General features: G+C 41.2%; 3 protein-coding genes across 4 annotated transcripts; 1 reads left to right on the top strand and 2 right to left on the bottom strand.

Moving 5' to 3' along the window:
- Window positions 1-11,906: 11,906 nt before the first annotated feature.
- LOC129855270 (doublesex- and mab-3-related transcription factor A2-like) lies at window positions 11,907-14,979 on the bottom strand. Its single transcript, XM_055922747.1, has 2 exons — window positions 14,108-14,979; window positions 11,907-13,779 (listed from the first exon to the last, which is right to left on the bottom strand). Exons 1-2 carry the CDS (start codon window positions 14,553-14,555, stop codon window positions 12,932-12,934), a joined length of 1,296 nt encoding a protein of 431 aa, XP_055778722.1. The 5' UTR covers window positions 14,556-14,979; the 3' UTR covers window positions 11,907-12,931.
- Window positions 14,980-23,844: 8,865 nt separating this feature from the next.
- On the bottom strand, window positions 23,845-108,912 carry LOC129855271 (FAS-associated factor 1-like). Of its 2 annotated transcripts, none has more exons than XM_055922749.1 (19): window positions 108,589-108,912; window positions 104,426-104,494; window positions 99,634-99,680; window positions 92,537-92,751; window positions 91,929-92,020; window positions 91,628-91,719; window positions 86,667-86,772; window positions 71,785-71,868; window positions 59,745-59,840; window positions 59,465-59,591; window positions 59,302-59,365; window positions 59,104-59,185; window positions 55,496-55,650; window positions 48,224-48,360; window positions 47,901-47,989; window positions 39,843-39,923; window positions 39,457-39,534; window positions 35,316-35,531; window positions 23,845-25,238 (listed from the first exon to the last, which is right to left on the bottom strand). In XM_055922749.1, exons 1-19 carry the CDS (start codon window positions 108,643-108,645, stop codon window positions 25,155-25,157), a joined length of 1,971 nt encoding a protein of 656 aa, XP_055778724.1. In that variant the 5' UTR covers window positions 108,646-108,912; the 3' UTR covers window positions 23,845-25,154. The 2 variants fall into 2 exon arrangements, with proteins under 2 accessions (XP_055778724.1, XP_055778723.1); XM_055922748.1 differs by having other exon boundaries at window positions 59,465-59,624.
- Window positions 108,913-110,326: 1,414 nt separating this feature from the next.
- Window positions 110,327-114,836, top strand: LOC129855272 (cyclin-dependent kinase 4 inhibitor C-like). Its single transcript, XM_055922750.1, has 2 exons — window positions 110,327-111,779; window positions 113,432-114,836. The coding sequence occupies exons 1-2, from the start codon at window positions 111,654-111,656 to the stop codon at window positions 113,786-113,788; spliced, it is 483 nt and encodes a 160-aa protein (XP_055778725.1). The 5' UTR covers window positions 110,327-111,653; the 3' UTR covers window positions 113,789-114,836.
- The last annotated feature ends 7,060 nt before the right edge of the window (window positions 114,837-121,896 follow it).

Below are 121,896 nucleotides of genomic sequence, written 5' to 3' on the forward strand. Positions count from 1 at the left end.
GATTTATTTCAGCTTTTATTTCTTTCATCACATTCCCATTGGGTCAGAAGTTTACATACACTCAATTAATATTTGGTAGCATTGCCTTTAAATTGTTTAACTTGGGTCAAACGTTTCGGGTAGCCTTCCACAAGCTTCCCACAATAAGTTGGGTGAATTTTGGCACAATCCTCCTGACAGAGCTGGTGTAACTGAGACAGGTTTGTAGGCCTCCATGCTCACACACGCTTTTTCAGTTCTGCCCACACATTTTCTATAGGATTGAGGTCAGGGCTTTGTGATGGCCACTCCAATACCTTGACTTTGTTATCCTTAAGCCATTTTGCCACAACTTTGGAAGTATGCTAGGGGTAATTGTCCATTTGGAAGCCCTATTTGTGACCAAGCTTGAACTTCCTGACTCATGTCTTGAGATGTTGCTTCAATATATCCACATAATTGTCCTGCCCCATGATGCCATCTATTTTGTGAAGTGCAACAGTCCTCCCTGTAGCAAAGCATCCCCTCAACATGATGCTGCCACCCCGTGATTCACGGTTGGGATGGTGTTCTTCGGCTTGCAAGCCTCCGCCTTTTACCTCCAAACATAACGATGGTCATTATGGCCAAACAGTTCTATTTTTGTTTCATCAGACCAGAGGACATTTCTCCAAAAAGTATGATCTTTGTCCCCATGTGCAGTTGCAAACCGTAGTCTGGCTTTTTTATGGCGGTTTTGGAGCAGTGGCTTCTTCCTTGCTGAGTGGCTTTTCAGGTTAAGTCGATATAGGACTCGTTTTACTGTGGATATAGATACTTTTGTACCTGTTTCCTCCGCATCTTCACAAGGTCCTTTGCTGTTGTTCTAGGATTGATTTGCACTTTTCGCACCAAAGTACGTTCCTCTCTAGGAGACAGAACGCATCTCCTTCCTGAGCAGTATGACGGCTACATGGTCCCATGGTGTTTATACTTGCGTACTATTGTTTGTACAGATGAACGTGGTACCTTCAGGTGTTTGGAAATTGCTCCCAAGGATGAACCAGACTTGGAGGTCTGCAATTCTTTGGGCTGATTTCTTTTGATTTCCCCATGATGTCAAGCAAAGAGGCACTGAGTTTGAAGGTAGGCCTTGAAATACATCCACAGGTACACCTCCAATTGACTGAAATTATGTCAATTAGCCTATCAGAAGCTTCTAAAGCCATGACATTTTCTGGAATTTTCCAAGCTGTTTAAAGGCACAGTCAACTTAGTGTATGTTAACGTCTGACCCACTGGAATTGTGATACAGTGAATTATATGTGAAATAATCTGTCTGTTAACAATTGTTGGAAAAATTACTTGTGTCATGCACAAAGTAGATGTCCTAACCGACTTGCCAAAAGAGAGAGAGAGAGAACAGTCAATGACTTGGGTGGCTGGAGTCTTTGACAATTTTTATGGCCTTTCTCTGACACCGCCTTATATGGAGGTCGTGGATGGCAGGGAGCTCAGCCCCAGTGATGTACTGGGCCGTACCCACTAACCTCCGTAGTGCCTTGCAGCCGGATGCTAAGCAGTTGCCATACCAAGCGGTGATGCAGCCAGTCAAGATGCTCTCAATGGGGCAGCTTTAGAACTTTTTGAGGATCTGAGGGCCGTTGTCGGTCAAGAGTCCTTGTCGTGCCTTCTTGCCGAATATGTTTAGTGTGTGTGGAACCTTAGTGATGTGGACACCAAGGAGCGTGAAGCTCTCGACCCGCTCCACTACAGCCCCATCGATATGAATGGGGGCGTGCTCGGCCCTCTGTTTCCTGTAGTACACGATCAGCTCCTTTGTCTTGCTGACATTGAGGAAGAGGTTGTTGTCCTGGCCCGACACTGCCAGGTCTCTGACCTCCTCCCTATAGGCTCTCATTGCCGTCTGTGATCAGGCCTACCACCGTCGTGTCGTAGGAAACTTAATGGTCATGTTGGAGTCGTGCGCGGCCAGGCAATGCAGTCATGGGTGAACAAGGGGAACAGGAGGGGACTAAGCACGTACCCCTGAGAGGCCCCCGTGTTGAGGGTCAGCGTGGCGAATCTGTTGTTGGCCTTAAAATCACCGGCCACGAAAAGCATCGCCTCTGGGTGTGCATTTACTTGTTTGCTTATGGCCTTAACAGCGCGTTGAGGGATACCTTCATGCCGGTATCAGTTTGTGGTGGTGAATAGACAGCTACAAAAATATAGATGAAACTCTCTCGCTAAATAGTATGGTCTGCAGCTTATCATGAGGTATTCTAACTAAGGTGAGCAACAACTCGAGACTTCCTTAACATTAGAGATTGCCAGCTGTCGTTAACAAAGAGACACACCCCTCATCTTGCCCGAGGCTGCTGATCAGTCTTGAAGATGCGTGTAAAAGCCAGCGAGATGTATTTTATCTATGTCCTTGTGAGCTGCCGACTCACTGAAGTAGAAATTGACATCCAAATTGAGGTCAGTGATCACTGTTCTGATCTCCATAAGCTGTTTTCGGCCGTAGGAAATGATGGTGGAGACATTATGTACAAAAACAGTTAAGATCAGCGTAAAGAGAACACAAAATAGCAGAATTGATCAGGAGCAAGTAAAACGGCTGCTATCTATTGCAGCGCCATCATCAGTGTTGGGCATACAGCCCTAGGAATTATTTAACTGCAATAAGTGCTCTACCAGGTAAATCCGGAAGATGGCACTCTCCCTCTCCTTTAGGTAATACAAACTGTGGTTCTGTTTGCCAACACACTTCCACTGTAATTAACCTTTAACCTGGTTGTTCCCTAACTCCTACTCTACTGATGCTCCACAGCCCCTCCCCCACACACACACACCTGGCACCCTCTCTAACCTCTCCACTACACAAAGACACACTCCAACATGCTAAACAAACCAATCACCAATGCAGACTGCTGTTGCCAGGGCGACAGAACTGAGGGCAGTCAGAACTGAGTCAGATAAATAAATGGATTAAAGCATTATCTTGTAGAGACACATGCAGCTCTGTGGGCATTACATCTATTCTCAGGGAATACACTGTGGTGGTATTCCACTATCTGTATTTCCATGGCTCCTCAACCATGTCCTAGAAACATGCAGTATATTCACATCCATCAGTCACCAAGTCACTTAACCATGAAAAAAGGTAGTAGGCCTATGTAAGAATGTAAACTCAAAATCATAAAATTGATCTGATAACCAGAGAGATTACAATTGCTGGGACTGTTTTGGTGGATTTACTCAATTTCCGTTATGAGAGAATAATCCTTGTAAGAAATATGATAGTGAGTCTTAAATGTAGAAAATGTCAACATGCGATGTCAACTACTTGACTGTGTGATATGAAGGGCAGTTATTTGGGGCATGCAGGGTTCTGTTTGACCTTACTGTTTATGACAGACACATCCATGCTGCACATCTCGGACCAAAGTGGCATTTGTATGGATAGGCTACCATCTAGTGTTTTAAATCAGACTTGCACGCGACACTAAATTCCTCAAGTCATGAACATTGAATCATGGATGAGGTGCTCATGGGTAGTGTAGTTTCCACATAATCCTCCTCTTCACACAAAACGTTCAGTTGCTTTCATCAAGAAAGGCATAGTCCTGCTAAACATGCTATCAACAAATCAGATAGAAACAAAATATGAATAATAAGCATAAGAATCAAATAATGTAAAAGGTGAAATAATAAATGCATGAAAGTTTTGATAAAGTTTTACTTGCTATGATCGTGATGTGGTTGTCTCACCTAGCTACATTAACACGAATGCACTAACTAAGTCGCTCTGGATAAGATTACTAAAAGCTAAATTACCAATCATTGATAAAAAAAAAATATATATATATATATATATAGTGCATTCGGAAAGTTTTCAGACCGCTTGACTTTTTCCACATTTTGTTACGTTACAGCCTTATTCTAAAATGTAGTAAATCATTTTTTTCGCTCATCAATCAACACCCATTATGGGGTATAGTGTGTAGATTGATGAGGGGGGAAACGATTAAATACATTTTAGAATAAGGCTGTAACGTAACAAAATGTGGAAAAAGTCAAGTGGTCTGAATACTTCACAAATGCCCAGTACATTCGGAAAGTTTTCAGGCCCCTTGACTTTTGCCACAATTTTTTTCCCCTCATCAATCTACACACAATTCCCCATAATGAATTAGCAAATACAGGTTTATAGATTTTTTTGCCAATTTATAATTTGTTTAAAACTGAAATCAAATCACATTTACATATGTATTCAGACCCTTTACTCAGTACTTTGTTGAAGCACCTTTGGCAGCGATTACAGCCTCGAGTCTTCTTGGGTATGATGCTACAAGCTTGGAACAGCTGTATTTTGGGAGTTTCTCCCATACTTAAAAAAAATATATATTTCATCTTTATTTAACCAGGTAGGCAAGTTGAGAACAAGTTCTCACTTACAATTGCGACCTGGCCAAGATAAAGCAAAGCAGTTCGACACATACAACAACACAGAGTTACACATGGAGTAAAACAAACATACAGTCAATAATACAGTAGAAAAATAAGTCTATATACAATGTGAGCAGATGAGGTGAGATAAGGGAGGTAAAGGCAAAAAAAGGCCATGGTGGCGAAGTAAATACAATATAGCAAGTAAAACACTGGAATGGTAGATTTGCAGTGGAAGAATGTGCAAAGTAGAAATAGAAATAATGGGGTGCAAAGGAGCAAAATAAATAAATACAGTAGGGGAAGAGGTAGTTGTTTGGGCTAAATTATAGTTGGGCTATGTACAGGTGCAGTAATCTGTGAGCTACTCTGGCAGCTGGTGCTTAAAGCTAGTGAGGGAGATAAGTGTTTCCAGTTTCAGAGATTTTTGTAGTTCGTTCCAGTCATTGGCAGCAGAGACCTGGAAGGAGAGACGGCCAAAAGAGGAATTAGCTTTGGGGGTGACCGGAGCGTTATACCAGCTTGAGTGCGTGCTACAGGTGGGTGCTGCTATGGTGACCAGCGAGCTGAGATAAGGGGGGACTTTACCTAGCAGGGTCTTGTAGATGACCTGGAGCCAGTGGGTTTGGCGACAAGTATGAAGCGAGGGCCAGCCAATGAGAGCATACAGGTCGCAGTGGTGGGTAGTATATGGGGCTTTGGTGACAAAACGGATGGGTGTCTTGCTAATTGCCTATAATTTCCACCTTTTGTCTATTCCATTTGCACAACAGCATGTGAAATTTATTGTCAATCAGTGTTGCTTCCTAAGTGGACGGTTTGATTTCACAGAAGTGTGATTGACTTGGAGTTACATTGTGTTGTTTAAGTGTTCCCTTTATTTTTTTGAGCAGTGTATATACACGGGACACGACAAGACGAGGACAAAGGACGTTTGACTGCTTTGCCATCTTAGATAATGAATACTTCTCTGCAGATCCTCTCAAGCTCTGTCAGGTTGGATGGGGAGCATAGCTGGACAGCTTTTTTCAGGTCTCTCCAGAGATGTTCGATCTCTGGCTGGGCCACTCAAGAACATTCAGAAACTGTCCTGTTGGAAAATGAACTTTCGCCCCAGTCTGAGGTCCTGAGCACTCTGGAGCAGGTTTTCATCAAGGATCTCTCTTTACTTTGCTCCGTTGATCCTTTCCTCGATCCTAACTAGTCTCCCAGTCCCTGCCACTGAAAATCTTTCCCACAGCATGATGCTGCCACCACCATGCTTCACTGTAGGGATGGTGCCAGGTTTCCTCCAGACGTGACGCTTGGCATTCAGGCAAAAGAGTTCAATCTTGGTTTCATCAGACCAGAGAATATTGTTTCTCATTGTCTGAGAGTAGTTTGGGTGCCTTTTGGTAAACTCCATGCGGCCTGTGACCAAGGCAATTCTCCCCTAGGAAGAGTCTTGGTGGTTCCAAACTCCTTCCGTTTAAGAATGATGGAGGTCACTGTGTTCTTGGGGACAAAAATGTTTTGGTAACCTTCCCCATATCTGTGCCTCGACACAATCCTGTCTCTGAGCTCTATGCACAATTCCTTCGACCTCCTGGCTTGGTTTTTGCTCTGACATGCACTGTCAACTGTGGGACCTTTCCAAATCATGTCCAATCAATTGAATTTACCACAGGTGGACTCCAATCAAGTTGTAGAAACATCTCAAGGATGATCAATGGAAACAGGATGCACCTGAGCTCAATTTCGAGTCTCATAGCAAAGGGTCTGAATACTTATGTAAATAAGGTATTTGAGTTTTTTATTTGTAATAAATTTGCAAAAATGTCTAAAAACCTGTTTTCCCTTTGTCATTATGTTTTTTTATTTTTTTTATTTAACCAGGAAGGGCTCATTGAGATTTAAAATCTCTTTTTCAAGAAGAGTCCTGGCCAAGATAGGCAGCACCAAGTCATTACAAAAATTAGACAAACAACATGAAAAACTACAAGTAATCTAGTAAAAACCATAGAATTTACAAGAGTATAACAAAAATCAAAAACAGCAAATTAAAAACATTGACAGGTCAGGGAATCAGTCTCAAGATCATTCATCAGTGATTTATAAATACCAATCGGGACAAGTTCTTCCAGTTTAAAAGTATTTTGTAAGGCGTTCCAAGACGATGGCGCAGAGTACATAACAGCCCTTTTACCAAATTAAGTCCAGCAAATGAAGAGAGTACCCACCACATTTCTAAACAATAAAAATGCCCACAAAAAAGGTAGTAAACCCAAAATGGCTTTATAAATAAAAGTATACCAGTGACTGAGCCTACGAGTGACTAGAGAAGGCCAGCCAACCATGGTATACAAAGTGCAGTGGTGCGTAAGGGTTTTGCAGTTTAAAATAAATCTCAAAGTGCCATGGTAAAGGGTGTCAATTGATCTCAAACACTGAGCGGAAGCATTCATAAATAAAATATCCCATTAGTCTAGTAAAGGCAAAAATGTAGCTGATACTAGCCTCCTTCTGGCTTCAAAAGAAAAACAGGCCTTATTCCTAAAATAAAATCCCAATTTCAGCTTCAATTTTTTTGTAAGTTGTTGAATATGCAATTTAAAAGAGAGGCCGTCATCGATTAAAATTCCAAGATATTTATATGAGGTTACAACCTCAATCTCCTTGCCCTGACAGGTGGTAATAGGTGAAAGGTTCAGAGGTCTATTTCTTGCTTTAGAAAACACCATTAGTTTAGTTTTGTCAGTATTGAGGATAAGCTTCAATTGACACAAGGTATGTTGAACAGTATAAAAAGCAGTTTGCAAGTTCTGGAAAGCTTTTGTAAGAGACGATGCCCAACAGTAAATAACAGTATCATCAGCATAAAAATTAAGTTGCTCATTTTGGACATTTTTTGTCTAAATCATTTATATAAATAGTGAATAAGAGAGGACCAAGTACGGAGCCTTGGGGCACACCATTAAAGACAGACAATTTAACAGACATAAGCCCATCAAATTGAGTGCACTGAGTTCTATCAGACAGATAGTTAGCAAACCATGCAACTGCATGCTCTGAAAGACCTACACTCGACAATCTCTGCCTCACTATAGCATGATCAACTGTATCAAAAGCCTTAGAGAGATCAATAAAAGGTGAGACACAGTGCTGTTTTTTTGTCAAGGGCTTCAGTGATATCATTTAAAAAGTGTAGATATTATGTGGTATTATGTGTATTATGTTATTATGTAGGTATTATGTGTAGATTGATGAAGGGGAAAATAAATGTAATCAATTTTAGAATAAGGCTGTAACTTAACAAAATGTGGAAAAAGTCAAGGGATCTGAATATATACAGTACCAGTCAAAAGTTTGGACACATCAAGGGTTTTTCTTTATTTTTACTATTTTCTACATTGTATGACAATAGTAAAGACATCAAAACTATGAAATAACACATATGGAATCATGTAGTAAGCAAAAAAAGTGTTAAACAAATATATTTCATATTTGATATTCTTCAAAGTAGCCACCCTTTGCCTTTGTAACAGTATTGCTTCCGTCCCGCTCCTCGCCTCGAACCAGGGACCCTCTGCACACATTGACAACAGTCACCCTCGAAGCATCGTTACCCATCGCTCCACAAAAGCGTCGGCCCTTGTTCCCCTTGCCCTTCCCCTCTGCAAGGGGAACAACTACTTCAAGGTCTCAGAGCGAGTGACGTCACCGATAATAACACTATTAGCGCGCACCACCGCTAACTAGCTAGCCATTTCACATCGGTTACACCTTGATGACAACTTTGCACACTCTTGGCATTCTCTCAACCAGCTTCACCTGGAATGCTTTTCCAAAAGTCTTGAAGGAGTTCCCACGTATGCTGAGCACTTGTTGGCTGATTTTCCTTCCCTCTGCGGTCCAGCTCATCCCAAAACATCTCAATTGGGTTGAGGTCAGGTGACTGTGGAGGCCAGGTCATCTGATGCAGCGCTCCATTACTCTCCTTCGTGGTCAAATAGCCCTTACAAAGTATGGAGTTGTGTTGGGTCATTGTCCTGTTGGAAAACAAATGATAGGCCCACTAAGCGCAAACCAGATGGGAGGGCGTATCGATACAGAATGCTGTGGTAGCCATGCTGGTTAAGTGTACCTTGAATTCAAAATAAATCACTGACAGAGTGAACAGCAAAGCACCCCCAGACCATCACATCTCCTCCTCCATGCTTCACGGTAGGATCCACACATGCGAAGATCATCCGTTCACCTACTCTGCATCTCACAAAGACACGGCAGTTGGAACCAAAAATCGCACATTTGGACTCATCAGACCAATGGACAGATTTCCACCGGTCTAATGTCCATTGCTTGTGTTTCTTGGCCCAAGCAAGTTTCTTATTATTATTGGTGTACTTTAGTAGTGGTTTCTTTGCAGCAATTCGAACCATGAAGACCTGATTCACACAGTCTCCTCTGAACAGTTGATGTTGAGATGGGCTGCAATTTCTAAGGCTGGTAACTCTAATGAACTTATCCTCTGCAGCAGAAGTAACTCTGTGTCTTCCTTTCCTGTAGCGGTCCTTTCCTGTAGCGGTCATGAGAGCCAGTTTCATCATAGCGCTTGATGGTTTTTGCAACTGCACTTGAAGAAATTGTCAAAGTTCTTAATTTTCTGAATTGACTGACCTTCATGTCTTAAAGTATTGATGGAGTGTCGTTTATCTTTGCTTATTTGAGCTTTTCTTGACATATTATGGACTTGGTCTTTTACCAAATAGGGCTATCTTCTGTTTACCATCCCATACCTTGTCACAACACAACTGATTGGCTCAAAGGTATTAAGAAGGAAAGAAATTCCACAAATTAACTTTTAACAAGGCACACCTGTTAGTTGAAATGCATTCCAGGTGACTACCTCGTGGAGCTGGTTGAGAGAATGCATCTCAAATATAAAACATATTTTGATTTGTTTAACACTTTTTGCTTACCACATGATTCCATATGTGTTATTTTATCGTTTTGATATCTTCACTGTTATTGTCCAAATTTTTGACTGGTACTGTGTTTATATATATATATATAACATTTATCCAACCCAAACAGGCCCAAATGGCAGTTCTTGTTGCCCTTCTGTAAGAGAAAGAAAACGTCGGGATGCAACTGGGTACTGTTAGCTATCAAGTTGACCACCAGGTGGTACTGTTGTAAAGAAAATAGAGGATGGACAAATAGAGACGGACGTCACACAGGAGCTGACAAGTTTAGTTGTTATAACCAGTTGAGTTGAAGGTAAACGCAAGTAAACGCAGTTTACTCACTTTTTTGCCCAACAGTTTACCCACCTTTCGCAGAAAAAATGCATTGAAATATAGGACGCGTTACTTTTTTCACCGTGACTAGCGATAAGAGTTAGTTTACCCACCATTTTTTTTACAGCAGAAGCCGCTGCCAGACAAGTTCTGGAATCATGACAACAAAAAATGTTTTACTTGTCTGCATTCAACTTGATGATGAAGATGGAGAATGACAGGCCAAATCCGATACAGCATTAGGTACACTAGGTAAGACATCACTGTCTGCTTCACTAAAGTTTGAGAGGTCACAGAGTACTCAAACATAATGCATCAAAACTAGGTCAAGACATAAATGTGACTTTATTTAATTGTTATAAAAAAAGAAAAGCGAGAAAACTTTCAGTGACACAGTGTATGTAGGCTATATGCATTGAACTGCATTCTCAGATGTGATGTTTTCTGCCCACTCCTGGATTTACTCTCCTCTCACTTGCACAGCTGAGAGAACTGCAGACACCAGTTAGTCACATAGGCTGTATACAGGGATGAATCGCAAATAAATAACCTGCTCCCTTTTTTCTGCCGTTGTTGAGTACCCCTTGCTGATCTGAAAGGATTGCATGTGTTTGAGCAATATGGTAGTAGCTCCGCCTAAGCCTGCTAGAAGGCCAGGTGGAGTGTCTGACATTGGGCTTACCTACCTGGAGTTTACACCTATCAAATTCTGTACCATCGAAGGGAGTGATTCAACAATGGCAGGGCAAAGGTATGCAGTTACCTATTGAGTATGGCCCAGATATGGAGTAATGTAGCTGCCCAAATTACAAAGAGGTCTCTCACATATATACTTGAACTTGAACTGAGTGACTGGCTGGTCATCTCCCTAAAAGCTTACAGGGCTGTTTTGAAATTTCAGCCTGTTTAGGTGGGATTACGTTTTGGCCTTCTATGGTGACATCATCATGAGATAAATTAGTTAATAGACCAATAAGAAAGAGAGTCCCAAACCTCTCTGCCAATAACAAATCATTTTCAGGATTCCCCTCCCCACTCAGACCACTCCCAGACAGTCCTAGCAGAATTCTTGCTTGAGATATTGCTCTATGCTAAGTTCTTCTTGTTTCTTTTTGACCAATTTAGTTGTAAACAATTACAGTAAGGTACCTAATTGTTACCCAGAAATGATCTGATATGGAGATAAGAACGTCTGCATTGGACCTTAAACCATTGTAGCGTAACTGTTCTGCTAAACGGTTTCACAGAGCTTTCAGCTCTGGCTAACGATGATCAGATGTAATCAAGTTTATTTTTTATATAGCCCTTCGTACATCAGCTAATATCTCGAAGTGCTGTACAGAAACCCAGCCTAAAACCCCAAACAGCAAGCAAGACAAGTTTAATCAAGCCATGTCTATAATAAAACAAAAGTCTACAATGTTTACATAATTGCTGTTTGAGGTATGGTTTGACACCGAGTATCATTGTATGCACTTTAAAACATTGTACATTGTATAAAAGCAAATGAAAAAACAGATAATAGCAAATAAAAAAGGGAACATTTAATTGGGTCAAGATGTAGGCCTATGAAACATATTGGAATTGTTTGTCATCGAATATAGCCTAAGTCTATTGAACATTTATTCTTATTTTGTACATATATCAATGGACAGATATTAATTCAAATGAATTAATCTAAAAACAGAGGTCATGTATTTCCAGTTAAATTAAAGCTATCAAAGCCATGCAATGTGGAATAAGGGGCCTCTCAAAAGGTGTTGGGTTTCGTTTTCCGTTTGGCATTATGAAGGCACGCTGTCAAATACTTTGTTCACTCTGTTATACAGTATTTGTCTGGCGTGAGTAAACACTTCGATTCCGGCGAGCAAGAGAGATTATGTTTCTACAGCATCATATTCCAAGTGTTGTGGACTTTTAATTCCTTAATGAATGTGTGCTTTGCCAGTTCCCTGTGTTTTTCCGTTTCCAAAGACTGAGTCTATAAGTCTATACGATTATTATAAACGAATAAAGGGAAAATGGAGAATGACAATATTGTAATGATGAGACAAGACAAGTTTCTGCGCGATAAAAGTTAAAAATACATATTCTTATAAACACTATATAATTACTGCAAATAATAGGCTAATAACAACTAATAGCAATAGCCTAATATTAAGTGTGTGCGTGTGTGCGCACGTGTGCGCGTTCGTGTGTGTGAAAATAAATGCTATATTAGTGCCTAGAAAGAATTGGAAATTATTTTGTATAAAATAACATTTATTTCCAGCAATTCCACATGTGACGGTACAGCTTGTGACAGAAAACCAATAGACTTTTCAGGACAAAAAATGCAATTTCACAAAATAGAGAAGAACGGTTGTAGCTGATAAATGCTGGGTCAAGTACACAGGTAAAGTCAACTGTAATATAATAATCTTATATAATCAAATTCAATATACACTGTACTGTTGGAGAAACAATAAAAACTAAGTCAGAAAAGGAATGCCAATACATCAATAGTTTTACATTTAAGCTTCCGTTTTTAAATGTTCAACGTCAGTAATTTACACGTTATGGTAATAATTTAAGACAGCCCGCTTAAACGTTTTTTTAAGCATGGATGTATGCTACCTAAAAAGAGTGAGCAATAATTCGTTAGTAAGGTTGGATGTTTTATCCCAGAAAAGAATTACTCGGAATGAAAAGGTAAAAGTAACAATTGCACCAGGATCATCAAACAACCCACTTGGGTTGGGACGCAAACACTTTTTCAATATCGAAACCATACAATTTACAGGAATCATATCGAAGTTAGAATTTGTATCTTCTCCGTATATGCACTCGATTATAATGCGACTGCATACATTATGGTGTGATGAATAGTTTGCCTTTCCGTTTTTAGGGAATTGCAACCCCTTTAAGTAATATTTTCAGACAAAATAGTTTGACTAGATATTTTCAGGTTACACACTTGGCGGGGGATTTATAGCAATACATATGTATAAGGAATAATAGTCTATCTCTAAGAAAACAAAGTTATATATAAGTGAGCTTGGTTTCCGATGCCATTTTGGGCAAGCAACCCGACTAAAAGCAAAGCATTATGTACAGCAGTGCAATAGCCAAACACGTTACTGATCTCTCCATAACATTCAACACTTGTGGCTGCAAATACAGTGTCCCTCTCTGAATGTGTCCACTTGAATCATAGTCCCAACAGGACTGCGTTCATGACACATTGTACATTCTCAGTCTCACGGTTTGTCTGTGTTGTTGTTGCCGAGGGGCCTGTACAGCCCATTGGTGTACCCCTGGTCCTTGTGCAAGAGTGTCCTGTCCCGTATGAGGTCACTGAATGCGTAGTCCATGGGCGGCCTGAAGCCCAGAGTTGGCATCAACCCCGTGGTGGAGTAGGGTGTCATGAAGGTGAGCCCTCTGCTGTGGGCCGAGTAGGCCAGGCGCAAGGGGTTTAGTCCTAGATGAGTGCTCAGGGGGTAGGTGCTGGGATCAGCGCCAAAGTGTGGCGCGTTTGGCTGCAGTGGAGAGAAGGCGGAGCGGTTGCTCAGCGTCATGGCTCCCGGTAACATGGGCCTTGGAGTGGAGGAGAGGGGAGGCTGTGCGCTCTGGAGTATGCGTTCTGCTGTCCACACCTGCTCCGGGGCCTTGGCTTGTCCACTGTTGTTGAGAATTTGCTCGATGGCCTGCACCACGTCTTTCCCGCAGCCTTGTAGAACCAATTCCAGAACACTGCGCTTGTGGCTGGGGAACACTCTGGTCAATATATCGATTGGGTTCATTTGCCTGGAGGCGGCCGATGATGGGGAGGGTTCTTGATCATCTTTGTCGGTCTCCGAACCCGAGTCAGAACCTAGGGGGCTAATCGAACCCGGGGTGTCCTCTCCGTCTTTCAGAGCCTTGGAGACAGGAGAGCTGATGAACGACTCTCCGTCTCCATTCTCAGAGCCAGAGCCATGACGCGCGTCTGGGGAGGAGATCCCGGGTTCGCTGTCAGTGGAAACCGATTTGCCCACCGTCTGCTGCTGGGTCACTGATGCCGACATTTGGGACTTCGGAAACAATTCATACTTCTGCATGCTTAAATCTGAAATAGATACATGAAAAACGAATCGATGAGATGTTGTCACTCAAATTAAAGAGGCGCCTAATAGGCTACGTTTGATATTGTTACCATTACCAAAATAGTCACATTAATTTGACAGTTTGGTAAATTAAATGCCAATTTGTCCTCTTCACATCAGAACATTATTTCTCTATCAGTGTCCTTTATTTCAAAGTTACCATTAGCAAAGCACATGCTTATGCACAGGATTTACGCACAAAACAACCTGACCAACCTTCCACCAATATTTAGGCCTATTCGTGTTTATGAACAGGCTGATCTGAGCAGGATAATCTATAAATCCACTCACCTGAGTTACTTTCGTTGTTGACAGAACCAAAGAGCTCATAATTCTGACGAGGTGGTATAATGCCGTTGGCGGCCGCCAGAGCTAGCCCTTCTGCTGTCCCATACAGGAGCTGCAGCTCCCGGGCTTCGTTCTCCTCCTGAGCTTGTTGTCGACGGAGAGCCACTTGTGCGGCCATGACGCGCTGTCTCTCGGCGATTAGGGTGCATTTGGCGCACATACAGTCCTTCCAGCGGCAATAACGTTTATGGCCCTTCAGCGCAGATACCACGCCATGATTCCTGCAGCGGGCGCACTTCGGGGTGCGAGGATACTTCTCCGTTGTGCGATATAGCATCGGACCACGCAGGAGGCTACTGGCCATGGAGACGGGGATGTTGACAGACCCTCCGGCTCCAGGGTGGACCTGAGATCCTGACGGCGCCGTGGAGAGCTCTGGTCTCAGATCCATGTCCTGTCGCTGACCAATATCTACTATCAATTGGAAAAAAGTAACGCGATGGTGTATCGATGATTGTTCACAACAGCTGAATAGTTTTCAACATATCTGCACAACTTATTAAGAAATCTTCTACCGGTGTTTTCTGTCCATTGAAGAGAACGGAATGTAGCCTCACCTAAAGCTTCACCAAGATAAATGACCTGTTTGTCAATTTAGCTAATAAGGTATAAAAACGCCGTGCAACCTGTCAATACTTGATCTCTGCAACAATCTATACAGAAATGTAAACGTCATTTACGAGGAGAAATCCAAGAGACTTGCAGAAATGAGTGCTCTCCCCTGTTTAACTTAATTTCACCAAAAGGAGCCGAGGTTGCTATACTCGCACCAGCGTGAGACACTAACTTACTCAAGAGATTGCCACTAGATACAGATCCCCTCTCTCTCCATTGTTGCTCCTACGTTTTCATTAGACAAATTTGACAACAATGTGGCGCCTGTCATTGGCCAAACGGGGAAGGTGCAATCTGATTGGCTTGTCCCTTTTTCAACTGTGTCCACCAGAGTTCTTTCTCAAATAACAAGTGTTTAGAATCTGAATGGGATCCTGCAGAGCTAAAATACATTATTTTTAACTAACTCGAATTTCAAAGCAAATGGAACTAGATTTTCAATTAAGTCATATTTATTATGGGAAATTTGGGAAATAGATTCCCAAGATCAAATGAAATGCACTTTTCTCAATATTGACATTTTCAGGCAATAATTCGATAGGCCTAGGCTATCTGAAGTTTATCTATATTAATTTGCTTGATTAATTTTCATGATGTTGTGCATCACGTGTCTTACTTGTATAAAAAGCCGTTATTGATCCTTCAATTTTATTTACACCTTTTTCGAGACAGACAATAATTAAAGTCTCACTGACGTCACTGCCCTTTTAATTCTGTCAAATCACAAGGTAAGTGACATTTACATATTGATTCAAATAGACTAGCCTATGCTATGCAATTGCTGGTAGAATGTTGTGCATGGAGTTGGAAAAATAACGTCTTTATCATATAAATAAAAATGATAAAATGAGGTTGCCTTATTATAAACCCAACTTTTTATAATAACAATAGTAACGTATTTGTTTTACAATAGTAACGTAGTAAGTGTTTTCATTGTACAATGATAGGCCTAATCCAGATTATAACACTGTTTTATTGCTAGTCATGGACATGCATTATGCGATTCAGTTGAGGCAAGCCGGACCCTTAGCTACATCCATACGCTACTTATTTTATTATGTCAAAACAAAATACAACAAAAACGTTTCAGTGTGGTTATATTTAGGATAACAATATCTAGGCCTATAGAAGACCATATTGTCTACAAGTCTATCCCAAAGCAGTAAATATTCTTTATGTCCTCAGCAAACAATGAACCAACATAATTTTCGTTTCATTTGAAAGTTTGTTATTTTTATTACTATGAATATTTTTTATAATAATAATGATTAAAAAAAATGTTTTTACAATATTTCAATTCAAGCACATAGCTACCAAATACCTTCAACATACATAAATCAAGTGGTGAAAAAACGATGAACCCTTTCTGAGTTCATAGGCTAAACAAATCCTTTACAACGAGCTCGAAATTTGAAGAGCGCATGTTTTAAATTTGTGCATATGCCTACCCTATATTTTCTGCAATCAAGATGATTTCTATTTGCTATTAGTCATAGATGTTGATAACAAAAGTGTTTTCATTGTTTCATTCATATTATATGACTATTTTTTAGATTGAATCATTTAAAACGACACTGACAATGCGATAATCAATAAATCATTGTTTACACAAATTAAGTGATAATGCAGTAACTTTATTACGATTATTAGGATTATAATGATTACTATTATTACACATTTTCTGAGCCTTTACTCAAAAAAGTTGTGTGACTAATGAATTCCAACTTAGCCTGTATGAACTCATTATTCAACTTTTATTAGTGTGCATTGAACTGTTTACCTTTTTCTCACAAGATATCAAGATTTCTAATTTGTAGGGTACTTTTGGACGACCAGTTTGCAGGTGATATAGCCTACTAACTTGTTGGAGGTTGCTGGCCATGCATGGATACCCGGGGATGATGTTGCAGCCGTCCGATGTCACTCCAGGCTGAACTTGGGATCCTGATGGTGCCTGTGGATCCATGCTCTCGTTGACCAATGCCTACAATCACCTTTTTAAATGATGTAGGTAGGGTTGATACAGTGGATGAAACTTCGCAATTCTCACCAACCACAGAACGCCATTTTAACTTTGTACAAACTATTTATTGAAATAATGAGGAATAGGCTGTATCTAACGATAAGGATCGATCCAATAATGTACATATTTAAAGGGCTTATATGAAATGTTCATTCGAGTGCATCAATTCAATAACTTTATTTAGTGGACTCCAATAACTATGTTCAATGGCACAAGACTGATAAACAAATGTAAATAGGCCTACCAAGAACGTGAAATGTAGGACTATGCTAAGCAATTATGTTTTCTTCTGAACTAGGCTTTGTGGATCATGCAATGTTGAGTGTTATGTTTTATTAGCACCAAATTCTGTAATTTCACAGTAATATTGATTGGCTGCAGAAAACCAAACATTGCATGCCCCCTCTCAAAGAACATTTAGCAGTAATCCTCATCATTTACAAATACAGACCGGCTAAACATTTCACCTGCCTACATGGGACACTGCATTCAATGTATTATAACTAATGTGGGTTTATATTGACTGAATAGGGCTGCAAAACACAACAACAAACAAAAACATCATACCCCGTACTTCTATAACCCTGAGCACCTTTCCACATTTAGACTAGGGCTTTTCTGGTCGCCTCTACAAGGGGTGCATGTTGCACTCCGCTCCGCGCGCTGCGTTTCCAGCACGCGGAACTGCCGCTCTTCTCATTGTTTACCTATGAACCACAGTAAGCAAATGCCATCTGTTTCCCCTGCCGCTGTCATCTGCACCTTTAATTACCTAATAGAGACGACATTAAACTATATATTTTTGACATTCAAACTAATTATCTCGGCAGCTATCTCACACGCATGAAAACTTCATGACAATAAATCACGGGGTGGCGTAGCCTAATATATAAACATTGAGATGGAGTTGATGTCACCTATGGTCAATGTTGAACAAAGTTAGTTGATTAATAGATTGAGGATAAAGCTCAACATGCTAAAAAACGCAGGCACAACAAATTACCTTTTTGGAGGCATTAATCTAACAATAATTAGGCCTGCATTTAGGCTAGCCTACAAACATGGACAATTCTTTCGGTCGGAAATATAAATAAGTTGGAAATATAACAGCTTTGAGTGAGTTAATATGGTAGTTTAATAAAAATATAATTAATGCATGGATAGGCCTACCATGAAACATTTTTATCGGTGTTCTCTCATGGTTTCCAATTAAATGCCCCAGCGCAATTAAAACGTGACTGTGGGCACTTAAGAAATTCAACATTCTTTGAACAGTTCATTAGGCCTATGCTTCAAAAACCCATGAGAGGCTTTCATTTCTTTAAGAAAGGCTACAGATGACTGGGTTTTTACACCATTTTAGGCAGTCACAAAGGGAGTGCTTGACCCAACATATGTAGCAGCATGTTTCTGCTGCCGCAGCACCCTGGTGAGGTATTTGAGCGACCTCTTTCGTTGCTGCTGCCCTGCCTGAGCACGGCTGGACACGGATTGCCTCCCGGGGTCTCCCGATGAAATCGCATAGTCTATTAACAGAGACAGAGGTTAGAGTAGCAGTTATACAAGGTGTAAGAGGCACAGGGTTTGGGAAAACCAGTGCGTATTTACACGCTTCATCTACTCACCAAGTGCTCATTACGTTGTTAACCTCTAGTTCACATGAGGCTCTGGCGATGATGATGGAGTTCAAGCGAATGGTTGCATTTCCTTGAAGACATTGTAGATCTCAACCTTGAAATAACTCCAGAAAAAAACTTTATATTTATTACTGTAGGTAATAAATGTAAAGCTATATTGCCCACAAATGTATAGGCCCTGAAATAGTTTGGCTATATCAAACCTTACAGGCTACCCCCATAAAAATTGATTAGGTCGATTTTGATATCAAAAACTTGGAAGATGAGGATAGTCTAGTTTACCCATAACTCACGCACTACTCTTGAAAACAATGAGGCCTATAGGCTCAATGGAAGATACTGACATTGCTGTATTTCTCTGAGAATAAGTGGAAGGTCGCAGTTCCTCAGCAAACACTTGAGCCTGAGAGTCCTTCTCTCCCACTCTTGACTGATGGAACAACACGCATTTCTAAACCCCGACATCGCATATGAATTTTTAAGGTCTCTTCGCCAAACCTTTTTCCCACCTCTCAGTGCATGCATCACGCACACATGCACGTACCTTTCTCCAAAGCCCGGCCGTTTCTTCTGCCCTCAAGGCAGGTTGGCAGTGCTTGTCATGACTCACTTTAAATAGAGTGGGCTACAATTATTCAGGAGATTAATTTGATATGTTTCATACGTATGTAGTAGGCTACAATAATGACAACAGTGTGCATATAAGAATGTCAATAAAAGTAATCAAGCTATTAGTATACAGCCATTCCACACGTTCAATTGTAAAATGTTTAACACAGTTTTAGAGTAGCCTAAATGTGTGTGTGTTAGGTACGCACAGCCAATTAAAATGTAGGCTCTATCCTTCCACATCTGCCTCCTTTGCAAACGAATGGCACAGAAAAGAAGGTAGCCTATGAATGGTCGTTCATTGAGATCACAGATGGAGTATGAGTTTTTGCTCGAAACTTGAGAAACACCATTGTCCCCAATCAAAACTCAATGTGTTCGGCTACAATGGTCTGGGCTTTGAGCTCTGCCGCTTCAATTGGCCTTGTTTTTTAAACTTGAAATGTTCAGTACAAAGACTGGCCTCCTAAATGTCACAACCGCGTCGGTTCCAAGTGTGGCTGTCCTCAAGACCTTGTTCAAAAAGAAAAAGAACACAATTATGAAGCAATAATTACTCTGCTTTACTTCGCACGCCACTGCTCCCATTCAAACCCCTTTAGCCCTGTTTAATGCTTTATTCGAGGGCATGATAATTCAAATGCCACAGGTTTAAGTTTTTTCTTTCGCGTTTAACAAAAAATTGCATTTAAATGGATGTGGGAATCGTTAAATAAATTAATGTTCCATGTCGTTGTAATTATAGCCTGTTGAATTGTAGCCCTTTAATCAAACGTAGCGTTTAACCGGATGTTATGACTTTATGACCCATAATAACATCATAACAAGTCAATTAAGCGTTCATTTGAGTTTAATCTATTACCAATTTACTACAATTACACAAATGCAAACATCACCTATAGGCCTGATGGTGAGTGGGCTTTGATCATTATTATTGCCTTATCGTTTATTACAAGAGCTGAAATTATTGACGAGAATTCACAATTGTCAGAATTTCAGCTTTGTAATAAGCTAAAAGGCTATATTAGACCACACAACGTTTCACATGATGCCAATTTACATGAGGGAAACACAAACATATTGTCTCCTGTTGTATGCGCCTATATATATAGTTTATTTTAAAATGCCGCATGGTTGGTTATTCATGCAGTCAGAAATAGGCGATATTAAAATCCCGCTCTGCATAACACCTTTCACTATCTCATGGTTTTAGTGATGGATAAAAACTAACAAAAAACAACATTATAATCGCAAAAGCTGCCGCTCAGTCTCAGTATAGGACATGGCATCATTTATGTGTACCCTGTGGTTTACGGAGACGGAGGTTGTAATTATTATATTCTATAAAAATAAAGCGTCCTAAAAACGGAACATATTGATAAAGGCCTACAGTCCAAACTAGGCTACAAGAAAACACTAGGCTACAAGAAAACAATATATGTAAATAATAATAATAATTTTATGTTAAACGTAGGAAATTGTAGTTGTGCCTATGTTTGTATTTGCATTCGAAATAAAGTCTAAGTTATCCAAAATAGTTCTAATTCCCTGTTTAATTTACCTAAAAGGACAACACTTTATAAAAACGCTTTCATTCATTTTATTTTCATAGCCTATAGGCCTACAGACGCGTAATGGTGTCCTCAAGAGGTAAATAAAATAACTTCATTCAATTTGAAGTAAATAAAATAATAATGCGAGAAAGAATAGAACACAACTGATAAATTTTTTTATGATATAAGTTCTCTTAATTTCAATAGAAACCCCGAGTTCAGTTTTATTGCTAGGGGCTCTTGCTTTAATCATATCTTTGAGTGTTTAATTGTCCAATATATAGCATACGTGTAGGTCTATAGGATTTCACCGCATTTAAAATAAATATGTAGGTCACTGATTTGTGTTCTACGTAGCTACTTTATTTATAGTATATATAATATTTGTTTGTTGATTTTTCACAACTATTAACATTTCCATAAGTTTGAAAATCACCACCTTTATACTTGCATGAGCCAAAAGCTAAATTGATTTAAAAAATGAATATAACCTTGGCATTAGGGGTGGGGTATTAGACAATAATGACAGGATCATCATAAGGCTGTTAAAGCGTAATAATCAAGTAATAAGCATCTTCTGATGCTATGCTGCGTTTTTGACACCTCCATCTCCCTTACTCACTTTCCATCACACACACACACACTCACTCTCTTATTGAACAAGAAACCCAGAGAGAAATGAGCCCCCTTTTGTGCCCAACAGTTTAAGCTGCATAGATTGTTTCTTTGGCGCTCATTGAGTGCCAACATCTCTGAGAAAGTAAACGTTGAGTGACCCTCCAGGTTAGTTTAGTCTGGGATCCCTCCATCACTGGGTGAGTGGATTTAAAATGCTGGATGCTGTGGGATCACATCTTACTTCAAAGGAGAGATCACTTGCATCAGGAATTCTGTTCCCTCACTAGGGGCCAACATTCTTGACCCTGGAAGACTGGTTAAACATTATTGAACGCTTCCCTTTTGTTAGGGAATAAAGTCACCACCTGATGTTGCCACCAGTGAATCTGTACCACAGGAAGCCAGAGAATAAGTCCATTGTCACACAGCCACATTCTCAAAATGTGAGATTTAACAGCGGTGGCTTTACTTAAAGATGAGACTGAGTGACAGCCAGCGTCTTTGGATGTCTCAATCAGTGTGTCTTAAAGGTTGTCCCTCACAGTTTACTGCAGAATTATGCTTGAGAACAGATGTCCTGGGGTCTATAATGGCACCTTAAAACTTAGATCTTTACAGACGTATAATTTAGTGAAGTGGTTTTCATTAACCATGTACACATCAATACATTAACCAACCAATCCTCTGAAATAAAACTCTTTAACAGAACATATTGCAATTCTAGCAGTAAACAATAAATCAGGTGACAAGTTTGATCAAGTTGAGAAAAATATTATCCAATTGGCATTTCCGACTGCATCATCATCATTAGTTGCAGCTGTACAAAAGAGATGCCCAAGTGCATTAGTAAACCATTCAATGATTGAAACTGTAATATCACACATCAGAGGAGTTGCACAATCCACATAGTTCCCTGGGGAAGAAGGCCTGACAAGAATTGTGCACTTGTCTCTTGCTTATGTGAACCCAGCTCATGTTCAATGAAATCCTTTCCGTCCAGTGAACTCTCCTCTACCTTAAGCTCTGTTGAGGATTCCATACTTTTACAACCATGATGCTACTCTGGGTTAAAATAAGTAACGCTGTAAACTGGACGTGCCCACTTCTGATATGCAGCACACTCCTTCAATTAAAAATCTACATTTGACCTTTTTCAACAAGTCAAGAATTGTGGAACCTTAAATTGGGAATGCATGAGAGAAGTTTAACTGTGACAGTTATTAGTTTTGCCAGGGTATCAGGAACAGTCACCAAAATGTCGCAAATCAAGAGAACAAATTGAGTGGATAATCAACCAGAGTGATTAATAACCTTAGAAATCTGCAACCATATCCTGTAAATGGCAGACCCTGTTCAGTCTCCGCTGTGAAGTGAACTTGTCACTCCTAGTACTCACCATCCGTTTCTCAAACATTGGAAATAGTAATGACTTGCTAAATCACTTGAATCCGTTTACATATGTAGAATCTTAATTTGAGCCAGTTTGCTACAGCGGGAAAATCATCCTGCAGCAACAGAACATGTGAATTAAGTGGATTATAATTAAATAACATCTTTGTAGAGGTTGAAACATTTTTCGTAAGGGAAAATCAAGTCCGAAATTTTAAATTGTAAATGACAAACTTCATAAGCCTAAACCTAAAATACACTACACAATTTAAAGTACTCCTGCAACAGGGTGATCAAATTAAGATCCTACACCTGTATCTATGTATAAACCTGGATAATTTAAATGAGGGCTAGAATGCTGTCTCTCTTTTGAGCAGTAGGTTACTGACAGGGTGTGTCAGATCAGGTTGTGAAGGAGACCAACTGACGCATGCTCAGTTCTCTCACCAGGCACACACACAGCAGCCTGGGGAAGTCTGACTGAATGAACACATAAAAAATTCAAATTCCTTGCGTGAGAACCAAGAAAGCGGTGGGAATGTTGCAAAGGGCTGAATTTGCCTTTAGGATGGAGAGATTATTTTCCCTCCAAGGGTCAGATGCACACAATATGCCAAGAAGATTAAGATTGGCAAATATGAAAATCCAGACAATGACCCAATGCACATTCTCCTGTTCTGAAACCCACTGCACATTCTCCTGTTCTGAAACCCACTGCACATTCTCCAATTCTGAAACCCACAGCATGAGGTCCTGTTCCACCTTAATGACTGACCCTCCACCCAAATGAGAAATAAGAATGCCAGAAATAACACCAAATCTATTCTGGTCATTTCATTAGAGGCATGCACTGAGAGTACTAATCCTGATTCCCGAAACCTGCATCTTTTGATAAAAGTTCTCAGTGAAAAATGAGGGCTCTACTGTTGGGCCCACTGTGCCGGCTTAAACTTTGGCTTTTACTGTCAAAAAGAACTCCATTGCAGATGGAGAGATAAGCCTATAAGCTCATTGCTGAACTGAGAAAATTAGCCTTTGTGGCAGATAATACCAGATGTCTGGAAAATATTGCTGTAAAACAAGACAATGAGGCAAATAACTTTTCTTAGGAAAAGCAAACTAGTATTTACCATTTTAGTGGCAATGATAACGTAGTCTTATCCCCTGCCTGGTTTTTACACAGGAAGCTCACCATGTTCGCTAATTGAGTACAGCATGCAGACGTACACAGTTCAGTCAAACACAAAAACTCTTATTTATATCTTTCAGACAGGGACAGCCCATAGCCTACTGGCCAAATAGACAAATGGCATAAATAATATAACAGCTTTAATATGGAATAGAAAGTTTGCTGATGCCTCAATGACAGAAACCCTGCAATCATAATGGGCGCGTTCCACATCTAAGGTGAGGCGACGCAACAACCAACGGTTGCATGCCACGTCATCGTCGACTGACAAATTGCTACATGTGGTTAGCTGACACTTAAAATATCTATCCAGGCATTGTTAGACCTGTCATGTGTCAGCAACGTCTAAGCATAGGAACGTGCCCATTGGTAAAAATAAAGGCGTAAAATAAATGTAATACTATAAATAATGTGCCAAGTGAAATTTACAAAATGAATAGCCTATCCAGCTCCTCAAAATGTTCCCTGTCAAATCTGTATTAAGATAACTTAAATTAGAAGGGGGAAAAAAACATAATTAAGGCCACAATAATAATATAAAATGTCAACCGACGTGTGTGTCTGTGTGCATTTCAAGAGAGTGCTGGCTCAGACCAATGCATGTTCATATATATTTTATATAATGTATATCAAACTAAAACTAATACAGCATCAAACTTAAAAAGGATCAAGAAAAATAAAGGAGGAACAGTTGGTTGTGGAGCCTTTTGAAATTAAAACCAGGCTGGTCGGAGCAGAGCAGGAGGGGTGCAGATCAGGAACATTGAGCCTCTTTGGCTGCTTGTGATGGTCGGGTTGGATGGGGCAGGGGGGGTCCGTCACTGGCTGGGTGCATGGAGGTGGAGGGAGCAAAGAGGGTACAAGCCAAATGCAGGTGGAGATGAGATAGTCCAGCGTTCTCCAGGAAATGTCTCTTTGCTTTTTTTGTTTACTTTATTGAAACACGTCTAAAATAGCAGCCGTACTGTAGTGGGAAGTCCTTGTCTGTGATGCTGTTCTTCTACTCAAAAGTTTATTTTTAATATCCTTGATCATACTGTAAGATTGTGGGCAGAGAAAACCATGACATTGCAATTAAGTGAGGGGCGAAAGAGTTTGGCTGTGTGCTTGTGGTTGCTTCTCTGTGCATACGTGTACACTAGGCATTCATGTATGATGCAGAGGCCGAGAGCAGAGAATCTTACGTGTGGGTTTTGTGGGGGTGTTTGTGTCTGAGTAGTGTACTGTATGTTGTGTATTGTGTGTTTAAGAGTTCACATCTGTGTGAGAGGGTGGTCGGTCTCTGTAGACCCACTGGGACCATGCTAGAGCTCTTCACTACTCTTCCAGCCAGTCCCACCACCACAGCCAGGCAGTCCTACTCTTTAGCTTCCAGGAACAGGGTCTCCTGAGGGAAAAGCTTGGCCTCCAGTAAAGACGAAGCTGGGTCTAGCTGGGTGATCTGCAGAGGAGAAAGAACAAATCGAGAACCATGAGACTAGTTCACATTCATACAGGTTACATGACACAGTCATTACAAGTCTTTGTTCTAGCTTGAGTTGAAAGTGACCTTTCACTGCATGTGTTATCAGGGTTTCATGAAGGGATACTAGCATGCTAGCAGATACCTATAGACTTCCTGTTATTGCGCTAACGGGCATTGGCTCGTGAAACTACCTCTAACTTCATTCATACTACACACAGAGACATAAAAATGGTATCCATGAGTTTATGACTCTGGGGAAGTAGATAAAGGGCCTCTACCAAAACCCCAAAATATTCCTTTAAACTATGGGCCAGGACCCAGTGGCCATGGGCGAAGTGGGTTACGAGTTATGAGAATACATCTATAATAAAACACACTATTTCTTAAATTGGGTCGGTGGAAGATGGTCACCGGAGGACAGTACATTTCTAATTTGGGTCTCAAGCTGAAACAGTTTAAGAATCCCTTGTTTACATGAAAAGTATTCAGTTGCAATGTGCTGATAAAAAAGTAACAATGATCAACTATTCCAATTCTTAGCATTTATGTCCTTGAACACTTCTTTCTATGTACCTTGGGATATGTACACAAAAGTCAATGTCCAATGTACGCCATGCAAAGAGATGTACTCTGCGTGAACTAAGTCTCTTCCATCATGTAGACAAGCTGGGACTGAGGCAACAATCTGATCATTTCTGTTGCAGTATCCAGCATTACATTTCCAAGAGAGATTGATCATTTCTGTTTTTCTATCCAAACTGTTGTAGTTTCTACACGGCCCTGCATTGTTCGATGTGTTACGACCATAAAACGAACCACCTTCCCTACTGAGTGAATGAACAAACACAAATATGTAAGGTAGACAGTAATATTAGTGACACACATAGTGTATCAATAAGCGCAAAAATAATTAAAATTCAAGTTGATCGCACCAGCAGAGCAAGACCGTAATGATGCATTGCCACCCATAATACAACTAATTTCGTTAGTTTACCCGTGTGTCAACATTGTTATGTTGTTTAACATGAGGCGACCCTGCCTCCTAGCTTATGAGGGTTAATCACTGGGGGTCTCCCGTTACATAGGCCCCTGTCGTCCTCGTCCCCACACCTGGGTCCTCTGTGACGTGGGGGCCAGGCCAGGACTTATCTGCTGCCTGTGGTTAGACCTCCTATTATGATCACTGGGGTGGTAATTAACTAACAGGCCTCAGACAACCAGCGCAGTAAGGTCAGAGTTTACCTCACACTGATTAGCCCATCCTCACGAAGACAGATTAGGTGGAGAAACACAGCTAGGTAATGTAATGGCTGAGAGACCTTTGAGGAGGCTGAAACATGAGCGCTGAAACCAAGTCAAAACACCCACCTCTCCTCTCACCGTGGAGTCAGAGTTGGCTGTGTAAAGATCCTGACAGATGTGTCTCTCAATCACCACTCTTGCTGGGGGTGTAATCCATGTAGTTGTAAATTGTCTTGACCGGTTCTCCATTGAAGTAGGATGTATTGTGACTTTTGCTGCCTACAGGCTGATCTACTCCCTGATATAACATCTCATGCTCCTCTTTTCTACCACACAGATATGGTAACAAACCCATTGTCCCCTCAATGAGTCATCTTTCCTAATGAGTCATATTTCCAATGATCATTGAGACATCCAAAACCTAACCTTCAATAGAGCTAGATAAAGTACATCATTTCAAAGCTATGATGCCGGGAGTTCAAAGAGCAAGAATTCATCAGCAAACACTGGTATTCCCAGATGAACAGGGAAATGTCACACCAATGGAGGCTCTTTGTCTTCATCTCCTCATACTAATTTCTTCTGTCATCTGGGCTCTCCGCTCCCCAGTATGACCTGAGGGTGTAAGGCAGCACAGGGAGGGGGTGCCACGGCAACCTACACAACACACCGCAGCGAGGGCAAAGCAAGATGGCTTGCTGCTAACAGCCTACACCCCAACGGGTGAACGCCTTTCTCCCCACCTTTTGCTCAGTATTTCACAAATGCCAGCTATGCAAATGAACCCGACAGGCGTGTTATGACACCACAGCATCAGGTATGAGTAAATGAGGGTTTAGGGAGGATCAGGTGCGGCTGTGTGTGTGTTGGGGGGGGAGAGCATCTGACTCTAAAAAGAAAGTAGAGAAACAAGATGCCACACTGACACAGGAGACAAGCGCTATTGCTGATTGTTTACATTGTTATCCAATTAACAGACCACAAGCATTGAGGCATCCGTCAACAAACAAAGCTGTTGTTTTCCACTCTGCGTCGTGATACCAGCTCCATATTTTCACTGTCTGGCTCGGCCTAGACTCGATGAATTCTCTTCTCCCCTGACTGACACATACGGCAGCGCATGACACACAAACATATTCATTCCAACATTATTCATGACACGGCTAACAAAACAATCTCATCAAGAACAGCTCTATGATAAAGGCAATGCACAAGCATTAGCATATGTTAGTATAGTAGATAAACCAACTAGGTGTATGACACACAACATGAAAGTCCAGCACAGGTTTGTGAAGGGTCATTTTAAGAGCGTTTTGAAGATTCCGGTTAAATCCGGAGCAGTAGTGTGTTCTCCAGTGCTTGATGATGTTGACAGTGGATAATCCTTTAACCCTATCACACGCACTCATCCTGACAGGCCTCACACAGTGGCCAAACAAATACTGAGCAGAGCGAGATGCCAACTTGCTTGATAGATCCACTACTACTGTAAATGTTGTACATTTGTATGACGTATACATGCAAGGCGCTCATGAAACAGAGGCCTGGGTCTCAAATGGTATTTCCCTGCTAAATTAAAAGTTTCCATTTGTTTTATTTATTTATTATTTATTTTTTTAACTACTGTCAAAATAGTCTAATCCCACTGAAAATGTAATCTAAAACTAAAATCTTTATTTAGGTCTATGGTTAAAAAAAACGAAATAAGCATCACTCATGTACACAACTTATTCAAGTTACACAAGGACTACAGAGATTTCAGTGTGAACATCAATATGTGGGTTGTATAAAGAAAATAAAACACAAGATTAATTTCATTCTTACCATCGAACAGAGCTTCCACCCTCCCTTTGCAAGTACATGTTTGAGGGATTACATTTCTAGATTTTATTTGAGATCATGTTGGATCTCAACTTCCAATCTCTAGTGAAGAACTACCGTAGTAGGAGCATTTTGGCAAATTTATATGCGTTAGAGACAATCTGCTCTTACATCTCAGAAAATAATTGATTAACTCCATGTTATTGTCTTAAGTTAAACATGAGGAAATCATAACACTGAACATAATTAAACACTTGAAGTTAAAATAAATATTGCAAACCACTTCATTAGTATGTTGATAACTTGAGTGAAAAGATAAAAACACCCGTCTCAAGATGTCTGTTTCCAACATAATTAAACATGCAGCTGAAATAACGCATTTTTAATTAAGCCATTTGGGTTCTGTCAATTAAAACCAAATAGCTTGTCTGTTTTAAAGTTGTGTTGTCAAGTGTTTATTCGGCCAATTACAAAAGCAGTGGGAGACCATTATGTGCTTCCAGGAACGATGGCAACACGTAGAGCCGGGGCGTGAACAGCCCACTTCAAAGAGGGACGCCGTGCGGCCTGGAGGAGGGAGGGACGGAGGGAGGGAGGACCGGAGGGTGAAAGGGGGGACTGCCGTTACCTAGGGGAACAGGCCTTGAGCTTTTAACTTCTCTTGAAGAGGAGGCACTCTGCTCCCACAAGCGCTATATGCTGCATAGAGCAGAGCCAACACAAACACAGTTCAGAAAGCGTGAGACTGAGTACAGTATGCATGTACAGCACTGTGAGGCAAAGGTGTGATAAGTCAGAGAGCTACTGGAATCAGAGCAAATCCTACATGGAGCTTTGGAGCTATACCCCACAGTCATATAGGTGGGAGAGGATATTGTAGAAAGAGTTTTGGGTTAAGAGTATGCATTTTGGGACTATATCAATAAAACTGCCATTTTCTTCCTGTGCACTTCACTGTTTCAGACTTGAAACAAACCAACTGGTGCAGCTTTGATGTCCATTTCAGTTGGACACGAGGATCATTTCATTGCAAGGTATATTTTTTCCTCAGCTAGAGTTTTGTCTAAATCATCCTACACATTGGCACTGTTCATTATTTTATTTTCAGAAACCTGGAACATCAATTAGGGTAAGGTAAAACCTGGCACAAAGTACAGCATCACAACGTGAAGAAAAATATAATGTGTAGACAATGTTTTGGTATCTAAAACCTGTTGGGTCTACTGAGCTAGGTTAACTCATGACTGGAAAAATGTACAGCTGCGTTTACACAGGCAGCCCAATTCTGATCTTTTTTCCACCAATTGGTCTTTTGATCACATCAGATCTTTTCACATCAAATCTTTTTCAGAGCTGATTGGTGAACAGACCAATTCGTGAAAAAATATCAGAATTGGGCTGCCTGTGTAAACATAGCCAGCCTAAGTAGCTGGACCACATGGTGCTGGTGAGTGTGAAGAGAAATGTTGAAGCCAAGACCAAAAATGAAACTTCCCCAATAACAAACAAGCAGCCAAAGAAACTAATGTATAAAGTCAGCAACACATTTTCTTTTCTTTCGGTTTAATCATCTTGCACTAAATTGATTTCTTATTGCTGGCAATTCTCTTGTCATGCATGGGAAGTAAGGAGAGATGAAGTTTAAACATTTGTGGTGCATTACAAATGCAATAGTGGTACATCCACTAATCCGAGCAGAGCAACAGTGGGAGCGTCTGGAGGAGATTGAGGCTCATTTTAATTAGAGAGGAGAGCTGGAAGATTAGACGGACTGGGAACAGTGTTCCGATGCACAAACATACACTGGCACATTCTGCTAGGCTATCTCCCAAATTACACCATATTTCCTATGTAGTGCCCTACTTTTGACCAGGGTCAATAGGGCTCTAGTCAAAAGTAGTGCATGATATAGAGAACAGGGTGCCATTTGGGACACAGAATAAACTCTACTTTCTTCTCCTCTGCCTCTTATCTACTGGAATTTCACTTGAGATTAAGACACATTTTTATCTTTGTCTAATACTCTTGTTTACTTTCTCTTTGGTTTTAATTCGGAAGACAAAACTGTGAATCCTTGGATTTTAAAGTGTGCCTAAGTTGTGAATAAGGCATATACAGTGCCTTCGGAATGTATTCAGACCCCTTGACTTTTTCTACATTCTGTTACGTTACAGCCTCATTCTAAAATGGATTAAATAGTTTATTTTCCACCTCAATCTACAAACAATACTACGCAATGGCAAAGCGAAAAGTTTAGTTTGTGTGCAAATGTATAAAAAAAACACAAAAAACAAAACAGAAATAGCTTATTTACATAGGCATTCAGACCCTTTGCTATGAGACTCGAAATTGAGTTCAGGTATATCCTGTTTCCATTGATTATCGTTGAGATGTTTCTAAAACTTGATTGGAATCCACCTGTGGACTTGGAAAGGCTGTCTATTAAAAACCTGTCTATTAAAAGATTCCACAGTTGACAGTGCATGTCAGAACAAAAACCAAGCCATGTGGTCGAAGTAATTGTCCGTAGAGCTCCGAGACAGGATTGTGTCGAGGCACAGATCTGGGGAAGGGTACCAAAAACACAGTAGCCTCCAAGTACCCGATGGTAAATCTGACAGCAGTTGAGTTCCTCTGTGGAGATGGGAGAACCTTCCAGAAGAACAACCATCTCTGCAGCACTCATCCAATCAGGCCTTTATGGTCGAGTGGCCAGACGGAAGCCACTCCTCAGTAAAAGGCACAAGACACCTAAAGACTCTTAGACCATGAGAAACAAGATTATCTGCTCTGATGAAAGCAAGATTGAACTCTTTGGCCTGAATGCCAAGCGTCACGTCTGGAGGAAACCTGGCACCATCCCTACGGTGAAGCATGGTGGCGGCAGCATCAGGCTGTGGGGATGGGAGACTAGTCAGGATAGAGGAAAAGATGAACGGAGCAAAGTACAGAGAGATCCCATGATGAGAACCTGCTCCAGAGCACTTAGGACCTCAGACTGGGGCAAAGGGTCACCTTCCAACAGGACAACGACCTTAAGCACACAGCCAAGACAACGCAGTAGTGGCTTTGGGACAAGTCTCTGAATGTCCTTGAGTGGCCGATGCAGAGCCCGGACTTGAAACAGATCGATCATCTCTAGAGAGATCTGAAAATAGCTGTGCAGCGACGCTACCCATCCTACCTGACAGAGCTTGAGAGGATCTGCAGAGAAGCAGACTCAAGGCTGTAGTCGCTGCTAAAGGTGCTTCAACAAAGTACTGAGTAAAGGGTCTGAATACTTTTGTAAGTGATATTTCCATTTGGTATTTTTTATAAATTGGCAACAATTTCTAAAACCTGCTTTTGCTTTGTCAATATGAAGTATTGTATGTAGATTGATGGGGGACGACGACAATTGAATCCATTTTAGACTAAGGCTGTAACGTAACAAAATGTGGAAAAATTCAAGACGTCTGAATACTTTCCGAATGCACTAGGCACTACATAACCAAAAGTATGTGGACACCTGCTCGTCGAACGTCTCATTCCAAATTCATCGGCATTAATATGGAGTAGGTTCCCCCTTTGCTGCTATAACAGTGTCCACTCTTCTGGAAAGACTTTCCACTAGATGTTGGAACATTGCTGCAAGAGTATTAGTGAAGGCCGGCACTGATGTTGGGCGAGTAGGCCTGACTCGCAGTCGGCGTTCCAATTCATCCCAAAGGTGTTCGATGGGGTTGAGGTCAGGGTTCTGCGCAGGCCAGGCAAGTTTTTCCACACCAATCTCAACAAACCATTTCTGTATGGACCTCGCTTTGCACATGGGGGCACTGTCATGCTGAAACAGGAAAGGACCTTCCCCAAACTGTTGCCACAAAGTTGGAAGCACAGAATCAACTAGAATGTCATTGCATGCTGTAGCATTACGATTTACCTTCACTGGAACTAAGGAGTCTGAACCATGATACACAGCCCCAGACCATTATTCCTCCTCCACCAAACTTTACAGTTAGCACTATGCATTGAGGCAGGTAGCGTTCTCCTGGAATCCGCCAAACGCAGATTCGTCCGTTGGACTGCCAGATGGTGAAGCGTGATTCATCACTTCCACTGCTCCAGAGTCCAAAGGTGGCGAGCTTTACACCACTCCAGCCAACACTTCGCATTGAGTATTGTGATCTTTGGCTTGTGTGCGGCTGCTTGGCCATGTAAACCCATTTCATGAAGCTCCCGACAAACAGTTATTGTGCTGGCATTGCTTCCAGAGGCAGTTATAAACTCGGGAGTGAGTGTTGCAACCGAGGACAGACGATTTTTTACGTGCTACAGCATTCGGCAGTCCCGTTGTGTGAGCTTGTGCGGCCTACCACTTTGCGGCTGAGCCGTTGTTGCTCCTAGACGTCTCCACGTCACAATAAAAGCACTTACAGTTAAACAAGGCAGCTCTAGCAGGGCAGAAATTGGACGAACTGACCTGTTGGAAAGGTGGCATCCTATGACGGTGCCACGTTGAAAGTCACTGAGTTCTTCAGTAAGGCCATTCTACTGCCAATGTTTGTCTATGAAGATTGCATGGCTGTGTGCTTGATTTCATACATCTGTCAGCAACAGGTGTGGCTGAATTAGCCAAATCCACTAATTTGAAGGGGTGTCCACATACTTATATAAAAAGTATGTGGACATCCAGCCAACTTGACAACTGTGGGAATAATTGGTGTCAACATAGGCCAGCATCCCAGTGGAACGTTTTCGACACCTCGTAGAGTCCATGCCCCAACGAATTGAGGATTTTTCTGAGAGCAAAAGGGGTTGCAACTCAATATTTGGAAGGTGTTCCTAATGTTTAGAATATATATTACAGGCTCAAAATGGCTAGAAACAAAGTACTTTCTTCTGAAACTCGTCAGTCTATTCTTGTTCTGAGAAATGAAGGCTATTCCATGTGAGAAATTGCCACTGGTGTTTTGCGGGTACTATTTAATTAAGTTGCCAGTGGAGGACTTGTGAGGTGTCTGTTTCTCAAACTAGACACTAATGTAGTTGTCCTCTTGGTCAGCTGTGCACTGGGGCTTCCCACCCCTCTTTCTATTCTGGTTAGAGGCAGTTTGCGCTGTTCTGTAAAAGGGGTAGTACACAGCGTACGAGATCTTCAGTTTCTTGGCAATTTCACTCATGGAATAGCCTTAATATCTCAGAACAAGAATAGACTGACGAGTTTCAGAAGAAGGTAATTTGTTTCTGGCCATTTTGAGCCTGTAATCGAAACCACAAATGCTGATACTCCAGATACTCAACTTGTCTAAAGAAGGACTGTTTTATTGCTTCTTTAAATCAGCACAACAGCTTTCAGCTGTGCTAACATAATTGCAAAAGGGGTTTCTAATTATCAATTAGACTTTTAAAATTCTAAACTTGGATTAGCTAACAACGTGCCATTGGAAAACAGGAGTGATGGTTGCTGATAATGGGCCTCTGTACACCAATGTAGATATTCCATTTAAAAATAAATCAGCCGTTTCCAATAGTCATTTACAACATTAACACTATTTCTGATCAATTTGATGTTATTTTAATGGCTTTTCTTTGAAAAAAAACAAGGACATTTCTAAGTGACCCCAAACCTTTGAACAGTAGTGTGTGTGTGTGTTTATATATATTCTAAACATTAGGAACACCTTCCTAATATTGAGTTGCAACCCCTTTTGCTCTCAGAAAAAGCCTCAATTCGTTGGGGCATGGACTCTACAAGGTGTCGAAAGCGTTCCACAGGGATGCTGACCCATGTTGACACCAATTATTCCCACAGTTGTGTCAAGTTGGCTGGATGTCCTATGGTTGGGGGACCATTCTTGATACACACGGGAAACTGTTGAGCATGACAAACCCAGTAGCATTGCAGTTCTTGGCACAAACCGGTACGTCTGGCACCTAACTACCATACCCTGTGTTCAAAGGCTTAAAATCCTTCTTTAACCTGTCCCCTACCCTTCACCCACACCGATTGAAGTGGATTTAACAAGTGACATCAATAAGGGATCAAAGATTTCACCTGGTCAGTTTATGTCATGGAAAGAGCAGGTGCCCTTAATGTTTTGTACACTCAGTGTATGTGCCTGTACATTTTTTATGTGTAGAGTGTGTGTGTGTGTGTGTGTGTGTGTGTGTGTGTGTGTGTGTGTGTGTGTGTGTGTGTGTGTGTGTGTGTGTGTGTGTGTGTGTGTGTGTGTGTGTGTGAGAGAGAGAGTTAGGGAGAGAAAAGTGTTTGTACTCCCATGTTCCCTACAGACCAGGATGGCAGGGTGTCTGGGCAGGCCCACACACACACACAAATGGAAATCCCATTTTGTTTCCACAGCTCCAATTAAGCAGGTAGTTAAAACTGTGCTCATTAGCTACCTGCCACAGCACAGAGCAGAGCACCAGCTCTAATTACTTGGAGAACTCCGGTCGGTGCTGCGCCGTACACCACGGCTGAGGAGAATACTGCTGACTGTATTGTATCCTAAGTAGCCAGTGCTCTTTTGTGCATGTGCACTGGCTCCTAATTAATATTCACCAAATTAGAAATGCACTTGTGGATAGAAGCAAAAACACACTTGCGTGTGGATGCATGCACACGCATGAAAAACACACTTCTCATTAGCCCACCATGGCATTTAATTCTACAGCAATCCTCTAACTATCTGAACAGTCACACTCTCTGGGCACTAGGGATAGAGATGAGCAACAAACTCGAGCCACTTGCCGGGATGAGCCAATTATTACTGTGGATTTCTCCTGCAGAGATGTTACATTACATTCAGGACCACTGAGCATTCTGCTGAGTTGATGATGACAGCTCAGTACCTGTAGTTAGGGAGCTGCAGGCACTGAGCAAAGAAAGCTAAACAGAGTTAAATGTTAGTCATTATAGACCATGGTTCTATCTTGTTATAAAGCCTCTAAATTGATGTGTGTGTGTGTGTGTGAGCTGTGTTTACTGCAGTGTTTGAAGGCTGTACTCACGTTTCTGCGGGGGAAGGTGGTGAGCAGTTTGAAGCCCTCCCAGGGGTAGCCCTTGGAGGCCACAAAGTCAAAGAGGACCTGCAGCTTGGTGCTGCCCAGGAAGCGCCGCACCAGGAACTCTCCACTGGGGGTTCGGATACGCAGCTTGCTAATTGGCTCTCCTCCCTCCTCCGCAGGCTCTGGCGGCAGGGCGTGCTCCAATGAGAGGCGGATGGCCTGGACAAAGGGGAGGGACAAAGAGTTAGGTAGTTAGGTACGGAAGGCCATGATTATTCACAGTTGGACAATATGATCATTGTAGGTGTGATTTATTTGCTTACAATACACCTACTTAAATGTTAAGATATAAATACTGGGTTGATTTTGTAACTGTTTAATAAATTGTGGTAGAAATGGGCACTCAAACTACTAATTACGAGACAACTTATGGATTCAGAGTAATTTATAAGGCATCGAATCCTCTGACCTGTCTTCCAAAACATGTAGGCTAGTCTTTGCCTCTCCTCCATTAAGACATACAGTACAACGCTAACTCGTGTCGAGGTAGATTAGATAGCGGCCCAGAACAAAAAGGCTAGCCTCATCAACAGCAGAGAAATTAATCAGGTCTCCAGTGTCACAGAGCAGGACCTGTGGCTTTCGCGGGCTCTTTCCCTCCAGCTTGTTGTTCCTGTTTTGACAGTGGGTAGCATATGCTGTGACAACACACGGCAGCTTTATTTACCAACCATAATGCAATTATATTTCATAAAAGTGTACAACAGTAGTTCATTAGCAGCTCCAAGCATTGAGTGGGCGCGTGCCGGAGGCTCTCCCCCAGGTAGGGGCCTGGTAAAGGGGCCCCTAGGGCCCCCTGCAGCACACAGATCTGTGGCGTCTGAAGCCACACGCCTCACTCAGAGTCCGCTCCACACAAAGAGCACTCAGGAGCATCACCGCTCACCGCCAAAACCCCCCCAAAAAAACACCACCACAGGAGTGGGCAGGGAGGGGGAGGGGGGCAATGCATGCACCTGACAGGAGCCGATGTGTTAAATAATGACATCACCACTCCCCCCCTCTGCCTCTCTCACTCTGCCTACCTCTTCCATTCACCTCCCTCTCAACACAAAGACACAGAATGCATTCCCCTTGTCCTTGTGTGTTTACTGTGGTGTTTGTTTTCCTGCAGCCTGCGGGGTATTGTGGCGGGTGGTGCAGGGCACAAACAGACGAAGACGCGCGGCAGACTGGAGGGTTCTGGGCCCAGATTCACAAAACCTTGTTAAAAAGCAATTTCTTCTTAACTTCCTTTTATCCCCCGCTTAACTATATATTTAAGAAGTTAAGCAAAGTTGCTATTCCTCAAAAAGGTTATTTCTTATGTTTCTCCTTAAGAAAAAAGTTCATCTTAAACTCAAGGCAGTGAGAGAAAAAGCTCATGAAAGCAATTGAACATTCACTCACAAACTTCATCCGAATGTTTCAGTATTGATTATTTTAAACCCAATAACATGTTTAAGAACAGTAAATCTCAGTAAGAAATATGCTAACATGATTGTCATTGCTAGCTAGACAGCTAGCTAAAATGGTTGCGGAGCAACAAACATCTTAAGAAGATTTGTTAGAAGATTTGAGAAGTTGGTAAGAAAATCATTAAATCTTAAGATACTGTTGAGGAATTGCACTTACGAACTTCTTTTATTATTTTTTCTACTTAAGCTACTTAAGTTTTTGCATAAGAAGTGTTTTGTGAATCTGGGCCCTGGTCTGTGCGTAGGCCAGGGAGGCTGAGGGAGGAGTGAGTAGCTGGCTGAGTGGCTGGCTAGGTGCTTGGCTGGGCTCCAGGTGTGGGACACCATGCTGCCTTGTTTACTCACACACAATGTCAGAGAAATGAGGCGTTGGCACAACCAGGGGTAAGCAGCACACAGCCCTGAACAGTTGGGACAGCTGTTGTCCTTCCTCCACACGCCATACAGACAGACAGGCTCCACTTAATCTCTCCCATCTTTCTACCCGAAGACCAACAGTAGTAGTAGCGGGCGATAGAGCGAAACAATCTGGAACTAGATCTGTGTTTTGAACTCCAGCTTTGTTGAAACACAGATGTTCCAGTGCCAGTTACTCTTGAGTGATGACTCATGAAGTTCTGATGCATGTACAAACTGTATGTAATACTGATGTATAGCTAGATGTAATCTATGAAGATGTACAACCTGTTAAAAGACTGTCATACACAATCTTGGCACAGACAGAGACCTCGCTTTACCTCACCACTGTTGTATGTGATCATGGTTGTGGTATGTGTGTTGTTGTGCGTCTTCCTCCAGGTTGTTTGCCCCCCTCTTGTCCCTGAGGCTTCATTAGTGACTCCACTAGTGTCTCTAAGTCTCCACTGTCATCATTAAACACACCCTCCTGCCTGCCTCACACTTGACCAGGCAGACACACTACTAGATTCGTGAAACGCATCAGTCGACAGGCTGAAAATACACCTGATACAATCACACACAGGTCAAGTCAAAAAATAAAATGTCTATGTTTGCCCCTGTTTTAGCCTTTAGGGCCACACTAAGGTACCTGCATTTTGCATTTATTAAGTATCCCCATTAGCTGCTGCTACTCTTCCTGATATCCCAAAAAGATGAAGGCAATTAGAGAAAAAAAGATACAACACATTATTACACCGATACATATCTACAATACAAAATGTATAAAACCGCAATACAACTATATTACAACGTTACAATGCACGTGTGTGTAGAGTGGGTGTGTTAGCGTGCGTGTGCGTCTCTTTCCAGTCCGCGTTGTTCGATAGGTTGCAGTTTTATCTGTTTATAAAAAGCCCCGGTAAGCCTGTCTAAGGTATATACTGCATGTACAAACTACATGTAAACAAGAGAGGGGCCATTGAGTACGTTTACAAGCACACTAATCAATCGATATTAAACTGATTATGGCAGTAGGCCGAGCATGGAAATAGTCATGTAAACACCTTACTCTACTTATCTTAAAATCGGCCTACGGTCAAAATAAATGCAAACATATACCAATTTAAACACCTGATTTCCTGAGCAATCTTTTGAATCATTAGGACCGGCTTAAAATCGGCGTTCCAGCAGTGCATTTGAACTGCACATGTGCCAGCAACAGCAACGCAAGCCTCCCTCTTAAGCACGAGTTTAGTGAGTTCTGAAAAACTGATAGTATGCATCTTAGAAATTGTTTTCACATACAAATTTTACATGCCCGAACTAAGAATCAAATGTACTTCGCAAAAACAACATGGTCACTGTGGCATAATTATTATTTTCATTGGTCGATTTTCTGCATTAAATCAAAAGTCCCATCAAGTAGCCTGATTTCAGATGTGTCCATATAAACAGGATTATCAGGGAAATCCTTCTTCTTTCAAAGCATGTAAATGTTTTAAACAAACTATTGCATTAATCTGACTAACCACCATAATCATATTATTGTGTGCATGGAACCGTGCTCATTGTTGGGTATCATGTTGCTGAATATCTACACTTGTTGGATACAAGCAGTGTGTTGGCGGAGAAGAAACCATGGCAATGGGCTAGAGGACTACAGTGATATAATTAAGACTGGACAGACAGGGCTTTTGTCCGGGGCTGTTTAACTAATGTGACAAATCATCTCAGATAGCTGGTTCACCTGATCCCTGCTGGCTGTAGAGTTTGCTGCTGAGTAAATAGCCAATCAGCTGGCTAAAAGGAGCTATAACTACAGCATTCACAAATGCGTTCCCACTGCCATAATTGTTTTTCTTTGTCCCGCCGTGCTTTGTACTCCCGCTTTTGTTCACTTGGTTTCAATATGAGCTTGTGTGTTGTAGGGCATTTGAACAGGACAATAACATCTCTGTATGACAAGCTTAACAGGGATAGGCCTTACTGTACACACTAGAGTTTAGTACATGTTGCTCTGTGTCTCTGACCCCACCACAGGGATCACATGCTAGTATAAACTCCACAAACAACAAAAGATATGGAAATGTCTGATATGCAACAAGGAACGGACTGAAATATCAATGTTTAAAAAACAAACTAACCATGTGTTTTCAGTGTTACAACAATATCTAAGTGGGACATTATTTCTCTAAACAAACATTATGAGATATGGTTCATGTTCTCACCTCCTTCTCATCATCTGCTTCTTTCTGGATCTGTTGCAGGCGAAGCTGTTCTGCCTGCTCTCTCTCCTGTGCTTCTCTCTGAAAAAAACAAATATATTTTTATTAATCCAGCCATTCAAAGTCAAAACACTATGAACAGTGATCAAGCAATCAATAATGTGGCTGTTAACAGGTTTACTGGGCAAATTCACAATAACCATTTAAAACACCCTGCATTGGCCACAATCATAACATGATTATAAAAGGGTATATACTTTATACTTGTGTTCTGTATAATATTTCACTTGAGGATAATGCTAAAATGGATCTTCAAAAACCCTCAAACATCTATCTGATGAGAATGGATCCATGTCATTGTGTTGTGGGTTTTCGAGTTGATGACCAACCTTTTTACGGTCAGCCTCTAAAGATAGTTGGTAGGCCTCATCCTGCTCCCTCTTCACCATTTCCCTGGCTTCACGTTCATCCTGGATAGAGAGAAAGAGACCAGGTCAGAAAATAAGACAAATATCTTAAAGTTATGAGCGAAACAGCAATAAAAGCTGTTAAAATACAAAGTTGCTTTCTCCCTCTGCCACATGTAATATTGTGCTGTGTTGAATAGCTGTGACTCTGGGCAGCAGAGCAGCAGGAATTGGAGTAGAGATGAATGAGAGAACCGAATGCTTTCTGTCAGACACAAGGTTTGAAAGAGTATCATGTGGGAGTAGGGAATCTATTCGGGCCTTGACTTCCTTAACAGACCAGAGGGCTCTTTTCTTTTCCCTCAGAGCTCTTGTTTGTACAGAGGCAGTCTGCTGCTTTTCTACCTGCTGTGTGTAAGAGGCTTTCTAAAGCAGAGAAAAATAACTGTTTCCATTGTGTCAGCACTGGCATTTGTTTTGGAGCTTGGGAGACTACATTTTCTTTTCTGAACGCTGGACTTTGTGTCAAAGATGTGAAAAGGTGACGCTATTGTAATTTGTGGGGTTTGTGCGCTGGGCAGGGGGAGTGGTCAGCTGTCGTATTGAAGTCTGAAAATGAAAAGGATACATTTTCCCCTTTATCCTACAGACACTGTAGTAGCAGGGTTGAGTACAAAATAATAATGGATCACTTATTGTAAACGCAGTCGTCCAGTCACAAAATAACAGTTACTGTAAATGATTACGCTCTTTATTGTGCTCATTACCTTTGATGAAATATCATGAAACAAACAAAATAAAACTATGGTTTAACTGTTGAGGTACCACTCACAATGAACAAGACATGGTGCCTTTCTTTAATTATCTACAGAGTATTGTATGGTGTACAATACAACTACTTTGTATCTGAAAGTAAAAGCGATCAAAAGGATTACACTATAACACACTGAATGTTTTCCTGCTGATGAACACATCATTTGCAGTTAAAATAACTAACTAAACAGACAACCACAAGTAGGCGTGGCTGAAGCAGTGAAGGTTGCTGTAATGTGTGTGAAAGTATCTTTTTGGCTCTGCTCCTGTCTACCTCCCAGGCACGTCAGTCAGTGAGGAATGTGAGTGTGATGTTGGCAGATGTCTGTAGTGTCTGGGTCTGTCCACAGAGGAGTGGGAGAGCAGATCAGGACAGCCACAGATAGTGAATAGGTGTGAGTTCAAAGCAGTCTGGGGCAGCAACGCTGGCAATGGGGCGACCATCAGGTACAGGAACAAGTCATTCCGGCCTGGGATAGGAGACGTGGTGGAGGCTTTGGGTTCACGTCAGAGTACAGCAACACCCTGAGAGCTTACTCCCATTGAAGAGAGTAAAAGTAGAGGTATCGGGGCGAAATGTACATAATGGGTTCTATTTCAACACACCTAACGCAACGGTAAATCTTAGTGCTGGAGGTAGAGTTACCGGTTCAGGGGTGTGTCAGAAATATTTTTGCTATTTTCACAACAGTAATTATGGGTGCAGTAGCGAGAAAGGACTAGGTTTTGATTAATAAACAAGTTGTGGGTGTGTCGAGGCTTGGCCCCTCACTGGCCAATCAGAACGTGCTCCATTGCTAAATATGTGGTTGCTTCAAGTTGTGTATTTACGGTCCAATGCATTGCATTGTCATCGACTCTAAAATCGAATGTTAGTCCGTTACAAGCCAGTTCGTTAAATAGCATTGTCCATATTGTTCTAATTGCATTGCTTCATTACATAAATACATGGTTAAACAGGGGCTAGGCCTACTGTAAACTGCAGTCTGGACATGGACATGCCAAACGTAGTCAATAAGCAAGATTAGATTCACTATGCTATTGATAAGGCCTAAAAATAATGCATAATTCTAATCAAATTCTAATAAAACAAGCCTGTGTGTATAAATACAGTTACAGGCACCATAATTGCTCCCCGTGGGCATATAATACAGACAAGGCAACTTAGACTACGGAGGGTTTTACACATCCAAACGTTTCACAGGAGCTGGACAAAGATCCAATAAAAAGAGAAAGGGAAATGGCATTTTATTCAAGCCATGTACATTCTCAAACTTATTCACCGTTCATGGGTTTGTTGTAAATCCAATTAACCAAAAACAATCTGTTTCTTAGAACTAAACAACAATAATTCTAAATAGGATCGGGTCAGAAGCATAAGATAAATCGCATCTCTTGTTCCATGAACGTAATTATATGTGCGCAAATGTAGGCCTAGGAGCTCTTTGGCAGGAGGCATGGATGTTTGTCCTATCAATTGAATATAGTTTATTATTTATATACACTAACCCTACAATAGTCCTAGATATAACAAACATGTAGCAAATATAGTTTTTCTATTTTATTGGCTTCAATATGGAACTATTCAACACACTGCATGTTCGAGCCATGGATTTGGACATTGCCCAAACGTTATAATAACATTAGCCTACCATCGCTATTGACCATCGCATGTTAGTGACTACCACGTGAAAGGAAAATAGCCTAGGCTACAAGCGAATTCAGAACCAAGGACAGCAATAGGAATTCCCGCGATTTGACAGTTGTGTCAAAATGATGAAGGAAACTATAAGCAGTGTATTGTAAAACACACATATATATATATTCCTACGAAACATGACCCACCAAGCCGCGCAACAAGCCGCGACCCACCAACCCGCTCGCTTAACTTCTTTGGGATAGGGGGCGGTATTTTGACGTCCGGATGAAAAGCGTGCCCAAAGTAAACTGTTTGCTACTCAGGCCAGAAGCGAGGATATGCATATAATTAGATTTGGATTCTAAAACTGTATATATAATAATGTCTGTGAGTATAACAGAACTGAAATGGCAGGCGAAACCCTGAGGACTAACCATCTCAACCCCCCCCAAAAAAATAATCCTACCACTGACTGATCCTACCACTCCACGCAATCCTACCATTGCGTGGAGCCCCAGATCGAGGGAGATTATCAGTGGTCTTGTATGTCTTCCATTTCCTAATAATTGCTCCCACAGTTGATTTCTTCAAACCAAGCTGCTTACCTATTGCAGATGCAGTCTTCCCAGCCTGGTGCAGGTCTACAATTTTGTTTCTGGTGTCCTTTGACAGCTCTTTGGTCTTGGCCATAGTAGAGTTTGGAGTGTGACTGTTTGAGGTTGTGGACAGGTGTCTTTTATACTGATAACAAGTTCAAACAGGTGCCATTAATACATGTAACGAGTGGAGGACAGAGGAGCCTCTTAAAGAAGAAGTTACAGGTATGTGAGAGCCAGAAATCTTGCTTGTTTGTAGGTGACCAAATACTTATTTTCCACCATAATTTGCAAATAAATTCATTAAAAATCCTACAATGTGATTTTCTGGATTTTTTATGATGAAAATTACAGGCCTCTCTCATCTTTTTAAGTGGGAGAACTTGCACAATTGGTGGCTGACTAAATACTTTTTTGCCCCACTGTAGTCATTTAGTTCAAAATGTATCACTATACCAATTTGGCCACATTTGGACACCTGGGTGACTACATGCTCAATGTCATGTAGCTCACTCATTCCTGAAGATATAATTTTTAAACTTTATTCAAATAGTGTTGCCCTCCTCTGTTCTACATTGAAATTATCCCCAGCATCATATCTGAATGTTTGGCTGTTCTTGTTCAGTTGAAAGATGATGCAACAATAAAAAACAGAAAACGTATGTTTATTTCCTTGTATTTTCTTCTACCAGATCTACGGTGGTAGAAATTTCAGAGTGTTTCCTTTCAAATGATACCAAGAATATACATATCCTTGCTTCTGGGCCTGAGCTACAGACAGTTAGATTTGGGTATGTCTTCAGGCGGAAATTGAGAGAAGGGGGGGTATCACAAAGAAGTTAACGCGGCCCTTAAGTTTAACTTGGTAGTTACCTAAGTAAGTGGCTGAATTAATAAGGTGACGCGGCATCATATTGTGTTAGTATTTGAGTAGTCAAAACCCTTTGGATGAGTTCTGTACAGCTGCCACTACAGCTTGATTTCCTTGCACTTTTTCTCTTCTCTGTTCTGGGCCTGTCTGCTCCTCCCCATCTTCTATGAGCAGAGCAGGCAGGCAGGCCTGTTGCCCTAGCAACTCCACACAGACACAGCGTGTACACAGTACTGTTCTTCCTTCAGACAAGCATAAGGCAAAACTTTGTACATGTGCATAATGTCTTTCGTTCACATTCATTTGTAAATGTCCAAAAATGACATTTGGTAACTCCTACCTCCATATGTATAACTTTATGAGCTGGATTGCCTGACTTTACAATTAGTTTGCACTCGTTAGCATATTTAGCTAGCAGCCTCCATGGAAATTCGCTATTACTTGTGCTAATTTTGCACAATGGTGTTTTTGGCGCCCCTTTGTGTACTAAACCGGTAACACCATAAATCCCGGGATGAGAGAAGGACGGTATGACGATACAGAAATATGCATTCCACCCAACCCTAGCATCTACCATATCACACACTGAATAATGCAACAATACACAAGCATTTCAATGGTTATTTCCTTGTCCATACACTCATAAGTTTAGCTGTAAGACAAACAGCCAAAGGGGCATAGCTGATAGCTAGCTTACGTTAGCTAACATAATTTTCTCAAATAGCAAAAATTTAAGTTCAAGAAGGGTTATCAAAGATTTTTTATAACTAACCCAGGATAGAGCACAGGCTGTTTCCAGTGGGAACAAATTAGTCAAAGTGAGCAATAGAAGCAAGGAGGGGGGCAGAGCCAAGCCCGAGCTAGCGAGATCCTATTGGCGCGTTCTAGGATGTATTTGCATATTTCCATTAGGGAATGCCTACTCTGAAGTGCATGTGTGCAATAACTCAATTCGCCCTTGCACTCCTTCTAAAGAACACAAAGCATAGTTCACTCTAACATATTATAGTTTTGGGAACAGAAAACTATTGAGATAAAATGTATCATCGGTGAGAACATTTGCATAATGTCGACCAAAATCCATCTCGCTCCATCATCTCCCACTGGCGCCACTGGGCTTCCTCTCATTACCATATTTGGTAGTGAGTGGAAACGCCAACCGGATGCTTCACAGTTATACATCCTGTGAAATATCTGGCTCATTGTTCTATCTGTGATGTTATCATACAGAGTCATTCATATTATACAGAGCTAGATAGCAAACTAAACAAAATGTCTGCATTATCCTCACATACATAACTTGCAAGCTAAGTTACATTGCCTCACGTCAGATGGCGTCACTCCCCGACGCTTGTCCCTCCACCGTGTAGGCAGAATCAACGCGCTCTCTGATGTAAGACAATGGCTATGTTAGCTAGCTAGTTAGTTGAATGCTAATGTCAGCCAATAATACAATTGCTAGATTGCTTTTTGGCATCCAGTGGAACAAACCTAGCTTAATTTCATCAATATCATGCAAATGATTACATGAAAAAAAGCTAATTGCAACTGAAAAAGTAGTTAATTCACTATGGAGTTGATGCTTGTGTTTTGCTCACTTTTGCATTGAAATAAATTACGTGTTTTGATATTCCCTTAAAGCTAGAGTCAATTTCAGATTAACCGTCTTTTACTGTAATTTAAAAATATATATATTTTTTTTTAACAAGTCTCTAATATAAGGAAAATGCCTATACATTTCATCAGTTTCAAAAACATTGCTCTGCTATTACGATTTACAATGTAGGAGTGTTGGGCTGAAAGAGACAATTATGTTTACACTGTCCTGCGTGGAGGGGGCAACACTCGGGCGAGTGCCGTGCGCGACCTCCGGAGGTAGCATTTGAAATTACTTTTTTACATTACAATAATGTCTCTTGACAATCGATACCGCTCGAGAATATCTCGAGAAAACCTCCTTAACGCTTGTCAATGTGAAACGCCTGAGGAGCCCTCTGCTTGAACTCTGGTCCAAATGGTGACATACTGTACTAATGCATTTGACTAATATAGGCCCACTGAGCCTACGAATGTGTCAAAATAGTTAAATATTTAGCAATGAGATTGTACATGTAGTCAAGTGATTTAGCAAGTCATTGTGCTTTCTAATGTTTGAGAAACAGATGAGCACTAGGAGTGACAAGTTCACCTCACAGCAGAGACAGGGTCTGGAATTTACAGGATGTGGTTTCAGATTCCTAAGGTTATTAATCACTATCTTACATTACCCACTCATGACAATTTGTTCTCCTGATTTGTGACATTATCACTTCACATTTCCCTCAATCCCAACAGGCATGTGTAATTATCACAACCAGTGACTGTTATGGAGACAGATGGCTTGTCAAGGTGCCAATTCTGACAGAAAATGACTTACTTTTCTTATAATGAACAGAAACATTCTAAATATGCCAAATTGAAAAGCTATTCAAGAAGAGAACTGTTGAATTAAAAGACTGACCCATAAAGTCCATTTTCATTATTTAAGAATCAAATTGTATGGTATGCTAATTTAATAACAGATTTTCTGTTCACAGCAAAAGCTGTCATATTTGCTTTGCATCTACGAAGACAATATCAAGGCATTCAACTGAGCTTCTCCCCATGAAAACCTGTTAGTCAATTATTCATTCATCTCTAACTGGAGCATATTACTGTAGCATCCAGTCTGGTCACACAGGACATACAGCTTGGTGACATGTGCACATAGCGTACATTCCACTTGTTTCTTATTGGTCTTAAGGATTTTTCTGAAAGGGTAGGCATCCAATGAGAACCTAATGGGAATCACAGTTACAGACAGAAGTGTCAACACTCATCGGCTCACGTACAGTTACCCCCTGGCTGTGTGCAAAACACTAATGATGATTCCCGTGACTGAGATGCTGTAACAAAACTAAATCAACCACTGAAAGGTCACTAAACTAGTATTGTTACAACACCGTGGGAGTCTAACTCATCATATGATGTGACAGTTGAGGAATGAGAAAGACAGTCAACCAGCCAGCCAGCCAGGCCTAGTGCTGCTGAAGAACATGAGACAATCTCCAGTTTTAATCTACTATAAAACACTGCTACAGATGCCTTTCATCTCAGAAACAGAAACCACCGTGTGACCGTTTCATTCTCTAAATCTATATCCCATCAACAAGAGTGAAAGGTCTAAAGACAAGTCAGTGAGAGAGAATGTGTACTGATATTCAAAGACATCTCGCAGCGACAAGTTTACACTAAGTATTGAGCACATTGGACTGAGCTTGATGACACGTCATCTCTTCCGGACTGCTGATTAATGAGAGGTTAATACAGTACAAAGAAACAAGGTATGGAGTCATTTGTAATCACTAACAACACAAACTGTATGCCTGAGAAAGCATGGTCTAGTGTAGTCAGCTTAGGAGGACTACCTAAACAATGCATTTCTTTGGTTATTGGATGTTGAGCAAATATCTGCTAAAGTGAGAGAATGGTTAAATAAATCCATTCATTGTGACACAGAAAAGAGAGCGTTCATGAGGTCAGGTGAATGTCTTTGACACAGAGGGACCCCCGCCATACTGTCCCCACATTCCTGTCCTCACACGAAAGAATACCGCCTCTGTTTCACTGCTTTCTTCTCAGAGTGAAGTTTGTTTGTCAAGTTTCTATTGGATTAAAGCAGCAATAGACAGAGAAGGGTGAAAGAGAGAAGAGTTTGTATCCTGCTCCCATTGTGACGATCTTAGGCACAGTAAACTAAAACAAAATGGGAGGGAAATGAATTGTGCTTTCGCTCCCCTGACCCAGAAAAAGGGCCTCTCAGAGTATGTATTCTTTGCCTTGGCCCTAAGTGGAGCTGGTGGCAGTCACAATGCATTCCGATTTGTCTCAGCATGTCCCCATTTAGCTCCCGGACAAACTATGGCATAATTATAAGAGATCGGCTCAAATGGCACAATAATTGGCTCCCTCTTGGCCTCCTGTGATGAAACAAATCATGGTATATTTCAGTGGCCATGGCCTAATAATGGCTTACATTTCAAACATCTACTCCCACTTAACTCTGTTCCTCTGTGTGCTTTCAGAATTCCTCTCATACATACTTCATCCTTGATGTCCTCTTGCTGCTGAGCTGTGAAGATTTCCATTGCACCCATTAGCCTCATCATCAACTCATCCACTGTCGTGTTGCCTTGAAAGAATAGTAAAAAAAATAATTAAAAAAAGACATTTAAGAAATACAATTTTAAAATGTCTTTTGTGGTAAAAAAAAAAAAAAAAGTATTCACACAAATACATTACTATTTCAGCATTATCAGAGGGTCACAAAGTAATTTGGTTGAACATAGAGCTCTCCAAGACGTATTTTCAACCAGAATGTGATTTTTCAACCCATTGATATTGTTGAGATTTATGCAGTCATTACCTTGAATAACATTTAAAACTTCATTTGATGTCCTCTTTCCCATGACAATAAGGAGGAGGGGGAACTGATCTGTCTTGTATGTCCGAATCGTCTGTGCCACCACACTGCCAAAGTGCCTCGTGCACATAGTGAGTAGTCTGGGAAAGGAAAAGACGGGACAGACATTTTCCCACATGAACAGCACTTGAATGAGGTACACCGCTCACAGCAGTAAAGGAAACCTCCACCCAAAAACTCTTTTGGTATTTGTTTCATTTGTCCATTGTTGACGTAGTCCCAAAATATCTTGCTTGTCAGCACTCAAGTTAAGATATGAAATCATCCATGTACGATGCATTTTGCATCAAATGTTTTGCTTGTCGGCACTCAAGCTTTCAAGATATGAAATCATCCCTATACAGGGTTGACTATGTCAACAATGGACTAATGAAGCAAATACCAAAAGTTAGTTTTTGGGTGGAGGTTTCCATTAAGGACTTTAAAACCAATTCTGCCTTATCTTCCAGGAGAGGTCCCTGTCTAAATAAGCCAGGCAGACAAATTAGTATTCCCCACCAGTGGTGATGAATTGATAGGGCAGAGAGGATTTCTTATTCCATTACAAAGACAGAACTTTAAATTAACATTTCACAAGAATGAAAAGGGTAGCAGGCAGGCCCTCGAAGCTCACTGTAAATGTCATAATATTAATGAATCGCTATAGACTGAATGCAAATATAGATTTGCTTTTTCACTCGCCTTTTAATAAGATCCACTTTAATAACTGGCTGGTAAAATAGAGGAGTAATGGAATGGGTGGAGGATGAGGTCAGAGAGGAGAGGGATGGAGTGAGTGGTCTGGGCGTGGTTGCTACTCATTAATCATGAATTCAAAGTTGAGAGAGCTAGTTGCATTACTTTTCAAACTGTGCAATGGAACAACGGTGGCTCAATGCTTTACCATGGGAAGCATGAGCACCAATCTCCATCAGCATTCCAGGAGAAACAAGGTAATTTAAACCACAATCCTTAACCCCAACATTACTCTAACCCTAAGTCAACACCAAATAGCTCATGTAGTTGCTCATGAGTTCTGACGATGCGGCTGACTCGTCTTTTGTCCATTCTACTGTGGTTAAGGAGAGGGGTTCTCCCCCTGACACAGTGAAGTTAAGATGATGTCCATGTTCTGTCCTTGTCCCTGCTCTAGAGGGCCCTGAAAATGCCTAACCATGGCCAGGCCAAAAGAATGGAAAGGGGTAATTCTAACCTGTCACCAAGGACTTGGGAACAATCATCATGGCCTTCAGAGAAACCCAATCTTAATTCCCTTAAACAACAACCTCCTTTTGTTCCAATCAATCAAACACCCCAGGAGTCAAACCAAAACAGTAAAAACCTGTTTCAAGGAACCAACTATGTAATCGGACACAATACAGCCTTTTTTTCTACCTACCATACACGGCTAATGCTTGATTTTTTTTACTCCTGAGTTTGTAAACCAAAGCTAAGAAAAGGTTTCTACATATGATGCACAATAACAAGTACTGACACAGCATCATATATGAAGGATGAAAATTGTGTCGTCTCAGGCTAGGAAGTAAGGATTAGGAGTGTGTTAACGATGCATCTTTCCTACAACGGCTGAAGATAACATGCGTTTCCCAAAACACCATGCAGACAGAATGTTAGCTAAGTGCGTCGTTGAGGCTTGTGTCAGTACTGATAGGATCTAAATAAAATGCAGCGCTGCTCTCGTATCAGCTGTCTCCATTCAAATTTTACCTTAACATTAGAATTATTCCACAATACTGACGACAGATCAGCTCCTAGAGATGTCTCAAATATTGAGGTGGTTTATTCTAATGCTTAGTAAAAATCCAGATTTGGCACATCATTGCGCACCTTGTTACACATCATGAAATATATTGAAGATAAAATGACCAACAGTAGCCTAAAATTAGCAAAATATAACTCAACTGAATTAACATGACATTTCAATGACTTATTTATATAGGCGTATGTAGCTATTTATGTACTCATCTCGGTTTTTATTTGAAGCATCTTTTTCATCCTTCACTTGTTTAACAAATGCAAAAGAAAATGGCAACTTTGTATTTGTAGTCACATTAGTTCTTAAGTCATCAGTGGTCACAGAAAGACAGATGAACATCATGATTTTCTGTTTCGCAGATATCTTCGGTGTATAAAGTGAGGCGGAAGGGCAAAAAAAGCACCCACCCAAAAACGCACTTAGCTGTTCTATGAGTGGTCTGAGGCAGTGAATACATAACAAGGGTTTTCAGGGGAAACTTTACTAACAATGGTTTTGGGAACCTGTTCTGATATTTAATAACGCTCCTACGAAGGTCCTAAAGAAACGTATTTTTGGGGTGGTTTGGTAGAGTTACAGGTTTGAAGGGTGGATTTACATTAGAAAAACATATGTCTAGTGACATCTCTTCAACATCAGATTTTTACCAGCATTTTACCAGCATGTGCATCTTGGTGACAAAACTCTAAATCCCCTTTACTCCACACACAGACACCCAAACAAGGCTCTCCCTTGTCTGCAATTTGGCAAATCTTATCATAAATCTATCCTCCTGCTTACAACCAAAAACCAAACAGGAAGTACCAGTGACACACTCAATACGGAAGTGGTCCGATGAGGTGAATGCTACACTACAGGATTATTTCGCTAGCACAGACTGGAATATGCTCTGGGACTCATCCGATAACATTGAGTTGACGACCACAGTCCCCGGCTTCATTAATAAGTTCATTGATGACGCCATCCCAGAAATGACCGTACGTACATATCCCAACCAGAAGCACTGGATTACAGAAAACATACGCACTGAGCTGAAGGCAAGCGCTTAAACTTTCAAGGAGCGGAACACTAATCTGGACGCTTATAAGAAATCCCACCACGACCTCCGACTAGCCATCAAACAAGCATAGCATCTATACAGGACTATGATCGAATCCTACTATCCCAGCTCTAACGCTCGTCGGATGTGGCAGGGCTTGCAAACGATCACAAGGTGAAACCAAGCCGCGAGCTGCCCAGTGATCGAGAGCTAAACGCCTTCTATGCTCGCTTCAAGGCAGGCAACACTGAAGCATGCATGAGAGCACCAGCTGTTCTGAACAACTGTGTGATCTCACTCTCTGTAGCCAACAAGAGTAAGTAAGGTAAGACCTTTAAATAGGTTAACATTCACAAGGGCTCAGGGCAGGACAGATGACCAGGACAGGTACTCAGAGCATGCACTGACCAGCTGCCAAGTTTCTTCAATGACATTTTCAACCTCTCCCTGACACAGTCTGTAATACCTACATGTTTCAAGCAGACCCTGTGCCCAAGAATGCCAAGGTAACCTGCCTAAATGACTACAGCCCCGTAGTACTCACATCTGTGGCCATGAAACACTTTCAAAGGCTGGTCATGGCTCACATCAACACCATCATCCTGGACACACTCCAATTTGGAAACCGCCCCAAAAGATCCACAGATGACGCAATCTCTACTTCACTCCACACTGCCCTATCCCACCTGGACAAGAGGAACACCTACGTGAGAATGCTGTTCATTCACTACAGCTCAGCGTTCAACACCATAGTGCCCTCTAAGCTCATCACTAAAGGCAGGACCGTGGGACTGAACACCTCTAGGGTTGGGTGGTATCCAGATTTTCATACCATTTCTGTACCATACCAGGGTATAAGGTATTACCGAATATGCAATAAAGGGGCAGAATTTTTGCTCAAAACTATTTAGGCAACAGGGATCTTGATCCAGGAGGGGATTGAATGTATTTTCTGTAACCAATAAGCTTGATCTTGACATCTAGTCCCTTAGCTAACAAATTAGCAAACCAAATGCATAGCTGGAGCCCTGAGCTGGATATCATTTATTTGACACATCTTAGATTTTCTATAGTTCTATAGAACGTATAGTTATAAGCAGTGGCGTAGCACGCACACCAACAGCCGCTGCAAGGCGGGGGTGCCCTCACACCAAAATAAAAAACAGATTTTTGTATTGAAAATCATACCTTGGTATACCCTATAAAACGCTAGATCGCCCAAGTGTACCTTGGATGTGTTGTGGCCAAAGCAACATTACTGCTTCAAGTGCGAGTGCAGCTATTCGCATACCATAAATGTCAATGTATAGACAAACAAAATAAGGATAACAATTCAAACTATACAGGAGCTTCTCATCTAAACCATATTGCATATAGTGTTGCACAGTTTCTTAATTAATGCAATAATTCACAAATGTCTGGATATTTTGAAATCCTTTCATTGTCAATTTGGCTCAGAGAGAAAAGAAATGCTGTCTTCTGGTATTAAGGTAATTCTTACAGGGACATGTGGTGCCTTTACCTTGTACCACTCAGAGGGGGGTATGTGGGGATGGCCACCTAATCATACCCAGCTTCCAATTGGCTCATTCCTCCCCCTCTCCCCTGTAACTACTCCCCAGGTCATTTCTGAAACATAAGGTGATGGCGGCGGATGAATGCCGCAACACTGGGCCTCAGGACCTCGTCACGGAATTTTGCCATTGGCAAAATGCAATTGTGTTCTTTGTCCGTAGCTTACAATATGCCTGCCCATACCATAACCCCACCATGGTGCACTCTGTTCACAACGTTGACATCAGCAAACCGCTCTCCCACATGACGCCATACTTCTGTCCGGTACAGTTAACCAGGATTCATCCGTGAAGAGCACACTTCTCCAGCGTACCAGTGGGCATCAAAGGTGTACATTTGCCCACTGAAATCTGTTACAACACCGAACTGCAGTCAGGTCAAGACCCTGGTGAGGACGACAAGCATGCAGATGAGCTTCCCTGAGATGGTTTGACAGTTTGTGCAGAAATTCTTTGGTTGTACGAACCCACAGTTTAATCAGTTGTCCGGGTGGCTGATCTCAGACCATCCCGCAGGTGAAGAAGCCGGAAGTGGAGGTCCTGGGCTAGCACGGTTACACGTGGTCTGCGGTTGTGAGGCCGGTTGGACGTACGGCCAAATTCTATAAAACCACGTTGGCGCAGCTTATGGTAGCGAAAGTAACATTAAATTAAATTGTGTTGTGTGACAACTGCACATTTTAGAGTGACCTTTTATTGTAACCAGCACAAGGTGCACGTGTGAAATGACCATGCTGTTTAATCAGTTTCTTGATATGCCACACCTGTCAGGTAGATGGATTATCTTGTCATAGGAAAAATGTTCACTTACAGGGATGTAAACAGATTTGTGCACAACAATGAGAAATAATATTTGTGTGCGTATGGAACATTTCTAGGATCTTTTATTTCAGCTAAGGAAACATGGGACCAACTTTTTACATGCTGCGTTTATATTTTTGTTCTGTGTAGGTGGCGTCGTCAAAGTAGTGTAAAGAGGCTCTAAATCAGCTCACTATCTCCGCACAAAATGTTCATGTTTCCTTGGACTGTAAGGTTCACATCTTTACATCAGTCATGCGTGAGATCTTGAGAGACTGCTGCCACCCCACCCCAGTGAGCAGCCAACAAGCTCTCCAGGTGTGCTTTAGTCAATCACGTGGAATAGGAACCGAACGCTACTCACACAAAACACACTTTCTGTGCAGACGTGTTGAATGGAAAATTGAATTTCTCCGGATATTCTCTTGTTTTGAATACACAGAGCTTATGAAGAAGTCGGATGACTGCACGATAACCTTCACTGGTAATATGCTGAATAATGCGTTCAATTCCATTTTTGATCAGTACAGCACCATACGATGCATTAAAATAGACGAGATGTGGTATGAAAGTGGGCAGTCAAAACACAAAACATAGAATCAAAAGCAAAACAAACATAGATAACAATCTGAAAGATGTCGTTTGAGTACATTTATTCATAAATAAGTTCAATATTTGCTGTGTATGAGGTTCAGTGTCCATGTGGTATTTCAGAGACATTTCCCATGGGTGACAATTGGCATGTTTTCAGCAGATCTGGCCTTATGCATAATAATTAATACCTAAACTTAGAGGACTGTGATAATACAGAGGCAACCTAACTGGCTCATTTTACGCTATGAGGCCCTAGAAATTAGGATACCTTCTTAATAGTTAGTCACTGCGACTCATGCCCATCATCAGTGACTCAGGATTAACCTAAGAGTTTCAAGTGTTAGTCACAGTGAAATTCATTTCTTGCAAGCTCCAAACCCAACAAAGCAATAACTATTATCAATGTAGCAAAAAAAATAACATTAGGCAGAACAAAAACATACGAGAAATAAAAATAAGAACACGAGAAGTAAGACGCTATTATACAGGGTCAGATCAAATACCATATTTACAATGAGCAGGGATACTGGTGCAGAGATGAGTGCGTGAGAACGTGGGGAAAACAGCTCCAGATGTTGCTTGCCTTTAATCTGCAATAAAAAGGCTCAGCTGGGAGCAAAAAGCAAGAAGCAAAGGGAGAAAGGGTACAGAATGAGGGAAGGAATATCCTTAAAGGAAATAAAAAAGGAGTGAGGTCAGTGTCTGAGCCTCACCCCCGGTCTTTCGTAAACGCCTCCTACCAGGGGGTGGGCTTAGCCCTGAAGTCTAGTGGAAGGAAAATCTAGGCCTGCCGTGGAGCAAGAGGCTGCTGCTGTGCCCCAATCAAACCTCCATCTGGCTACCGGCCAGGCCCTCACTCCTCCTCCATCCTCCCCCACAGCAGACACATCACACCTGGGCCGCTACCTCATTCTCCCCCTTGACTAGGAGAGGAGGAGAGCAAGGCCAGGGAGAGGCCAGCCTGGCTTTGGGGTCAAGAGTGGAGGGCTTGAGAGTGTAGTTGGGTAATGCTAAGCACAAGGAGTCACATACTGGAACAGCCACAGCCTAGGTGGAAATAAGGAGTTGGAATCTGCTGTGAATCAGAAACTAACTGTTGTAAAGTTACGGAGGAGAGATAAAGTTGTTGTCATGTTGATAAGACAACTCCCTCAGCCTTAGGTAAATAGATATGGTCTCCCAGGCAACGCAGACTTCATGTGAGCTTCATTTCGAACTGACCCTCCATTGAGGCAGATTAGTTAAGATTGCCCAATTGGGGCCTCATACTGCAAACACAAGTGCTTTTGTTAGCGCACATCCCCCTTCCCGATGAAGAGGGGCTTGAGTTAAAGAGAAGGTGGTGCGGAGTTGGCGACTGAATATTATCCACTTCTCAGACTCTCTAATATTCAGTCTGTTCTCCAGTAGTGGATTCCTGAGATGTGATGAGGGCATATACTTAGACATACCTGGCTTTGTTAGCTTCTTTAGTGACATCCCAGGCCCATGTGATGAAGTTCTGGCTCAGATAGGACACTATGGAGTCTGCACACATCATCTGGGAGCAGAAGACGTTGCCGAGCACACTCTCGTCGTTGTGAAGGTAGATTGCCAGCAGTTTTCTCTGTGGAAACGGACAGCAGAGGTATTTCATTAGAGGTGTGAGGATTTAGAAGCCAATGAGTTAATGACCAGCCAGACCCTGAAACACAGAGGCTTCACCCAACACAGCACTGGGAAGGGGAGACAAGTGTCCTTGCTCAGAGTCCCGTTATATTATCATTGAAGGGAGAGGTTTTAATACAGCTTTCGCGCGTCGTTCGACAGGAGACGGCGAGTAAAGAGACTGCTTTCACAGACAACAAGGCCAAACCAGTCAAACGCAAAACACATAAAATCAAATGAACAGGGAGTAAATAAAACTTCCTTTGAGGCGGCCAATGAGAAAACAAAAACAGAGAAATCACTTTATTTTACACCAAATGCCATTGGCCTTCTCAGGTTAACAGCAGGAGCGGACAATATTGACAATGCTCTAAATCCATGGATAGACACCATATGAGCCACAGATTCTCAAGACTCACTGACAACTCATTAAAAAACAAACACAGCCACAAACAAAAGGTTCTCTTGGATGATGTAGGAAATAAAGCCCTCTAAATTACAGAACACTCACTCAAATTTCTTTCTAACCCCCTATGTTCCTTACAACACTCGAAGGAGCTAAATTCTCAGGAGCTGCTGTATATACAAAAAGCAAAATCCACACAGGCAGAAAAGTGAGGGAAAGTAAAAAGAAAGTTGTGCTATATTGTGGCCTGTGTAGAAAAGGAGTGGGAGAGCACTGCTGTGTTTGCTCAGCGATTAGAGGTTTAGAATAAGCTCCCTGGTTCCTGGCGGGAAGGAGCTTGGGGCTAATTCAGTGGCCCAATTGAACGCCCTGAAAAGATTAAACACTCATGCTGAGAAGACAAGCAAATGCAGCCTTGAGTTTTTTTTTTCTTCTCACAAAAGACGAAATGAGACACGCACACACTCATTATCTTATACATACGTGCACATAGGCGCATGGACAGGCACACACACTCGTCCCTCTGCAACTTATAGAAAGTGCTAAGTCTCCGGAGAACATTTTCACAAACCGTAGTTTCAAAAACATACATTATGTAAAGAAAAGGGAAAAGCCCTCTTCTCTAATAACACCCAATCACAAACTTCATCGTTTTACTTAAACGGTCTTCTCTAACTGTTCCCCATCTTCTTTCACGTTTCATCTTTTGTAGTGCATTTCTAAGCAGGGACAAATCGCCTGTAAAACTAAATTACTAGGTTCAACCCGAGCTAGAAAGTGACCCAAAAGCCGCTGGTGTGAATCATCCCACCTGTTCACCATACAGAGAAGGGGAAGAGGAGGAGAGTGAAGAAGCTTGAGAAAACCGATCCGTTCTGTGAGCCAGAGTGTAGGGATTTTCACACAGCACCCTGTCAGTGTTCACTCTGTCTGTTCCTCTTCTAGTGTAGACTAGAGCCATGTGAACCAGGTAGCCGTTGGCCAGGAGCTGGCAAGCAGAATGGGCTCAGCTCACATACGGCTGTTTTTTTGTGTCCGGCCTGGACCATATGATTATCTGCAACATGAGTAGGAATTCTCCCACACAGGTGCTCCACTGGGGGCTGAATAGAGTGACAACTGGCAGATGAAGACCAGTCTGAGAACAAAATGTAGAACCTAACTCATCTTTAACCACGTCACAGACACGGATTGTTATGAGAATGCAACACGACACCAGTGGAAAAAAAGCCATTTGTTTTGTTTTACAAATGAGTTTCTGTAGTATGGGTCATTAGAGGATAAGGTAAAAATACACCTGCCTGATAACTGTGGCCCTTGATAAACACACTACCGTATCTCATTTGTGACAGCCAGCCAGTTTATGTACTTGTGTTGTGGGAGGACATTTTTAATTATATCCAGTGTTGAGGAGCGGAGGAAACGGGTGAAAGTGATCATCCACAGCAGCCTCAAGAAAAGCAAACACTTCAAAATGAAGACCTCAAATTACTGCTCCCCTGACCCCACACACTGAGAACACACATTCAGATCAACGCTTTAACAGATGGTAGGTACATGATTGAACCGATTGAAAACACAGGATTTTTGTATTAATAGCTATATATAGTCTAACCACTTCTGATTTTATGTTTTTTGTTTTTATTTAGGCGCAATAACTAGTCAAATATGGAGTGAATACAAAACAATAGCATTCAATTGTAGAATTGCATTAAAATAATAGTCTTTACACAGTTGAAACTAATAGTCTAAATATTCAGCTGGGCTTCAGTTCACCTGACTGGAACTGTTCTAGTAGAAGCCAATTAAAATATTAAAAGCCACTACAATGATTACTTTCACCAGAGCAGGGAGGGATGGATGAAAATATGTTTATCCATTTCCCTACCTGGTATCGATTTCTCCTCTCTCCCCCTCATTGCTCTTTTGCTAAACTACGGGGGATTTAAGAGGATACTTGAGTGTGATAAAACCCTCACCCCGGCACTGCTATGAATTTTGATGCGTGTCTTTGTGTGAGTGAGAGCAGGGTTACTCCGATTAACCACACCGTTAAGGGGATTTAAGAAGAGCCTTGGCAGTGATGGGTGGCCTGTCTGAAGAGCCTTACTGCTGATCCCCTGGAGGGCTCAGCAGCCCAAAGCATTTTCATTAAGGCTGTATTGAGGCGCATCTCCCCCTCCAGAAACACTTCATCAAATGTAGTGTTTTACTTAGTGATTAGCCCGCCAGCCTTTGAGACTGAGCAAAATCTCTCCACTGCCTCCCTTCTCCTGAAATGTGCACCATTCCAATATCCACTTAATGAACAACTAGTTGCAATGACAAGAAGGGAGTGATTTAGACCAATTTTGTCAAGAGGACGATGGTGGTGGTTGGGGAAGGGAGGTTTCAGTATAGTTGACAGCCAATGGTCACATCAGTGGGAGTCAAATGTGTGTGCGTTTCTCCAGTCTCATCTCCTCCAGGCCTACAGGCAGAGAGCTGGGGGTCAGCTGCATGTGTCCCTTCATATTGGTTTATTTTCATTGACACAATGTACAGTCTCCGGCTGCACCACAGAGAGGATATCCACAGCGAGTGGGCCATATTGCACTGGCTTAGCGAAGAGGATATCAGCTGGGAGACAGGCAAGACGCCAACCGAGCCTCTGCCACATGGTCCAAAACCCCCCAAACATCTTGCTGTGTTCTCCCATTCTAATAAGACAGTAATCCACACAAGCTGTCAGTTGATACAACCCTCGTTAAAAGGACAAAGCAGAAATATGAAGAAAAATTGTGGGCTAAAAATAAAGCGGCAGCTGTCGTGAAACAAATTTTATGAGCTTTATGAGAGGAATCAAATGGTGGCTCTTTTTGAACAAACACTCCAACTTTTTATTTCAAAAACCTTCCAAACATGTAAAAAAAAAAAAAAAAGCATTGACAACAGTCATATAGTATCATGTCCTGTAAACCTGTAAATCATACTACCGAGACAGGCTCCTCCTGTATTGTTACTTACATCTCTGGGTTTGCCATAGAAGGCCTCTTGAGATGCAGCCTCCAAAGTCCCAATGAAGAACACTGGATGACATTCTCCATACCTGCAGCAAACACAAAAAGGAGATCGATCAATAAGCAAGAATGCATAAACTTCCACATCTTTTGAGAAGCATAGACCCCTTTCGATGCTAACAATAAAACAATACTAAAAACCTACCTTGTGGTAAATTCAGCAGTAAAGTGCAGTAAGGCATCAACTTCATTTTCAGTGTTCTCTGGCACTGCAGAGAGTAAAAAGCATTAGCTTAATAACAGATTGATAAACAATAAATCAAGCTTTTTGAATCGAGTGGAAGCATCACACTCAGTGAGGTACGTACTCAAGGGGGCTTTCCGACATCCTGTAGAAGTCCCCATTCCGAACATCTCTGATTCGTCCACTCCAAATTCAGATGCATCCTCAAAGTCATCCCCTTCGCTGTCACTTACCATGTGAACATCTGCGCACTGTACAAACACATTCACTTCAGTATTGTTGACCTATCAAAACACAATAGAAAATGTAAAAGCAGGCCAAATAAACTGTGTGTGTGTGTGTGTGTGTGTGTGTGTGTGTGTGTGTGTGTGTGTGTGTGTGTGTGTGTGTGTCTCTCTCTCTACCTCTTCTGTTGGCTCCTGGGTGTTGGCTGGTGAGGACCTTCGACACACACCGAGGTGATGGCAGGGGTAGCTGATTCCAGAGGCAGCTAGTGTCATCTAGGGATAGAAATCACTGAGATCAGAAAAAAAAGTTTGACAACAAAAAATCTGAATGAACTTTATCTATTCATTCCAATTTTAACCTTTAAAATACACGAACAAAAATAAAACGCAACATGTAAAGTGTAATTATTTTTTATTTTTTTAAACATAAATATTCCATGCGCACAAAAAGCTTCTCTTAAACTTTTCGCACACATTTGTTTACATCCCTGTTAGTGAACATTTCTCCTTTGCCAAGATGTCCATCCACCTGACATAAAGATGTTTAAACAGCATGTTCATTACACAGGTGCACCTTGTGCTGGGGACAATAGAATGCCCTATAAAATGTGCAGTTTCGTAACACAATGCCACAGATTTCTGAAGTTGAGGGTGCAATTTGCCTGATTTCCTTATATGAACTGTAATTAAGTCAAATCTTTGAAATTGTTGCATGTTGCGTTTATACAATACATGACCAAAAGTATGTGTACACCTGCTCGTCGAACGTCTCATTACAAAATCATGACCTGCTATAACAGCCTCCAGGTATCTGGTAAGGCTTTCCGCTAGATGTTGGAACATTGCTGTAGCGAAATACTTCCATTCACTAGTGCATTAGTGAGGTCGGACATTGATTTTGGGCAATTAGGACTGGCTTGCAATTGGCGTTCCAATTCATCCATATGTTTTTCGATGGGGTTGATGACAGGGCTCTGTAAAGGCCAGTCAAGTTCTTCCACACCGATCTCAACAAACCATTATTAAAATAAAATAAAAACAATGTAAACCTTTAACTAGGCAAGTCAGTTAAGAGCAAATTCTTATTTACAATGATGGCCTACCGGGGAACAGTGGGTTAACTGCCTTGTTCAGAGGCAAAACGACAGATTTTTACCTTGTCAGCTCGGGGATTTGGTTACTGGCCAAACGCTCTAACCACTAGGCTACCTGCCGCCCCAAAAGGCCGTTCCCATACCCGGAGTTGAACCCAGGCCGCCTGTGTGAAAACCAGGAATACTAACCGGTATGGACCGTGCTTTGTGCACAGGGGGGATTGTCATGCTGAAACAGGAAAGGGTTTTCCCCAAAATGTTGCCACAAAGTTGGAAGCACAGAATCATCTAGAAATTCATTGTATGCTGTAGCATTAAGATTTCCCTTCACTGGAAATAAGGGGCCTAGCCTGAACCACAAAAAACAGCCACAGAACATTATTCCTCCTCCACCAAACTTTAAAGTTAGCACTATGCATTCGGGCAGGTAGCGTTCTTCTGGCATCCGCCAAACACAGATTTATCCATCAGACTATCAGATGGTGAAGCGTGATTCATCACTCCAGGGAATGCGTTTCCACTGCTCCAGAGTCCAATGGTGGCAAGCTTTACACCACTCCAGCCAACGCTTGGCACTGCGCATGGTGATCGTAGGCTTGTGTGTGGCTGCTCGGCCATACAAATCCCTTTTCCGAAGCTCCTGACGAAGAGTTATTGTCCTCATGTTGCTTCCAGAGGCAGTTTGGAACTTGGTAGTGAGATTTTACGAACTGACTTGTTGGAAAGGTGGCATCCTATGCCACGTTAAAAGTCACTGAGCTCTTCAGTAAGGCCATTCTACTGCCAATGTTTGTCTATGGAGATTGCATGGCCATGCACTCGGTTTTATACAGCTGTCAGCAACGGTGTGGCTGAAATAGCAGAATCCACTAAGGGGTGTCCACATACTTTATTTATTTCAGTATAAATACAGTGGGGTCCGAAATGATTGACACCGTTGACAAAAAGGAGAAAAATGGCTGTATAAAATAAACAATTCAAATACTGAGACAATGCAAATAGTATGGGTAACCATTTGATTATGGCTTGGGGGTAGAAGCCTCATGGATCTAGACTTGGCGCTCCGGTACCGCTTGCAGTGAGGTAGCAGAGCGAACAGTCCGACTAGGGTGGCTGAAGTCTTTGACAATTGTTAAAGCCATCCTCTGACACCGCCTGGTATAGAGGTCCTGGATGGCAGTGATGTACTGGGCCGTACGCACTACCCTTTGTAGTGCCTTGCAGTTGGAGGCCAAGCAGTTGCCATACCAGGCAGTGATGCAACCAGTCAGGATGCTCTCGCTGGTGCAGCTGTAGAACCTTTTGAAGATCTGAGGACCCATGCCAAATCTTTTCAGTCTCCTGAAGGGCTTTGTCGTGCCCTCTTCACGACTGTCTTAGTGTGTTTGGACCATGATATTTGGACCAGGCCTGCTGGAGGTCATTTTGCAGGGCTCTGGCAGTGCACCTCCTGGCACAAAGGCGGAGGTAGCGGTCCTGCTGCTGGGTTGTTGCCCTCCTACGGCCTCCTCCACGTCTCCTGATGTACTGGCCTGTCTCCTGGTAGCGCCTCCATGCTCTGGACACTACGCTGACAGACAAAGCAAACCTTTTTGCCACAGCTCGCATTGATGTGCCATCCTGGATGAACTGCACTACCTGAGCCACTTGTGTGGGTTGTAGACTCCGTCTTATGCTACCACTAGAGTGAGAGCACCGCCAGCATTCAAAAGTGACCAAAACATCAGCCAGGAAGCATAGGAACTGAGAAGTGGTGTGTGGTCACCACCTGCAGAATCACTCCTTTATTGGGGATGTCTTGCTAATTGCCTATAATTTCCACCTTTTGTCTATTCCATTTGCACAACAGCATTTGAAATTTATTGTCAGTGTTGCTTCCTAATTGGACAGTTTGATTTCACAGAAGTGTGATTGACTTGGAGTTACATTGTGTTGTTTAAGTGTTCCCTTTATTTTTTTGAGCAGTGTATATATTCATGGTTTATGGACAACCTTCTAACTATAGACACTGTAAATGTCACCTACCACAGCGGAGGGACTCGTTAAAGACTGTCTATACGGCTGAACCCCAAGGGATAGGGTAGAGGCTAAGGAAAGTGATGGGACCCCAGTACCCATGTGTTGTCCCGATCTAAGAATTTTGACTTCGATACCTATACCAGGTTTAGTATCACGATATGCGATACCATCCGGATGCTCAATACCAAAATGATACCACGGCCCCAAAAATAATATTAGCCAGTCACAGAATGGCACTTGATCCAGACAGATCTTGAGTTCAATATCATCAAGATTTTGCATCAAGATGCATTATTAATGAATCAATTATACAGTAAATTGACAGTTAACAAATCTAAATGCATAACAGTAATAATTTATTTCAATGGTAAATCTCTACTGATAAACTGGGTAAATCAAGATGTAGCCAAGGCCTATTCATAATACAGGTGAATGTATATTCAATAGGAGTGTGTGCATGCATTGATTTATTGAGCTTGTTTTGGCTGATTTCATTGGGCTACATTTGGGACTTATTTTATTGATCAACAACATTTGCAAGAAGAAGCAATCTCTCCCTTTATAAAAATGTGTGCAGTCTAAGACCTATGACATCATTCACACACAGTCAGTTCGAGGCTAGAGCAAAGATTATCTTGACAGAGATGAGGCGGGGAGAGGAAATGAATAAATCACTTTTTTGTGACAATAAGCAATATTTAGTGTTACGGTTTGCATATCACAAACAATAATTAATGTTAGCTTCAGCTGTAAGGTAGCAAGGAAAGTTACCAGGTTGCTTCCAGCTTTGTAGGCTATCTTCTTGCATTGTAAACAGGGCCGGGTTAAAGCAGGGGCTTACCAGGGCTGAAGCCCCTGGGCCCAGGCCCGTGGGAGGACCAAGAGGCAGCACAAAAAAACAAGTACAAAAACCTTATAAAAGTCAATATAAACTATATATATTATCTATATAAAAATGTGTGCGGTCTCATTAAGACGCACAATGTCATTCACACAGAGTCAGTTCAATTCACCTGGTCAGTCTTTGTCATGGAAAGAGCAGGTGTTTGCTCCAAATGTTTGCACCATGCCAAAAAAAAAATCCTCTAGTGTGGAAATTGTAAAAACGCCTCCGCTCAACTGTAGCCTATGACACATGGCAAACGTTATGATGGCTTTATTATAAAGGGGCTTCTTCTTCAAAAGTATATTCACCACGCATCGAATTGCATCTTGGTGCACAGATTTGTTTACAGAAAATGACGGTGTGCCAGATCGGGGGGCATGAGACCTATTAAGAAAACAAAGACCCGGGGCCTATGATTTCTTAATCCGGCTCGGATTGTAAAGTTTCTAGACCGTAACGAACATTGTTTTGTGAACAGTAACTAACAATTTAAACAAATCTACATGCCATGTTGCATTATTTAAGTGTGTTAACTTCTATGCAGCAAACTTCTATGCAGCAGACTCCCAGTGCAGTGGTTTCTCAGGACAGGCTAGAGGTAGCAGTAAGTGGAGCAGGCACGGTGCGTTACAATAAGGGGAATTCGGCTGCGCTGATTGACTTGATCCTCTCTCAAAATCAGTAGACGACGTGAAACACATGACAGAAGTACCGAAAGTAACAAATTGGAAAACCAAACCGTTTTTTGTGTTCAAGTATCAAAAAGGTACAGAAGTTTCAGTATACTGTGCAACACTAGCAGCCATATTTTTACCTGTGTTGCTCACTAACCCACCCTCTGATAAAGGGATGATCACAGTAATAAATCAATACTGCATGTGTTAAAAGGCTTTCATTTTTAAGTATGACAGTCTAAAACAGAGGTGAGCGCATGTAAGACAGATCTGAATCTGACCACAACAAAAACCCATCACTGACAATATCAAATATCATAAATAAAAGCATTATCAGAAACAATCGCTACTCAGCAATACTGTGTTTTAGTTTGTTCATAATCAACATTAGCAAAACAAGTCATCACTCATCGACTGTAGTTCATTAATACTGTAAAAATGTATTGACCTACTCATTCACCTCTTGAGAAACTTGTGGCATTAACTGGAGGTTTAAACAGAATGCTGTGATTGACACACTGACAGATAAAAGGGAGAGTCCCTGGCAGTCAACAGCAGGGGGTAGCAATCTTTGCTATTGTCAGGTGCTATAGCCAACAAAGACCAGCTGGTAATTGTTGAATCAGGAGCCAATTCCATGCAACGGCAATTGAGTTTCAAAAGCAGAGTGACTGCTGGAGTTTTCCCACATCTCTTTTAAAGTAATTCAGCCAGAAAATAGCGTAACCGTTAGTCCTTGGCCACCACATGCTTTTCTGGCTTATAAAAACAACATACCAAAATATCATAGAGAGCCATCAGTCATTTGAGAATTTACTGTTAATTACTTCTGGCGCTAGAAATAAGGTTCTCTTGACCATTGTACTTCAAATTCCCACTCGCTAAACGGCTAAGCAAAAAACACCAGAAACACAGAATTCCCTTGACAAATAAATCATGAGCAATATCCTGCCATGGTCCATACCCATTTCCCTGCTGTGCAGCACAGGGCCAGGGGAAGAAGCAGTCAAAGTCATTCATCTTCTAGTCATGGCCTTCCTATGTGGCCTTGTGAGTTCCACGGCCCACACATACTGACATGACAGATAGTGTTTGTCTTTCACAACTAATTAAAAGCAAAATGTACATTATAGAAGAGGCCTAGGCTGAGACAACTAAAGAGCACTGGAACACCTAGGAAGAAAACTTAGCATAATTGCCTTAAATTGTTCATGTAACAAAAATCTACCCACACTAATTCTTTAGCGGGTTAAATATCCTTGTATAATCAAAAAAAGCGTTATCTGTCACATGCTTCCTAAACTACAGGTGTAGACTTACAGTGAAACGCTTACTTACGCATCCGTTTCCAACAATATGGAGTTAAAGATAAAAATTACAACAACAAAAAAATAAACAGTGACACGAGGAATAAATATACAGTAAATAACTAATAACGAGTAAAAATAACAAGCTATATACAGGGAGTACCAGTACTGAGTCGATGTGCAGGGGTACAAGGTAATGGAGGTAGCTATATACATATAGGTAAGGGTGAAAGTATATATATATATATATATAGTGCCAGGGTAAGTACAATTTTACTTGAATAAATCACATGATTTGTAAACAAGTGTACACTAACAGTGACATGCTTACTTAGGGGCCCTTCCCAACAATGCAGAAAGAAAGTAAATAGAGAAATAGAAAAGTAATAACAGTCTATACACATAAGTAATAAGTACACAAAGGATAACTATAACTTTGCTATATACATAGGGTACCAGTACCAATGTGCAGGGATGCGAGGTAATTGAGGGAAATATGCACATATAACTAGAAATAAAGTGACTAGGCAACAGGATAGATAACAAACAGTAGCAGCAGCATATGTGATTAGTCAAGAGAGTTATTGCCATTTGGCTAACTATTTCGCAGTCTTTTGGCTTGGGGGTAAAAGCTGTTCAGGGTCCTGTTGGTTCAGGGTCCTGCGGTAGCAGAGAGAAAAGTCTATGGCCTGGGTGGCTGGAGTCTGACAACTTGTGCCTGGTATGAAGGTTCTGGATGGCAGGGAGCTAGGCCCCAGTTGCCGTATCAGGCGGTGATGCAAGAAGCTGTTTTCAGTCATAGGAAATGGTGGAGACATTATGTAGCCATGTTGATTTTATTAATTTATAAAAGGAATTGGATGGAAATATTCTAGACTGTAAATTGAGTCAGGTTGCACACTTTGTTGGTTTGAAAGAGCACATTTCCAAACAGTGGACCATAGAAAGCAAAGTGCTGTAAAAAAAAAAGATTGACACAGGGATTTGAGAGGCTGACCCATTAAGCAGGACAGCGACGAGGGCTTTGAGATGTGAAGGAATGCCATGCTCTTTTCCTCTAGCCTCGACAATCGAGTGGCAATCAAACGTGAGAATTTAACAGCGGCCGAGTGGACCCTCTTGACAAGAGGCTTTCCTCCTCCGAGGCCCTAATATGTGTAGAAATAAAGTTGATCACTTCCCCAGTCAATGGGGGACCTTGAGGGGAGGGATGACATGTGTGCCCCAAAAAAGGAATAAAAGTTGAGCGCTCACCCAAGCCAAGCTTTGACCCTGTGCCTTCCACTGATGCTTTGGGACAAGTGCAGCTCCACAGCTCTGTGACGGAACGCCACAAGGCATAGGGGAGAGGTTAACCCCCCCATACTGACCTTCTCTTCCATCCTTACACAATGAACAAGCTCCTCTTTTTTGGATTCTTTTAATTAACACTTGCATTGAAGCTTCTAAGCATTGGGGAGCGATGCAGGGAAATAATTCTCTCAGCCCCCCTCGCTGGCTCTCTTTCTTTCCCTCTCTCCCTCTTTCTCTTATTCTCTTTCTGTTTCTTTTTTTCAGGCAGTGTTTGGATTAGGTCTCTGGCTGTGAGTGAGATAATTACCACTGACAGCTGCACTGACGGCACCCAGAGCCCCAATAGCACCTTGTTCAACAACTCTTTGATGAAGGGGGACAACAGAGCCTGAGAAAGAGAAAATAAAGACGGAGGAGAAGAGAAGAAAAGAATAAAGAAGCCCCACCCTAAACACCTGTTGGTCCCTTTTCAGGTTCCTCCTTGCTGCTGCAGATATGTCACTCCTGATTAGGATCAGGGGTCCTGCACCAAGTGTGTGAGGTTCACACAGGCAACTCTGATCACCGGCTTCTCCACAGAGAGTCACAGTGGGAAAGGAATGCCGGTCTGCTGCTGGATCAACAGCGGGGTGTTTTACCACCATGTAGCCCTGGCACAATTATCGTATACCCGACAATCATGGACAATAACCGTGAACTCAAATAAATCGTCAAACTTCTGAATACTTTCATTTTAGGAGAAGGTGCATTTCAAGCTCAAAACATAACAAAAACAATTGGCAACTGTGGCCATTTGCCAAATTCCATAATTGTCACATGCCTACCACTATGCTCACAGACTAGGGGATCCAAGAAGTGTCCAAGCTAATGAGGAACACTGTGGATGATTTTTTTATTTTTATGTATTAGAGCAATCAATGCAGGGGTGAAAGTAAATGAAATTTCTTCCCGGCACGGGACCTGTATGTGTGCATGAACATGCACCAAAAAAAAATGTAGGCCTTTGGGCCTTATCATAGAAATACATATAGAATCACTATTAATTCCATAGGATCTGTGTGGGCCTAGTCGTAAAGATTTTACATTTAACTTCTACAACTTATTTACCTTTTATTGTGGCAAACACAACCAGTAATGTTCTCTTCCAAATGTGAAATAATCACTTCGAAACGGCTCCTTTACTAGGCTACCCGTGCACATTTCATCCTCTAAAACAGTGGTGAATAAAAGACATCTGTAACACAAAAAACCAAAAAGTGTAATGACATTTGGAAAATGTCATTAGGCCAGAATGTATGCGTATACTGCTGTCCGCGCGCGTGTTGTCGGCCACCCATCTCTACCTTCGCAATATGTGGAGCATAAGCTGTACCACCTGTTATCAAGTTCATTCACTAATTTTTCGTGCCTCTGACATACACTAATGACAAATAATTGTGTAATAGCCTACAGTTTTTGACATTTTGTTTGAATTATTGTGATAGCCGTACTGGTAAAACATGAGCCTAACCCCCCACTATCTATTTTGCAGGGACACGGTACCAGACCGCCTTACTTTTAGCCCTGACTCAAAGTAGCATTAGCAAATGTATTTGGTCATTAGAGGGCGATGGATAGAGACCGCCTACACAGTCTCTCCTCCATAGAGCTCATGTCCCCCACAGAGTCTAGGCCCACTGAATGTCACCTAAAGACAGCAATCACAGGGGGCTCTCTCTCAGCTTATCACTGAGCCCTGTCGCTACGGCAACCAGCAGGCCCCAATAAGCCTGCACGGGCCTGTCAACTAGAGAATCCATTAAAAGCCGGGAGACTCGGCGACGGGCGCGGAGCCCTCTGAGAATGGCTGCATTAATACATTAGCAAACACCATGAAACACTGGATAAATGTCAGCAATTATGGCAGCAGAGAAAACAAGAGAGTCTAATAAGGATGTCCCACTGTCTGTCAATCACTTCCAAAGGTGCAGGATCGCCCTGTCAATCAGAACGGCCAGAGCGCCTACCGCCTGCCTTGATTTCTCAGAGATGTGAAGGAAGGAAATTGTAATAAGAAGAAGGTCTCACAACAGACCAATCATCTTTCACACCAAGGGAGTCAATGGTCCTTTACCTCAAGGAACAACTGTTTCCTCATAAATGTGCCTTTATTGGTTTTTCATCCCAGCCAATCCCAAACATCTTTGGATTTGAGCATCAGCTTCATCATAATGTAAGGCACCATGGATATAGGCCTATACTGCCAAATGAGCATCACCCTCTCATTTCTGTGGCCAGGTTGCTTGCATTTCCCTTTACTCTCTGTGATTATATTTCACTTCCTTTCCATTTGAAATATCAAGTTACCTCACTGAATCACATTGCCAACCAAAACAAGATGTTTCTTCCTGCTCGGATTTTATTTTTATGTAGGCTAACCTTTTGTGGCGCTACACACAATGAAGGCACAGTACCAGGGATGCGAAGTACGGAAAGAAAAAAACAAATTTCTCCAAAAGTAAGCTCCTACCCGGTTTGCTTTAATGTACAAAAAAAAAAAGCAATCCAACAATCTTCAAAGATTACAATTTATGAGCGTTAAGCACAATTATAAAACAGAAGTAGGTAAAATAAGTCAATCAATTAGCTGCTAAATCTATAATTGGACAATTCAAAGCCTTATATTTTCAACATCCACAAGGATCTAAATGAAAGTGACTCAAAGGCTGTGTGGGTTGGAGTGGCTGGCAGAGGTGGTGCCCAGCGGAGCTTGTGAAATGAACTCCAGAGAGCTGCTCCAGCAGTGTACAGTACATGACTATGCCATCACCAATATAACGCCTGTAATCTAACAAACATGTAGATGTCGTTTATCTGTGACTGATTTTTCTCTCCCCACATTCACTTGAATGTAGACAGTCACGCAATAATTTCTGATATTGCAACGGGTCTTGAGTCTTTAATTTTAAAACGGCCGGGTGGTAATAAAACTTCTTGGTTTGAACAATATTGATCTCCAAATTGAATAAACGTCAATTTATTACACGTTAAAAGGGAATTCTGCCCCCCCCCCCCCCCCCCCACCACCACACACACAAAATAAGTGAGAGCATATGCTGAGAATAATGAAAGCAGAGCTGAGTAGTAGTCATCGATTCTGACTCCTTGAAAATGTAATTTGAAGCCATGTTTATTGGTACAAATCCCCAGAGATGAGGCGGGGTTAATGAGATATGCAATGAAACAGCCAGGCTGGCATGCAAGGGCTTTTCTGTGTAATGCTCAGAGAGACAGTTCAATAAGGGTCTGGAGAGGGCCATTATTGCAATCAAGGCTTTTAATATCTCTTCCCAGGAAACATGGGAGCAGAGCGCCACCTTAGCCAGGCTATGGCAAGGCATATGCCTATGACATACACCCACTTTCTATTCATCCCCAAGCTACCTTAGCACTTTGGTCAAGTCAAGGCTCATTGATAAGCAGCCTCAATCATATTCTGGGAAGTGAGAGATGGTGGGTTCAAAGGGCTGTGAAGTGATATTGTACACTTTACTGTGGTTCCTGATTGGACTTGATTTCTCAGCAAGAGTTATTGGTGCCCGTCTAATGAAAGAGATGGATAACAATTCAAATAAACAGTATACAAAACATTCTCTTTAACCAGGTGAATCCAGGTAAATAGAAAGACAAATTATTTAAGTGCCTTTAAACGGGGTATGGTAGGTGCCAGACGGTTTTTCATGCTCAACAGTTTCCCGTGTCTCAAGAATGGTCCACCACACAACTGTGGGAAGCATTGGAGTCAACATGGGCCAGCATCCCTGTGGAACGCTTTTGACACCTTGTCGAGTTCATACCCCAACAAATTCAGGCTGTTCGGAGGTCAAAAGGGAGTGCAACTCAATATTAGGTAGGTGTTCCTAATGTTTACTACAACGTCATTTGAGAGGTTGCCTTTGGCCACTGCGTTTAGCTTTAGGACACACAAAGAGCAAACAATTTGGAACAAAAAGGAAGTGGAACCTTTTGTCTCAGCCTTTCAGGAAAATACATGGTTGCAATGTAGGCCTATTTGCTTTCACAAGAGAGCAACCAAGCGAGTCCTAAAAGCTTCAGTAAAAACAAAAAAACGGTGCAGTTATTTTTCATTCAATATGTCAACTATAATTTTTGAATGTAGATGGGAAAAAAAGAGAGGGTTCCCATCTGAACTCTGTACTACTATATCTAAAACAGAAATGTCATTATATATTTTAATTATGACCCAGGCAAGCAAACCCAGTTTGGTGTAGTAAAGATGCCATAAAATATTGTAATAAGAACTTATACTTCAAAAAGCAAAGATAACATTTAAGGGACCAACAAAATGTGTGCACAACAGCACAGTTGCATAACCATCCATACAATTAGCATGGGAACATATAGGCCTAAGCTGTCAAAAACAAGAGGGGTGGGGGGTGGGGTTGGGGTTCCTCAGGTCTTCTTGTGAGGACCGCTTCTGAGCATTTTGACAAAGTTCAGCTGAATGGCTGGGAACCATGACCCCGGGCAGGAGAGGTCAGTGACACTCAATGATGTGAGCTTTAATGTCTACAGACAGAAGGACATGGGGGACAGTCTTTGACAACATAATTAGTTTCAACATCTGGGCAGATGGTTTCAGCATTGAACAGTTTCTCTCAATTGGGATTCACTACATATTGTAAAATAATAGGCTTTTGCCTAGCCTTCATGGAAAAACCTAACAGGGCCTTGAACCTTTAAATAATGACAGCTCAGCAGATAAAGACCTACATGTCAAATGGGCCTGTTAGAAGACCATCTTTGATGAGATATATTGTGAAATGAAAACACATTTTCCTCATGCATTTCAAGACTGCCAGTGAACAAGAGCTATAAAAAGGCAGAAGACAACAGTGTCGTTTCCAAGCCCAAGAGACAAGTTGGTGTGTTATTGTTCCTTACTGAATCAGATGCGGAAGCAGGCCAGCCCTCCCATTGTTGGTGTCGCACTGGGATGTTTGTCAGGTCTGAAACATTTCTCTTCACCTGAAAAAAAAATGACAATGGCAAATAATTATGATAATCATTTAAAGTTTATCAAACGTGAAGCAAACAAATGTTAAACTGCAAATAATCAGTAAGTAAGCTGTACCAGACTATAAAAACAGTAAACGCATCATGATAGACAAAACATCAGTGTGTGCTGACGGCATAGCTTTGACAGTTCCTTCCACACCTTCACAGGAGACCGAGAGATAGCCACACACTTTAGCATCACAGGGAATAACAAAGATGGCGGGAGGGCACAATGGACAGAGAAAGAGCCCCCATGTTATCTGCATTCTGCGGATGCCTCGCTTAATTCCCAACAACAACAGAACCACGCTCTGAAATTAACAGTATTTCTCTTCTCCCATTCATGCGCGGTGTATTTGCACTTAATAACATTCCGTGCTTTTAAACAGTTAGCAGCGTCCCCGAGCGACACGCTCAACCGTCCCTGGCCTGTTGGTTTAAAGCCCAACGCCAGCCTGATGTGCAGTGGCCAAGGGTGATCAAAGCAGGCGTCGTCTGAGCGTGTTGGGCGCTGGATTCTAGCGCATTACGCCAGCAGAATGCACTACCCTGCGGGGGCAGATACTGATGTTGAGCAAACTGGCCATTGTGGTGGAAAGCTCCCTCCACACACAGCCAAATCCTCCCTCTAACACTCAGAGGGAGATGTATCTTTGGTGAGACGGAAGGCTCGTGCCCATAGAGGTGGAAACTCCAAGAACGTTACAAAAACAGAGGATTCCAAGCAAAGCATGCAGCGCTCACTCTGGGCTATGGGGAGTGTGTGAACTCTCACTTTCAAAATGAGCCTCTATTACATTTTCAGACCGATCTGCTAATATCAAGTTGATCTAAAGCAAATTGCTAGTTAATGAGGTATAAGACAGAGCCCCAACATCTACTTCCATTTCAGAAATGATTGAGGAGCAAACATCCCTCAGGAGTGCTTTACCATATTTATTATTCTTTAAAAAAAAATTAACTGCAGACAAGTGTTTTTGTTGGGGTTGTCACCTGGTAAGAAGCAGACCGTCCTGAACCTGCATTGGTAAAAGTTTATACATAAGAACTGACATGGGATCATGATATTCAAAACTCATTCCCTCTTCTCTGAAGCAGGACGCAAGTCTAAAACACACATGCAGTGGGGTCAGGCTGGGTGGCCAGTGTTATTATAGAGTGTAATATCCATGTTTGACCAGCGGGCTACAGGGATTTCTCCTCCGAGTGCTGACCATCTGGCAGGCGTAAACACTAGCGCCCAGCCTGTAATGAAGCGTCTCCAGTCAGAGCTTAAAGCAGCCTCAGAGAAACAACAAACTAACGCCCATACAGAGGTCCTGATGACTGCAAGCAGGCCATGGCACCTTAACCAGACCAGCACAATCTCATACTCCTATACACTCAGTGTACAAAACATTAAGAACACATGCTCTTTCCATGACAGACTGACCAGGTGATGTTAGATCCACTTGTTAGATCCACTTCATAAATCAGTATAGATGAAGGGGAGGAGAACGGTTAAAGAAGGATTTTTAAGCCTTGAGACAATGGATTGTGTATGTGTGCCATTCAGTGGGTGAATGGGCAAGACAAGATTTGTGCCTTTGAACGGGGTATGGCAATAGGTACCAGGCGCACCAGTTTGTATCAAGAACTCAACGCTGCTGGGTTTTTCCACACAACCGTTTCTCGTGTGTATCAAGAATAGTCCACCACTCAAATCACATCCAGTCAACTTCACACTACTGTTGGAAACACTGGAGTCAACATGGACCAACATTCCTGTGGAACACTTGACACCTTGTAGAGTCCATGCACCAATGAACTGAGGCTGTTCCGAGGGCAAAAGGGTGTACAACTCAATATTAGGAAGGAGTTCCTGATGTTTTATACACTGAAAATGTTAACTCCAATATTTCAATCTCACAAAGTTCTGACTTGAGCATAGTAGACAGAACTTCAAGGAGAGACAAAAAAAAACAAGAATCTATAGTTTTATGATTAGCAAGCAACTGAAATTTGACATGAAAACAAAGTAATGTTTCAGCAAAACTACTATGAGTAAAATATGAGGGAAGTTGGGAAATTACTGAATGAATGATTAGGCTCATCCGGTTTGCTTATAACGACAATATTGGCTAATTCTCTCTGAAGCTGCCCTAAAATCAATATAAGACCAGGATAACTTTCGTTATTGACTATTATTTATACAAATTGTGCTCCAAAGGATTAACCGATACTCTAAATCTGCGGTCACCTTCATTCCTAGTCAATCACCAAACATTTCTGAAGGAAAGCCAACGATAAAAGCCCTCCCTTTTTTTCGTGTTGCGCTGTTGTCGGCAGGTGCACTTGATTCAGAAGCCCTGCGCAACATGTCGGCAGGTGCACTTGATTCAGAAGCACTGCGCAACATGTCGGCAGTGTTCACATTTTGAAATATTTCATGTCTGAAAACACAAACTCCGCCTACACGGCCGGGAGATCTGTGGCTAAATCTAGTATGCCTACTGCGCTGGCCAAACCATGTCACCACCATTGACTCCCGCAGACATTTCACCCACTATTGTGACCTCACCAACTGGAGTCACAGGTTCTCATAACTGTCCCTGAGGTCCTTTGATCTGACCATCCTGGTGAAATCCCTACGTGCCTAGCTACAGCTTCCACGATCCCGGCCACAGGGTTGTCAAAACATAAAACTCGCTTCACTCTACTTTCACTCACACTGCAGCCGCAATTTAATGAGTAGCCAAGTGTATCGATAGCTAAGGCATCAAATTAACATTTGGGTCCACCAGCCACTGTAGCAGGTAGATAAAAAAAATAAAAAATGTAAACAAAATCTACCAGCCACTTAGATTTTTTTACCAGCCAAAATACTTTTGGCCCACCATTTTATTTTTTGTGTGACCGGAGTCTTAACCAAAATATCACAGATGAGATAAAAATGTTTTTAAAAATTCACCTGCCTCTAAGGGCGGGAGGTTACCGTGGTAGCGCCACTCGAGTAGTGATGGGCATTCCGGCTCTTTCAGCGAGCTGGCTCGTTCGGCTCAACTCACCAAAAAGAGACGGCTCTTTTGGCTCCCAAACGGCTCTTTAATAAAACATATGTTTTGTATTTTTTCAAGTCAAACAGTTTGCCTATGATTGGTGTTAAAACAATTCTAATTAAATTAAAATAAATGAAATCATACCTCTACCTTAACCACAATGTGTTTATGAAAAAGGCTATAAAACATTTGCATTTAAAGTATAACTTTTTAATGTATATAAACAAAGTGCATATAAATCTAACCATTCAAAACTAATACAATCTGAACAGCATAGTAGAATATTGCACCATATCAAAGAAAAATTATTTGCAAAACTGCAGCGTCCAACTTAAAACATTAAACTGGTCCCTCTTTTCTCTCTTCTTTATTGCCATGTTATAACCAGCAGCACACAGCAATGCTGGCCATATTTTGCTTTTGTGAGAAATTTGCATTCAGAAATGCAAGCTGCCTCACTTGAGGGGCTGATGCGGTTTCTTCTCCCAGTAATTATTTGTCCTGTTTTCGAGAAGACCCTCTCAGAGGGAACGGATGTGGCCCCTATGCAGAGTCTCCCTGTCATGACTTTAGTAAGCCGTGCGTAGACCGAGGCCTTGTTCTTCCACCAGCTCAGAGGATCTGCAGATCCTATTTGGCTCCTCCAAATAGAATCGGACATCCATTATGGCATCTGCTGAGGGATTCCTTCGTGCTGCATCCCCAGTTGCTGTCTCGTCAAACAGCATCCAAACAGCAGACGTTTGTGGCACTACTGCTGGTGCTTCTGCTCCATCTGATCTCTCTTCTTCCTGTAGCCCTGGTGCCAGAGCCAGCTGGGACTGTCCCTCCCTGCTGCTGAGGTTATTCTTTGAAGAGCCTCAATCGCTCTGGCATCACTGCAGGCTAACTTCTTAAACCTGGGGTCAAGCGCAACAGTTTCTGATAGCACATGATTATATTCCATTCTGTGGAACTTTGTCCATTGATGAACATAGGTTGTCCATCAACTCTGTCACGTCCTGTGGTTACATTTGCTTCTCTCCGGCGACTGGCTGTGATTTGCTGCAAACCCTTACAAAGGGGTATAATTTTTGAGGCTGTCACAAAGCTGAAAAGTAAACAGTAACTTATTAGTTCAGGTTCATGTTTGTCTACTGATACTACCTTCTCATCTACTGCTCATATACATATGTAGTAATAGCTGCTTACTGTAGCGCTCTCCACTGATTTCCACAGTGACTTGCTCAAAGGGTTCCAGGACTCCGCACACCTCCATCACCTCCCATTCCTCCTGGGTCAGAGCATCAACAATGGCCAGGGTAGAGATCCTTTGACTCAAGAAACCGCTTCAACATATAAAATGCTGAATTCCATCTTGTCGTGCAGTCTTTAGGCCTTAGCTCAGGCATCCCCATCTGGCGTTGTGTAGACTTTAGTTTTTCAGCACCTACTGTGCTCCTGTGGAAGTATTCCACAGCTGCTTTCACTTTGTCCACAGTGGGCTTCATCACCTTCAGAGCATCTTACAAATCAGGTTGATTGTGTGGGCAAGGCATGGATGATGGGTCCATTTTACTTGCCATTCTCTGGCCACTCAACAGTTCCTCTGCCAAGTTCTCTGAGGTGTGTCTGTCGCTGAACTCAAAGCAGTCCAGAAGACAGCTAGACATTGAAAAATCTTCAATGAAGTGACATGTAACCGACATGTAAGAAGTGGTTACCCTTGATGTGCAGCAGTCAGCGGTAAGGCAAACTGCAGTAGCTTTTTGGACTCTTTCCCACACGGAAGCCTGTGTGCTCTCAAAAAGTTGTGGAATAAGTGATTTTGAAAGGGTTTTCCTGCTTGGAATTGTGTACATTGGATTTAGACTATTGCTATAATTTCTAAAACTTCTGTCCTCCACGATCGAAAATGGCTGGAAATCAGTGGCAATCATTTTAGCCAATGCAATATCAATTTGGCCTTGTTTTGCAACACACAGACTTTGGCATAAACTGGTCCATAGAAGACTGCGTTGCTGTGGGTCGCAGATTAGACATACTTGACTGAGTGGATACCTCTCCACGTGTGCAGGTGCTGGCTCCACCACCATCACTAGCAGGCCCGCTAGTTTGTCAAAGCTCCGCTACAGCTAGCTTCACAGTTGGGTGCACAGTTCGCATATGCCGGTGTAGCTTGTGCGTAGAACCGGCTTTATATGAGATTTTGATTTGGCAAATTCTACACTGTGCTCTAACATTGTCGACATCATTAAAATGCATCCAAATGCCACTGTGCTTCCGACTTTTTTTCCAGCTATTTTCACAGCTGTCCTTCCTCTCTCTCCTCGGCTGCTAAGCGTGTGGCTGTTAGTCTGAGCAGACAGTCAGAACGAATGTGCGCTTGAGCATTTAGGCCTATATTATTTTATTTATTTTTTCACACTTTGAAATAGTTAATTCAATTCATTTAAAATCTTTTGATTATTCATATATTTAAAAAATTGATTTTTAGAAATAGATTCGGCTCTTCTGATATGTGAGCCGGCTCCCAACGTTCACCTACAAGAGCCAGCTCTTAGAGCCGACTCGTTCGCAAACAACCCATCACTACACTCGAGTCATGTTGGTGCCTGTGAGATTGAGTCTGACTAGTAGAAGCGTTGTCTTCTCTTTCCTAGCAGTTGAAACTCAAACATAGAAAAACAAGCAACCTTGAGAACAATACAATGTAAATAGCCAAGAAACACAATTCTCACTTCAGCAGACGTTCGTGTCAAGTAAATTCGACAAAGTTATGCCTGTGCGCAGTGCAATAGGCTACATAGGATTCGTAGTAGCTATGAAAACAAAACAGCACAAGTACTTTGAAAACAGCTACTGAAACATTTTATTATAAATGTATTCATACTTGACTATTTGATTTCACAAATGACAGTGAAATGCTCGCACTGTGGAGCCCTAACCACCTGCCAAAGTGGCTGGTAAAATAGACATTTTGCCAGCCAATAACAAAATCTACTCGCATTTGGCAGGTGTTAATTTAGGCCTGTCGATAGACCTATGTTTTTGTTATTATGAGCAGGCCATCGTATTTTAATATCAATGAGTATTTCACCTTCTCTGGTCATAGGAACAACATGAATTTGTGCCTGAGGTAGATGCGGTGCGACTCGAGTTTCACCATCAAGTGGAAGACTGTGTCCTCTCTCCGGTTAGTCTCACCGGAGGAAAGGAAGGAGAGAGCAAGGACCGTGAGAGGCGGATCCTCTGCTGCTATCTCCCTCCCTCCACTGAGACTAATGCCGTGTTCCAAACAACTGTGGACTCGGAAATCTGACTTCAGTGCGTTCCAGACAATTGGGAACTGAAAAAAAAACAAGATGGGAAAAATTGTTTTGAATGGTCATCCAACTTCAACTTCATTGTCGTGATTTATTCGTTTTTTCCAAGATCCCTGTTGTCTCGAAAGCACCATGACCATCAGATGCAGGTGCCATCAAGTAAAATAAAAAGTAAAATAAGCTAATTATTTCAATTCATGCTAAGCTGTGCCTCACAAATGCTATAGCAACTGATCTCTTTTGTTGTCAAAGAGCGAATTTTTAAATATAATATTGATGAGAAGAACAATACTGGCAGGCCAGGCATATAACCAATATGCTGTGATAATGTATTAAGCCTACTGGTCAAACCTCATGCATACAGAACTGTTTTCATTGGGTTAATGTTACATTTTTTAAGTCACTTAAAAAAAAAAAAAATCTGGGCAGTAGATTGACTTGCTTTTTGACTGTGAAAGGGATATGGACTCAGAAAAGGTTGGTGACCACTGCTCTAAACTATGATATCTTAACTAAATAGAAAAATTCAGATTTAGAAAAATTGTTATTTGTGGTTTACATGATACCCAGCAAAAACCAACTATATCCTCTATAAATACAAAACACTTGTTCAACTTACCTTCTTAGTTACAACTTAAAGACATATCAATCTATGGCAGTGAATAAGAATGCATAAGTGTTTGTTCTGAAGCACCACAAGCACACTAATAAACAAGAGCAGAATGAATTAAATTGTCTCAAAGTAATCTGAAACAGCACTTTTCACAAGATCAAACTATGCAGTGAAATGCAGTTTGTGATGTCACCACTAGATATATGCATTTCTATTAAATAGATTCACTACAGTGCTTACAACGGTCAACGGTCATGTAAAGAAACACTAAGGCAACGAGAGCTTGCTATAACAGATCAAACAATTAGCCAGATATTTCACCGGACGTATAAATGTGAATCCGGTTGGCGTTACCACTCACTACAAAATATGGTGGTGAGAGGAAGCCCAGTGGCCGGCAGTGGGAGAAGATGGAGCGACACGGATTTTGGCTGACATTGTGCTAATTTTCTCATTGATTAAACATTTTCTCAATACAGTTGTTTCCAAAACAAAAAACATTTATGGACAGAGTGGACTAAGTTTTGTAGACTTTACCCTTTGCCAAAGTAAAATTGTTTTTAAAAAAGTGCAAGGGTGAATTGAGTTATTGAACACAAGCACTTCAGAGTAGGAGTTCCCTTAAAGAAAATACATACTAGAACACGCAAATATGCTCTGCTTGCTTGTTCTGCCCACTATGACTCATTTGGTGCCATTGGAAAACGACAGGTTGTGGTCGATCTTAGATTATTTATAAAAATCTTTATGACAGGCAAAAACGCTACTTGAAAATGTTATTTCTGAAACCATAATATAACTTACACGGTCATTCAATATAAAATATATTAGCCTCCTTAAAGTATTCAGACCCCTTGACTTTTTCCACATTTTGTTACGTTACAGCCTTGTTCTAAAATGTATTAAATAAAACATTCTCAGCAATCTACACACAATATCCCATAATGACAAAGCGAAAAGATTTGACATTTTTGCAAATGTATAAAAGTTTAAATTAAAAAGTATTCAGACTTTTTGCTGTGAGACTTGAAATTGAGCTCTGCTGCATCCTGTTTCCATTGATCATCCTTGAGATGTCTCCACAACTTGGACTCCCCCTGTGGTAAAGGTCCACCTATATAAGGTCCCACAGTTGACAGTGCATGTCAGAGTAAAAACAAAGCCATGAGGTCGAAGGAATTGTCCGTAGATCTCCAAAACAGGATTGTGTCGAGGCACAGATCTGGGGAAGGGTACCAAAACATTTCTGCAGTATTGAAGGTCCTCAAGAACACAGTGGCCTCCATCATTCTTAAATGGAAGAAGTTTGGAACCACCAAGACTCTTCCTAGAGCTGGCCGCCTAGCCAAACTGCGCAATTATGGAAGACGGGCCTTGGTCAGGGAGGTGTCCAAGAATCTGATGGTCACTGACAGAGCTCCAGAGTTCCTCTGTGGAGATGGGAGAACCTTCCAGAAAGACAGCCATCTCTGCAGCACTCCACCAATCAGGCCTTTATGGTAGAGTGGCCAGACGGAAACCAATTCTCAGTAAAAGGCACTTAATAGCCAGCTTGGAGTTTGCCAAAAGACACCTCAAGGACTCTCAGACCACGACAAACAAGAATCTCTGGTCTGATGAAACCATGATTCAACTCTTTGGCCTGAATTCAAACTGTCACATCTGGAGGAAACCAGGCACCATCCCTACGGTGAAGCATGGTGGTGGCAGAATCACACCGTAGGGGTATTTTTCAGCGGCAGGGAGACTAGTTAGGATCGAGGGAAAGATGAACGGCGCAAAGTACAGAGATCCTTCATGAAAACCTGCTCCAAAGCACTCAGGAGCTCAGCCTGGGGTGAAAGTTCACCTTCCAACAGGACAACAACCCTAAGCACACAGCCATGACAAAGCAAGAGTGGCTTCGGGACAAGTCTCTGAATGTCCTTGAGCGGCCCAGCCAGAGCCCAGACTTGAATATGATCAAACATCTCTGGAGAGACATGAAAATAGCTGTGCAGCAATGCTCCCCATCCAACCCGAGAGTTTGAGAGGATCTGCAGAGAAGTATGGGAGAAACTCCTCAAATACATGTGCGCCAAGCTTGTAGCGTCATACCCAAGAAGACTAGAAGGCTGTAATCGCTGCCAAAGGTGCTTCAACAAAGTACTGAGTAAAGGGTCTGAATACTTATGTAAATGTCATATTTTTTTGTTTTTGATAAATTGGCAACAATTTCTAAAAAACAGTTTTTGCTTTGTCATTGTGGGGTATTGTGTGTAGATTGAGGGAATATTTTTTAAATACATTTTAGAATAAGGCCGTAACCTACCAAAATGTGGAAAAAGTCAAGGGGTCTCAATACTTTGCGAAGGCACTGTATTTCAAGTCAACTGCAAAAGTAATTAGCTGATAACTGAAAACATTCATGCACAAAAATGCTAGCTGCACTGGTTTTAGTCACATATTCTAATTGAGGTAGCCAGCCAGCTAGCTAACAATCTTAACACATGAATGCAAGCACATGGCCTAAATGATAATTGGCGCAGATTAGTCTAGCTTTTTGCAGATTGCATGTTTCCGAAAATTAACTAAATAAGCCCACGAACATAATAGGCCCAGACAGTGACAGTGTTCTTTTTGTATCAAGGTTGAGTCCGTGTTTACATTGGCGACAGTCCAGTGGTCGCATATAAGTAGCACAGATTGATTGCTTACTAGCTAGGCTAACTTCTTTGCTGGCTAGAAAGAGCCTAATTACAGTAGATTTGTTCATTCTATGTATAGAATATTGGCGCTTTATCTGTGGAATAAAGACTGATACAAATATTTCTGTAAAAGGCTAATATCGGCCGATAATGTCGGCCAACCAATATATCGGTCGGGCTCTACTATTGATATCTGGCTAAATAGAATAAACATTAAAATAAGAACCAAATTCAGCCTTTTTTATATCAATATCAAATAATTTCTGAGTAACATATGTAACTTACTGTAAACGTTGTACATTTAAAAATTGACAAAGTTTTTAGCTAAAAAGCAATTTAAGCTACAATTTTGCTAAGACTGTCTGGGAGTGGTCTGAGTGCAGAGGGGAAAACTGAAAACTGTTTTTGGCAGAAAGGTTTGTAACGCTTTGTTATTGGTCTATTAATTTACTGCCTAAGCCGAAACACCCAGCCATGCAAACCTGCTGATTAGAAGGTCCGGTGTAGATTAGTTGCTAGTTGAAAATACAAAATCAGGAAATAACACGGATAAAAAAAAATCAAATAAACAGTTCTAGTGTTGGTTTCATCAGCTGTTGTACAAAAGAATTGACTCCACTGGGCCTTTAACAATTGACCATGTCACCTCTATATACACTAGTCTTTTGCTGGGCATTCCAATTAGAGATCATTAACCCCCCCCCCCCCCCCCTCAGTAAAAAAAAGTTGTACTTTCTACTATTACTACTGCTGACCAACGCTGTATTACAATCAAGTTTAAAAAAGTCCATCCCGTTACAAGTCAGTGATATTAACACACTGGTAACAGTGCTGTCTAATGCTGCCCCCTGTCTTTCAGAGAATTGTATTCACTTTCAAGAGCAGTTTGATTCGGGTCTGATTTGACCAGATTATTAGCACACGAGGTTTGCGGCACGTTAATTGGGGAGAACGAGCTCGTGGGAAAGGCTGGAGTGGAATGGTGTCTAACACATTCGGGTGGCAATGTAGCCTGTTTTATGCCCCCCCCCCCCCCCACTTTGGTTCTGAAATCACCATCACTCACTAATCATGTGTTTGAGCTAGCAATATATCAATATTTATCCTTTACAATTTAGCTATGACATAGCCAATGAATATCACAATTTTGGATTCCACCCCCATCTCGAATCGTTTATTGAATTTATTTTCTCCTCCCGCTTTGGCTATGCAGTGCGCCTCACAAAAGTGATTCCTCATTATTAAATTATAAACTTTACCCTGTATCTAAAAATGACAACATACACTGATTGTTGAAAGCAGAACTACCTAAATTATTGCTGATGGTGAACCTGAACAATGGAAATAAAAATCATTGTAAACCCCGTTCAGCAGGTATAGCCAGATGAGAGTTGCGTCTCAACCTAGCAAATTACATAGGTTGTCACTCAACTAATAAAGCCTAATATCGCGCAAGCCATTTCACCATTTGAATGCGGTACGCAGATGTGCAAGATCAGGCACAGGCCGCCTACCTCGCGTTGCTCAGCTCGCAAAGCTGGGCACATTGCACAGTTTGACCAGGCTACATGTTCTCTTGGGTTGTTCAGCATGCAAAATGACTGTTAGATCAATGACTGTCACAGTTATACGCTCAATTCGACACAAGTAGATGATGCATCAGTCGGAAGGTAGAAAGAAAGTAGTATGAGCTGAAGATTTTTGTGAATCGGCGATTCTTAACATTTGAATTTATTTTATGACTGATGCTACATTTGGAAACGTTAAACGTCTGGGGACCGATGGGGTCATATCTTAAACATTTGAATCGGGGACCGATGCACATCGGTTAATTGTTACAGATTATACTTCATAATATAAAAATCAGACAAGTTGTACTATTTCTTAAAGCTGCAATATTTAACTTTTTGGTTGACGACCAAAGTCATTTAGAAAAGTGAGTTATAGATCTGTCACTCGCATTGAAAGCAAGTCTAAGAAGCGGTAGATATATTCTGTGTGCACCATTTCTATGCTTCCCGTTCTTTAGTTTAGTTTTTGCCTTTTGTACTTTCAATTTTGGACACCAGTGTCAAACAGCTGAAGTTACAGTATTTTGGGTTATTGACCAGATATTTCACAGCAGTATAAAATGGTACAATGATTCTCTACATTAGACATTTCTTGTTTTGTCACAAACAGAAATTAGGTGAACTATTAGAATTCTAGCAACCAGGGAATGGCTGAGCGACTTCTGCATATTGCACCTTCAACATGTAGCCTAATAGCCTAAACTCCTTTAAGTATGAGTAATAACCAGAGAGCTGTTCCTACAAAAAGGTAATAGCAGTAAAAGACAGGCAGACAATGCAAAAAAATGTGTTTAATGTCACAAATGCTTTGCGGCTGTGTCATTTTACATAGCCTATAGTCTACTTTGTCAGGACAGATTGAAAATGAATTATCCACTGTAATTACACATACCTTAAAAATAAAGTGTTAATAACATAACATAAAGAATGTCCCTTCCCTGCTGTTAAGGCTGAGACCAGCATGTCGTCGATATCACAGTGCTTGGGGCGATATACACAGAAACATTAATGATCTAATCATTCTTAATGCCAAGTACTAGTAATCCTTGGCTGGAGCAAAATCAAAGAGAAGAAAAGGTTGCCGTTAAACAGTCACAAGCTCTCCAGCACCAGATGCCTTTCTTTCAGTCTCTCCCTCTCCATCTCTCCCTCTTTCTTTTTTGTCCTCCGTTCATCTCTCCAGCTGCAGAGTAGAAACGGCAGGGGCTGGAGAAATCCCCCGGACAACTCGTCTGGTCACGGACACTCCAGACCCATCGGCCACCCCTATTCTACCCGCCACTTTCCTGGCAAACATTTGCTCTCCAGCTTAGCGTACCCCCACATTTTGGCTGGGAATGCCAATCAGAGCCCAAGCCCCGAGGCCGAACTGTGGCGAGCGAGGGGAGCAGGAGAGGGGAGCTGTTCCCTGGGAGCCACAAGGCAAAGCCAGAGCTTTTGGCAAAGACAAACAAGAGGACAGGACTCTCTCCCCATTAATATGCACAAGCAGACACCATTGGCTGATCTTCAACTAAGACAAAAGTGGATGGGGGGAGAAAGATGGTTTGCAGTGGGCTCCATATGTGGCGGTGTTGGGGACTGAATGGGCAAATGGGAGTGGCCGGCATCTTTGAATATGGTGTTGCTTCTTTGTTGCGTTCTTATTTGGTGTTTCAGATCTCCATCATAACCACAATACAATCCCTGATCTTAGAACTTTCACTTGGCAAGTAAATTAATATAGACAAACAAAACTACATAATTCCCTGCACTACTTACTTTAAGAAATGAATTGAGTTTTGTAAAGTATTCCAAAACCCTTTGATGTTCTTTAGGCCTGGCACTTGTCGATACAAATAGCAGTTTTCCACCTGTAGCGATCACACTAGTTGTTGAACCATCACCTGCATTCTGCCTTATGTTCTACAAATGTTGATGCAAAAAAAACATTGACCAAACAGTAAATAAGTGCCCAACAAGCAGTGAACCACAGATAGAGGTACAGGGGTAAAGGTGCTGGGCCTCATTTTCTCTTTTGAGGCAACAGAATGCCTAAAGACAAGCTTGCGTGAGGACATGGAGGCCTGTTTGAATTCGCTTTGTCCCCTTTCCAGCTCCCCCACCAAGCTACCAGCCCTCTTCCTCCTTTCTTTTCCCCCTCACACCCCTCTTCACAACAGGGACCCCTCCTCAGTGTTTGTAATCCCAGCAGAAACACTTAAGGTTCACAGTGGGCGCTCATCAAAACCATCTGCCTGAGGAAGGGGAGAGGCCGCCCCCACTCCGCCACTGCTGTATTAATCTCTTCAATTAGCACCATTACAAACCCTTCAAGTAGGCTGATTACAGTAATGGTCACCAGCGCCATACAGGCGGCAGCACTGAGAGCAGGGGATGCTGGGACCTACGAAACCAATCTAACTGATGCACAAGCGCCACACAACAATACTGTCTTTCTGCAGTTTGGCTAATTATGAGAGACAGAAACCATAACCAATCACTGGCACTTTGGCAATGTTAGAGTCACCAGTAGCAAAATGCTGCCACTGACATGTGCAGAATAACATGAAAATAACTCTACCACAATGGTGATACAGTTGTACTTGAGTATCATCCGATTCAAACTTCAAAAGGAGGCCACTCCTTGAGCATGCCATGTACCCCAGCATCGATCTCATTGGAGAGATTTCAGTCAGTTCATGGGGAGCTTGTTACACTTAACGTGGACGAGACTTCCTGCCATTAATAATTCATGGAGGCATTTCAGCTCAATCTGTATATGCTATTAAAACAGGAGGAAGAGGTGAGGTGCATCCTTATAATAGAACACGGTTTTGGTTCTCTGAGCTCACTAAGTGAAAACACTTGAGGATAAAGCTGCAACGGATGAAGAGAGCAACTGATGCACTGATGATGGTGTTGTCTACATGGCAGTCCACCCACCCAACCCCCTTCAACCCTCAAATCGAGCTGTCGCTAAGACTGTCATAAGAGAAAGGGCAAATACGCAGCTGGTGGTCCTAGTATGAATATTTCATCATCTGCTACCAAATCCAGTGTTTGGTTTCAGATAGAGAAAATGGGCAGGCCCCAATCCCTGCCCCCACCCCCATCTACACAAACACATTTCCCACAAAGTTGCCTGCAAATGCCAATTTGTCCTCAGATCAAACAGCGTTAAGCCATTTAGACAGTCTCTGGCACTGTGGACCTGATGGACAGACAATCTACAAAAATTATATCTCTACCTGTCCTCTGTTGAGGTGCCGCAGCAAGCATGCAATGCACCACAGCTGTTAGAACAATTGTGTGTAATCTTCAGCATTCTTGACAAATATTGATATTCATTCCTATTGTAGCAACATGGCTGAGCAGAACTTTGTAATTAACGATAACTGCAATCGCAATTGTAGAGTAAATTCAAATATTAAAATGTTCCTACTCAGTGATGGCAGTTATGTTTTCTAAGTGTAATATTATGAAACCTTACAACTATCCTACTGATAGAAGGCCATATCTTGAGGCCCTTCTAGTACTGACAGGACATTATGTGTAGAGAGAGGTAGACCCACCTCCTGTATGGTTCGACTGCCGGGGAAGTTTAGGTTGTAGTCTCTCTGGGCTTCACGGTGGCTGATGACGAGCAGGAAGTTCTGATTTAACGACTCCTGGAGGTCGCTGGAGAGGGAGGAATACATTTTTTTTTTTTTAAACAGAGTCAAGCAGAGAACAAGCAAAGACTTGTCAGACACTTATCCCTGCAGTGACGTGGCTTCCTGCATCTCCCCTGGGGCTCGTGCCCACTCCTCGGTCTCTGTCCAGGCAGGCCTCGCCTGGTGCTGGGTCCCTCTGCTGCTCAACAGCCCCCAGCAGCCTGCTAGACTGCTCCCTGACCCAGCATGGGGCGGCCAGGACACAGGGCCACAGCAGTGACATCCCACATACAGCCTGTTCACAGCCCCAACAACACATGGCTGGTCTGGAAGTCAAGAGCATGTATTGATTTGTCAGAGGGTCTTTTCTCTGCACCTATACATTAGCCAGTGGGTTTTAAGGGCAAACAGGTGTAGAGTTCTGGGTCCTAACTTGCCGTTTTGAGCAATGACTGAGGATATGTGCAGCATAAGAGGGAGATACTTTGTGTGCTTCACAGAGAGCTTCAAGTTTTGGAAGCTTCCCTAATAATAAATGTTGAGGTTAAGTAGCGGTTTGAACAAACGCTCAGTCTGTGTTCGTGAATATGAATTGGGAGCTTAGTTCAAGCCAGGCAGTTAATCAGAGCTCAAATCCAAGTGAGGAGGAAGAGGAGAGTCAGAATTAATATGTAGCACACATTAATTATGCAAGCACTGCCTTAATCTGCGCAGATCTGGACGAGCTTATGTTAACAGAAGCTCAAATGTACTATAATGACAGCATATTTACATTGACTAAAACTACGAAATCAATATGTAAATGTTATGTTTGTTGTAGCTAACCGGGAAGATTGAAAATGTGTGGTGTGGAAGGACTGGATGCATATGTAATGAGTTGAGCAGGGAGAGAGGGAGAGGCAGGCAGGAGAGAGAAAGAAAGAGAAAGAGAAAGAGAAAGAGAGAGAGAGAGAGAGAGAGAGAGAGAGAGAGAGAGAGAGGAGAGGAGAGAGGAGAGGAGAGAGAGAGAGAGAGAGAGAGAGAGAGAGAGAGAGAGAGAGAGGAGAGAGAGAGAGAGAGAGAGAGAGAGAGAGAGAGAGAGAGAGAGAGAGAGAGAGAGAGAGAGAGAGAGAGAGAGAGAGAGAGAGAGAGAGAGAGAGAGAGAGAGAGAGAGAGAGAGAGAGAGAGAGAGAGAGAGAGAGAGAGAGAGAGAGAGGAATGGAGACTCACACAGGGGATCTAGCTAATATCGCCATGATTTGTTTGGACACAGTCCCGTTTGTTGCTGGCAGACTAAACCGCGAAAGAGAAAAGTGGGTAGCTGGGTTGTAGCGTTATCATAAGCCGTTGTGAAGACCGCAATAAAAATAATAATAATAGTGACTTATGGCTTTACACAGTAAACATGAGCAGACTATGTGGTCCATACTGTGAGGAATTCGTCTCCTCTGTAACTTAGCTATTTGGCTTCCTGCAAGTCGGTCGTATTGAGATAAAAGATCTATGGAAACCTACGGTGGAGAATTAATATCTTTGCTTCTGGGGTCATACTACCGACTCAACGAAGTGCTTTCAGCTCCTCTCATGTTTTCTCTACACTTGACTCCCATCAGGCCGTCCTGCTGTGAGGGCTTAAGGGTTACGTAAGTGTTTGCTTCAGCAGTCAGTGCACTCTATACATGGATACACCGGGCCAGGCTCCGTCCTCTCAGGAGTACTTGACATGGCATGAGGTGCGCCGAGTAAAATGTCACTTAGATTTATAAATAATAAATAAACCGTTTTGCAGGAGGAGGAGGAGTCTCAACAGATTGGTTTCATTTTGAGATAAGCCTCCCTGATTCATTGAGGGTCCCTAGGCACGGAGCAGACACACAGAACTTATTAAACTAACCCTGGCAGACACGCACACTTTTTCCTTCACTTTAGAACATCACAATACACACACTGACCATCTCATCTGTAACATATGAGCTAAAGAGATCAAAACTACAGGCAGACAGACATGCATTACCATCCTACCTTCACAAAAAAGGAAATACGCAATCTTCCATTATATGGTATGTCTTGGTCTGCCATTTTGTTTCAAGACTAATCATCAGACGAATTGTTAATAGTTTCCAATGCTTTTGGGCAGCCAGCATCTGAGGCATGAGTATCTCTGAGGGGTTAACAGACTGGGGAGGGAGGGACGTGGCAAATAAATACCAAATGTCTAATGATGCATTTGTATTTCACATTGAGTTCAAATTAAAATAACCTTCAATAAACACACTTCCTGGAAGCAACAGAAATAGATGAGTCACATTAAAATATTCATCACCCTACATTATTTATGCAAGAGATTAGCTCCATCTAGAAACCCTCCTATATTCAGTCAGTCAACAGACACCAGGAAACGTTTGTTTGGCTCAGGAGTAGATATTTGTAACAACTTTTGAGTGAGAGCTTGACTGAAATCTCCAATTTATTTATTATCAAACACCGGATTCAAATGAGTGGGCCTGATGATATGGATAACTATTTGACTGGTTTGTTTGGTTAATGTGTGCAGAGATCGGCTTTGAAGTAATTGCCTACTGTGGCTTTCACTTGTTAAGTTATGTCCCATTTTCAGAAACGTCACCCAATTATTACAAAGGGCTAGGAACTAAATCAGAAGTAAAATGTTAGGTTTTAAACTCAAGCAATGAGTAGATTAAATATGGACATACGTTCTCCTGGCATAGTAATATACACAAATATTAGTGAAGTACTAAATACTGGATGGTCTATTCCAGTATGTAGACAATTTGATTATTAATGAATAAATAAATTACCACCAAATATAATTGCCTTCAATAACTTAAAACAGTTAAATAGTAATATAAAAAAATGTTAATGCCAAAAAATAAGCACACAATTTATTCCAACTTCTACTTTGTTTCATTGGCTTTTCAGCGCACTACCTACCACAAAGTCTAATTTCAATTAGTTACGCCGGCTTGAATGTACCCTCCTCAGTACAAGTGTATGTCTTGTTTGTTCACTGTGTGATATAAAAAGGTAGTACCAAGGTAGCTCTGCTAGTAGTGCCCTGTCAGCCTAGTCAGTCTCCCGTTTCAGCAGGTACAGTATTAGGCCTAATACAGGGTTTGGCAGAGCGGTGGGAATGGCAGCTCTCTGACAGCAGCAGACTAGCAACTCGGTGACGGCGCTGCGAAGGTTATTTTTAATGCTGCTGTGCTAACGGCTTGCCTGCCCTCCCTGCAGGAGGCCTGCTCCTCTGAGCGGTGTGATCGTCATCCTCTTTCAGCAGCAAAGATGACAACAGGGTCGCCACAAACCCCCGCTAACTCCCCAACACTCCACCAAAATAGTTTATGGAAGATAATGAGCTCCTAACACTGAACACTATAGCTATAGCACACAGAAAATTGGAAATTGTGCCACTAAGAGACAGCAGTTTGCACAGTTATCCAGAAAATGGCCATTAGCTGCCTCCTACACAGTCAAACCTCTACTTACTGGTTATCAAAGCAGCACAGCCAACGGCAGCAGCAGCAGCATTCTTTCTTTCTGGATATCAACCCCCTACATATCTGAGAGATATTACAAAACTGTATCCAAACAAGGCATTGCAATACTTGACCCATGCCAGTATCTGCCAGTCTCTCTGTGTCTGATTCAACGTGTTCTGAGAGAAACACAGGAGGAAGAAACATGAGACCAGTTGTAATTCGACTGTTGTCCTCCTGTCCGACACACGTCGGTGCACAGTGACTGCTGTAGAGCCGGACTGGCTCTTCATAATGCATGGCAGTGCCAGGTGTCTATCTCCTCAGCAACCCCACTAGGCCCCGACTGCCTCCCTAATCAACAAACATAATTACACAGATCCATCCCCTCCTGTTACAACTGACCACGGACAAACACCAACAGCACTACATCTCATCAACAATTACAGAAGCAATACTATAGTACCTTGCCTTTCACACGGTTCTCTCTCTACACTTGGTTAAATCTGATGTTGTTAAAGTATGCTCAGAGAAAGATTGTACAAGCGTTCAACCAAATCCTGACCATCCTTATTGGTTGGTGCCACGCTGGCAAGCAGGTGCACCAGAGAACATTATCACCACGGGTGGGATTTCCTTATTAGTATGAACTTTACCTGGCTGATACAGATGAGAAATCAGATCGGACACAAAACCAGCCTTTGTGATGGGATTACAGCTCAATGATGAGTAGTTTGACATTTCAGATGGAAAGGTTGTTAAAACCTCCTTGGATTCATACAGCTTGGTAGAATGACCTTCTAGAGTGGCTTAATGGTTCCCCCGCAAAGAATCTCAAATGTCTCTTGATATTACATAAGTGAAAGACTGCTTTACTATTGGTATTGGAAAATAACTCAATAAAAGCTCTGAAATGGTTACAAATACAGCTATGAAAACCATTATTTACACTACAGAGACTATTGCAGTAGCCTTTCGTTTTAAATGTCAAAATAAATGACAGAAACCTTCTGTGCAAAAGGGTAAAATATATTCGTAAAATATTCCAATCACATTGAAATCTATGGTATAATATTAATGGATGGTATATAGTCCAGAAACAATTTGACCATTATTAGGTGTATAGTGCCACCTAGTGTTCAACATGTATGTAAACGTCTCTGGATGGCAGCGTTGCAATCCTGTTGATAAACCAGTCCTTTAGGATGTGGGCAACCCTAACAGGCAATGCTACTGCATATTTCCATATCAGAAAAAAAGTGGCAGTGTCTATTTTATTTTAAAAAACAGAGGCAATAATGCTTTTGTTGGGATGGTATCTCCAACAGTGAGGGTAGGCCTATTCTACAACAATTGTGCTGCAGATTACACGACTGAAAACAAAGAGTGAGTGAAGTTAGTTACCTGTTTTGGCTGGTGCTTGCAGTGGGTGTGATATCTGGGGTGAGCACATACAGGCTGTTGTTCTTTGGCAAGTGTAAACTTTGCAGAACAATCTGAGGACATAGGGACGAATGAATAATGCACAGTGGTACTGTATCCATCCCCACTAAATGGGTGTGGGTGACATTTGTGAAAACTACTCCGATGTGTGAAAAATAAATTAAGATAAAGCTAAAAATGGTGCAAAGAGATGGTTTAAACATGATCATTTGAAGAGGCATTCCATTACGGAAAGAATTCTTATTTTGAGGGCAATACTCACACTGTCAGATAGGTCTCCACTCTTCCAACCCTTCAACTGCATTTTTGATACGGGGACCTGAAGCTCTGTCTCAAGAATCTGTTTAATTTCCCCTACAAAGATAAAATAAAGGAAGAAATACCTAATGTAATTGCAACAGCAGTTCACCATTAGATGGCAGTAAAATACAGGTTACACAAAACCTTCAAATACGTTTTTAATGCAGTGAAATGACCGAATTCATTATGTGTATTTTCTGTCATGAGGGCGCAAATATATGCTTAATTAATTATTTTTAGACAATTTTCCCCTTACAAACAACTTATATATTTGGGTAAAACAGACTTCTTAACACTATTATCTTCACAACAGAAATTGTTCCAATACTGGTTACAAATGTCTAGATTCTGAGAAAGGGATTAGTCTAAAAACTAAAGCACTATACCTTAGTGTGAAGTTAATTTGACCAACATCGCACCTTTTACCAGGAACTGACAATATTTTCGGTTCTCAGTAACACCACATTGTCTCAGAGTAAGCAAGCAGTAAGGGTGTGTGATGTGTAGGCCCATGGAATGTTAGTGTAGGAACCATAGTATGAGTAGTCTATGTTGAGAGGGTCGCCTCACCGACTACGCTGCCCTCCTCTATGACCACTTCCACAGTGCGCTGGCGGTACTCCACCCGGAAGTTGAGCATGCGTGGCTGCCGCTCCACAATGTGTCGGGAGGGGAGGGTGGGGCAGAAGGCTGAGGAAGACGAGGAGGATGCTGCTGGAGCCGCTGGTGCTGCTTGGCTGTGAGGTCCATCGATGTTGGCCTGGGATGCCACGCTGGATAAGTTACTGTGGGTTCAGACAGTTGGCAAAGTGTCAGACGAAGCATCATGTAGAGCAGTGGTATTAATACTATCAGCGGGGACCCCATCCCCCCCCCCCCCCACCAGAATTTTTGGCAACCCACCCCACATTTGCTAGATAAAGCGCCACCTTATCTCAGCTCATTGGTCACCATAACACCATCCACCGGTAGCACGCACTCTAGCAGGCATCTCTCACTGGTCACTGAAGTTGGAGACTTATATCTCCCTCCCTATCTTTAAAGCATCAGCTATCTGAGCAGCTTACCGATAGCTGCAGCTGTACACAGCCCATCTGTAAATAGCCCACCCAACTACCTACCTCATCCCCATATTGTTTTTATTTACTTTTTTGCCCACTTGTATTTCTACTTGCACATCATCATCTGCACATCTATCACCTCAGTATTAATTTGCTAAATTGTAATTACTTCGCTACTACGGCCTATTTATTGCCTTACTCCATTTACACATACTGTACATTGATTTTCTATTGTGTTATTGACTGTACTTCTGTTTACCCTATGTGTAACTCTGTGTTGTTTTTTGTCACACTGCTTTGCTTTATCTTGGCCAGGTCGCAGTTGTAAATGAGAACTTGATCAACTGGCCTACCTAGTTAAATAAAAGGTGATTTTTTATTTTTTTTAAGATATATATAATGACAACCTTCAAAGCTGTACATTTTGATTTTCACGTTAACAAATAACTTTCAATTCATTACACATTCAACTCAGAGCACCAATACCTACATTTACTCAATAAAATCGTTCTAATTATTTTTCAATAACATTTGTGTCCCATTTCATATGAATATGTAGTCTTAAAAAAAAGATGTAGTAAAACTCCATTGCCATTCCCTAGTGAGGTCTCGACCACAACTTTGAATACCACTGATGTAGACCAACACAGAGCATCACGGAGTCTATTGTTTAGTTTCAACCACCAAAATACAGCGTTATTCTTACACCACATATGGAACGTGATGGTTAAAAACTTGGTATCACAATGCATGGAAATGCTGAAGGAAAGCATCACATTTCATTTTAAGTAGCCTAAACCACAAAAAATACCCAAACAACTGGAGCACGTCAAAATAAATAAGAATACCCACAACCTCCTAAGGCAACAAGGGTCGCTCAGCCGCAACAAAAATAGTTTCAGAGTCAGTGTAAACAGGCTTCACACCCGGGATAATATGGGCAGGGCCCTATAGACGCTGAATTGTCTGCCACTGAGCAAAATCAGTCTTTTTTTGTTGTTGCAGAGACCAGAGACACAAAACGCCTTTCTCTCCCTCTCTATGTCTAGGGCCTGAATTCCCCTGAGCCCTAGTCCCACATGGCAGTAAATAATGTATTTTCTCTCTCCCAACCCAGACAAAGAAGCTTCTCTTTTCCTCTGGGGTCAGCACATATCGCACTGGGAGGGGGAGCAGGGTGCCAAGGCCTTGCACAAAGACTGCATTTATCCCACCTGATTACAATACCAAAAGGTTAAAGACGTTGGGATTCTGAGGCCACGTAGAAAACTGTTACAAACAGTCATCATACCGTAAACAGATGACATAGGTCAGGCTTGGATACACCCACAGCCAGAAATTAGGCATACCATCATAGGTGGAAGGGCAGAGAGAGAGGGAGAGATAGAAACAGATGGGCAGGTAGAACATTTTGTTCAGGAAGAGCAGAGGCTGTTGGCAATAATCAAGGGTCAAACCCTCAAAGGGCACATGGCCAAACACCTGTACTCCAGATACCTGCACAAATGACCTTGTATACTAATAAAAAATAAAAAAAGAGGCAAAATGCAGTAAGTTACAGTTCATATAAGGGAATCAGTCAAAAAAGGTAGGGGCGTGAATCAGAAAACCAGTCAGTATCTGGTGTTACCATAATTTGCCTCATGCAGTGTGACACATCATGCAGCGTTTCCAAACTGACAACTTATCATACATATCCATCATAGAATGTTGGTGTTGTTGAGACCGGCCCATCTTTCACCTAATCCATTGTGAAGCTTCTAACTTGACTCCACACACACACACACACACAAGTGCACACACACAACACAACCAATGACTAAATATATATGGCGTGACAAAAATGAGGTCAAAATTCACCATGGACAGAAGGCTTGGAAGGTGATGGAAGGTTGTGATGGAAGGTTTCACATACTAAGTGTAACTACGATACTTGTTGTTATCAATGTGCCAAGTTTGTAGTTAAGGATTGTTAAGTCAGGAGTGTTTCAAATAAAAACGGCTGTTCCATGGCATACATGAAGATGGCACTCTCCACCTATTCAATGTGAGGCAGGACATGGCTTTGTGGCTGAGAGCAAGCCTCCAGCTGGTTCTAGTCACCTCAATGGAGCCGTTTACTGTGGAGGAGTGCCATCCTACGAGAGCAGCCTGGTGCCAGCTATTTAGTATACGGGCTGGCTGCAAGTCACGCTGCCAGGCTCCATTCATAATTATGTGTGCCCTTAAGAAAACCATGTTCTCATGCCCCAAAGTCTCAAGAAACTTGCAAAATAAACCGTTTAACAGAATGTGCCCAGCCTGAATGTATTTGTTCTTGAGCTCAGTGTATTCATGAGTGCCGACTGACCGTTGAGCAAAAACGCTGTCCACAATGGCTTTTCTCAGTTAGTAACACTCTTAATTCCAGCTTTTGGCAAGATCTGTTTTTCTGGATTTATCCTCTTTCCCAAAACACTATTTTGCTTCTGTTGATAGCTACTACTGTATACTCAAAGAACATATCAAATACTTTCTCCCTACCATTGAAATTCAGTAATTCAAAACGCAATGACACCTACAATCTCTACCTTGAATATCACCTCAAACTATAACCACCGGCAAAAATACTAGTCTTTCACCTGATATTGCCCAGCTTTGAGCTAGAAATCTGGTTTCTTGATTTACGGCTACATTGGTGTTGAAATCTCGACAGAGTAAACATGAAAAACTGAGTTTCCTAGGGGAAATGAGATCCAAAGCCTAAATGTTCTGCACTGATGATCACGATTGTTTCCTTGGTTGTTCCTCCATCTGTCACAGGTTGTGCCTACTCAAGCTTTGTACAAGAAACAGAGCTACATCTTCAAGAGGTCAAGTGCGCTTGTGAAAACAATCATTAAACTGATGTTACAGTACTAGTGTCCCAAAGCTACATCACTCAGCAATCCTCATCAGGCCAAAGTTTAGGCCTTCTGCAGCTTTACAAAAAAAAAAAAAAAAAAACTAGCTCTTGATGACTTGAAAAAAAACATCTAGGCCTACACAGATGGACTAAAGCTCCACTTTACACAGCTATGAAAATGTACAGTACTAGTCAAAAGTTAACACACCTACCCATTCCAGGGTATTTCTTTGTTTTTACTATTTTCTACACTGTAGAATTGTGAAGACATCAAAACCATGAAATAACACATATGGAATCATGTAGCAACCAAAAATGTGTTAAAATCAAAATATTTTATATTTGAGATTCTTCAAAGTAGCAACCCTTTGCCTTGTTGACAGCTTTGCACACACTTGGCATTTTCTCAACCAGCTTCATGAGGGAGTCACCTGGAATGCATTTCAATTAACAGGTGTGCCTTGTTAAAAGTTCATCTGTGGAATGTCTTTCCGCAATAATGCGTTTGAGCCAATCAGTTGTGTTGTGACAAGGTATAGGGTGGTAAACAGAAGACAGCCCTATTTGGTAAAAGACCAAGTCCATATTATGGCAAGAACAGCTCAAATAAGCAGGGAGAAACGGCAGTCCATCATTACTTTAAGACATGAAGGTCAGTCATTCCAGATATTTCAAGAACTTTTGAAGTTTATTCAAGTGCAGTCGCAAAAACCCATCAAGCGCTATGATGAAACTGGCTCTCATGAGGACGGCCACAGGAAAGGAAAACCGAGAGTAACCTCTGCTGTCGAGGATAAGTTCATTGGAGTTACCAGCCTCAGAAATTGCAGCCCAAATAAATCCTTCACAACATCAACTGTTCAGAGGAGAATGCGTGAATCAGGCCTTCATGGTCGAATTGCTGCAAAGAAACCACAACTAAAAAGGACACCAATAAGAAGAAGACTTGCTTAGGCCAAGAAACTTGAGCAATGGGCATTAGACCAGTGGAAATCTGTCCTTTGGTCTAATGAGTCCAATTTTGCCATTTTTGGTTCCAACCACCATGTATTTGTGAGACGCAGAGCAGGTGAACGGATGATCTCTGCATGGAGGTGGTGGTGGGGGTGCTTTGCTGGTGACAGTGACTTATTTAGAATTCAAGGCACACTTAACCAGCATGGCTACCACAGCATTCTGCAGATATACGCCATCCCATCTGGTTGGCGCTTAATGGGACTGTCATTTGTTTTTCAACACACCTCCAGGCTAAGTAAGGGCTAGTCGACCAAGAAGGAAAGTGATGGAGAACTGCATCAGATGGCCTGGCCTCCACAAATCCCCCAACCTCAACCCAATTGAGATGGTTTGGGATGAGTTGGACTGCAGAGTGAAGGAAAAGCAGCCAACAAGTGCTCAGAATATGTGGGAACTCCTTCAAGAATGTTGGAAAAGCTTTCCAGGTGAAGCTGGTTGAGAGAATGCCAAGAGTGTGCAAAGCTGTTATCAAAGCAAAGGGTGGCTACTTTGAAGAAACTCAAATATATTTTGATTTGTTAAACTTTTTTGGTTACGTGATTCTAAACTCAGCAAAAAAAGAAACGTTCTCATTGTCAACTGCGTTTATTTTCAGAAAACTTGTGTAAATATTATTTATGTGAACATAAGATTCAACAGACAAACTGAACAAGTTCCATAGACATGTGACTAACAGAAATTTAACAATTTGTCCCTGAACAAAGGGGGGGGGGGGTGGCGTCATAATCAAAAGTAACAGTCAATGCAGCTGGTGGCCACACCAGATACTAAGTACTGCAGTGCATCTCCTCCTCATGGACTGCACCAGATTTTTCAGTTCTTGTTGTGAGATGTTACCCCACTCTTCCACAAAAGGCACCTGCAAGTTCCCGGACATTTCTGGGGGGGAATGGCCCTAGCCCTCACCCTCCGATCCAACAGGTCCCAGACGTGCTCAACGGGATTGAGATCCGGGCTCTTCGCTGGCCATGGCAGAACTGACATTCCTGTCTTGCATGAAATCAGCCATACTGCTCGTTCTGTGTGTGGTGGCATTGTCATGCTGGAGGGTCATGTCAGGATGAGCCTGCAGGAGGGGTATCACATGAGGGAGGAGGATGTCTTCCCTGTAACGCACAGCGTTGAGAACGCCTGCAATGACAACAAGCTCAGTCCTATGATGCTGTGACACACCGCCCCCTCCACATCGATCACGCTCCAGAGTACAGGCCTCGCTGTAACACTCATTCCTTCGCCGATAAAAGCGAATCCGACAAGCACCCCTGGTGAGACAAAACCGCGACTCGTCAGTGGAGAGCACTTTTTGCCAGTCCTGTCTGGTCCAGCGATGGTGGGTTTGTGCCCATAGGTGACGTTGTTGCCGGTGATGTCTGGTGAGAACCTGCCTTACAACAGGCCTACAAGCCCTCTGTCCAGCCTCTCTCAGCCTATTGCGGACAGTCTGAGCACTGATGGAGGGATTGTGCGTTCCTGGTGTAACTCCGGCAGTTGCTGCTGCCATCCTGTGCCTGTCCCGCAGGTGTGATGTTCGGATGTACCGATCCTGTGCAGGTGTTGTTACACGTGGTCTGCCACTGCGAGGATGATCAGCTGGCCGTCCTGTCTCCCTGTAGCGCTGTCTTAGGTGTCTCACAGTACGGACATTGCAATTTATTGCCCTGGCCACATCTGCAGTCCTCATGCCTCCTTGCAGCATGCCTAAGGCACGTTCACGCAGATGAGCAGGGACCCTGGGCATCTTCCTTATGGTGTTTTTCCAGAGTCAGTAGAAAGGCCTCTTTAGTGTCCTAAGTTTTCATAACTGTGACCTTAATTGCCTACCGTCTGAAAGCTGTAAGTGTCTTAATGTCCGTTCCAGAGGTGCATGTTCATTAATTGTTTATGGTTCATTGAACAAGCATGGGAAACGGTGTTTAAACCCATTACAATGAAGATCTGTGAAGTTATTTGGATTTTTACAAATTGTCTTTGAAAGACAGGGTTCTGAAAAAGGGACTTTTTTTTGCTGAGTTTGTTGTTTCATAGTTTTGATGTCTTACCTATTATTCTACAGTGTATTAAAAAGTTTTAAAAATTTAAAAATGTAAAACTTGATTGAGAATGTGTGTCCAAACTTGACTGGTATTGTTTGCTTTTTTGAGAAGGCCAATTTTATTTTACAAGAGCATGAAAAAGTAACCATCTCTTCTCTAAAATGTGCTTTCACTGTGGGTGATATCAGATACTATGACATTTCTATAATCTGTCGCATAACTTCATACAAATGATTGTTCAATATTCAGGTAAGCAAAAGGTTCAGGGCATTGCCCGCACCTGTGCTTACAGAAAGTACATGAAGAGCGTGTGCAATGGTAGTTGTAAGCTACTGGCCACGATTTCCATTTACACACATATTTCAAGTGAGTAAGAACAGGACACAGCTTGGGAAATATTGAAATGTTGAGGCATGAAATGTTGTTGCTCACAGTTAAGTATGGATTTGAATGTGGTGATGCATGCCTCCTGTGTAAAAGGTGTTTTCTATTTTGCCATAGGTTTACGTGACTTCATGCAATTTGGTCAACATTATTGGAGTGGATGTTTAGGAAACAGGCTACATTTTATTATCCATTCCCTCACCTATCTGAACAAAGCCAACTGACAAAATCTGTACAGTGAACACTTGATTGACTCTTCTGAAGAGGCAGGCTTTTCTGGCATATTACCTTTGCAAGATCCCATTCTCTTGTGGTATCACACCATTGATGGCCGCCTGTAAAGAGAGAAAAGACCATGGAAAACGTTGTGTTGCAACTTAATACATTTCTGAAAGCATGCATGTTCCAACATCAAATCCTGATTACTGTAGGTAAATGTCCCCATAACTTTCTACTGCCAGTTCCTGCCAATAGAATGACTGATTTCAAATGCAACCTTTTGCAGTCATGCGAGAGGCTGAGTCACTAACCGCTAATATATTTCAAAACCAAAATCCCCAAATTAAGTGTTTCGGTATTTACTTCAGAAAGCATTCATACCCCTTGACTAATTACACATTTTGTGGTTAAAGCCTGAATTCAAATTTCTAAAAACATGTTTACACTTTGTCATTATTGGGTATTGGGTGTAATTGGGTCAGATGTTTTATTTTTTTTCCAAAGCTATTTGATAAATCTTTTGCAAATTTATTGGAAATTAAATACAGAAATATCTAATTTACATAATTATTGTGAATGGGAGAAGATGGTGTTTCTGCTCTGGTGACCCTTATTGGGTTGGAAGTTGGCCCACAATGCACCAGCTAATAAGCTGATGTGACTTGTCCACTCCATTCATTATGTTTGACTCACTTTTGGCAGCAATCACAACTGGGAGTCTTTCTGGGTAAGTCTAAGAGCCCTACGCAGATTGAAGTTACAATTTTAACTCGGACTAGAGGTCGACCGATTATGTTTTTTCAACGCCGATACCGATAATTGGAGGACCAATAAAAAGCTGATACGGATTAAAAATTGGCCGATTATTTAATTTATTTATTTGTAATAATGACAATTACAACAATACTGAATGAACACTTATTTTAACTAAATATAATACATCAATCAAATCAATTTAGCCTCAAATAAATAATGAAACATGTTCAATTTGGTTTAAGTAATGCAAAAACAAAAGTGTTGGAGAAGAAAGTAAAAGTGCAATATGTGCCATGTAAAAAAGCTAACGTTTAAGTTCCTTGCTTTTAACATGAGTCTTCAATATTCCCAGGTAAGAAGTTTTAGGTTGTAGTTATTATAGGACTATTTATCTCTATACGATTTGTATTTCATATACCTTTGGCTATTGGATGTTGTTATAGGCACTTTAGTATTGCCAGTGTAACAGTATAGTTGCCATACCTCTCCTCGCTCCTACCTGGGCTTGAACCAGGAACACATCGACAACAGCCACCCTCAAAGCATCGTTACCCATCGCTCCACAAAAGCCGCGGCCCTTGCAGAGCAAGGGGAACAACTACTTCAAGGTCTGAGCGAGTGACATCACTGATTGAAACGCTATCAGCGCGCACCCCGCTAACTAGCTAGCCATTTCACACCGGTTACACCAGCCTAATCTCGGGAGTTGATAGGCTTGAAGTCATAAACAGCGCAATGCTTGAAGCACAGCGAAGAGCTGCTGGCAAAAGCACAAAAGTGCTGTTTTAATGAATGCTCACGAGCCTGCTGCTGCCTACCACCGCTCAGTCAGACTGCTCTATCAAATCATAGACTTAATTATAATATAATAACACACAGCAATACGAGCCTTAGGTCATTAATATGGTAAAATCCGGAAACTATAATTTCGAAAACAAAATGTTTATTCTTTCAGTGAAATACGGAACCGTTCCGTATTTCATCTAACATGTGGCATTCATAAGTCTAAATTTTCCTGTTACATTGCACAACCTTCAATGTTATGTCATAATTACGTAAAATTCTGGCAAATTAGTTTGCAAGGAGCCAGACGACCCAAACTGCTGCATTATACCCTGACTCTGCGTGCAATGAACGCAAGAGAAGTGACACAATTTCCCTAGTTAAAATACATTAATGTTAGCAGGCAATATTAACTAAATATGCAGGTTTAAAAATATATACTTGTGTATTGATTTTAAGAAAGGCGTTGATGTTTATGGTTAGGTACACATTGGTGCAACAACAGTGCTTTTTCACGAATGCACTTGTTAAATCACCCATTTGGCGAAGTAGGCTGTGATTCAATGATAAATTAACAGGCACCGCATCGATTATATGCAACGCAGGACAAGCTAGATAAACTAGTAATATCATCAACCATGTGTAGTTAACTACTGATTATGTTAAGTATGATTGTGTTTTATAAGATACGTTTAATGCTAGCTAGCACCTTACCTTGGCTCCTTGCTGCACTGCATAACAGGTAGTCAGTCTGCCACGCAGTCTCCTCGTGGAGTGCAATGTAATCGGCCATGATTGGTGTCCAAAAATGCCGATTGTTATGAAAACTTGAAATCCACCCTAATTAAAATCGGCCATTCTGATTAATCGGTTGACCTCTAACTCGGACACTCACCGACTTCTTGGTAAGCAACTCCAACGTAGATTTGGACCTGTGTTTTAGGTTATTGTCCTGCTGAAAGGAGAATTCATCTCCCAGTGTCTGGGGGAAAGCAGACAACCAGGTTTCTCTAGGATTTTTCCTGTGCTTAGCTCCATTCCGTTAATTTTTTTTATCCTGAAAAACTACCCAGTACTTAACGATTACAAGCATACCCAAAACATGATGCAGCCACCACTATGCTTGAAGACATGAAGAGTGTTACTCAGTAATGTGTAATTGGACTTGCCCAAAAACATAACACTTTGTATTATGGTCAAAAAGTGAATTGCTTTGCCACATTTTTTTGCAGTATTATGTTAGTGCCTAGATGCAAACAGGATGCATGTTTTAATAAAACTATTTTTGCACACAGAGTCCATGCAACTTATGTGACTTAAGCAAATGTTCACTCCTGAACGTATGTAGGCTTGCCATAAGAAAGGGGTTAAATTCTTGACCTAAGACATTTCAGCTTTTCATTTGTAAAACATATAATTCCACTTTGACATTATGGGGTAGTGTGTTTTGGCAGTAAAACAGCAAAATATGGAAAAAGTCAAGGGGTGTGAATTATTGCTGAAGGCAATGTAGATGGGATGATATGAAAATAGAGATGACAAATCACATGAGAACAGATCATTCATAAAAAGAGGTTGAAGTGTCAGACTGTAGGCCTCAGAAAAATGAACCGATTTTTTGTGAAACTGATTTTAGGGAACTGTTGAGGATTGAGAGAGCAGCAAGAGGACAATGCTAGCAGCGAGTAGTTTTGACCCACTGTTAGGAACCTATTGAGGTGAGAGCTCTAGAACAGGGGGGGATGTCCAGCAGTATTTGAAAACAGTACAGAACGTACCATAAACTACTAGGGACATAAACAGAACATATTATAAAATGATTGCTGGGTCCAAGGGGCACTGACAGTATTTAACACTTGTTTCCTGTCCTGTACCAACACAGGTCTCTTGTCAATTTTGCTCAACCTAACAGCAACACAAAGGAAGTGCAAGTCATCACATTTACAGATGTGTCGAACCACCGCTGATGCACTCTAATCTGAGTACCAGTCTCTTTAGCTAACATTTCACTCCTTGCAATTGCCAAAGAGCCTGGCCTTTCGGCCATCTCAACATTTAATATGCGCTGGATTCAGAGTTGCTCATTGGTTGTTGGAAATAACACATTTTCCATAACACGTGGCGCCTCAAAAATATAATTAGTTATAACAAAGTCTAACATTTTGTGGTTGGAATTGAAGAATGTATTATTTTGAGAATTTAAACATGAGCTAGCAACTTGACACACTGCATTCATCTGGACAAAAAAAATATATTTGCATAATCATTGTGATTGGAGGATAGCTGTGAGGGTGCTCAAATCCTGTTCTCCTTGAGCTCATTAATGACAGAATGTTCATATTTGAAGACGGCGTAAAATCCAGTCTCTTTGGCACATGACATGGAGTGGATTAGCTGAAGAGACTGGTACCCAGACTACTTAGGCCCTGCTTGCTTGCTTTGAATAGCTGCCAGCACAAGAACAACACTCTGCTAAATATAGCACACCCCCATTAAAACACAAACTTTATGATAAAGGGTTACATTGTATAAAACTAAATATATATATAAAAAAGAACATTCCACAAGGATCAGTTTCATACCACTCCTTTGAATCTCAATTTAAATCAAAACTGTCAGGAGACTTTCTTTATATGCACATTAAAGACGGTGTAGTAGCCCAAATTACGTTGTCTCTGACAACTGGATGGACATGGCAATGATGGTGCAATGTTGACTGAAACGTCACAATCAAGGGGCTGATACATCTCAGTCATAAGTGTACCATTTCTGTTCAAATAGAAAACAAACTGAAATAAGTAACAAAATCACACTGTGTGATTTTAGTGGCTATGCTTTTTGCTTATTTGGTCAATTGAATTGGCTTAAAAGTTGCAGTAATGAGAACGCACCAGTGCCCAGTTGTACTGTAGCATGATTTGATTTAGTCAGGTTCACCATGTAGACTAAGCCTTTGTGGATATCATGAAGAGAGAATTGTGAATTAAGCCTACCTAGGCCATCATTTTATATAAATAGCTCTTCATTTAATAAATGTATGTTAGCAGAGTAAATGGACCATCACTAGACATGAGCCTACATAGTTTTCCCAACTGCAAAACTAATGAAGTACATTTAATTGATTGAATGTTGATTGAACAACAAAAATGCAGGCATTATATTCCAGAAATTACAACATATAACAGCACATACTGAAATATACATGCAACACTAAAGGCTATAGTTCAACCATTTATTTTAACAGCAAAATAGATAATATACTTCCAATTTAAAAGAAGAAAACCGAGTCTTGTTCGTATGACCTACTGATGTTTGAACTTACCACTAAATCCCAATTATTGAGTTCTAAGAGCGTGATTGCCTCTGCAATGTCGTCAATGCCAGTGCAAGCCTGTTAGAAAAACAGAAACAGAGGTCATGTACATAACACAAAGACCAATAGAAAGTGTAATTGAGCAGCTACAGTGCTAACTGACAACACCAGGGTTATGGGTTTTATTCCTGCATTGACAACATTGGCAACTGAATGTGTGTCACTATGACCTGTACTATAGCCAAGTCACTTTAGATAAAAGCATCTCCTAAATACAGGAATATAACGCCTACATGCCAGCTCATTACAAACATACAAGGTGCAGCAGATTTGTTTGTTGTATTAAGAGATTGAGTTTATAACTAACTTACAAACTGCTCCGCGTTCCCAAATTTGCCTCACCAATAAACTAAATGGACACATTTGGAAAGTACACTTCTCACATAAATTACCATTATCAGTACATAACACTGAATGATACTGTAATTACCTGGTATCAACTATCTTAGTGTATCTAGTCCTTAATGAATAAGGGTCCTCCACTCAGTACATCACTGGGTGGTTTGACTGACAAGTTATAATAGGTTATTATCAGTATCAAGACATGTTACAGTGAACTAGTTATTTCCATTGCACTAACCACCTATGCTAAAGCTAGTATAACGTGACATTGAAAGGATGCTTTTCTAGAATTCTGCAGATTTAGCTGCATGAAGCCTAATGTGGTTTAAAGAGGAGCTAAAAATGAGTGTATGTACTGTGAAGCAATTCTGTCATCATGGATAGCCGATTATTTATGATTGACGCGGCGACTAGAGTGGGCAGACTGGAGCTCCGACGTCACATGAAATTAAGTTATCAAAAACTGATAACAGCCACAAAAATGCTGAAGAACACAGAGCATCAATGTGATGTGTAAATGCAGGCTAGTCTTTGGGTGCTGAAATACGTTTATTTGTATATATATATATATATATATATATATATATATATATATATATATATATATATATATATATATATATATATATATATATATATATATATATATATATATATATATATATATATATATATATATATATATATATATATATATACTCCCCAGGTCGTTGCTGTAAATGAGAATGTGTTCTCATTCAATTTAGCTGGTAAAATAACGATTATACCTAGAAAAAAATAAAACGTAATTTTCTGTGACGTCAGAACTCCAGTCCGCCCACACTAGTCACTGCTCAACTTCATCGTAAAAATGTAACCCTTTAATCCGTTTTACAACAAGTAAAGGGTTTGGCCGGCCGGGATGTCCTTGTCCAATCGCGCTCTAGCGACTCCTTGTGGCCGGGCACATGCACACTGTACGGTGTTTCCTCCGACACATTGGTGTGGCTGGCTTCCGGGTTAAGCGAGCAGTGTCAGGAAACATTGCGGCTGTAGTAGTAGCACTACCCCAACAATGAAAAATAGTAGATATGTGCAGTGCGCACTCGACCTTGGGATATTGCCGATGCTCTCCGCTGGCGCCAATAAAATAGGCTATACTATTGTTTGCTCAATTAGGTTGAGAATTATGCACTTGTATTTATGCGCTTGTATTTTCAAAAATTGCGATAAGCTTGGTCTCTACTTTTCAGTCACAAATCAACAAACTGCTCAAATTGCACGCGCTGCCTTCCCCTTCAGACTGTAGGCAATGTGATTTAAAACAAAACACTATTTATTTAAGAAGCTAATGATCCTCTCTGCCCAAATCATGCTTTAGTTGACTATTTTGAATGATTTTATTTATTTATGTATAGACAGGAGTAGGCTAATTAGGCTATATAATTTTGGCAATTAAAATCAAATGTACTTTGGGAAAGCTTCCCCTTATGGACGCACTGCCTATGCTTGCATATAAAAAAGCGTAATGCACTTAACCTCCATTCCCTATTCGATTGCAGGCTACGGATTATTATTTTTGTGGGCCATTCTAAATCAAATAATTCCACATACACACTAGATTGCTGACAGGTGTAAAACATTTTTGCATACAGCCATGCAATCTCTATAGACAAACATTGGCAGTAGAATGGCCCGTATTGAAGACCTCCGTGACTTTAAACGTGGTACTGTCATAGGCTGCCACCTTTCCAACAACTCAGTTATTCAAATTTCTGCCCTGGTCAACTAAAATCTGTGCCCAACCTCAGGTGTCCACATACTTTGGTCATGTAGTAGGCTATATGAATTGTGAATGAGAGACTGATGAAACATGTGGAGCAGAGCTCATCCCTTTCATGCAACTTTTTTCTAATCATCATTAGAGTCGCATCACGCAGCCTAAGAATGTATAAAAAAATCTAAACATATTGCCTAACGTTTGTATTACAACTAAAGTTGCATAAATAACTAAATTAAGCAGATAAGAGGACCCCTTTCTTTGTTAACTGCTCAACAAAGAATAGCCACATGTACATACTCCCACGGAAATCGTTTGAGGAAAATATTATTTATATTTTGTTCAGCTATGTTCAACTGTATTTCTTCATACTATTAAAATTATGTAAAATTATGCCATGGAATTCTAAGCAAATCTTGTCTGCTAAATGAACTAGTGTAGCCCACAGCCATATGGCATAGCCAGATCAGGGGCTAACATAAGGACAACTCAGAATATGCTATTCTGTTCTTCTGAAATTAGTCTAAAGAAACATATGAAGAAAATGTAGCCTAAAATAAAATGGATTTATTGTGATGGTGTAGGTTATATTAAATGGATTTATTCCATTTAAGCAAGCATTAGAGGCTTGTAGGCTATGAGTGGAAGCCAGGAGATGCTAAACGTGTTTGTTATTTAATGGTCAATTACCGTGAGACTAGTAGTTATTTTAATTTCAATCACCAGCTGAGAAAATTTCATGAATGCCACAGCACTATTCAGAATGCAATTAGATGCTAATATGTGTGTCAACTGTACATAGATGTGTTCTGTGAGTGTCACTGAGTAGGCTGATACACCATTTCATGGGTGCACAATCCATAGGTTTGGTTGTACAGTCGCATATAAGTACGTCCCCAATGCAATTCTGAAAATAATTTAGATATCTAGAGTGCAATCTAAAACAGATGTACCTAACAAAAAATCAAAATAACTAATTACAAAAAAAGACAATTATAACATTCAAAACTTGTTTAACATTATCTAGTCGAATTGTGTCATTATTTTACTTTTTTTATCCGTTTGCATCAGTTTCATTGGGTACTTTTATTTTGAAGGCGACCCGCCGATTCCACTATTGTTGCTCACGCCAATGTTGTTCACAACACACTGGTATTGGTAGCCTAAAGCTTGATTTTATTCAGTCACGTGGTGCACTGTGTTCTTCAGCTTTTTTGTGGCCTTGTTATTCTACGACCTGTTATCAGGATGATATAGAGTTCCTTTTAACGTTAGGTAGCTAGCCAACTGACTTACCTGGCTAATAAATCGTCACCACTTTACAGATAGTCAACCTTATTCCAGCTCATACTTTCAAACACTAGAGCAGGGACACACTGCATAAGAAATCCAAGTCTCTGCTAGCTAGCTCAATAGTGACCAAGCAAGTTAGCTAGCTAAGCCAACACAAGATGGCTAGCTAGCCATCTGTGTCAGTTGAATATTTACAATTCATGGCTAATATATCTAAAGAGGATACCGGGCTAACTATATCATATTTAAATCCATGTTATGTGCTCTGCTTTGTTGTTACTAGTAGCTAGTGAGCTAGCAACTGACGTCTAGCCACCAGACTGGCATACCACATTAGTTGGCCAGCGAACGTTAGCTCATTTTGGGGGCTGACAGCTTTACGAAATACTCTGCAACAATGTAATTATTCAATACCACAAACGCACCTGTGTTTACACACACACACACACACTTTGTTAAAATGCATCAACTTATTGATAAGCGGGACAGTGGTGCAGCTCAATTTGCTAACGTTAGCTGGCTTGTTAGCTAGTTAGCATGCTAACGTGAACAAAGTAAGCGTTAACACGCTAGCTAGCGAAATGTGTTTGCCTTGTCAACTGACGAGACAGCACTGTTGACATTAACACTGCCTATTAATGTACGTTACGATTCAACATAATTAAACTAAGTAGGTAGCTAGTTTTGTTATTGTGACATGAGGAAAGTTGAAACCCACCTGAAAGTCAGCCAAAATAATTTCTCTGTCCATGTTGTTTTCGCTATCAGAGGCCATCGCAGTGACTGGCTAAACGCTAGTTAGCTATTATTCTTATATCGCTTGCTTGCTATCTCGCTTCACTCACTCAGGCAAAGGGTCACTAGATATCATGTAAATATCGTCTTTAGTAAACTCAAGACATCAATATGCGCCAGATGTCTAAGGAGCAAATGCCACACTTTGGGTTGGTTTGTACAGCTTATATGAATTTCAATTCTCTGTTATCGTCAGTATTCACGGCTATGTCTTCGCTTTACGGCACCCGCAAAGTGGGGTATGGTTCATCTTGCTGTAACGTTCTGAACACATATACATTCAATGTATAGAGCGCGAATGGGTCTACAAAGAGTTGGAGGGCTCTATTTTTTTGAGAACCCATTTCATTCTATGCATTTAATTTTATATTTGCAACATTGGAACCTTTCGCCTTCACGGTATGCCCAAATTGTCGCATCGTGAGGAAGCTCAGCTGTTATTCTTAAAGTGACAATTCTCTTTGATAAATACATTTCATTGTACTCCATTCCGGTAGCATTGACAATGTAATAAAAGCATGCCTATCAGGACTACCCATCAAAGGAGACAGAAAATGTAGATCAGTTATGTATATTTGTATTGTAATAAAGCAAATTCTGCATTGTTGTATATTTTACTGTATTGTATTGTACTAGACCACAAAACCAGAAATAGACCACATAACGGATTGTCATTTGTTTTAACATAAGCCTTACTTTTGAGCTTTCACATCAAATGTTTAATAAACTACTATGAGAAAACAACACAAACTCCAATGGACAGCTCCAATGGCCCACACTGTGCGTACTGAAGGCCTATAGCCAACATTTCTCATGTCTCACAAGACGGAAATCTCTCATTCTAAAAATGTTTAGCATAATGATTTAAGTAGCCTAAGTTATTAATTTTACATAAAAGGCTTACAAATAGGGATAAGCAATATCCTTTCCAATGGTCATCTGCATAATAACATTTTTGAATAGGCATGAGTTTAGTAGGCTTAGCTAGCATAGGCCCTACACCTGTCTTTCCCCCCATCATAACCCAAATTCTAAGTTGTTTTTATTTGTAAATTGAGTCTTTTAACAATGTATAGCTTTAAAATATGGTCAAATTATCAATCTCATGGAATATCAGTCTTTCCAATCTACTCTTTCGATCACTATTTCCCATCCCTCATTTTACCAAACAAAGTGACAGGGTCAGGCTGTTGAAATTGCAGACTTGGCCTTCAATACCTAATCTAGACATGCCGACCTCATTGATAACAAAATCATAATGCTTATGTTTGTATGCATAGGCCTAGGTTATATCCAAAATAGCTGATTGAATATATAATGTTTTTGACAGGTAGGCTTACCTACACTCTCCCAATGGTAGCCCTATGATATGACTTGTTTGTGCAGAAAAATGGCTCTGCTTCTGTGCTCTCCTCAAATTTAATTGTTGACTTTGTCAGAGACATAAGAACCTAACCTAACCAGAGAGCAATATGAACTGTTCTGGAACACTCCGTGGCATTTTTTGGTTATGAAAATGTGATCTTGTGGTTGCACTCGGGAAAGTAGCCTAGGACGCTATCGTCATCTCTGCAGCCTTTTTGATGATCACTGTTTTCAGTCCCGCCCTCTCGCTTTTGTCGACTGTTATGCGTTTGGGTTCGGTATTTGAAAAATAGGCTAAAAGTGATGTCAAGAACAGCCTTTTTTCCTCAAATACTGACTTCCAACCAGTCGAATGAATGAACTAATTCAACATATTATGGCAAGGGTAAGGAGGTGTCGTATGTAGGAGAATGTTATATGAATGAAGGCTCGGCTATACATTGACATTTGTGTAGGCTATGTTAAGCTATATTCCTACATGATTAGACGACACCTACCCGGCATATGCCTGTTACAGTCTGAACTTGAAACTACTTAGCCCATGGTGTGGTTGATTTCATTTATTTACTCAACTTTACAACTTTAGTAGCGTAAATCTTTTCAGTGTAACAGATGGTAGGCAATGCTGCTACAGTAATGTGCTCAGCGGAATATGCTAATATAACGTCAATATCAAATGACTAAACTGTTCCCGCGCACTGTCCCGAACAAACACTTTAGGCTACTATTAATGAACCAAAGAAGCACGATATCCAGACCGTGTATCATCATTTGAAAATGGGCGGGAAGTGTACATAAAACTCTGAACAAGCATCTCTCCAAATGTCATTGGATGACTTAACGTTGTCAGAATGTTTTTTTCTAAACTATCTTTCTCAACCCCGGACTGGTAAGAGAGCAAGTCGACAATCAGGAGCTACAAACTTACAAACCCTAATCGAAACGGCGATGTTCCATGGATACAGTTGCAGCAGGACATCATAGGCAACGTTTTTGAGAGCAGGAGACAGACCAACATTTTGGAGTTGCAGATAAGTTGCACCTGTAGGCTAACCTGTATCGTCAGTCCGGAAGGGACTATAGCCTAATTGTGGAGTTGGATAGAATCTTTCTGAATAACACGGGTCTATAAATGAACCATGGGAAATATCCCTGAACACTCTTTTAGAATCTCAAACGTTATCAACTTCACGTGAACGGGGTTCAAGAATAAAGATTAACCTCAACTCTGCAGGCTGGACGATTGGAATTAGTTTTTAGTTTTTCAACTTCGTGCATCTTGGTCTACAAGTGGACATCCAACATTCCAATCCAATGTGATAAAAAAATGTTTTTTTTTAAGGAAGGTGGTGATGACCATACACTTGAGTTGGAAATGGCGTGACATCCATGTTTTCCGTGCTGATGCGAGTTGTTACATTGGGATGGTATTAAAAAGGGAGGCGGACCCTGGCAGTGTACCAACTTCTTTCAGGCTACAGACTATTTACTACATTTTCGCAGTGCCTTGCGTCACAACCAAGAAGACGTATACCATCAAAATCATTCACACATACCTTAGTATCAACTTTTGAAACCTGTATCATATAACATTATTCTCTTTATGGTTTTCGTCCACCAAGAATGGCTGGAGGGGCAAACAGACTGAGCAGCGCATCTGCAAGAGGAGACTTAGCAGAAGTTGAGATGTTATTACAGAATGGAGCAGATGTTAATGAAAACAATGTATTCGGCAGGACACCGTTACAGGTTGGTTCTGCATTTTATTTGATAAACATGTAAATCTATAAATTCATGATTCAGTCTATTTGATCGATTTGAACTTAAACTACCACATCTTAGCATATGTGTGTTGGTATAGCCTAATGTAAAATGGACTAAACTGCGTGCTTTATTGACAAATAAAGTGTTAAAATTATCCAGAGGCTACAATTTCTGTAACTTGGACTATATGTGTATATATGTATACTTGATCCAAATGATTTTTAACGAATAGTCTAAAACAGCATAAAGAGAATAGGGTGTCATATTTTTAATTGTATGATTTATGGAGAGTGCAGCAAAGTGACTTGTTGGCCTTCATTTTGTAGCATTATGTGAACCACTAAAAACCCCAATGTAGACGAGACTAATGATGTACACCTATTCGTGATTTACCAGAAACAGTAAATGCAATGCATTATATATTTGTTGTTGGTGAATATATTCATATTTTTGACATTCTGTAGACTAAAAAGTGTAGCAGGTTTATATATCTTGATAAGGATGGGTTCAAACATTATGAAAACTTGTCAATCATTGAATAATGTGATTACGTTTTTATATTTCTAAAGAAGTATCATTGCTCAATAGTGATAATTAAAGAAGATAATATAGTCAAGACCTTGATGCTTGACCTCATGCACTACTCTTTGAACAAGCATGCACACTCAAACACATAGGCCTATGAAACATGTAATTGGTTTCAACAAGACTATTTCTTAAATTGTAAGTTTATAGATAAAACACTAATTTGCTGTTTCTTTATGTCATGACACATTTATGTGGGTTGATCACTTGGTTGGTTAGGCTATCTTTATACCGCCTTGGCATACCTCTGAATATCTGCCTTTGACCACATGGGGAATCTCCAAATGCAATGTTTGCTTTTGAAATGTAACTAAGTTTACTGTTTTCTCAAATTACAAAATCAAACTCATGAAAAACTAGCAAATTGCAGATTGTGAAAGACTGTTGATTTGGACAGTTCATAACCAGACTGGATAGATTTTCAGGCTAATATCTTACCATGTTATAGGGTCCAGGGTGCAGATGAAAAGGGCTGAAAGTGGTTAATTGACCGAACCACACGTTTTTGTTGAATGTATAACTCCAATTTAGGCCTATACTCAAATTCAAACTGCTCTATAAGATTTACCTTAGTACATAAGAAAACGATATAAGTATGACATGTATCCTCACGCACAAAACTATAATACACTATTAGTATCACTCTCTTCCAAATGAAAAATATATGTCATGGCTATTAATTCTATATGCCTAATAATGATGACGACGAACTAAGGCTCTATGATTTATTAGAAGATAATAGGTTTACATTATTTAGGTAAAAGACGAATGAAAAAAGGTTAACATAATGAATACATAATAAATTGTTATGTGATTTAGATTCGTTTTTTATCGTTCCTTTTGAAAACAACAGGTGTAAATCTAGACGTGTCTCTCTCCGCAACATAGCCCTAAAGAATTCCTATTTTCCTTAAAACAGTATACTTCTTACAGCCTACATGTTCTGTCTTTGCATATACTATACTATATAAGTGTTCTGCTCTCAACCAGCTCTGATATTTGATTATATTTTCCCCCCTTTTTTTCTTCTTTCTTTCTTAAATTTTTTACAGGTGATGAAACTTGGTAACCCCGCCATCGCGGAAGCGCTGCTGAGGGCGAACGCAAATCCAAACGTGCGCGACCATGTCAGAGGTCTCACCATCACTCATGACGCTGCAAGGGATGGATATGCAGACACCCTACACGTACTGATGGATCATGGCGCAGACGTCAATCTCCTGGACAATGATGGCAATCTTCCATTGCATCTAGCCGCAAGAGAAGGCTATCTTGATGTGGTCCAGCTCCTTGTTGGTTGCACGATAGAAGCCACAAGGTGCAACTCCAAAGGCCACACACCTTATGATTTGGCGACTATGAACCATAGAGTATCCATTGCGCAATACATTCAGGGGCACACCAATTAATTAATATATATCGGACAATCCTGGCTGGGATAGCGAGGTCGTAGGCCTACATAAGAGCGAGGAAGAAAGTAGCAAAAACATGTAGGTCAATCTACCTCTCTGGTTACAATGTATTTGGATGCTTTTCAGACATGATAGCCTCAATTCTCAATCATAAAGGATGGCCCTAGCATGAACGTTTCCTCCTAACCTAATAAGAAAACATAGCCTAATTCCATAGGTTTTGACTCCAATTTTCTCCATCACAGAACAAATGTGAATAGATTATATGCCACTGGAATGATCATGTGAATCTATGTAATATATTAAAGCATTTTTAGGCCGACAGCATTTCCCTAACAACATCTCCAGCTGCTTTTTTTCTCTCATGTTTTTCCGATATTCCCTAGTGGTACACGTAAAGTGGGGATTTGTCTTTCAAATTCAATTAATTGCCAACATTTTAATAATTATTTGAGATGTGGGTTTTATAATTCAACGACTATTTCAAATGAAATGAGGAACAATATTTTATTGTTTAACTTCAAGACCATAGGCTGTAGGTATTAGAATAGATGACCCTCTTCATCCAAGGTAGCCTACTCTTGTGCGCATAGCAAATGTCTTATTTTGTCCGATAGCCCATTTTGTTAATTAAACCCATGCTATTTTGAGTAATAACCCAGTGACCTAGGCTTACCTTCATTCTCCTTGTCCAGACCATTGGTCAAAAACTATCAATCTAATGGTAGTCTGACTGTATCGGCAATTCTTTTCGATTTTCAGTGCATTTGTAAATAATCATACATATAGATTTTGTAAGGAACTGTGAAAGCACGTGTTTACTAATATTCACGTTTTATTTTTTTTACCAAAGACAACTGTCTGCAGGTCTTACCTGATTTTCTGTTTGGCTTTTAGATAGCAATTTGGTTGAAATATAATGTATGTAGGGCTATACTACCAGTAGACCTCGTTTTACTGTATTATCTTCTATTTGAATATTGCTAATCGATGTTTTTCACTGTTGTTTGATTTGTGAGACGAATAAATTAATTTGTTCACTGATTATTAGAAGTTTGCGTCATTTTTTAAATAATTTGCCATTTTTTTTATACCCCCCTTGAGGCTACTCAGCACTGCTGATGTGATCAACCAACAGTGATTGTTCCATACGATATAGTATTTTATTAATTCAAGGAAAATATAGGCTATTGAAAGTAGGCATACCCTATCTTGGAATGAAGTACTAGGGGTCAAAATGAAACTGTATCAAAAATATTGTTACTCCAAACATTGGCTAGACATCTGCTTTGCTTCTACATTTATTATCACTGTGATTATGAAATCATGTAATGTTAGTTTTAAGGTGGCTATAGAGTTGTTAAATTTTTATGGTACTATTCAAGCCATGGAATGTCTATCCACGCACCACTTTGACAGGCAATTATTATATATATCTATTATTTTTTATTCCTTTGCAAATTAACAGCGCAATTAACATTCAAATACGAACTTCAAACATTCACGGCTTGTGGTGGCCACTTGGAGAAAAGCACAGCAAAGCCATAGCTTATAGGCCTAACCTGCTACTTTAGGTTCGGTGAGGAGGAACATGCCCAATTTCTGTCCCACGGTCATATTTGAGAAGTTTGGCACTTTGAATGGCAATATCATTTGTCTTTTAAAAGCGAGAAAACGTTAATTTTTTTTTGAAATAAGTTTAGTCAAACTGTGAATGGCTATGTAATACCCTCATAAACATAATGTGGTTGACTTCTTTCTAGTCATGTAGGCTATCTAATCATGTTGTCTCTCAAACAAGCTTAATTAATGCAAGGAAAGCGATGAGACTACTTTATTTCAATTGGGATAGGCCTACAGTACAGCCATGAAGACAAAAGTAATCAGGTATGCTTGAATGTGATGATCCCATTTACGACACATTCAATCAGATTTACATTTGCAGTGTTGTTTTGGCGGTGTCGGAGGTGGAACTCCGTCGGTTTTATGTTTATATCATTGAGTTATATTAGCCCAACCGGCCGGCAGATGGCGCTATTATTAATTTGAAGTTGTCATCTGCATCCAACTGGAATGTTTGCAGCAGGGTAGACCCACACAGAGGAGGTGTTATAATACCCCTAAAACCTAGTGGTCAAACAGGGAAATGGTTCCAATCGTTTTTCCACAATTCATCTTTCCCATAGAGGATTTTAGAGACACTTAAAATAATGTTTTGTGTATGCTTACCCTGGGGTGACGTTTTCATAACCACATAAATCTCTGTCTGACAAAGGTGACCTTTATCAATATATTCGGCTCTATTTACTCTCAGATTCGAAAATGCTAATTAGCTTTAAAATAGGCGTCAAAACCAAAAATCTGCAAATTAGCATTTCATTTTGGGGGATAAATACAGGCGAATATATTGATAAATTCACCTTGTCCTATAGAGATTTACACGGTTATCAAAACGTCACCCCAGGGTAAGCCTACACAAAACACAGCCCTTATTTGAAGTGTATCTAAAATACCCAATGGGAAAAATGAAAGGTTGAAAAACGATTGGAACCATTTCCCTGTTTGACCGGCTAGGTTTTATGGATATTATTATTATTTCTCTGTATATGATCAGGGGGCCAGGATTCCGGTCTGCAAGCACACTTTCCACTTTCGGTACTGCAGTTTAGCTGAAGTTAAGCCCAAAAGGAAAATTCCCATCGACGGCCCCATAGAGAAGTCAAAAAAAACATTTAAAAAACACTTTTGTTATCACTTTGAGGCAAAAATATCTATATTATTATTTAAGTTATTGTCCTCAAGGCTGATTTTTACACAGCCGCAGATATTAACATTTTATATTCATCCAATGTCTGTTATATTTCTGGATGACATGATGAAGATGTTCCCGCTCGCTCTGCTCCATTGCTCACTGTAAATGCTAGTGCGCAGGCGTTATAGGCTCTGTGAAGCCGGTAGCGACCACCACGAAACAGTGTTTGCGAACATGAGTAGATTACATTGAAAACAACAGGCATCCATCTTGGACGCAGTCTCTAGTTCATAGATAGCTCTAAGCGCTATTATTCCTTTTATGTCGTTTGTCATCTGCGTCCAACAGGAATGTATGCAGCCGGCTATGCACTTGTGTCCCCGGGCAACCAGCTCATACATAAAACATCCTCCATTCAGGCTGCAAGGGTGTAGGTTTCCTCCTCAACTAGCTTTAATGGCAAGCTGCCGGGAAAAAAATAAACTGGAAAAAAATGCATACAGTCTTAATCAAACAACATTTTCCACCACCATGCTAGCTAAAGTGGCTAAAGCTTCTTCCTGGTGTTCAGCCAATCAGGTTTCAGCAGTTGTTTACCCCTGGCTGAAATCTGTGTGCAACATCAGGATGCAGCATTATCCACTCTAGGGAGAGACTATAAGGACACAGCTGACCCTTAAACTGACTAGCAAAAACCTAAAAATTACATTTACCCTTACCCTAACCCTAACCTTAACCGTTTTTAACTTCAATGGGGTGACGTCAGACTTGGGACCTCCCAAGGAACCCGTTTGGAGACTGTGTCCAAGATGTCCGACCATTGAACAACGAATCTACTCATGTTCGCATACACTGTTTCAGAGTTGCTTTTATTTTTCTGACTGGGATTACTGCACATGCGCACTAGCACTCAATGTGCACTGGACAGACAGCAGTATCGCGCAAGCATGCTCCAGCAACTCTGTCAATGCGTGGACAGCTAAACAAGCCAAATGGAACGTCCACTGGCTAGTTGGGCTCATGTCGTAGAGCACAGGTGTCAAACTCATTCCATGGAGGGCCGAGTGTCTGCGGGTTTTCGCTCCACCCTTGTACTTGATTGATGAATTAACATCACTAATTAGTTAGGAACTCCCCACACCTGGTTGTCTAGGGCTTTATTGAAAGGAAAGACCAAAAACCTGCAGACACAAGGCCCTCCGTGGAATGAGTTTGACACCCCTGTCGTAGAGCATGAATATAAAATGTTAATATCTTCGGTTGTGAGTGATGGAAAAAAATATTTTGAATAACTCAATGGATGTTTTGTGCACAAAGGGGAGGACTAAACTGTCTTATTAGGAATTTTCAAATTTGTCTTCTCTAAAGGAATTGTCTTTCTGGGCCATACTTCAGTTAAACTGCAATACAAGGCAAAACTGTAGGTGCAGTCAAAAGGGTGCTTCCAGACCAGAATCCTGGCCCCTTTGTGAGGGAGTTGAAAAGGGTGGGACTAAAGTTGAGGAAACCTGAATTTAATGCAAGTTCTCCATAATATTGCAGTACGAATGACCAATCGAAGCTCACCATAGCTTCCAGCCCCCTAATGGATTGGCTTACAATAGCTGTTGATACAGTGGCTTGCGAAAGTATTCACCGCCCTTGCCATTTTTCCTATCTTGTTGCCTTACAACCTGGAATTAAAATAGATTTTGGGGGGGTTTGTATCATTTGACTGACACATGCCTACCATGTTGAAGATGCAAGATATTTTTTTATTGTGAAACAAGGAAGAAATAAGACAAAAAAACAGAAAACTTGAGCATGCATAACCCCCCCCCCCCCCCAAAGTCAATACTTTGTAGAGCCACGTTTTGCAACAATTACAGCTGCAAGTCTCTTGGGGTATGTCTCTATAAGCTTGGCACAACTAGCCACTGGGATTTATGCCCATTCTTCAAGGCAAAACTGCTCCAGCTCCTTCAAGTTGGATGGGTTCCGCTGGTGTACAGCAATCTTTAAGTCACACCACAGATTCTCAATTGGATTGAAGTCTGGGCTTTGACTAGTCCATTCCAAGACATTTAAATGTTTCCCCTTAAACCACTCGAGTAGAAGTCGACCGATTAATCGGAATGGCCGATTAATTAGGGCCGATTTCAAGTTTTCATAACAATCGGTAATCAGCATTTTTGGACACCGATTATGGCCGATTACATTGCACTCCACAAGGAGACTGCGTGGCAGGCTGACTACCTGTTGTGCAGCAAGGAGCCAAGGTAAGGTGCTAGCTAGCATTAAACATATCTTATAAAAAACAATCATACTTAACATAATCACTAGTTAACTACACATGGTTGATGATATTACTAGTTTATCTAGCTTGTCCTGCGTTGCATATAATCGATGCGGTGCCTGTTAATTTATCATTGAATCATTTACATTACATTTAAGTCATTTAGCAGACGCTCTTATCCAGAGCGACTTACATTTAACATTTTTTTATTTAACTAGGCAAGTCAGTTAAGAACAAACTCTTATTTTCAATGACGGCCTAGGAACAGTGGGTTAACTGCCTTGTTCAGGGGCAGAACGACAGATTTGTACCTTGTCAGCTCGGGGATTTGAACTTGCAACCTTTCGGTTACTAGCCCAACGCTCTAACCACTAGGCTACCCTGCCGCCCCAGGAATCACAGCCTACTTCGCCAAACGGGTTATTTAACAAGCGCATTCATGAAAAAAGCACTGTCGTTGCACCATTGTGTACCTAACTATAAACATCAATGTCTTTCTTCAAATCAATACACAAGTATATATTTTTAAACCTGCATATTTAGTTAATATTGCCTGCTAACATTAATTTATTTTAACTAGGGAAATTGTGTCACTTCTCTTGCCACTCGTTAGATAAAATACGTAACGGTTCCATATTTCACTGAAAGAATAAACGCTTCGTTTTCGAAATTATAGTTTCCGGATTTGACCATATTAATGACCTAAGGCTCATATTGCTGTGTGTTATTATATTATAATTAAGTCTATGATTTGATAGAGCAGTCTAACTGAGCGGTGGTAGGCAGCAGCAGGCTCGTAAGCATTCATTCAAACAGCACTTTCCTGCATTTTCCAGCAGCTCTTCGCTGTGCTTCAAGCATTGCGCTGTGCATGACTTCAAGCCTATTAACTCCCGAGATTAGGCTGGTAATACTAAAGTACCTATTAGAACATCCAATAGTCAAAGGTATAGGAAATACAAATGGTATAGAGATAAATAGTCCTATAATAACTACAACCTAAAACTTCTTACCTGGGAATATTGAAGACTCATGTTAAAAGGAACCACCAGCTTTCATATGTTCTGAGCAAGGAACTTAAACGTTAGCTTTTTTACATGGCACATATTGCACTTTTACTTTCTTCTCCAACACTTTGTGTTTTCATTATTTAAACCAAATTGAACATGTTTCATTATTTATTTGAGACTAAATTGTTTTTATTGATGTATTATATTTAGTTAAAATAAGTGTTCATTCAGTATTGTTGTAATTGTCATTATTACAAATATATATATAAAAATTGGCCGATTAATCGGTATCAGCTTTTTTTGGTGAAAAACATACCCACAGCATGATGCTGCAACCACCGTGCTTCACTGTGGGGATGGTATTCTCGGGGTGATGAGAGGTGTTGGGTTTGCGCCAGACATAGCGTTTTCCTTGATGGCCAAAAAGCTCAATTTTAGTCTCCTCTGACCAGAGTACCTTCTTCTATATGTTTATTTTTTTCTGGCCACTCTTCCGTAAAGCCCAGCTCTGTGGAGTGTACAGCTTAATGTGGTCCTATGGACAGATACGCCAATCTCCACTGTGGAGCTTTGCTGCTCTTTCAGGGTTATCTTTGGTCTCTTTGTTGCCTCACTGATTAATGCCCTCCTTGCCTGGTCCATGAGTTTTGGTGGGCGGCCCTCTCTTGACAGGTTTGTTGTGGTGCCATATTCTTTACATTTTTTAATAATGGATTTAATGGTGCTCCGTAGGATGTTCAAAGTTTCGGATATTTTTTTCTAACCCAACCCTGATCTGTACTTCTCCACAACTTTGTCCCTGACCTGTTTGGGGAGCTCCTTGGTCTTCATAGTGCCCCTAAGTGGTGTTGCAGACTCTGGGGCCTTTTAGAACAGGCATATATATGCGTAGATCATGTGACAAACCCTGTGACACTTAGATTGCACACATGTGGACTTTATTTAACTAATTATGTGACTTCTGAAGGTAATTGGTTGCACCAGATCTTATTTAGGGGCTTCATAGCAAAGGGGGTGAATACATATGCACACACCACTTTTCCGTTTTAATAAAATAAAAAATATTGAAACAAGTTATTTTTTTCATTTCACTTCACCAATTTGAACTATTTTGTGTATGTCCATTACATGAAATCCAAATAAAAATCTGTTTAAATTACAGGTTGTAATGTAACAAAATAGGTAAATGCCAAGGGGGGTGAATACTTTTGCAAGGCACTGTACCTAGCACTACCTAGCTTGCTTGCTTGCTAGCACCCACATGACAACAGCTGGTGCGCAATCTCTAATATTACCCCCCCTGGAAATCTGGAAATGTAATACGCATACCAAAGCTCTCTCCCGCCCTCCATTTGGCAAATCTGACCATAACTCTATATCCTGATTCCTGCTTACAAGCAAAAACTCAAACAGAAAGTTCCAGTGACGCTCTCAATACGGAAGTGGTCTGAGGAAGCAGATGCTAAGCTACAGGACTGTTTCACTTGCACTAAGCAACACTGAACCATGAAACAGAGCACCAGCTGTTCCGGACAACTGCGTGATCAAACTCTCCGTAGTCAATGGGAGTAAGACCTTTAAACAGGTTAACATTCACAAGGCCGCAGGGCCAGACGGATTACCAGGACGATTACTCAGAGCATGTGCTGACCAGCTTTTCAAACTCTCCCTGACTCAGTCTGTAATACCTACATGTTTCAAGCAGACCACCATAGCCCGTGCCCAAGGTAACCTGTCTAAATTACTAATGCCTCATAGCACTCACATCTGTAGCCATGAAATGCTAAAAAAAGGCTGGTCATGGCTCACATCAACACCATCATCCCAGACACACTGGACCCACTCCAATTTCCATACCGCCCCAACAGATCACTTAATCTCTATTGCACTTCACACTGCCCTCTCCCATATGGACAAGAGGAACACCTATGTTTAGAATGCTGTGCATTGTCTACAGCTCAGTGTTCAACACCATAGTACCCTAGAAGCTCATCACTAAGCTAAGGACCCTGACACTGAAAACCTCCCTCTGCAACTGGATCCTGGACTTCCCGGCGGGCCGCCCCAG

The sequence above is a fragment of the Salvelinus fontinalis genome, chromosome 5 (assembly GCF_029448725.1).
Source record: "Salvelinus fontinalis isolate EN_2023a chromosome 5, ASM2944872v1, whole genome shotgun sequence".
NCBI classification, from domain to species: Eukaryota; Metazoa; Chordata; class Actinopteri; order Salmoniformes; family Salmonidae; genus Salvelinus; species Salvelinus fontinalis.

What these genes read in the sequence shown, in the direction of transcription:
- LOC129855272 (XM_055922750.1), top strand. Translation starts at nt 111,654, where the DNA reads ATGGCTGGAGGGGCAAACAGACTGAGCAGCGCATCTGCAAGAGGAGAC. An exon ending in TCGGCAGGACACCGTTACAG is followed by an intron (nt 111,780 to 113,431) that starts GTTGGTTCTGCA and finishes AATTTTTTACAG; the next exon opens with GTGATGAAACTTGGTAACCC.
- LOC129855271 (XM_055922748.1), bottom strand. Translation starts at nt 108,645, where the DNA reads ATGGCCTCTGATAGCGAAAACAACATGGACAGAGAAATTATTTTGGCT. An exon ending in TTATTTTGGCTGACTTTCAG is followed by an intron (nt 104,495 to 108,588) that starts GTGGGTTTCAAC and finishes TTTTTCTAACAG; the next exon opens with GCTTGCACTGGCATTGACGA. An exon ending in AAAGAAGCTAACAAAGCCAG is followed by an intron (nt 48,361 to 55,495) that starts GTATGTCTAAGT and finishes TTCCTTTCCCAG; the next exon opens with ACTACTCACTATGTGCACGA.
- LOC129855270 (XM_055922747.1), bottom strand. Translation starts at nt 14,555, where the DNA reads ATGGATCTGAGACCAGAGCTCTCCACGGCGCCGTCAGGATCTCAGGTC. An exon ending in CAACAACGAAAGTAACTCAG is followed by an intron (nt 13,780 to 14,107) that starts GTGAGTGGATTT and finishes TATCTATTTCAG; the next exon opens with ATTTAAGCATGCAGAAGTAT.